The sequence below is a fragment of the Carica papaya genome, chromosome 5 (assembly GCF_054855325.1).
Source record: "Carica papaya isolate Zhongbai chromosome 5, ASM5485532v1, whole genome shotgun sequence".
Taxonomy (NCBI): domain Eukaryota; kingdom Viridiplantae; phylum Streptophyta; class Magnoliopsida; order Brassicales; family Caricaceae; genus Carica; species Carica papaya.
In genome coordinates this window covers 6,942,792-7,084,296 of record NC_142313.1, presented here as the reverse complement: position 1 = coordinate 7,084,296, position 141,505 = coordinate 6,942,792, and the positions used below count along the sequence as shown (strand labels likewise).

The following is a 141,505-nucleotide window of genomic DNA, read 5'->3' as shown; positions in this document are numbered from 1 at the left end:
TTTCATGTTCCAAATTATTCATTTACCACAATATTTTCACTTTTTTACTTTTACCATTTTCTCAATTCCATTTGCTATTCATTTTAGTTTCAAATAGTTAAAGATTTACGACCTCTAAATAATTAGATGATTTTTTTTTAAAATTTTAATTTACGTACATATCCGTTACGTTTTGAAAACTATAATATAATTCGTACATTTTTTTTTAATAATTTGATTATTGAAGATATATTATATGATTCAACAAAATAGTAATCAATTTCATCCCAATTTAATTTAAATTTAGAAGATCAAATATTTAAAATTAATTTTAGATGATGGCGGAGTTAAAATTTATAATTGAGATATCTTAATGAATTTATAATTGAGATTACAAATTTTAATGATGTATTAATATTTTTAATCTTCAAATTATTTTTAGTATCTAATTATCTGAATTAACATAGTATTTAACGAGTGCTAATTAGTACGGTTCCTCAAAATACATGATTAATCATTTAATACCTTTTATTTAGGCTGGTGAATAATTAACTGCATAAAATGGAGAGTTACTCGTAAGGACGTATTTTTGAAATACAGAAGAATTCGATTAAATTAATATATTAAAACAGATAAATATATTATTTAAAATTATTTTTAGTGCAAATATAATTTAAATAGCACTTAAAATTTATAATTTAATTAATAGTTTACTAAAAAATAAGTTCAATACTCTAAAGAGTTATATTTTATTGGCACGTTATAATTTACAATCTAATTAAAATTAGTTAAGGGCAATACAGGATAATCTCAATTACGGAAAGATAATTAGGCTAAGTAGAACATTAAATTAAGCATTCGTTTCCCGGTCCCTTCCAATTACAGCACGTGACACGTATGCAAACTTCTGTTACTCGCTACTAGTAGTATCTTATTATAATTAATTCAAGAGTGCAGCCAAACGCAGCCTTCGCTTGCTTTCAGTCTATCATCGCACCTTACAAAACTTTTTCTAACCGACCAATCATGGCCAAGTTAATTGGAATTTGCAATGGGGGACCCGTAAATTGTCTCCACTTACCTAGATGTCCATTGGTTTGTTATCGGAAAGAATCTCACAGGCGGTAACTCTATCAACAACAGCGCATCCTCACTATATAGCATCGAATCAATGGCTGCAGCCGAAGCTTCCTCTCTCTACCTCTCTTTCTCCTCTCAAAACGTTCTCTCGCTCTCTCAAACCTTAAAAAAGAAGTTGCTCGTGCTCTATTTAAACGAGCCTTTCTCTCTCTAAAATCATTCGTGTTCATCACCTTTTCTCCATAATTAAGAAGTTTCAGCCATGGGATTTCCAGTTGGGTACACAGAGGTCTTCTTGCCGAAGCTTTTCGTGCACACGCTGTCCCTTCTGGGTTTCATCAGAAACCTCATTTTCTCGCTCTTCCACTACCTCGGCCTCTCAGATTTCCTCGAGACGGATACGGTGTGGCCCGAAAACCCGACCCGAATGCCAGACACGCCGCCCGTGTCGGCCCTTCTGATCCGGGAGATCCTGCCGGTGATCAAGTTCGAGGATCTGACGGGAATCTCTGGGGACCCGCCTGAGAGCTGCGCGGTTTGCCTGTACGAGTTCGAGGGCGGAGAGGAGATCAGGTGGTTGAGGAACTGCCGGCACATTTTCCACCGGGCGTGTCTAGACCGTTGGATGGACCATGATCAGAAGACTTGCCCTCTCTGTAGGACCCCCTTCGTGCCTGATGAGATGCAGGACGAGTTTAATCAACGGCTCTGGGCTGCTTCCGGAGTCACCGATTTTTACAGTGAGTACAGCTCTGTTCCAGGATTGTAGATCATGACTAATTGAGTGCGAGAGTTTTTTTTTTTTTTTTTTTTTTTTTTTTTTTTTTTTTTTTCCTTCTAAATCTTTTCTACTTCCGCTCTCTGAATTGTATATATACATGAAAGATTTGGTACTTGGCCAAAAACCCAAGAAATAAAATAAGAAAAAGAAAAAAAATTTTGGAGTACAGTTGATGAAATCTGGGTATGGAGGAAAAGTTTGTTTCTAATTTAGTGTTTCTTGGATTGAGACATTCACTTTTTTCTTCCTCATTTTTGGGATGTTTATTTTTGTAGGTTTCTTTTCATTTATAATTACGTGTATGATGGAAATTGAAGCTTAACTAGTTGGATTCTATTTTCCTGTACCAATTTCCGCTTTATAGATAGGGAGGAATATCTGGTTTTAGATCAAGAAGAAATGTAAGAAAAGATCCAGTGTGTATACGTATATGTGCGTTTTTTTGATGTATACTTCCACTAAAGTATCTCTGCAGTGGAGTATAATTAAGAGATATTTTGATTAAGACCCAACAGAAAATTGAAGAAGAAAAAGAGAGAAACGTTTCCGAGTTTAGTAAACGAGTAGTCCAAAGGGTCGGATAAGAAGGAAGATGAGGTTAGAAGGAAAAAGCGGGTAGTGGGTCGGGTGGGTTTTGTTTGTGTTTGGGAGGTGGGAAAGTATTAATAAAATGGCGTAAACGTGGGATTGTTGAAGTTTGTTAAGCTGGTAGCTGACCGATTTGTTAGGATCTTGTCAGTTCCTGTCAATGGAAATCTTGGATTTTGATCAAACCCAGGTTTTGTCAATACATTAAATAATTAATTTTCAGGGATTGCAATGACCCGAATCCAATTACACGTAATATTTATGGGTTATTAATGGGAAATAATAAAAAAATAATGAAATGATGAATCTGTAATTGGGAGCACACAGAATCTGGGGAGAGTGGTACAGAGTGTGTGTGGGCAATAATGAAAAGAGAGGAGTCCAGTTGGTTGATGATGGCAGTGCAGGTTTTTGTCGCGATGTTCTTCTTGTCAGCAGTATGAGAAAGTTGCAGAGCATTAATGGAGGTTGGTGATGATGATGATGATGAAGAAAGAAGAAACTGGAAGTTGAAGTCTGTGCTTGACCCATCTCTATCTCAGGCACTGTAATTCAGCGGTAAAGTTTAAATCCATGGAAGCTGTACAATTTTATTTGTAGTATCTAACACCCCACATGTACTATTTTTTTTTTTTTGTTGGTTAAAATATTTTGCGTAATATTTGAATATTAAATGCTTTAAATTTTTATTTTATAAATCTTCATTAAAAATTTAAAATAAACTATTGTTTTTGCTATTTGCCAGAATGCCATCTTTGCACATTCGTAGCCCCTGGCCCACTTCTTTTTACCACTTTTCGGCCTTTTTTTTTAATTAAAAAATAATTAATTAATTTACTTGAGTGAAATTAATTATAAAATTTACAATTCTGTGTCAAAAGCTGGGCTTACATAAATAATTCAGCCCAGGACCAGCCAAATCAACAATCTCGATTAACGAGAGTCGTTGATTTTGATGACCTGCAGAGAGGTCAGACATCCATAATAAACTACTCCCAGGGTGCCAGGATAGCCGTCGATCCTGATGACTCACGACTTTTCTCCACATTGAATTGCCGGGTAAGGGAACAATCAAAACGACGTCTCTCCTCCCGCACAACATTTTCTCAATTAGGTGCAAAAGTAACGTCCAAGACAAACCTCGTATTATTTTAATCATAATAAATTTTTAGTAAACAGTTAATTATAATTACTATTTTATTTTATTTTAATTATAAAATTATAAATAAATAATAAAAATTAATATTAAAAAAAAAAAAATTAAGAAACAGAATGAACCGGGTTCAATATCAAAATCTGGTTACCAAGTGTTTTATATAATGAACAATGTAGGATAAATAAGGGTATTTTAGATATTTCACATAAAATTTACGAAAAATAATTTATATTTTGATAGTTCAATAGATTTAATAATGTATTTTCAGTGGGTAATGATAGATTCCAGCATTTTCCCGAGAACCAAACACATAATTTAGTCGTGAATTAATTGGGAGAGGCTGGATTTTTCATTAGGGAGAAGAGGTGCGTGGACTTTTTGACAAATGAAATTGTACATATTGCAGATGTGCAAAATCTATCATGACTGGATTTGAAAATCATGTCTTAAGATCTTGTACTGGAAAATTGGATTTTCTTTTAAATTATACTTAATTAAAATAATCCCACCATTTCATAAATCAACAATATAATTATTGTACTAGTGAAAAAATTTACATTCGAGCTTACAATTTAATTGGGAGTATTAAAAATTTCAACGATTTTAAATGTTAATATTTAGAGAACAAAAATTTACCAAAGTTCAAAACTCGGTGTTCCTAAACAAAATTTTATGTTTGAACCCATGATACTACCACTTCTTATGTTTTAAATGAAAAGAAGACAATATATTAAATGAAAATATGTATATATCAGCATACATTTTGATTTCGGATTCAATTATAGTATCCTTGAAATTATTGTAAAATAGTATTTATTTCGTGTTAAATTTTATAAAATACAGATAAATTATATGTTAACAATATATATAAAAAGTAAGAACATATATAGAAAAATCATCAAACATTGAATGTAGTCAAATATTGATTCAAAAAACGAACGAGCGTCAAAACCCTAGCCCCTTTCTCTTCTTTTATTTTCTCTTTAAATCTTCTTCATGACATACTGAAACTAAGAGTTGCGGCGCCCCTCTTATCGTCTCCTCTCGTTGATGCTATCTTGTTATAAGGTATGTTAAATATTAGTTTTGTTTTTCATTTTTTTTTATTTTAATTACATAATCTACGATTGATTTTCATAAATCATAAAGTTTATGACTGTATTTTGTTAATGGTTTATTTCTTTTGTTCTCATTGAATATTTTTATAAGATTATCTTAAAAGTCATTAATCTACAACGAAAAAATAATTTTTTTCATATCACTGTAGTACCGACAATGAAGATTTGAAAAAGTAAGTTCAAAAATTTGAAATTAATGTTGAACTTTAAAATATATGTATTATTAGGATAGTTGTATTTGATAATGGATAACCGTCAACAGTAGATAAGAAGAAAAGACAAAATTCTTTTTGTAACGTCCTTTTAAAATCTTTTAAGTTTTTATGCAATAATATAGATATCAGATATTTCTGTTGAACTGATTATTTTTACTCTTCCTTGTGCATTAAAAGAATAATAAAATCTCTCATGTGATTTAATTTAGAGGATATTCGATTTAGTTTGCTTTTTGGTCAATAGATCTTACAAACACTTCTAGAGTTTAAAATATTTATGTATTCATAGTTTAAAGCAAATAGGATAGGTTGCATTTTACTCGTTATTATGATTTGGTTTTGTTTTAATTCAATTCTTATAGATAAAATAATTTATGAGTATATGATTTTGAGATATTGTCATTTGACCTAAAATTACTAGTTTTAATCTATTATTTTAATTTTCAACCATTTGACTACTTTTTGAATATTAAAATTTTAGTATTTTATGTTCAAAAGCCTAAAAGAGTGCATAGTTTTTAAAGGAAAAAAAAAAGTAGAACTTAAGTTCTAACATAAGATGATATACAAAATTGTGTCAAGTTAGTATAAGACTACATATACTGAATTATGTTAAAATTAAACTACAAGATTGAAACCAAAAACTTATATATAAGAATCTTAAACATTCTTACAAGAACATTTTTAGAAGCCAATTGACAATTGAAGGTATTTAGTGAAGAAGAAGCATGTATTTAAGATTTTATTTGAAAAATTAGGTTAAACCTCAACGAATTACTTTGTCCAAAAACTTATATATTAGGAAGATAAACCTTAATTTTGTATTTATACTGAATTTAATAGATCAACAAGCAATCTAAACTTAAAAGTAATCTAAAAAAAACAGAAGAAACCAACGCAATGCTTGGTGAATGTGAATCGAATTTTAATTATTTACTTTTTTTAGTTATAGGAGATAATCCTTAGTATAAATACTAACATTTTTATAAAGTTATAAGAGTAGCACATTATTCAATTAATGAAGAAATATCAACAAACAATTGCTAGAGATATTCAAATTAATGAGGGAATAAGGATCACAATCTAATGAGAGAATAAGCAGTTATATAGATAGTCCAGCAAACTCAAGTGTTATTAGCTCAACACAACTTTTCATAATTAAATTATTAAACCTTCAAAGCTCAAATTCAAAGTTACTGATAGTAAATAGCTTGAATCCTTATATAGAGAGAAAACAATCATGTATTATTTTTTTTTAGTATAAGATTGAGATAACAAATTTAAAGTTATCAACAATAGATAGCTTGAATATTTTTAGAGAGAGAACAACTATATATTTTTAAAGTATAAAATTTGATATCACAAATTTTATTATCTAGATGTTCTGATCAGTGTCACATATTACAATAGTGAATTACAATCTAAGGTCTATAATGTCTAGTATCATATTATAATAGGAATTTATAATATCTTGAACCCATTACCCAAGCTCACTTACCGAATCAACTTTCGGGTTTAAGCTATTGTTTATAAAAAAACTAGATAAGGGAGAGAGAGGATAGGATATTCTTAATGTAACCTTGAATAAAATGTCTTTCAAGAGAAATTATTAATCAAAATAGAAAACCTTTGTAATGAGATATAAAAAACCTAATTAAAAATTCAAATTTCAATAAAAGATTTAAAAATCCAATTAAAACCCAAGTTTTGATCATATATAGTTCTCAAGTTAAATATTTCATTTTACTCTTAGTTATATGTTTGAAGGTAATAAAACAATTAGAACATTGTAAGAACATGTTCTTTATAAAATGACAAAAATTGAATGATTCATTTTTGGGCCTTGAATCTACTTCAACGTGGGCTTTCCAATAATAAGTATAAGGAAGAACAAGGATTCATTTTTACCTGTCTCAAACTAATCAGCAGTCTGTCTACTTTTTGGAGCAAAAATCAGAACACACACGCATATATATATATATATATTGTACGTGTATATATATAGCTCATCTTCTTCTTCTTCTTATTTCATTTAAACCCAGATCTAGTTCCATGCATTTGTAGTCCATGGTAGAACATTTCTAACTTTTTTTTTTTTCTGAAGATATTAAAAGAAGGAATGTTTATATTATATTTTTCATGAATTTTTTTACTACAAGCACCCATGTAGTTCAAAGGTATGGAATATCATCAAAGAATAGAAAAATTATTAAGAATTAATTTGGTAAAACAATTACTGAGATAAAATTTAAAAATAACCAGTTAGAATTGAAAAGTCTTCTGTAACTTGTCTATGCTTTTTTTATTAGACTGATAGGTAAATGGTAAAAAATTATAAGTCTTTTTACAAGAAACTGTGGATTTGAATTGACATGTAGTGCAATAATATTCCTAAACTTTATTTGCTGGGAGAAGGAAATGCTCTCATTTACCTTCTTTTCCAAATATCTTTTTCATTATATATATATATATGTGTGTGTGTGTTAGTACTGTGTGTCTGTATCTTTATCACTTCTGAATGGTAATAAACACTTTCAGAGCATTTCACATATTCTAAATTTAGAAAGGGTCTATAAAAGGCTGCTGCTGCAACAAGAACTTTCTTTTCTCTACCCTTCTAGTTACATTACAAATATAAAAAAATCAATCAGCTATAACTCTCTCTCTCTCTCTCTCTATATATATATATATGTATATATATATATCTTCATTGTTAATTACCAACCAAAATCATAATTTCTTATTTGGCCTGTCTACCCATATTATGAAAACCAATATAGATACAGTTCTTTATTAGTCTCTTTGTAAATTGGTGCTTTTCTTTGGATTGGAAATGCAGCTAAGTTTTGTCTTTTTGTCTCTATACCCTTCTCACACATACATATATATGAATACATACATATGTGTATATATATATATATAGATAGCTATGAGTATATCTCTGTTTTTTCTTTTCTTTTTCTCAGCTGTTGCTCTCCATTCGATTAAACTCTATCTCCTCTTGTTCTGTCTTTCCATAACATTTCTTTAGCATATATATTCAGATATATGTACATATATATGTGTGTTCTATCATAAACCCTAAATCAGGATTTGCACACATATTCTTATTTTCCCTGTTTCGTACTCTCAGATCTATTTTACTGATTGGTTTTTACCTGGTGATCACCCAGTAAAACAGATCAATGATCCAGAAAATTATGTTATTGTCTCACTCCCAAAAGAATAATACAAAAGAGAATTAGGGTTTGTCATTGGAAAAGGGTAGTAGATTTGGAAATGACAGATTCAGAACAAGCTCTCTCTCTATATATATGTATGTATCTATGCATGCATCTATATATGTATATACGCATTTATCTATGTATTGTATATCATCTGAGTTATATATTTTCATAGCTATGATTTCTTTAGCAAATTATTGAGTTATACATAGAAAAGTTCTCTGGTTGTTGACAGAGTCTCTTCAATTTCGACATCATCGCATCAAAATTCAACCAGTAGCTCTTCAGCTTCATTGCCATCAATAACGTACGTATGATACAATGAATTTTAAATTTCCACTCAGTTAATCTATGATTTATAGCTAGTAAATTTCAAATCTTTATATATTATCAGTACTGCATGCATTTTTCTGCATATATATTATTCTGCTAAGTACGTAATATATAGTTAGTATGAGTTAAATAGTGCAGATTCTGCAATTCAAACTAGCTGGTCATTCTGTACGCCGCCAGTATATATATATATATAAGCTCATATAGCACATCTCCTCAATCAATTAAGAGGGTTCATTCTAGTGTTTAATGTCATCTTCTGTATGTATATAATAAAGAATTAGGAATATACAAAACTATATTAACAGCTATTTTCTGCCTTTTACCCTGCATTGACGAGGAAGCTGTGTCAGAGATGCATGCATATATAAGAAAACCAATTAGCACATATACATATAAATCTACTTATAAAGTAAAGATATTAATAAAATTTTCTTACCACGCCAAAAGATCTCTCATATTTAGCTAACCTCAATTAATATCGAAGTCTAACGGGAATATGCATTTGGTGTAAAAGAAGATTGGTTCATGGAATTAAGGCCACGTATATATATAGATATATATCTATACACACACACACACACTTATATATGTAGTACTATATTTGACAGATAAATTTTCACAGTTGCAGAAGACATCAACTGTATTATATGCATAATATGATTACAGTGTATATATATTAACTGCTTTTCTTATTCTTCTTTCCCGGTAGGATACATGTGTGTGTGTGTGTGTGTGTATACATATCTACTTGAGATACTGGGTTTTCTGTAAAAGAAATGATACTGTTTTCTTTAGGGAACCAAGAGAGCTTTTATGATACATACATAAGTAGAATTCGTGCGTACATATAGATAGATACATATGTGAACTTTCAGGGGCTATATGCATACCTCTGCTTTATGTTACATCACAAACACACATATATAGAGCAGATAAACTATATATAAAATCTTATAATCATGTTAGGTTCTCTAGATGATTGATAGGACATAAGAAAAGAAAAAAAACCTATATATATATACGTATAGTTCTGCCTTTATCAATTAAAGGGCGAAAAGTAATCCTCATAAAATGCCTACAACCCTTTTGATCAAAAATTGCCCATGTTTCACATTTGCTCAATCCTCATCGCATAAACAAGCTGGAAATATTCCAAACTATATGTATATATAATTAACAGATAGTGGGCGGTCAACGGTCAACCCTGCTGCATAATTCATCATTATTTTTTTACTGTTGTTAAAAAAGGAAAAGAAAAAACTAGAGTGCATTTGCTTACAAATACGAGTGATTTATTAGATTTCACTTTTACATTTACTATTTGATAGGTTTTGATTAATAAATAATTAGTATATAATATTTCCAGCTACCTACTTGATTATGCTGTATATTATCTGGGTATATATATATATATATATATATGTTATATTTGATAGATTTCACAATGGTCCTGTATTATTAAATGCAGTCTTGTCTTGGTTTGGAATTGCCAAACAGAGCCTTACCCCAGACTCAGAATTTTCATTCCTCATGGTTGTAGGTCCTGTTTTTTCCTCCCATATATACAAGTAGTTACTTCCCTATTTTTATTTTGTATTTTATTATTTATTTTATTTTAATTAATTGTTTGACCTTAATGGGTTAATGGCAGATGTATTTAGTTAATTAATTTTTATAATATTTTCGTTAAAAAAAAATAATTTTATATAATATTTTAAAAAGAGAAGACTCAACGGAATCAGTGGTTATCAGATCCTGAACTTTCAATCACCATCGCCTCTGCTTCCCATCATAGCCGTTGATACGGTAGAAAATACTTGTGGGACCCACGACCAGTACACTTATCAAATCCATTTTTTTTAACGTGGGCCAATCCTGTTGGCCACTTCGCTCTCTATCCCAGTCTCAGGTTCAGACCTAAAGCGTGGCATTCATGCGCGTGATAACCACGCTCCGCAGTTTCCCTCTGTTCTAGGAATCATAGATGTTAGGTTTCACGTATTTAATCAGAAATCCAAAGTTAAAAGGGCCCCTTTTGTAATGACTAAAATACCCCTGAAACCTCATCGGGGAGGGATGATCACGTGAGGCCGCCCCCTCGTGCTCTCAGGCACGTGAGAGTAATCAGGAAATATCGCACTGGAAAGATTTGCAAATACGCACTCACACCGTATCCTACCGTGTGGACGGCCGCAGGGGATTATTCCATCCCTACTGGTATTATTTAAAAAAGAAATGTAACTTTGGACAACTATCATGACGTGTAATAGCGGCAGCTTTCTTTTCTCCCAAAGCCATTTTCCGCAAATAAAGAAAATAAGCGAGGGCAAAACCGTCCATTTAAAACAAAATCGAAACGTATGAAGAGCCGAGAAAACAACAGAGAGTTAATAAATTAAAAAAAAAAAAAAAAAAAAAAACCCAGATTATGGACTTCCGTGAGATCTGCTGAACAAAAAAAAAAAAAAAAACCGATAGAGAGAGGGACAAGAGCCAGCCATCTGTGTTTGCGAAGAGTGTATAAATAAACACCCTTTTAAGAAATAAGGATCTATATATACACCACACAGATATATGTGCATATATATTATACCATATATATATAATTGCCTTTTATATCATCTTTCTCACTCTATATATATATATGTAGCTGCTGTATCTCTCTCTGTATAAGTTATCTGGTTGTTGAGAGAATATGAGGATTCGCAAGAACGCCAAGCTCACAGAGCTGCTCTTCCCCAACGCTCCAGCCGGGGAGAAACTGCCGACGCATGTGTGCAGGCTGAACCAGTCGCGATGGGATGTGATGAATTTCTTTCCGGAGAAGCCACGCCCATCTTCGTCTCGTCCCAAGGTAAGTTATCTCTCTCTGTCTATCATCTTATTGATCTCTTAGATCTATTACGGGGATCCCCACATTCAATCCCCTCCATTTTATCTGCATTTCATGCTGCTGGTTCTAGGGTTTTTCCTGCTCTATCTCCCCCCATTAGGGTTTCTTCAAAAACCCTAAAATTATTCTCGTCCCAGTCGCGTATCCACCTCCTAATAGCCGATTAGGTTACTGGGTCGTTGTCATTTTACTCTATCGTCTCCTTCTCCGGTGGGGTTTTTATTCTTATGCAGTATTGTTTTAATATAGTCGTGGATACACACATGTTATTTGTTGTTTTTTCTTTGAACAGTCTGATGGAGAAGATAGCTTAACGGCAAATGGAAGCTTAGGCGATTCTATCGGTGCTGTCCAGAGGTAACGTTAACCCACTATCCTTCTTCAAATCGAATCTGCATATCCTATTCCTCCCTCTATTTTTCTCATTTCGAGTTTTAGGGTTTAATTTCGTTTCTGTTTTCTTCATAATCTTCGTCATCAGTTTCACGACACAAAACTAATTAATCCCAAAAATTTGTGCTGAAATACAAATCCATTCACACCCAGTTCGCGTTTCTGTTTTATTTTGCTGTTTTTTTTTTCGTCTGCGTGAGTTTGGTTACGCTGTAAAATTTTACAGTAGCGTGGCGTCGATGGAGAAGCCTGATTTCATGAATATCGACGAGAAGGAGGAGGTGGACGTGCGTGGGAAATTGGAGGGCAATAAGGAAAGCCCGATATTGATCGACACTGAATTGGGGTCTAAGCGCAAAGACAAGAGAAGCTCGCAATGCAAGACAAAAACCGGCGACGTTTCATTACTCAAATCTTGCGGCAGTATTGCCGATCCATCAGTCAACCAAGCGGACAAGCAGCCGACTCGTCGCGGCGGAGCTCGAACAACCAACAAGCGCTCCACCTCTTCGTCCAGTCCCTACGAATTTTATTATTATTCTGGGTTTGGGCCAGCGTGGAGTAAGCGCCGAGGTGAAAGAGCAGCTGAACCCTCCAAGACCCACCTCAAGAATGGTCTTCCTCCTCTTCCTCCTGCTTTTCCTGAAGCTCCAGCCGCCATCACCACTAGTAAGAGCAACAGCAATAACAGTTCCCGAACCAATCGAACAAGCTCCTCCTCCTCGCAATTCGGCAGCAAACGAGGATTTGATTATGTGGACGTCGATGAGGACGAAGACGACGACGACGTCAATGGCGGTACTGTCAAGAAGAGAACGAGGAAACCCGTCAAAGCCAGATCATTGAAATCTCTTATGTGAAAATTAGGAAATGAAGAAGACGAAGATGAAACCCCCTGAAAATGGTAGCTCTTTTATATATATATATATATAAATAATGCACCATTATATATATTTTAAACTTTGAATTTCTTTTTTTGTTTTTATAAATAATTCTGTTTTATAAGATGTTTGTGTTGGGGGGTAAGGTTAGCATTGCCCTCAAACAATGACAGTGAGTAGTGAGGTGTAGGGGGAAGAGGACCAAACTCCAAAGGATTGTATTGAGTGTTGGTCAATGTTTTGAATATAGATGGGTATTTTGGTAATTTTACCCCCCCCCCCCCCCCCGCTTGATCTTTAATCACTGTGTTCTTCAACGGGTTTGCGTTGCGTAGATTAGATCTTTTCTTCTGCTAGGTTTTTCTAATGATGTGGCTGCTTGCTAATCTTTCGATATTTATTTTATTTCCAAAAGGAAAAAAGAAATTTGGATATAACTAAAATCTAAAAAGTGCGGCTATTTCTCTTTCAAGGGAAAAAAGTAATATAATATATATATATATATATATAGCTTTCAGAAGAAAAATATATATATATTTTATGCCATGCAAATATGATAGATAAACTGTAGGAGCGATGAGGGACCCCCGTCAAAATGGCGTTTTGCATTTTTGCGGTTTCCATGATTTGATTGAGTGCTAACCACCAAAGTAGGTTAGGATTGTAATTTTCTTTTATTTTTTCTTTTGGAGTTAATGGCATTTGAATTTCGATTTTAGAAACTAATACACATATGCTATCTAAATTGAGTAGAAAGAACTATCGTGTGTGTATATATATATATATATATATATATATATATATATGGGTGGTGATGGATTTGTCAAAATGGGTAAAAAGTTTAACATGGGTATTACGAATCATAGAATTATAATCTCAGGGTAATTAATTTTATTACAATTATGTTTGTCTTAAAAAGGTTTTTGTAATAGATAAGGGATTTAGACGTGGATTAGTTAAATAATTGAAGTGGGCCGTTAATTTAATGAACCCTCAAATGATTAATACGATGCTTAATATTTTACTGGGATTGAATCTAAATTCATCAATGTCTCCTTCACCTTTTCTTTTTTCTTTTTTTTTTTTTTTAAAAAATTTTTAAATACAATTAAAATTATGAGAAATCTTGATGTGATATTGAAAAAAAATAGAGATATATATGGTAAGACAAAAATTAATAAAAACTCGGAGTTAATTAAGAAATTTTAAAAGTAGATTTTTTTTGTTGAACTCTTACTTACAATGAGATAATATAGTAGTGTATGTCTGTTAATTCTTTTCGCAATAAATTATTTGATGGATAAGTTGGTGTTCGCTTCAAGGTTAAAAAGAAAAGAGTAAGTTAACACACACACACATTTCTATTTCTTTCCAAAACATAATTTAATTAGAATGCTAATAACATTGACTCTAAGACATTCCTATGAAGTAGGATTACAAAGTTCTAACTTAACATTGCCCAAAAGATACAAAACCACATACCTCAATACACAATTCCTAACAATAAAAACACCAGCCTACAATAAAATCTTACAATTGGAGTTATTACAATGTATTTCAAGGAGTCTTGAATAATTATTGAGAGTTGATTTTGGTATTACCAAACTCGAAGGGCCTGTTTTGGCCTATAGAGAACATTTTTCAGCTTGCTCACATTTTTCTCATTGCCATTAATCACAAAACCTTCAAGCTGTGTAACATAAACTTCTTTTTCCAATTCACCATTTAAAAAGGTAGATTTAACATCAAATTAATAAACTGACCACTTAAATTGAGCAGGTAAGACTAAAAATTTTTTTACAGTTTTAAATCGAGTGACCAGATAAAATATATTTTTAAAGTTTACCCCTTACTCATGCGAATACCTTTTTCCCACAAATCTCATCCTATGCGTTTGAATGCCCCTATTAGCATGATATTTTGTCTTAAACACAGATTTAAGACCAATTGCATGTTTTCCATTTGATAAATCAATTAACTCTTTAGTTTTATTTTTTTTTCTATTGCTACAAGCTTATCCTTCATTGTTTGGTACCACTCATTCTCTTTGATTGCTTCTTTAAAACTAGTTGGCTTAACCGTAAATAAGACATATATAGAGTCACATATCTCCTTAAGAGATATGAACTTCCTTGGTGGAGTCTCATAAAAAAAAAGTACTTAAAAATAATACTTCTCTTCTATTTAGAGATGAAGATGTAGAGCTGCACGTTTATGGCGTTGATGGAGTTGTAGTTGTAAGAGTTGTATTCACTTATGTGCTTGAATAATCTTCACTTTTAGATAATAATATAGCTATTGAATTTGCTTTATTTTACCTAATTCCAGCTTGAATTTTTCATCAAATGTCACATTTTTTCTTATGATCACTTTGCCACTTATAGAGTTATAAAACTTATATGCTTTGGATTGTAATGAATAACAATAAAAATATAATTTTCTAGACTTGCCATCCAATTTTTACCAATTTTTTTGAATCAATTGAAGCATAGAAAATACAATTGAAAACTATTTAGTGGCTCACACGAGGCCTTGTACCTCTCTAAGCTTCATAAGGGGTCTGATTTTGGATAGTTTTTATGGGTGAAATCTTGAGCAAATAGACTATTATTATAACTATTTCTATCCAGATTTATTTGACAATTCCTTTCCTTTCCATTCAGCCACATCATTTTGCTTTGGTGTATATGCTTCTGTTAACTCCTTGTGAATGCCATTTTCTTTACAAAAAAATTGAATTCATTAGATAAAAATTCACCACCACTATTCATGTGAAGAGCGTTTACACATCTACCACTTTATTTATCAATAAGTGCTTTGAACTTTTAAAAGTTTTTAAAAGTTTCTGATTTGAACTTTAAGAAGTATACGTGACTCATGCGGCTAAAATCATCCGTAAGTAGCAAAACAAATATTTACTACCACCAAGAGATTCTGTGTTCATATGCTCATACATATATGTATGCACTAAATCAAGACAATACTTAACTCTCAAGAATTTTCCAAAAGGAAATGATTTTCTACTTTGTTTCCGATAAATACACCATTCACATACTTTTATAGAATCAATTTTAGGTAGCCCAATAAACATTTATTTTTTACTCAACAATTTCAACCCATTGACATTCAAGTATCCATATTGTAAATGCTACAATATCGATTCATTTTTTAGATTATTAGCAATAAAAACATGATTTTTTATGGTAGAGATAGCTAAAGAAAACATCTTGTTTGCTATCATTTTAACTTAACTATAGTCTGTCCCAATTCTTTGTCTCTGATAATACAGAAGGAATCATCAAATAACATTGAATATCTACTGCATATTAGTTTTCTAATATTTAACAAGTTATGAGACATATTAATAACATAAAATACACCATGGAGAAGCTTGACATTATCAGTGCAAGTAGTGACAACAGCTATGCCTTTGCCTTCAACTTGAAGTGACTTGTTATCTATTGTGACAATCTTAGAAACTCCAAATGTGATAAATTATATATTTAATACGAAAGTAAAATAAATAGTTATGGTTTATATTCCTTACATAATAATTCGGATTACCCAATAGGGCTACAAAAACAACATTTTTAAAAGAAATAACAAAAAATTAAAGAAATAAACAGAAAATAAGCAATTGGTCATCCTACTCGTAACCCTCTTGCGAATCGGGTTATGAATCCTGATCCTCTTGATCTGAAATGGTTAAAGAAAGAATGAGCTATGCTAGCCCAGTAAGAATATCACGTTACTCACTGACACAGAAATGAAGGTTATTAGAAATTATCAAAACAACTAATGAAACTTTTAATTTAAGTAAATTCGTTTATCATAAATAAAATTATTTACCGCATATTTACCGTAGTGAGACTTCCGAAAATAACCTATAGAGTCAATAACATAACACATATCATAATTTCATATACAATCAGTCGGAACAATAACCTTCCCTTTTATGAACCTACTGGTATCCATGAGGGTCCATAAGGATATCTCCACTATGCGTGAACCTTTTTTTTACATTTTCAATTAACGGTCCGTCCCCATACCCCATCCGGTATGAGTACCAAAAGATACCATCCCTCAATACCCCGTCCGATATGAGGGTGAAACGACCCGTCCCTATACCCCGTCCGGTATGAGCACCAAATTATCAAATCTCGATACCCCGTCTGATATGAGACAACGTTCACGGTAGGGTTCTCTATGTACCCAGTCCGTCCATCACCTCTCAGGATATCCAGTAAGACTGTCGTTCATCCATTCACTTAATTAAATAATTTTTCGTTTACTTTTAGTTTCTAGTTTTTTAATTCAACCGTAATCACATAAAACAAGCAATACATGCATCAAGAAAACACAATCTCATCATAATACCAATTCCAGCGTATTATCATGGATATAAAAACTATAAAATCAAGCAATCAATTAAATATAATAAACAATAATAAATAACCGGTTACGGCTCCATTAGTAACATGTAATTAATTAATTATAAATATTTTTTAAGTTTCACAAAATACCATATTATTTAAAATTAAACTTTAATTCCATAACAGGGAATAAGGTGAGAGATTCTTACTCAAACTGATGTCCAAAATGCTAACTTTTGACTACACGTACTCGCAGTCCCTAGATTCCCTGAATTTTTCTTTGGGGATCAAAACGTGCTTCAAGTACATAGAAATAACTTAAAAAATTCAAAATCAGTGTTATGAATCCTTTTTGACCAATTTTGAAATTCCGGCACGGCGGCTTTGCCGTGCTCCGGCGACGGCATCGCAGCTTGCGACGACACTGCAGCTTGCGGCGGCAGTTTGCCTCGGGTCAGCTATTTTCGGCCGAATTCGGCTGGTTTTGTGCAAATCCCTGCTAGAAAACACGTTGAGAGGCATCGGTTGACCGAAAAAAGTTAAAAAATTGTAGTTTACCGGCGGCAAGGTTTTCTGATACGGTGTCTCCGCCGGCTCACCTTCACGGTTGGGTGTTTCGCTTTGGTCAACCTGTAAAGAAAGGAATGGTGGTCACAATGGTAGAAAAATTACACGAAATAGGAATTGGGAATGGCCTCATCGGAGGTATTTTTGCTTTTTCCTGCGGTAGTGGCATCGGGCTTTACCTACTGTTTTCGGCTCATCCGCCAATTTTTTTGCTCCAATTTGGCTATGGAGGCATTCAAAATTGAATTTTGAGCAAATGGAGCAAATTTTACCTCTTTTGGTGGTCAGAAGTGGCGCCGTTACGGCGGCGGGCTGCGAACGACTCCCTTCTCGGCGGCTGGCTCTTCTTCTCCGTTAGAGGTGCCTGGCAGCTAGGGTTAGAGTTTGGTGTAAAGAGAGTTATTTATATCCGTCTTCTTTTAATCTAGGCTGTCCATCGCGTTTAATCTGTACCGTCCGATCGCGATTAAATAGAGAGTGAATTTGGGTCGTTCATTGCGATTTGATCTGAGCCATCCAATCGTATTTAAATAAAAAGTGGATCTTGATCGTTCATTACATTTAATTGTGACCGTCCGATTGTGTCTAAGGAAGGAATGAATTCAGATCGTCTGTGCGTGCGGGAATAAATCTGGACCATCCGATCGCGGCACGCGGATTGCCAGTGTGGCCTCCCGCCTGACACCTCCATAGCGTGGCTTGCCACGCGGCGCCCTCCGATTCGTCGGGACTGCTAAATGGGCGTCCTACGTGGAGTAATTTTTCTAAATTGTGTTTTGACCCTCAGTTTCTGATTTTTCTTTCAAAAACACCATCATAACCCAAAATTTTACTGTTTTTTTCCAAAATTATTTTCAGTATCATTCTCCATATAATTTTCTTCATTTTTATCTTAAATAAAAACTAAAAATTTAAAAAATTATATTTATTCATTAATTTTAATTACAATTGAAATTAATTAGGGCATTACATCTATCGGCCTTACTTTTATCTTTTGAGACTTATCAAACTCCTTGAATACTAATTTCAAGCCTGTTATATGGCTTGAACAACCACTATCCAGATATCGAACTTCATTTATAGTTGAATCGATATGTTTAACTTCATAGACCATGAACAACACCTCTTCTTCTTTGTCTTTTACAACATAACTTGTTTGTTTTTTTTTTCGTTTCTAGCATTCAACGTTATTACACCTAAACTTCTTGCATTAATGGCATTGGATACCACCTTTATATAGCTATTTTGACCATTTGAAGATTGTCACAATCAACTTACCCATTTATGCCATTATTTCTTCCTCTACCATGGCCTTGACCACAATGTCCACTTATATTGATTGTTTTTCTTGACTCATTATCGTGTGAAGTTGTGTCATCTTTCACATGAAATGCCTTTTTCTCAATTTTGTTAAGTGATATGCTCAATCTTGCCTCATGTGCTTATAGAGAATCAATTAATTTATCAAATGAAAAATAGAAAGATTATTTGATTCCTCAATGACAACAATTAAATGATCAAATTTAGAAGTCAAACTCCTCAAAAAAAATTTCAACAATAGTTTGATCATGAAGTTTCTCCCCATATGATCTCATTTTGCTAAGTTTATGTTACTATAGACAAAAAAGCTTGTGTAGTCTCATTACTTTTCATAAATAAAGTTATAAAATTACAACACAGAAATTGAAGTTTCACTGTAATTACCTTTGTTGAGCAATGAAATTCCTTGTTTAATATATCTCATGCTTCTTTTACTATAGTTGTAGTTGAAATTCTTGAAAAATCATGTAATGAATAACTTGCTGGATAAAGAACAATGTTTTTAGGTCCTTCCTATTTTCTCTCAACTGATTTTTTTTTATATGGGTCAGCATATCCATTCCCCACCAAGTCCCAAAGGTCTTAAGACTTGAATAACACCATTATCTTAATGCTCTAGGACTCATAAGAATTTCTTTTGAATATAGGAATAAAGGGCTATGTAATATTCATAATACTCTTATTTACTACCATGAGAGCTCTCTCACTAAACTTTTATTAAACACCTGGTGAGCAGTGAACTTGGTGACCTCTGATAGTAATTTTGTTGAAAAATAGGAACATACCAACAAGAATTTAATAAATCATAAAAGAGTTTCAAAGAATACAGAAGCAAATTTTCTTGTTTTTGATCAATAAAAGAAAAATGCCTATTTATAGGCTTAGATAGAACCTGAATCTATTAAAAATGAGTCCACAAATCCTTCCACTATATCCATTAAAAAAGTAACAGATATATCCCTAACAAATAAGAGAAAATTAATCACCACTTGAATGACTAAGTAAAAATACTTATCTGTAATTTTGAGTTATTCTTTAACATGGTCTAGATAAGTTGGCAAGGATGATATAACCTTTCTAATTTCTACCTTAAAATATAAATAAATTTATTAATATAAACTTAACTAAAGGAAAACAATTTTTGTCTAGTAAATAAATATTATTTTAACCAAATTTATGCACTCATCAAACGAGATACTTTTTGACATAAAAATAATTCATTTCATACTAGTTAAATGGATTAAAATTGTCGTAAAATAAAATTCAAAAAGATAGAAAATCTGGATACTACATGTCCTAAACTCTCCCATGTACTAAAACAAAATTTAATATAATTAATAAAGACATAATCAATATCTCCAAATGCTATATAGAGCAATTGGCCAAAGTTTCAATGACCATATATGATATAAAAATAAGTGATGTACATACTAACTAATCTAACAAAAAAATAGCACTTATTAAGATTCAAGAATATCGAGCTTACATAACCTATATATAAGGATATCCTAACATAGGGACTTTATTCTAATGAAACCAAACACAAACTCTAATATTTAGTGGAGTGTTCAATTACGAAGTTCAAGACTTAACAAATAGATTGCTCAAAATCATATCAAAACTAGAAAGATATTGAATTACTTCATTGAAAAACACCAGTAGCTAAACCTAGATTATTTTAATATGTCCTTTCAATTTCTTTTGAGGACATATAAACTCAAAATATCCAAGACATCTTCTTACAATATCTCCCAATACAAAATCATTCATTCTCATAACCACTCTCCATACCCATCTCCCTTATTCCCAAACAACCCTGAATATTTCTAATAATTGCATCTTGATGACTAGTAAGGTAAAATACACAAGAAAATTAAATTAATGAATCCAATGTCAAATATATTTATATAAGACATGTATGATAAAGTAATTAAATTATTAGTTGAGAAATTCTTGAAAAATTGAAGACTTTTCGTTTAACATATGCCGTTCTATATTAAGGTAAACTATTTATGTTACCTTAATGGTCCAAACATGAACTTATGTATATATAACAAACTTGAGGATTAAACATAATCTTGAACATACACATATACTTAATTGGAAAAATTGAAATATTGTGACTTAATAATAACACTTAAGTTCAGAGAACTTTAAGAAATTAAAGAATTGAATGATTTTGAGCTGTTATTCAATCTTATAAGTTAATAACATTAAAAAATCATTATTTTCATGATTTTTTTATTCATATGAATATGTTGAAAATGATGTTAGCATCACTTATGTGGATATATAGTCAAAATCATTATATAAAAGTAATTTTTTTTTTTTATATTTTTAGACCACGTTATAGATGCATATGATGGTTCCAGACAAGCCCTCCACATGATCATAGTTATTTCCAATAACTCCCCACTAAAAATGAATTTGAATAAGGTTATTACAATTTTTATCAAAGGAATGATATATTAATATGCAAACATGATGATAATTAATCGAAGTAAAAATCTTTTTTTTTTTTAATAAGCAATGAAAAAAAGAACACAATTACATGATATGGGCTGTTAGATTAGTCCAAGTAGTATCATAAACATCAAAATAGAGGTAATGATGAAAAGTTTCAGGGGCTTGATCAAACCAAATGAGTCTCTTGTGTATGTGGTGTGCCCAATGAGCTAGATGATCCGTATACGTGTTAGCTTCTCGTGAAATGTGATACATACTGACCTTATATTCTCGAAAGAAAAGGTACCCAATATGAGCCACGACCATGTAGTTATGGTGACCTGTAATGTGCACCCTCCAGAGTAGGTGTGCCCAATATATTGGCTGCTATAGGATAGGTATTGTTAATATGGTGAATGAAACTAGTCACTCACTTGTAATTATTGCAACGAGTGAGGTCGTTCGCTGCAACTCTATTAGGGTCAATATAGGTAGAGGTATTGGTGTTAAGATTGAACTAATCCTAAGGAGGAACTCTCTAATATGTCCCTTTGTCCCAATCACCAATATTAAGTTCTCAATTGTTACAAACATGTGTAATGTAGAATTCAAGGGCCATACAAAGGATAATTGGGCTCGAAAGTGCAAATGAACGAGCTCTCGATGCCATGAGCCATGTTGTCCCTTATTTTCTATAGGAGTAAGATAATTATTGTGAATATGGATCTAACCAATCTGTGACATCTCCAATATTAATTACAGTATAAATGTGTCAGATAACGATATAGAATACGAATGCATTTAAATAGAATATATGTAGGGAAAATTTTTAATACAAAATCCTTTACAAAATATGAGGTCTCAATTACATATAAAACTGAGGTGAGAAGTGGCAATAAAATACAAAATACAAAATATAAAAGAAAGACCACTTCTTCCATCATGTAAATGGACTCATCAGAGTGCGAAATAAAACATGCACTCGTCAATGATCATGGATCCATGGGATCTAGGCGAGCTTCCAGAGGTAATTCAACGGACAATTCATCACAAACATCCTCTTCGACATCATCTAGGAGGGCCCAACATAGAAAAAGTGAGTTCTATAAAACTTAGTGAGACATACAATATTAAAATGACACAACTAAGAATTTTATAAAAGTACAAGTGTTTAAGAAATACCTTTTACCATTGCAATGAACCATGAGAGTAGGATCAATGTGAGAAAAAATATTTATTTAAAAATAACAAAATCATCAAGACAATGTAATAATACAGATAACATACCAAGAGAGAAAATCAAACAAATCAATATAATAACTGTTATTAAGTCTTTTACCATACTCTACGCGACACTCGTTATGACGTTTTATTTAATGGCTAATACGAACTCCCAACTACCACTGTGTAACACTATCGACAATTTACAGCTTGCTCAATCACAATAGATTTGCGGCTCGTTACATTATAATTGATTTGTGGTTTGCCACACCATAGCTAATTTACGGCTCGCCATACCATAACACGATCTATGGTTACGGTCGTGCCAACCACTGTAGTCCTAAAAACTATGACCATAGTTTTACTTTGCCATAGTGGTCCTAAGATTTTTTATGTACTTTCACATTGTTATCTAGAGGGAGTGGTTATCTCACGTCTTTTCAGATAAGGTGGAAACAACAGAAATAGATAAAATAGTTTAACATATTAATTTATATTTCACGTATCCATTCATGTTTCCATGCCATATCAACAATTTCACATAATACCTTCTTATTTCAATTTCATATCAATTCTTGTTTACGAAATAATAATGTAAGCCTTTACACAATGCATGTATTTAAAACATCGTTATAATTAATAACTCATCACACCTTCAAAATTATATCACAAGTCATGCAATAAAATCAGTATTCACATTTATATTTTTCTAGAAATATCTCTTAGAATGTACAAAATTTTTTTGAATCCCTTATCGATTACCGACGATTCTTTGTAAGCTAGTTCCTTTTTTTTTTCTTATTTCTCTCTCTAACTCTTTTTTTTTTAGAAATTTAGTCTTAAGGGTGTAAAATAGGTGAGAAAAAAGGGTGGAGAAAGTCTTTATTTATAGGAAAAAGTATTGTCGAATTTGCAACAAGCGTCACAAATCAGTGAGGAGAGAGAAAATAATGACATCATCATTACATCATCCAAGTCAGTCGGCCAAGAAGGAGGCACGACTCCTAAAAGGGCGGTGCGCAAAGCTTGAGGCACAACACGCGTAGTCCAAGTCTGCCCTGTGGCAAGCTAGGCCTAGTGCACGCAGGCTAATCTGTGCACTCGGATGGCGGGTTGACGCGCGCGAAGGTTGGGGTCAGCGTGTGTGCAGGCCATCCTATGCTGTCACATCACACAGGTGCGTGCGGAGCTGCACGCGTGATGCAATGTGCCTGCTTGCGGGATTCGTGCATGGGATTCACTTTTATATTTTTCTAAAAATATCTCTTAAAATGTGCAAAAAAATACTGAATCTCTTACTGATTACCGACAGCTCTTTATAAGCTAGCCCCCCTCTTCTTCTATTTTTTTCTTTCTCTCTCTAGAATTTCGGTCTTGAGGGTGAAAAATTAGTGAGAAAAAAAGGTGGAGAAAATCCTTGTTTATAGAAAAAAAGTACCATCGAATTTGCAACAAATGACACAAATCAGTGAGGAGAGAGGAAATAATGACATCACCATTGGGTCATCCAAGTCAGCCGACCAAGGAGGAGGCATGACTCCCAAGATGGGCAAGATGCAGGGCTTGAGGCACAGCGCGCACAGTCTAAGTCAGCCTTGCAGCATGCTAAGCCTAGTGCGCGTTGACGCGTGCGCAAGGTAGGCTCCGTGAGAGGGTCCGTGCGCGGGATTCACATGTAAATTGGGCACGACATGAGCGCCTTGGTCCGTTGGATGTGTGCCTGCACGCACCTCCTGTAGGCCTGGCACTCGTGCGTGGGCGCGCGACGCGCGGGCTGGCTTTCCCGTGTCATCAACCTCTCCCCTTTTTTTTTTTTTCCTAATTTTTCTTTTTAGAATCCTCAATACTTCTTTTTAACGTCTGTCATGACATAAAATAAATTCAAATAATATAGTAAAATTTTTGATAATATTTAAAAATAAAACAATAACAGAAATTTAAAATAAAAGAATATTATACCACATAAGTTTAATGACCAAATGTCCAAATAAAATAAAGTTTTAATACCACATGAAGTGCAAAGATCCAGTGTGTTACATGTCAATACCATGTGCATTGGCATCCTTGTGAAGATTCCAACAGATCCAAGTACAAAAAGATGTAAAAAAAGAAGTTATTAGTATATTTTGATGAATAAGGTATAGGTGATACTTTCATTAGAACTTTGATAATTAGGACTATCTTCTTTGATTTACATAAGAATACGTTGAAGAAGAAAAAAGGAAAAGGAAAAATTGTTGTCAATACGACACGAATTGAGTAAAAAAAATTATTATTCTGATTTCAAATAAGTTCTATATCAAAATTTAATTAAACAGAATTGTAATAGGTTTGAATCAAATGAAATGTTATGGATAAGACATTTAGACAATTAACATATGTTTCTTCAAACGGAGAAGTTCTGCAAACTATGAATAGTTTATTAAAAAAAAACCATACGGAATTAATTTATTTAATTAATGAATCGAATTGGCTTTAATTCCTCCCAACAAAAAAAACTTTAATTTACAAAATCAATAACCAATGTCTTAGCTTGCGTGGTTAAAAAATGAATGAGAGAGGTGAATCGTACACTTGCTGGAGAAGTGCAACTCAAAATTTACTGCAGTACAAATGGATTTTTACTTTTATCTTTAAAATAAAAAAAAATAAAAAAAAAGAAAAAAGTAAAAGAGAAAGGTTAGAAGAAATGAAAAAGGAAAATATGGAGACAGTTATACGGTTGGGACAAAACATAAGCAGACAAAGAAAATAAATTTAACCAAATTCGTCGTTGTGTTACGTTTCGTTTAGCTGATGAAAACATCAATCCTTATGTTCTCTGCACCGCCACTCTCACCACAGGCGCGTGGTGTGACCGTCCAAGTTGTCGTTTGGTTGGCAGAAAGTAAGTGGTTAGTGTGTTTCTGTTTAGGCTACGAACTACTTTTCACTTTCCCTTGTTTCCACCAGCAACAAAACATGCCCCCCACCCCCCACAAACTTGTTTTTTTCTAATTAAAATAAATTGGATTCATGCGACACACATATATATATATATTTCATTTTTAATTAGAATTCTCATATTACAAATTATGATAAATTGTATCTACAAATAATAGTAGTTACATATGAATTTTCTACAAAACTTTTACTGATAACTAATTTCAAAATCATAACACACACACACACGCAAATACTTGCGCCGTATACATGCACGCAAATAACATGTCTCCCTCGTTCCTCGGTATGGGAACTAAAAAGGAAAGGAGAGAGTTTTAACTTGTAACTTGATGATGTTCTCCAGGGACTAGAAAATATGACTTTATTATTATGCTTACAAAAGTAGATTGAAGAAATTAGACCACAATACTTGTGCACTATTATAACTGCATTGTACCTCTAGTAGACATACATGCATATACACTAATATGTGTGTATATGTTCTTTTCGATATATATATATATATGTAATATAAAACAAGACTCTAAGAGTAACTCCTTAACGATCAATATTCAAGAAAGATTTAAAGAAAAAAAAAAAAAAACGTGTTAAATTTAAGCCACTCTGGTTGCACAAACTCAAAGTATGTATAGCTGCAAATCAAAGGCGTACACGGGAGGGAGCTCTCTTGGAAGAGTTGTAGGAGTAAGTAAATTCCTGGCACCCTGCACATCACTTCAGCACACTGCCAAAACAAAATTCTAAAAACGTAAGTGATATTTCGATTTTGGGTAATATTGGTTTTCGAAATTATAAATGGTTCAATCAATTTTTTTTTTTTCAGGAAAACTTCATACATTATATTATCTAAATAATAATAAAAACACTTATAGGGACTAGCCTTCTCACCCGAGAGGAGGCACCGAAGTAGTGTAAGGGATCTTTTAGTAAATAAAAAAAAAAGGAAACAAAACTATCTTTATATACCAAATGAACCTGGTTCAAAGCAAGCATTCCCCCCCCCTCTAATAAATGACTATGAATGATGGCGAACTTTATACCTAATCCTTATCCTCACAGCATCAGAAAGCAACTTGCTTTCTTTTTTTTTTTTTGTTAAAAATGATTCTTTATGTATTTATTCTTCTATTCTGTATGCAGTGTCTTTCACGAGGGGAGCAAGGACAAATGCATACCGCAAGGTGCATCAAAATTTGTGGAATGGACCTTTTTATCCCTCATGTTGCTAAATCTGTTTGAAATTTTGTTAAAAAAAGTGGTTCGGAAGATGCTTGGACTAATTCCAGTATGTTGCATATTCCATATTGAATCGTTCAAAATAAAGAACCTTACTTGTATAAGTAGGCTGCAATTCCTAGAATTATGCAGAGCAGGATGATATCGATGCAGAAGTTGCGACTGGATCTCAACTGAAAATACATAAAAAATGAGGAAAGGCCGATAGAGAGGGAAATTGGACAGTTGTAGTCAGTTAAACTTCGAATCTCATAGCTTAACCTGATCCGGTTACCTGGTTTACGGTATCCTTGAGCCTCACATTAGTGCTCTTCAGGTCTGAAGTTGCTCTGTCAACCTGGAATTATGTCAAAATAGTTTAGTAAAGTGATGGCTGTGAATAAAAGATGAAACACAAACACCAAATCCCAGTATTTGAAACTACTTCAATGTCATTTTCTGAAAAGCTTTTCGTAGTAAAATCAAGCAAGCAGTTTATACATACATATAATTTACCTTTTCATCTATTTCATCCATCAGCGGTACTTGTCTGTCTATTTCCTGTTGAATTCAAACAAAATAAGATCATAACAAGCAGAAAAATCTATAGCAACTGATTGGCTCCGGTACTTCAATACAAAGCAATGGGAGAACACTACATGAACGAACCTCATTCATGTTATGTGCCATGTCTTTCAATGTGTCCAACCCTTCTGCAATAACATCCAATCCTTGATCCTGCAACATGTTTAACGATCTTAGACCAAACAATTTTTATTTTGTAGGAAATGCAATAATTATTGCATCAACCATGGCTGGAACTCGTAAAAGTTTCCCAGCCAAGCCAACTTCACCGCATAAAGCTATGACAATGAATAAAGGATCATATGCTTATAGGATCAACAGCAAAACATTTAAGCATCTAAAATTTGAAATTGGACTGTTGAATCTACTACATAAATTTTGGTTCTCCACCAAGTATCCATTTTCTTTAGTGGCATAATTACCGGACAAAAACACTATCAGCCATAGCAAGATCAATTAGGTGGTCGGAAAATAAACTTTCCTGTTTCATTTTTCGCATTTCATACTCGCTTCTGAACTTGTCTGATTCTTCGGTACGTTGAAAGTATTCATCATTATCCTCGTAACTGCCATCTAATGTAATTCAAGAAACACAGACAAAGTTGATAATATAGCCTTGAGTCAACATGATCAGTATGAAGCAAACATATAAAAGGTGAATATTACTTGAATAATGACCTGAATTCCTGTCAATTTTAATTCCTGTCCCCGAGGTGGAAGGTGCCCAGCCGCCAGTTTGTTTAGCTGCAGTCGTTGACCCATCTGGTATTGCTTCAATTCTATCTTTCAGAGCAGAAACTAAATCGTTTCGAGCCTCCTGCTCTTCTTTCGAAAGGCCTTTCACCTGCAAATCATCATTATGTAATCAGAGATTGAGTTAAAATTAATGAGCAAAAACAGGTCAACTAGGGGTTTATGAAATTAGACACTGATTGTTCGGGTCTCCAGAGTTTGAAATGCATAAAAACAGCTCATGATTTAATAAATTTGAAGTTTAATTGAAAGAAGAAAGTCAAAATTGATTGAAAGAAGAGACACCTTTTTGAAAACAAGCCTCTGTAATTTGGGGAGTTCTTCAAGAAATCGAGCCTTCGTTCTTCGAATCTCCGCATTCATCGCCACCGCCGTTGCCCTACTCTTCTCCGTCGCTGCAGCCTCCGATTTCTAAAATTTAAAAGAAAAATTAGGCAACTCCACGTTTCTCTCCCATTTTCTCAGTAACCAAACGGGGAAAAATAAATAACGCGAACGGAACTTATTTTTCTCAAAAGAAACGTACAGGAAGCCAATAAGAAAACGCGAGGAAAAGAAGAACAAGAGATGGAAGGGCACCTGAAGAGTAGCCTCAAGTTCTGCCTCAACGACGCCGTAGAGACGAGCAAAGGCGTCATCGCCGGCGACGTTGAGTTCTCTCTGCTTATCAACGTCGTACTTGTCATATTTCCTGCAAATAGTGTCTACTCTTGTGATCAAGTCTATCACGCTCATCTCTCTCCTTCCCCCTCTCTGCGTATGAATTGATTTTTCAAATGGAAGTTGTTGAGTTGCAGTTTTTGAGAGAAGACAAGACGACAGAGACAGCGAGAGTCCCAATTGAAAGAGTCGCATAATTTCTAGTTTTTACTTCAACCGTTGGATTGCCCAGATAGTCTTGTGAAGTTCAAGAGTCTCATCGTACGGTCCAGAAAAGATTCTGAAGCTGAGCCCAACCACAGACGATCTGAACTCGTAAAGCACCATCACCCGACACGGAAGTACAATGTCATTGATCGACCTTTTATTAAGGTTGCCGGTAGAAACAAAAAATATTAATCTATTACAGGAAAAAAAACAGATGGAATAAAGATAAATATAAAATCTAATATTTAAAATAAAATTCTATTAATTTTTTTATTATCTTATAATTGAAATAAAATTCCAATCATAAAAAACAGTTTAAATAATCATGATTTTTATTTATCGAATAATTAAATATACAAATAAATCTTAATATAAAATTTGGATTGTGTTATATTGAGATATTTATATTTAATTAGACCTCCAAATCAAACATGCCTCAAAAGGGGACTAATATTCCTAACAGTAGACTAATGTTGGGTTTAGCGTGTGTTAAATTAATAACCTTCCACCACGCGACTATTTCTCTTGTTTAAATCACGGATCAATACTACATAGTCACAGCAAGCGTTTCATTGCCTATTGGATCGTGTTTCGTACGGTCCTCCGATCGAGCGTGGATTTGAAATCTTTGTCTCTGTGGGTAATTAGGTTGACCTTAGTCAACAATCACCTATGTCGCGCTAGAAGATTTATAATTTTTGATTATCTAATTATTTATCCGCGAGCAGAAAAAAAAAAAAAAAAAAAAATCTTGCTTGGTTCCTCAATGAGCGACTCACTAAACGAAGTTTAAGACTTTGTTAATCCCTTTTTTCTTTTCTTTTCTCCTTTCCGAGAATCAATTCACCCAAACAATGTTACAGAATTCGATTCCCTTCTCTTCTTCTTATCCGATTCTCAGTCTTTTCTTTTTCGTTTTGTGGGTTTTTGGTCGCTGTAAGTCTCTCGAGGAAGCAGCAGGAGACGGGTTCAATACCTTCACTATCTCCAGTTTTAGATACCCTGAAAGCCGAGTCAGGCCTTATGATTTGCGATATATAAGAGGTGCAACAGTTCATACTCTGCTCCCTCGATTAATTAGATTTATTTTCACTTTAAATCGTTTTGGGTTTTGATGGTTTATGGAGTATTTTTACTGATAGGTCGTCGTTAAAATTTGAGAAAATTTGTTGAATTAGTTGGTAAGAAAGGTGTTGGATTTTTGCTCTTGTATAGTTTATCTTTTTGGTCAGGCATTAAGTTGTAGAAGTCACCATGAAGATCTGACGAGGTGTTTCTATATGGGTTTATGATGCAATTATAAAATAATGCTCGTAGTTCATACAGTTTTCTAATTGAATGTATTAAACAATTATCTTACGCCTTTGGATTGTGTAATTGATGCAGTTGATTTGCCACCATCGTTCTCTTCCATGTATATAACATTGGAATCAGATGTGGAGCTTGTAAGTATGGACTCTGCAGCTAATCTATGATTTTCAATGTCTCGTGTTATCTTTGCTGGTGGCTGCTTCTGAAGCCAGACTTGTATTGTTCCTTATAAATTTTGTCGTCTTATATATATATATATATATTTTGCATTATTACCTTTCCTTGACAGTCATAAACGAGTATTTAGTATGCGAGCATATCAAGAGTTGAGCTCTTGTTTAATCGTTATTAGCTTGGTTTGCATTTGATTGTATAACAGGATACATTAGGATTTTTGTTGGAAAATATTGATGCATTGCTATTTTCGATCTCTCTAATTTTCATGAAATCAAGAGGCAATTGCATTTCATTGTGTTTCTCATAGTTCAACTTATATGCAGGATGCAAGTACCATACAAAAAGTTGGTAAAAGTGCTGTGCCTATGATCTGCTTCAGAGATGGTAGCCCTCCTTTGCCAGATGTCTCAAGTGCTGCTCTGGAACGTTTAGGTATGGCCTACATTGATATAGTTTGAGGCCCCATCAAGTTATCTTCGCCAAATCTGAAGGAAGCCCTTAGGCTTTGATCATGAATCTGCCCAGTAGATAACCCCAGGCCACGATAAAAGATTTAACTTTTCCAATAATATTCGTTAGAGGGCCTTGGTATGGTGTTTCGGCAGATGATTTAGAAGTAGTGGAACACTAGTGGTGGCACCTCCATTGTATTTATAGTTTTGGCAATGTTCGTCCCATTAGTCATAATATATGATAGTTTGTACTCATCAGAATGTTCTAGCTTTGCTGTAACATTTGGTGACCATATCTTTCCATCCTGCATTGCTTCTGCTTCTAGTTTTGGTTATAGATTATGTTATTTGCTCTTCCTTCTCCTCTTGATGTTTCAGAATTGAGACCAGTCTTCAATGTATCTTCTCAAGGAATCCAAAACATTGAGGTTACAGAACAGTGCTATCCGATGCAAAAAAATATAACAATGAAGTTGACAAATGAGCAGGTTTCTCTTGTTATCTAATTAATTTAAGTATTTCTATCAGAAGTCCTTACTGTTTTTCCAACTCATTGTCTTTAAAAGAAAATCTCATCATCTTGTTATATTAGTACAATGTTTGACTTTGAAATTGTTATTCAGATAGCTCCGGGAGTCTTATATCTTGGTCTTTTCAATGGCATTGGACCTGCAAGGACGCAATCAAAGATGGTATAACTTGTTATCTACATTCAATTTGCATTCATTATCATAATTTCTAATTCATCTCTAAGTTGCATGAGTTTGTTAGAGGTAAGTTACTATAGTGCCCACTAGGTCGAAGGGCTTAGACATGACTGAGATGTGTCTCTTAGACTGTTTAAGAAAGGATTTTTTTTTTTTTGCTGAATATGTTTTGCGAGAAGGGGAAAAAGCATAATGCCTCCACCATGCCAAGGGAAAAAGAACGGAAAAAAAATAGACTTGAAACCTATACTTATCCTTTGACATTAAGTAGTAATGGTAAAATAGCCATGATGTTCTTAAGTTCCTTTAGCTGAAACTTACATAAGCCTCCAAAAGTTCTTCGTATATAAATATATATATTTATTTTCATTTTTAAATAAAATAGACCAATTTGGCCTGGTGTTGGAATTCTAGGTGTCTGCCACGCCTGATATTTGAATGCCAATGTAACTGATGCCTCCAACACCAAGTCAGGTGGTGCTTTGTAGGGTAGATATAGTATGGCCAATTACTCAGGTTAGCAACCAATCTAGTCACATGGGCTGTCAACTTTGGTTAGTATTTTGTTCGGTTTCTTTCATTATTATTTTTTATGAATAAGTTTTTGTAGTTAATATTTTTAGCTAAATATAGCACAAGGGCATTTTTTTAAAATTTTAAAAATTATTCTGACGTGAATGGAAAAATTAATGAAACTATCAACAGAGTGATAGTGGGACAAATACAAGTTTAAATATGAGGTTTTTTGCTCAAATTCATCAAATTGGGGGCTGGGGAAGGGGGGATTCTATAGGTTGGGGTAAACTTCAAGGGGTTTCTGTAATTTTTTTAAAAAGCTGAACAGTCAGTTGTCTCAGGTAAGTGATGCATCATGTCAGTAAATATACACTCTAAATATTGCTAGAGTTATTTTATTTAATTTTCTTTCTCCTGTCGAGTGAATAGTTCTTTATAAAATTTTCCAAATCCATTCAATGGTTTAACAGATTGTTCGAGCCCCAGCATACTTATTTGCTGCTAACATTAGCGTGGAAGGATGTACAACCTCAACAATGTCGGGCCAGTTCTGCAACCAGACAGTTGCTCCACTTTCCTGTTCTCAATCTAGTAGCCACAATCTTCTTGAAAATATTTCAGATGCTAAAGTGGAAAATTCAACAATTGAAAATGTGATTTCTTGCAGAAACTCATTTGGGACTTCTTGTAGTAGGAATGGTGAGCCTAAGATCTATTCCTTAGATGTAGCTGGAATAGCAGAACAGCTAAAAATTAAGGGCACTGAGAATGCCACATTTTCAAATAAAAATCAGGATGCTGGTGAAAAGGGTTTGATGTGTTTCATTCGGCATGGTGCATTACCTTCATTAGCTCTTTATGATTACTCTGGGGATATACTTAAAGAACCATTGGTTATTAACTTACCAAAGGTTGGTCGATGGTATATTACAGTTGTACCTACAAATCTGTCGCTAGGACTTGGAGGTGTTCAAAATACTAGTATGCAGATCTGCTATTCTGTGGAATCCCAAGTCCTGGAATGTCCTGCAGAGAAAGCAGGCCCAAGTTGTACATGGGAAAGATACATCCTTCAGGTATGATTTTTGCTTACTCTGCATCTTTATCCACTTTTTTATTGTATTTCTAAGCTGTGAAATTATTATTTCATCATCCTTGCTCTCTTTTGTATAATTATTTAAAACACAGAAATTAACAAAACCATGAGGTTGACAGTTTTTTAAGATGTTCAAGGACAAAAATTTGCCATTTTGCTCTGAATCAGAATGAATCCAACCCTTTTCCTGTCACTTACCTGCCCCCGTTTCGTACTCTTCTTTGACCTAGATAAAAATGAGAAAATCTGATCATCATTTTAAAGGATAAATATACTCTCATCTGTATTATAATTTTTATCACCAACATTATATTTTTGCATTATTAAAATTTACAATCTAATGATTTAAAAGATTAGAACTCTATATTCTGATGTCTTGTAAGATTATAAATAGCACATACGTGTAATGAATAAAATCAACCATTAAGAATTTTTCATAAACGGTTCACATTTAATTATGTGGACCAAGAAACATTGCCCTGCATATCGCACTATATGATGAGATTTTTGTCCTAGTTAATATCCAATATCATTTTCTTTATTTAAATTAATCTTAAAAGGCAACTTTTGTTGTCTCATCTCATTTTGTTGATTCTTGAAGAACCTTATCTGCAGGATATTTTATTGACAAGCTGAGAATGATTGTCTGCAGACAGTTATCAGGAAAGAGTCAACTCCCTTCGAATCATATTATTTGCCAGTCAGCGGAAAGGTGCCCTCAGGCTCAGCTAATTTTCCTCTCAAGCCCCTTTTTAGTAACTCTTCACTTGGTGGGGAAGCAGGTGATATTTGGACTTATTTTCTTATGGACATACCTCGAGGTGCAGCTGGAGGAAATATTCACATACAACTAATGTCAGATGCCAAGATAAATTATGAAGTATATGCTAGATTTGGTGGAATGCCATCCCTTGATAGCTGGGATTATTATTTCGCAAACAGGACAAACAGCAGTGCTGGCTCCACATTTTTCATGCTGTATAATTCAAGTGATGAAAAGATCGATTTTTATATCTTATACGCGAGAGAAGGAACTTGGAGCTTTGGATTAAGGCATCTCAATTCCACCAGCATTTCCAAAGATGAGACAGTCATGTCAGTTTCACTTGAGAGGTGCCCAAAAAGATGCTCCTCTCATGGGGAATGTAGATATGCTTTTGATGCTAGTGGGTTGACGTCATTCAGGTTCATTTATTTACCTCATTCTGGTCTGTTTTATCCTCTTGTTTGATTATAGAAAATAAAAAATCGGGTCAGTTTTATCAACTTAAGTTTTTAAAATAAACGGTCATCCAACCAATTTTTGACATGGCACCTGAGTTGAATGCCTAGATGTAAACCATGAAAACCTTACTCCACAGATTGTCATTTATCTATTTGTTGCTCACAACTGCTCCTTCATGTAAAACTTGTCTGTTATTCACCTATTTTTTGTTCACAATTGAGCTTTAAGGTCGAGTTGGTTTAAATTTCAGTTATATGAAATAAGAATGAGAATATTATATGAATGATGGAGAAACTCGAGATAAAATAGTATTACAATTTTAAGTCAATTCTGTTTCCAATTCAATTAAAGTATTCTTGTGATTTCCTCTCTTACCATGTAGGAATACAAATCTATGGTTGTGGAATTGAAGATAATTCAATTATGTACAAAATATTTAAAATATAAAGTTTCATATATCAAATAATTGAAGTTTAGGAATTGGATGAGAAGGGATAAGGTTGAATCAAATCCGATGTAAATGTAAAACCTACTTGTTAATCTGGTTTTTGTGCTTCCATTTGGATTTCTGTTCACACACTAAGCTCAGAAGCCTGCTTGCATGCAAGTAGTGTGCTAGTGAAAAGTAAATAAATAAAGTTGGGCCTGTACTTATCAGATTTGAATTTTTAGGTTAATTAATCAATCGGCCAATTATTTGACCACCTCTCTTTTTGTAAAAGAACTTTGTTTTGCATCTCCATTTTATTGTTTTCCGATTTGTAAGATGCCTAAATCATAGTTGGTATTATTCGGATGCTTACTGCAGAAGTTGAAACTGCATTTATGATTCAACTTTCCTCTCTTAGAACTTTTTATCTTTTCATTGCAGCTTTTGCTCCTGTGACAGAACCCATGGAGGCTTTGACTGTAGTATTGAAGTCGTATCACATCGAGGTGTGGTTTTATTTTGGACTATTTATGTATTGACATTGTTGGATTAGTTTTATAAATTGTCTTTCTTTTTTCCTTTTTTTTCTTAAAAAAATCAAGGTTATAGGGCACCAATTACTTCCTGGAATGCTTTTCAATGCATAACCTATGATGTTTTTTGCTTTATCAAGGGACTCGTTGCTTTCAGTTAGGAAATTCAAGTTAGATGTTGCTCGAGTTTTGTAAAATAATTCTCAAGGGAATTTTTCTTTCTCTCTTACTTTATATATGTATATTTGGTATTTACGATATGCTTGTTTTAAAACGGGAGATTTGGAGAAATCATGCAGTTTTTGCTGATTGTTTTATTCAGTGGCAGTTCAAAATATTTTATACATGTAAACATCCAAGCACATAGAAGTAATGCATGTGTGTATATTACAAGTGCAATATAGTCTGTTTTATCTAATCAAACAGCTGTAAACTGGGGTAGGGCACATATGGCAATCTATTGCTCTCGTTGCATCAAATGCTGCTGCTCTGTTTCCTGCCTATTGGGCTCTTCGTCAAAAGGTAATGCTTTTATTAGCATCTTCAGTTAAATTGGTAATGGTTTTACACCTGTGGTTGTGGATGTAAAATCTTCAATTCAAACAGCGGAAATGCTCAATATGTTCCAGGTGTTACCATGTAACTTCATTGTGATATTAGTTTAGAATCTCGAGGAGATTGGTGGCACCACTATTAACCACAGAGTGTTAGTTCATGAATACATCCAGCACGAGCTCCACTATAAATAAGTGAAAATGAAATCTTTATGTTGTTTCATAGTTTTACAGTGTGAATGACGATTAGTTACTCTACTCAGGCATTTGCAGAATGGGTGATCTTCACATCTAGTGGAATTTCAAGTGGTTTATATCATGCATGTGATGTTGGCACCTGGTGTGCATTATCCTTTAATGTTTTACAGGTAGGAATCTATGTCCTTATGTTCCAAAATATTTTTTTCTCTCTTGCAGAACCACTTGATTTATATACATATAGCATTTCATGGTTCTGAATGCATTTATATTAAATATCCATCTATGAGTAACTCCTCTAGACATTATTAATTATCAACATGGAAATGCACAGTTCATGGACTTCTGGCTTTCTTTCATGGCTGTGGTGGGCACATTTGTCTACTTATCTACCGTTGATGAAGCTTTTAAACGGACAATTCACACCGTTGTTGCTATCATTACAGCTCTCATGGCCATTACCAAGGCAACCAGGTAGCCAGAACCCGTAGACACTTAAAGATCGTGGAAATTTAGGGCCCTGTTCTAATGATTACATTGAGAATTTGCATGTTCTACACATTTCAGGTCTTCCAATATCATTCTTGTTCTTGCAATTGGAGCATTAGGCCTTCTTGTGGGATTTCTCGTTGAGTTGTCTACTAAGTATAGGTCGTTTTCCTTTTCTGGTGGATTCTCTTTAAATATGCTTTCCAGGTACGTTTCCTTTCTCGTCTTCTAAGTGTACAATTTATGGACAAGACGTCTTGGATGGGCACAAATATATATATCTACTAAGTATACGTTTAATTTAGATGGCAAGCTGTTAGAGAGTGGCTTCGAAATTTGGTCAAGACACTTTTGAGGCAATTTCGATGGGGTTTTGTTTTAGCTGGTTCTACTGCACTGGCCATGGCAGCAATAAGCTGGAAACTGGAAACCAGTGAAAGTTATTGGATTTGGCACAGGTACATGTCATTACAAACTTCTTTCTCAGTCTCTTGTTCTCTGTCAATCACCCTATTGATGTTGTTCACTTTTTAAAACGGTTTGCAGTATTTGGCATGTCACGATATATATCTCTTCTTTCTTCTTCCTCTGCTCAAAAGCACCTGTTACAAATAGCGAGGATGAGAGAGCCGGTGACCAAAGCTATGAGTTAACTCGGCAGGATTCGTTCTCAAGAACATGAACAGAGGGGCAGATTGAAAGAGAATGAATCTTCTGAGGGCTAAGCTCCAAGTAAGGGATGGTAAAAAAATTTAACTAGAGCAGCAATTCTGAGAAAACAAGAGGTACCAAGGGCTTCAACTCCAGCAGTATGTTCTAGATAGTTGCCCCCCACCAAAATTTTCCTGGAGTCTGCTTTATTTTTGCAGAAATAATGAAAAAGAAAGAAAATAGGCAGAAATAGTGTGAAAAAAAAAACCCATACTTAATATGGATTAAAGAATTAAAGATGTGGGAACTTCTGTGGTACTTCAGAGGCATGATGCGTCCCCGGTAATTTTCTAACATATTATAGTGATTTAGTGACTGATCGGTATACAATACCAAGTGATTAATACACCATAATATTGATTTGTTATGAAATATTTACAAATGCGAGCCCTCGTAGGCATTGTAATTTAGGATGAGACATGGGTGTGTATATTGTGAATTATAGGGGCATTGTGGTTGATCTCAACATTTTTGGTGTCGTTTTAATTTAGTCTGGTAATTGGTAGCTCCTGCAAATGTGAATGATTTTTTTGTTGTTATTTACTCTTCTGCTGTGAATGTTCAGGGACTCTTGATCAAGCTTGTGCAAACTACGTCTCAATTCAACATTTTGACATTTGTCATTTGACTATGCTTTTAAAGTTTTTTCTTTTCTTGAAAAGGATTAAAAAATTTGGCCAAATGCCCAAGAGTAATTATTTGTAGTTGAAAAGTAGAGGTTAGTTCTGGCTTTGTGATAGATGGTAATATCAGAAATTGCGAATTGGTATTTTTCAAATGAGGTTTGTTCGTGAATAGATAAAAATTGTCTTCCGTAACACCTGTGAAGCTTTCCTCACTAAATCATTGATCACCCAATTACAACTTCTAAGATCCAAATGGAAGAAACCAAAGAAAATAGAACTGTAAAAAGTTCCTTACATCTTCAATCAAAAGTCTTAATTATCTATATCTGAATTACAAGAACTACTGCTTTAAAAGGGGCCGCTAAGCTATTTCATATACCTAAACAATTTCCGATAATAAAGGTTCCCAATTAAATTTCTCAAATCTCGGACAACTAAACAAGTATACAAAGAAGAAATTGGAAGGCACTTCATCAGCTATCTGCACAACAATTTTGTTTTGCTATAAATGAGCCAAGGTGAACAGAATTTCAATATACTCTTCCAACAACTCCTCTTCAAACCAATCTCTTCACATCCATTTTCAGAGCCAACTCCACCATTATTCCCTCTTGAATTCTCTCTATAATTTTTTATGAAAACTAGCAACCATTCTTTTCTTCCTAGTTATATTTTCGGCAAATGATGCAAGCATAACTATACCAGTTTATAACTTCTAAATCCTCGTGTTCAGCCACCCTGCCACTAGTTTCCTCTCACTCAACTGCTTTTCATAGAATGAGATGATAGTGATCGGATGTCTAAAGCTAATTGCTCCCTGTAGTCCTTGCGGATGCTCCATAGGATCTCGGCACACTTCCTCATGCTTGGTCTGGTTTGTCTGCGTGGAGCCAAACATCGCCAAGAGAGTTCATAAATCTTTTCAATGGCTAATCTATTACCAGCAGACTCTTCCAGCTTTGGGTCCAAGGTTGAAATAGCATTATCATCAGTGAACTTCTTCAACGCCTGCACTTTATAAAGACTGGGTCACAATAGGGCATCATTATCTTTTACTCACTTCTAACTTTGGGTCTGGAGAACTTATTATGACATAGAAGCAGTCAGATTAATAATTAGCATAACCTTTCCACCAGATAAATGGCTTGGTCATGTTAAATGGATTCTGTATGGGTCATGCTCTGGTTGAGATATGCTTTGGTAATGGGAATTATAGAAGAATTTGCAGATGCAAATAACTGATTTAGGTAAGAGATAATGAGAAGAGGAAAGGAAAGATGTCACACCCATTTTGCCGTTATCCTCTCATTGAGTTCTCGTTTTGCTTCAATGGGACGTCTACCTGTAACCAGTTCAACGAGTAACACACCGAATGAATAAACATCACTCTTCTCAGTAAGTTGGTAGGTCCTCAGATATTCTGGGTCCAAGTAGCCAGCAGTTCCTTTAACTTGGGTGGATATATGGGTGGCATCAGACTCACTGTCAGCAGCCATTCTAGCAAAACCAAAGTCAGCAACCTTGGCTCGAAAATTTTCAGTTAAGAGGATGTTGGAAGACTTTATATCCCTGTGAATGATAGGGTGATCTACATAGAAACCGACCCATAATCCCATTAAACCTTAGGTGAAGGATGATCTTCTTAGAGAACCAAATGAAACCAAAATAAACAGATGAGATTGTAATAGAGACCTGTATACATATGGAGATAGGTGATTGCATGTGCCACATCAATTGCAATATCCAGTCGTGCTCCAAGGTCAAGAACGGTGCCATGTATACCTGCATTAAGGCTGCATCCTTCAGGTGCAAAAATCACATTTTATATGCATGCCAAGACATGCATAAACACATACATCAGCAGGGAGTCAAGAAGGGGAGAAGCCCAAGAGGGTCACACAGAGAATGGAATGAGAAGAGGAGCACATGAAGAGAACTCACAATCTAAGTGTTCTCTGAGGGTTCCATTGGGTACATACTCGGCAACAATAATTCTTTCATCTTCTTGCTGTAAAAAACCATAGAATTTGACTAAGTTCAAATGCTCTACCTGTGACAATGTGAGTACTTCACTTAGGAATTCCACGCCCAAATGCTTGTCATATATGGTCTGCATATAAAGATGACGAGGTATTTGGTTAAACCTAACAACTAATTAGGTTCAGTGACCAAAACATAAAACTTTTGGTCATCATAAAGAACTCTAATCCAACCTTCTTAGCTCTTTTGATGGCAACAACAGTTCCATCATCAAGTCTTCCCTTATAGACAGTCCCGAAACCACCTTGCCCGATCTTGCATGTGGGCGAAAAGTTCCTTGTGGCCTTGTGGATATCCCCCATGGTGAATTGTATACCCCCAGATTCTCTTTCATGGGTAGAATTGTATGAACTAGAATAAATTCCTCGTCTTTGTGCAGTATGCCTACTTTCCGATGTATCCGATAAACCTGAGAATGGATAGATTACTCTAAATCATTCAATTCATATAAGAAAAAAAATCAACTAAACTTAACTGCCAAGCAAATTATGAACATCTAAAATCACCATCCTTTATCATCAATCAAATTTGAAAACTGGCAACAAACAGCATTAAGTACTCGATTACCATTAACACCTGAAGTTCATGGCTCGAACTACAATGAAAGATTTTTCTTTTTTTTTTTTTTGAAAAAAAAAGAAAGGAAAATCTTCCAAGCTACCATATGTAGACCTAATTGGTGAACAACAAATGCGTGAAATAAACAGAGTTCTTTTCATAAATCACCTTCCCAAGCAACAAAATTAGGTTTCAGATAGAAGGAACAATCAAGAAACTTTGAAGAATTCAGTAACAACATATTTAGCAATAAATCAGAGCAGAGTAAAATCCATGCTTTAGCCATCACATCATAAAATCCAAAACATAATCTCGCTGCTAATTGGCCGCCAAGAAAACGCCAAGAAGCGAGAACCGACAAAAACAAAAGAACCTAATAATTTAATCAGATGATAATATTTTATTCATCAGACTGGTGTCTCCAAAGAAAACCTTTTAGTAAAATTAAACCAGTTTCTAACACTAAAAAATTCTCAATTTCCTCGATGCATTTTACTCCTCCAGCCACGAATCAGTTCCAACACCTAGCTGTAGTTTTCAACAAAATCAAGCAGTTTGTATAAATGTTAATAAAAAGAAGATTAGCCGTAGGGAGTAGCGAGAGGGAGAAGAAACGGCAGAGAGTTAGTAGCAGAAATTACCAGAAGGCTTGAAGTGATGAGAGGAGGGAGAAGAAGAGGAGACAGTTGGGGGAGTGAAGCAGTGGATGAAGGCCCCAGCGACGGATCGTGCAGCGGAACGGACGACGGAAGTGGATTTGCGGCTGGGAGTAGCAGAGCTCTCAGAGTAGTAGGAGGAGGAGGTCGGGGAGGGAAAGGAGTTGGAATACCTCTCCGGCGTGAACCTTCCCCCGGTGCTAGAGTTCCGACTTCTATACATCGGAGTTGATTCCGGCCTGGCTGCTTACAGGGCAGGGCAGGGCAGGGCAGGGCAGAGAGAAAGAGGCAGCGAAGGAATGGTTAAGCGTGAGACAGAGAAGTGAAGACTTTTGATTTTTCAGAAGATGGTTGGAGGCTAACTTGCGCAGATCATTTATTAAAAAGGGTGGTCCACGTAAGGCTCAATTGGAGGGAAATGCCAGCTGGACAGTATGAACTAATTAATATCATTTATTATTATTATATTTTATAGTTAATTTCTTGAATTTATTTTTTATTAAAAAAATGTTTGTTGACTTATGAATAATTTTTTTTTTTTTTAAAAAAGATGTTCAGGTGAGGGTATGTAAATGTTTGATTGGTTAAATGCTCTGTTCGTAGGGTTGGAAGTCAAATCTTATCCCTGTAATTTCAGCTGTAACTGACAGGTGTCAGTAGCCGGCACTGGCTATTTTTTTTAATATAATAAAACGTATATTTTTATTTAAATTGGAAAAATAACATGTTGAGTATTAGGTTCCATAGTAGTTTAAGTTATGGTTGTCTCCAACAGACACAGTAGTTGTCACGTCACTTGCAGTTGGAACCGAATTGCCACGTGTAAAGTGCGTTAGAGTTATTATACGAATATCTAACCAGGATTAAATTTTAGTTTTTTTTAAAAGATATTTCATGTAAGATCTAACCCCAGCAAACCTTTCAAACCAGATAGTTGAAAAAATATTTACCAGACTATACCACCAAGTAATTGAGTAGAAATTAAACAAAAAATCAACCATTCTCCAGCACAGCAATTTCGGTTCTTTTTCTTCCTTCTCTCTCCTGGTAAAAAAAAAACTTAAACCCTTACCAAACTGATAGACCATAAAACTCCTCATTCATGTGTAGTATTCCATATTTCTAACCACTCTTTGGAGAAAAAATTACATGTAAAAATCAAACTTACTATTAAATACTCATCAGATATCAAATTAACTACTCTGTAATATTGAAAATGCTATAGTCATGCTAAAACAATTCATATGCCGCCACCATTTTGGGGTAAGAACAAAAAATAAAAGAAATGAGATCATCCTGGTATATACCTTTCTTGAGGGGTTAAAAGTTATATACTTTTAACAGTGAAGGCACACCCACTTTTCCTGTAAGTAAGAAAATGGTAGATGGGAGGCAACATCATATATACACACACATTTATACATACAAGTATATATAGAGATCAAAGATAGAGTTGGAATTAATTGATAATAGCAATGCAGTCACACTGTGAAGAAATAAGTTGGAATAAAATAGTAATTTCAACAATGGTAATTTTCACATCTATTCTGAAACTAAGCAAGTAAAAGAAGTGATTTCTTGTCTTAACAAACAATCTATATATACATGGTACATAGAAAACCTAGCTGTTGATGGTTACATTTTTACAGATTCTAAAATTGAACTACCAAACACCCTATGTCAAGCACTTAATGTAGCATCCAAAAATAATTCCCTTCACCAGAAAAAAGCCAGTGGGAAGTTTTACCCTTTGATTAGAAGCCAATCAACCGTGTTTACCTGTTAGGATTGGAGACTGAACAGCACATCACATGAATCTTGAACTCCCTTTTTTTTTAATCATTTTTTCCTTTTTTCTAAACAAATTTGATTCAGTAAACATTCTTATTTAAAAAAGAAGAGTAAAAATCATCAGCAGTAACTATTCTCATTAAGCTTATTTATAATATCTATGCTTCTTAGCTGTAAAAAATATTCAGCTTGTTGCTCAAAAAATAAGTTCTCACTATTCCCATGGTTTACTACACAGTATTCACACTCTTATTTTATGGATAACAATTTGAACTAAATTTGTACTTAGTTAACCAAACAAAAGACAAACTCTCCATATGAAATTCTAAAAAATCAAACCTGGAACTTCTTGCTCTAAGTAATAACCACAGACCATCTCCATATTCCAGCCCAAGTAAACCTACTCAATCAGGAAAAAAGCCACCTAGTCCACCCGAAATCGAACAAGCCTAGTCTTGGTTCCAGAAGCACCCAGAAAGTGGTCATTTTGGTACAATTCTGCCGCCATGCAGTATAAATAACATATTTTGTCTAGAGGTCGAAAACCATTATGCATTGGAACCCAAAGAAAAGATTATTGAGAAAAATGTATTTGTAGACTCGGAAAATTTTGTAACCTAAAAATAAATATGCTACATATATACGAGTAACTTTCTCTTGTCAGGGGTACCTGATTCCTCGTGTCATTTTGTGTGTGAAGAAATTTAGAGTGTGTTGATCACATTTATGAAATCTTCCAGCTTACATGTACTTAAGGAGCACCTAATAATTTTTTTTACCATAGCCTTAAGCTTGGAACTCAATCTTGGAACATGCAAAATGCAAAGAACTTTAGAACAAATGTTCCAGATCAGACAAAGCTGTGAGTGCAGAGACATGAGACCATTTATAAACATGTTATAAACATTGGAACCTTTTGCCTCTCTTGTATTTGACCCGAGCAGCATCCATAATAAGGCATATATCCTCAAAGAAGGGAATTATAATTTGATATATACATTCAATTATTGCCAAGAATCTCCAACCAGCTCTGACCTGGAACTTTATGGTAACAGCTACTCCTCATCCTTTTGAGTAGCCTAGAAACTTCAGACCAATTCCTATAGGAAGCATGAATGTCAGATAGCAGTGAATAATTTACACGCTTATTGGGCTCTACTACAAAAAGCTTTTCTGCAGCCCATTTTGCAAGTTGTACATTTCCATGGACTTTACATGCCCCAATAAATGCTCCCAAGGTGTCTGATCTTGGTTCAAAAGGCATCGATGTCAGGACATTCAAAGCTTCCTCCAAGAGACCAGCTCGACCAAGAAGATCAATTATACAGGTGTAGTGTTCTGAAGCTGGTGTGATCCGATACTCATCAGTCATTAGCTTAAAGTAATGTAACCCTTCACTGATCAAACCTCCATGGCTGCAACCAGAAAGTATCCCAAGAAAGACAATTCCATCTGGCCTCAAATTATTAGATACCATCTCTTCGAAAGTACTGATACTTTTTTCTGGAAGACCATGAAATGCAAGAGAATTTATAATCGATGTCCATGTAACAAGATCAGGTTCGACCACCAAACTAAAACACTTGAATGCATTAGTGATGTTACCACACTTGGAGTATGCATTTATTAAAGCATTTATAATCGATGGAAATGCTTGAAACCCTTTTTTAACCACATAAGCATGAACTTGTATAGTTTCAAAGATTGCAGATGTATGGCCACATGAACTAAGAACGCTGGCAAGGGTTAGCTCATCTGGGCAAAAATTTTCTATAAACATTTTACCCAGAAGTCTCATAGCTGCCTTTCCATCTCCTTTTTGCCCATAACCCACAATCATGGTGTTCCATGATACAACATTTCTGTAAGCCATTTCATCAAAACATTTGCGAGCTTCATATATCATTCTATTCTTAGCATACATGTCTACAACGGCACTTGCTACTGGGATATCATTTTCAAAACACAATTTAACAACAAGAACATGGATCTGCATCCCCAATTCACGTGATCCAAAACTCCCACATAGACTAAGAAGACTAGAAAAAGTAAAACCATCACCCTGCAAGCCATCCAGCCGCATCAAATTAAAGACACAAAAGGCTTCTTCAGCAAAGCAATTCTGAGCATAGCAAGAAACCATCACATTCCAAAGCACCACGTCTCTGCACAAAGCTCCATCAAAAACACGCCTTGATTCTTCAATGAACCCACATTTTCCATAAAAATCAACAAGAGCAGCAATGACAAAGCGATCCAAATCAAAACCCATTTTCCCTACGAGACAATGCAACTGTTTACCAGCCTCAATATCATTTACCTCAATACAGGCACGGAGCAAACCATTAAGCGTAATATGATCCAAGCCCACCTCATTACACAACATCCTCCTAAAATAAGAAAAACTCAAGAAGAGACTACACTTTTGATTTCTGCCGCAATCTACAGCCCCGCAAATCACTGTGTTCCAACTCACCATATTTCTTACAATCATTTCGTCGAACAACTTTTCCGCGTCATGAAACTCCTTGCTTTTCACATAAGCATTCAATACCTGGTTTTGCAGAGATAGTGAGCGGTAAATCCCTAACTTTATCATGTGCGAGTGCACTTTTTTCACCACACCAGGAGACCCCATTTTCGCTGAGACTTTTAGTGCATGTAAGCAAAAACAATGAGTCGAGTGGGGGTCGCTGCGGTGGGCTGACTCGGCACATGGCGCGAACTTCCTGAGTGAACTTGCTGAGTGGGTTCCCGGAGAAGAATGGAGTTTTCGAACGTTCTGGCTGGTCCAAGGGCGAGAAGGAAAGTGAAGTTTGAAATGGACAGTGATGATCGAAGCGGATAGGCATTTGCTGCAGAGCATACGACGATAACGGAGAGAAACGTAGAAGGATTATGGATTTTCTCGTTGGTGGGTTGTTTTAATTCGGACCCAAATAGTCCGTCCGCCCGACTCTCTGGTTCTCGTTTCCAAATCCGTCGTCGTATTAGTGCTCTAACTTAATTTTTATTTTAATTTTTTAATAAATAGTAAATACTGCTCTGCTTATGCCATTTCCCATTGGGATACGAGTGGAGCGTATTAGGCTGAAGGAAGCTTAATACCAACAGCGAAGACGAACGACGCATACAAAAAGAAGCACGCCAGTAGACAAACCCTCGCTCCAGTCTCTTTTTCAACTCGCCCAAAAGAATTTTTTATGCTCTTCTCTCTGTCTGTCTCAAGGTCTGGCATGTTCTTAATATCTTCTCTAATGAATTTAAATTCGTTGTTTTCTGTTGAGCCGATTGTTATTTCGATTCACCTGCTTCTCGCTCTTTCCATTTTTGGTCTTAGAAATTAGGGTTTATCATCTTGTATAGGACTATTTGACTTTAGGTTGTTTTTGGGGCAATATGGATTTTGACTCATTTAGTTCTCCATTTTTTTCCTCGTGTGAGGTATGTCCGTTGTTGCGTTGCTTCGGGTTTGCTTCAACTAAGTTGAGTTGAGTGATTTGTTTTGTTTAATTTCCGGTTATGATCCCGAGTTTTTATATTTACTTTGAATCGAATTTTAGTTTATTGTTAACTTTCTTTAGTGGATACTGTTATAGGAGCTACTTGTTCAATAGCTATGTGATTTTTCACCAGTCGAGAGGTTGTCCAAAAATAGAAGAAAACAAAGAGGAAAAGATGCTGATTAGAGAAATATAGGCATGGAAGTTTACTCGAGAAATTGGATTTCTCAACAAGTATGCTTAGAAAGCTTAAAAATATTGAGTTAATGATGTTAAAATATTGAGTTCATGGTGTTTATTTTTTAGATTAAAGAAATTTTCCTTTTCAAACTTGATTCTATTCATTGTTGTGGGCAATTTTGCATGCAGTTCTTTTTCTCCTATGATGTTCAGGGTTGGTTCTGAGTTCTTTAAGTTGTGACAGTGTGGTTGCTAATGTTTCTTGAAGCATGTGTTTATTGACTTTTAATATGTAGCATATAATTATCCTTAGACACACTGCATGAACGTGGAGAATGCAAGAATTGATGATTGTATTAGGTGGATAGCATTCATATAGTCGAAGGGAATGGGGGGTTGCTGTTGTTCTGCCAGAAAGCCACGTCTACATGGAACACCTGTATATTATTATGTCAGTATATCTTTTCTCTTGCTCTTTAAATAAAATTAAAAAAAAAACTTCTCTCTTATTACACATCTCTAGCAACACTAATGTCCTGTATCCCGTTTTTATGATTTTGAGCAGCTATTCTGTAATACATATACTGATAACATCTATATCGCATAAAGTATCGAAGTTTTTTCTTATGATGTCTGTCTTCCTTGAATTTGAAGGATTGTGAAAGGAAAATTTATTGCTGAATAGCAGTACAACACTTTGTAATTTATATTAAAGTAAGGGGCAGGTCACAGGGATTTTGTTTTGGAGAATGATTTTTCCTGGATGATATGGGCATGTAGTCTCTGAACTAATTCAAATATTGAGATGCAGATTTTTAAAGTTGCTATGATTGGTATAATAGGGAGTTCATTTTTTTCTTGAAAGAAGTATAATAGGGAGTTCATATGAAGGTCTATTCTATTGGTAACTAATATTCTGAAATCATGGAGTCCAAGAGAGAGTTCTGACATGTGTGAAATCTTGAGCTCACTATCGTATTTCTTTTAACTTCATGCTTGATATTGCTAGATTTGAGAAGCATATAGATGTTACTATGACATGATGACAGATCATAGATTGTCTGAGTTCAACTGGACAGAGTATGTTGCTAGAAAGATGTAGGAAACCTGCTAAGAATATTACTTTTGAGATAGACGTATTGGTAAATCTTGTAATATGCTTTCTTTTGGTACCAAACTGAATGGCCCAGAAGATTTGGATCACATCTAGATGGTAAATCTTGTTCGTTTTTTTCCTAAATGACAATGATTATTTCTGAAGTATCCTTTTTAAGTCATTGAAATTCCCTTGTGCAGTGTCCTCCAGTTTTGGCTGAGCATGAGTCATTAACATCACAAAGTGGCGCAGCATCAGCATTTGCTGCAGGGCTTCTGGTTGATTTGGAACTGGAAGCATCAATACCAGACACTTTTCGTGCCCCTCCTGCACCTTTGCCATATGATGCGCTCTTGGGGCACCCGCGATCAACTGATTCTGAGTCTGTCATGGAAAGAGTTAGTGGAAGTAGTTTCGAGACATTAGCTACATGTGAAGATCTTGAGGAGTCTGACTGCAAGACTCAAGCCAGTTCTTTGCTTCTTTCACCGAGTAAATCAGAAGCTTCAAAAGCAAATGAACCAAATTTATCAGTAGCAGAAGAGGAGGATGCATGTCCCATTTGCCTTGAAGGTTTTGTGTGATTCCTATAGCTTTTTCTGATTTAATGAATTGTGAAATGAGACATGAAGAGAAAGAACTCTTCTGACAGCCTATAACAGATGTAAAATTTTGTGCTCTTCTACATGCAGAGTATGACTCAGATAATCCAAAACTTCTAACAAAGTGTGATCATCATTTTCACCTCTCTTGCATTCTGGAATGGATGGAAAGAAGTGACAGCTGCCCCATATGTGATCAGGTTTGCCTCTTGAAAGTAATCTGAAGAAAATACTTCAAAAATTACATGAGCTATGTTGCTATCAATTGGAGTCTGATAATTTTCCTTTTAGGGAGCTTTAGCATACTCAACTTCCAGTCTACTGCATCACTTTACTAAAGAAGTTTACCTCTTCACAAAACGCTTAATAATTACTAATGTTATTTGTCAAATGGTAACTTTCTGAACGGCTGAGAGAGTGGAGCTAACCTTGAGCAATCATATTTTGCTAGCTAGGTTTAGTCATATGGTTTCACATTATCACTCTTCCTCACCCCCTATACTCAGTCAAAAATAGTAAGACCATCCTCACTGGTTGGAATAGTAATGTATGAATGAAAAGGGGAAGTTATAAAACTATGATTGATGTTTATGAAGTTTATGAAAGCCTGCCTGTTTAACATACAACAATATGAGTTATCTTATTCATAATTAAAATTAGCATGACTCTTAAAATTTTTTGTTCGTTTAAGTATTGGTTGACCATGATCAATACTGTCATATCGTTTGTCAAGTACGTAATTACTCATTTTTTTTTTAATTCTTTCTGTTTTTTCTTTTCAGTTTTGGTTTTTTTTAACCGGTAAAACTAAAATGAGTTTTTCCTGTTTAATAACTGTATTTTCTTATTTTCTGTGGATGGCAGCTATCATACGAACTAATGGCTAATTTTATCCATGACTAAAACAAAATCATGACTAAAATAATGTTTCTTTTTTTTTTTTAGTTTTAACTGTTACTTGACCATGATTACTATTATCATATCATTAATTAAGTACATAAAAAGACCTATTATCTACATTTATTTTTGCTTCATCCCTTCAATAATCCTCTCTGTTTATTTTTTTTTAAGTTCAGGTTTCTCCTTTGCTTTTTACAAGAAAAATTAAAGTGTGTTTTTCCTGTTTTACAGCTACATTTTTTTTTTTTTTTCTGTTTTGGTTGAAATCAGCTAAAACATAATCTTATGTCCTGTGTTATTCATAAGTAAAATTGACATTATGAATTCACGGCTCTTAAAATCTTTTTTGTTTGTTTGACTATTTGTTGACCATGATTAATATTTTTTTTTCTGATAAATTCTATAATATATACATGTATATAGATGTAGATATTTAATTTTATTTGCAAAGAATTGAAAAAACATTTAAAGCTAATTTAGTTCACACCAATTAATGTGAGAGTAAAATCTCATAGGTATAGAAATAAATAAATATTTGTTAAATTTTAAACAGTGGAACCTGGTCAAGGCATGTTTTGATTTATTTCCAAAATGCAGCGCTTTTGTAAATTTGCATAAACATTTTCTCAGTTTGCCAAGAAACAGCTGTTATATTTGTACACTGATGAAATTTTCTACCTCTTTAATGTCACAGGAAATGGTATTTGATCACACATTTAATTAGTTGCTCAATATTTTTTTTCCAAGTTAGAAGTTTCTTTGCTGTCTTGAATGGAAGCCGGGCAATCTGGTAGATTGCAGATGTCCATCTCTGCTTTGTTTTATAGCTGGTCAGCAGATGATACCACGAATTCAAGTCTCTTTGATTGTAGTTATTCTCAAAGTTCATTAAAAAGTGATTGTTTTACTTGGTTAGTCGCCCATGATATCAAAATTGAAGGAACAAAGTTTTGACACAGTGATGATAGGTAGCTGTTTCACCATGCTCTTCTTCATTGGTTAGATTTTTGAACTGCAGTTCTCAGATGGCTCTATAAAGTATTAAGGAAGAAGCATGTAAAGCTGCATAGTTGTTTGATGAAGTTGAATGATCAAGGTTCACTTTCCTAGATACAAGAAATGGTCAGTTTTACCTTCCACTTTGTGTTGATATGCTGTGTCACTTGTACAGTTGCTGTTTTTTTTTTTTTTTTTTTTTCTAGTTTTCTTTTTTTTACTTTCTGCTTTAAAAGGTGAAGGAAATGAAATTCCTTGTTTGCTGCACATATTGACTCTTTTATGCTGTTGTTGTATATCACAAGTATTTCATATTTTGTATGGGCTTGGATGGGGGATAATTGTACTGGGACAATGGAACAGTGGATGAAAAAGTCATGAATTTGCTTTAAGTGAACTCTGATTATACTTTTCAGGTCACACTCTCCATTTTGTATTCAGTATGTGTGAGCTAACTTGATTACTTCCAGCTAAGGTTACCCAGTTGACTCGGTGACTTCTCCAAGTTTGCAGGGGAGAACCTAACACGGTTCAAATCCTTACAATTGCAAATGCCATTTACATGCATAATAGATGCCTTTTTATGTCTTGTCCATTCTTCTTCCTGCTTCTTATGCAGCTAAGGCAGTCAGTGAGAGAAGCTGGAATATTTAGATCTTCCGAATACTCAGGTAATTGGTAGTCTTATTTTTTTTTTGTTTCTTTAAATGAAAATAATAAACCTTTTTGTTAGACATGCACAGCATGCTAGGAATTGAATTCGACTCGTACCTTTATTATATTAGGGCACCTATGTAATCGGAGTACACGAATAAATAGGCAAATTATGTTATGCTTTAGAGACATTAAACGTTTTGGTGGTAATTTTTTAACCTTTTATAGTAATTTAGAATATCAATATAGTAATCACATGGGGTTATCTATCTAGTCACTATATTCATCCAGTTATTATTACCAAAAAGAAAATACTAATGGTACTTTTGAGACAATACAATAGCAGTCGAGGAAATAGAGTTGAAACTTGGGTCAAAAGACGAGTTAAGGTTTAGGTACGGTACCATAAAGCTCAAACCCGACAGGTTAATGGTAATGGTTAGTAGGTTGAAATCAATAGCTTAAATTTGAAGTTAGGGCAACACTCTGATCCGTTCTAATAGTGGAACGGTGTTTCCACTTTTGGTTGTTGCCTGTTCCGTGTGTTGAACTTTTTGTTTCTTGAGTTGACCCCTCCTCTTATGCTGAGATATTAGAAAAGAAAAATCTGGAGTTGGTGAAATGTCAGATCAACACCAGACTTTTAATGACTATCATTATTAGCAGATGGATCGAGTTTGGTGATGACTCACTTGAAGGAATGGCCTGGTCTAACACTGTATTAATACCAAGTTATCTATTTTAAAAGTAAAGTAAAACTTCACTATTTTGAATTAGATTTAAAAGTACTTTTTTTATAAATTAGATTTTGCATAAATATTAAAGTCTTCAGCTCTCGTCCTATACACCTAATATTAATAGAATTAGGACAGCCATTAATTTTGATCTTAATTAGATCATTGAGTATCGGATAGAAGACAAATTTAAGGTACAATAAAGTTCGTTGGAACTGCATATTTAATAAATCATTAAATTAAGGAAACTAGAGTGTTTGGAGATTTTAGATTTGAATTTCCAAAATATTTGTCACTTTTGAGCCGTGGACATTTAGATTTGTGAACGGCAGGGACAGCAAAGCAAATAAACACTCCCAACGTGACTGCATTGCAAATTTTTGGATCCACACGCACGCACGTGTTAAAAGTTTTTGAGGGGTAACAACTTAAACTTCATAAAAGGGTTTTGACTCGGTGATCAATCTAAAGTTTTCATTTATGATTAAGATTTAAGCCTTCAAATTTTGACACGCACAAAATTTATTAAATATTTTATTGTGCTTATTGGAAAAAAATAAATAAATTCAGAAGAGTCCATAACTATGAAAAATAATAATAATAATAATAATAATAATAAAATTATGAGACAACTTTGGAAGCTATTAGAGCATATCCTTAAAAATAATTTTAGATGGTTCCTTTAACCCTTCTGAAACTATGGATGGAAAAATTAGATTCATCAACGACATAATATTTTCTTATCATTGTTGTTAGTTAATGAATAAAGAAATGTTTCTTCAAAGATTCGTTATATTAGCCCAGGAGATGGGGTCATGTACTATATATGTCCCTTCTTTTTAATATATATATATATATATATATATATGAGCATGAGAAATTTTAAAAATAGAAACAATTGTCTAAATAGGTTACTTTTTTAACATAAAAATATATTAAATATTTAAATTGCAATAAACTTAAACGTAAAATTATAATTCTGTATTTTTTGACAAGACCTCTCTCTATATCTGCGGTTCTAGAAAATTAATGTAAAGAAAATAAATTTAAGTAAAATGACCGAAAAGCACATGCGGCTGCGCGCGTGCGTATACATCCCAGGGGATCTCTTTATTTTACAACTTTTTAGCTTTTTGATAATTTTTGGTAAAAAATTTAATAATGGTCTGTTGAAAAGTAGAGAGGAGAGTGGGGAGTGGACCGGAGCACTTTTGTCGCCCACCTCACATCCATATTTTTCACATTCCTCCTATTACTTTTACTAAAATACCCCTCCCCATATCGTATACTTATTTTTGCACTTCCCATAATTTTCAATCTATTATTTTAAATATTAAATATTTAATGAGAATAAAAATAATAAAATGACCTCAAAAAACGACAAACATATATTAGTCTTCTCCTTGCCAAGGCTAATTCCGTAATTTTATGTTAATAATTCCGAGAACCTTGTTGTCTCCTTTTTCGTTTGTATCCCGTGAATGGCAGCTTTTTGCTGATATCCTACAGAAATCCACTCTCTCTCTCTAACTTTCTCTTCATCTCTCTCTAAATTGAACAGAAGGAGAGGCAGCTCTCATCCCGCGGAACAGGGATTCTCTGTCTCTTTGGAAGAGACTGCCTTTCTTCCCAACCAAACAGGAATAAGGCTCCACAACTAACTCATCAAAATGCTACCATTACCATCCATCTCCTCCATGTCGCTTCCTCTCCTGCTTCTTCTTCTCCTACTACTCTTTTCTGGGATCCCCAATGCTGCTTCCTTCACCGACACTCAAGCTACTCAACCCACCTCCTCAACTACCCAAATTAGCAATATCTCCGGCCAGGCAAAACCAAGGCGTGCTAACACCAGTAGTCGGAGATCTGTCATCGGTAGAAGCAGAGGCTTACTCGAACTAGATGCAGAAGTCGATACAGTGCTTAGCAGGAGCACGAAACTGAAGAGAAGCAATGTTATAATCAGCGGAGATAGAAAAATCGCAAGCAGGAATGGTACTTTCCAGCTGGGCTTCTTCAGTCTTAATGGCGAAGCAAGTTGGTATTTGGGAATCTGGTATGCTTCAATTCCAACTCCCACATACGTTTGGGTCGCGAATCGCGAAAAACCCGTTAAGAATCTCACCTTATCTTCTCTGGAAATCAACGAAGAAGGCCAATTAGTCGTGAGAGAATCCCCGAGCACAGTCGTCTGGCAAACCACGAACACGGATAAAGCGACAGCCATACGTCTTTTAGAGACCGGAAACCTCGTTCTGCTACGGTCCCGGGAGGGTCCACCAGTCTGGCAGAGCTTTGACTACCCGTCTGATACATGGCTTCCCGGCATGAATCTTACCGGCAAGAAATTCTTGACTTCTTGGCGAAGTTTGTTTGACCCCGCACCGGGATATTACTCTCTTCGGCTGAACCCGGAAGGTTACAACGAGTTCCAGCTCGTTTACAACGCCACCATTGCGTTCTGGTCCACCGGCAACTGGACCGGCAGTGCTTTTTCCGGTGTTCCCCAGATGACAATCCCTTATATATACCGGTTCCATTTTACAGATCCGTTCTCCCCGACGGCCTCGTTTTGGTACACAGAGATTTCTCTTGAGAAGGGGCTAAAACCACCCTTGACAAGGTTTCAAGTAGACGCCAACGGTCAGCTCCAGCAGTACACTTGGTCAACCCAGATCGAGAACTGGAACATGTTCTGGTCCCAGCCGGAGGACCGTTGCAGTGTTTACGGTTTATGCGGCGATTCGGGGTTTTGTGTTGGTTCATTGTTGAAGCCTTGTGTGTGTCTCAATGGTTTTACTCCCAGGGACGGGTACGCTTGGGATTCTGGGGATTACTCCGGCGGTTGTCGCCGGGAGAGCGGTGAGTTCTGCGATGAGAGAGATGGGTTTCTAAACGTCGGTGCCGTGAAGTTCGACGGAGCAACTATTGTGTCGTTTCCGGGGAGTAGGAGTTCATGTGAGAAATCTTGTTTGAGAAATTGTTCTTGTGTTGGATTGTACCATGATGGCAAAACCAATTTGTGCAAGAACTTACACGGGTTGCTATTGAATTTGAGGAATTCGAGCTCCGATACAACCTACGACGATGTTCTTTATATTAGGGTTCCGAATGAAGGAATTAGTAAAAGTAATGTGTCAAAATCCATGGTTTTAGTTGGTAGCATTGTTGGGTCAATTGCATTTTTGGGGATAACAGTATTAACCTTGTTGATTTTGAGGAAGACGAGAAAGAGAAGGAAAGGTATGGAAGAAGACGTTTTCCCTGTGTTGAATCTGAAGGTCTTTTCTTACAAAGAGCTTCAAGTAGCAACAAAGGGTTTCTCTGAGAAACTAGGGCATGGCGGATTTGGAGCAGTTTTCCGAGGAGAGCTACCGGATTCTACTCCAGTTGCTGTGAAACGCCTGGAAAGGCCAGGTAGCGGCGAGAAGGAATTCAGGGCAGAGGTCTGCACCATTGGTAATATTCAACATGTTAATCTTGTCAGACTTAGAGGCTTTTGCTCTGAGAATTCTCATAGGCTGCTAGTTTATGATTACATGCCAAATGGTCCTTTGAGCTCGTATTTGTGCCATGAAGGTCCTAATTTGAGCTGGGAGGTTAGATTCCGGGTAGCAACTGGGACCGCGAGAGGCATTGCATATTTACACGAAGAATGTAGAGATTGCATCATTCATTGTGATATTAAACCCGAAAACATACTTTTGGACAGTGATTATGTAGCTAAGGTATCAGATTTTGGATTGGCAAAGCTCGTTGGTAGGGACTTTAGTCGGGTTTTGGCCACGATGAGAGGCACCTGGGGCTATGTTGCACCAGAATGGATCTCTGGTTTGGCAATTACCACGAAAGCCGATGTTTATAGCTATGGAATGACATTGTTGGAGTTAATTGGCGGACGAAGAAACGTGGAGGCACCACCTCCATCTGCAGGCAATGTGAATTTTGGGGGATATGGTGAGAAATGGTTTTTCCCTCCATGGGCAGCTCGACAAGTGATCGAGGGAAATATAGCTGCCATTATTGACACCAGACTCAATGGTGCATACAAGAGTGAGGAGGCAATGCGGCTGGCAATGGTGGCAATCTGGTGCATACAAGATGATGAAGAAATAAGGCCTGCAATGGGAATGGTAGTGAAGATGTTGGAAGGAGTGGTGGAAATAGCCATTCCTCCACCACCTAAACTGATTCAAGCACTGGTTTCTGGAGATTCATATCAGGGAATTAAGATGGATTCAAACATGATGGCCTCGACTGGTGGTGGCTGTTCCGATTTAAACATGGGTTTATCAAGTGCGGGTTCGCGATCATCTGGTGGGAAAACCTCTTTTCTTGATGATTGAGACACATTAGATTAACAATGTCCAGGACAACTGACCAAAAGCTAATTTGGTGGAGATCTTTGTTGTTTGCTAACCTTTGATTTTAGGGTTTGTTCTTCTTGTTTAAGTACACAAAAGAGAATATCTTGTGTAGATTTCCATGGCAGATGTATAGAGAACTGTTACTTTGTTCTTTACTGCTTGCAGCTTTTTTAGACTTTTCATTTATTTACATGGTAGGTCTAGAAAGTTCTATCATTTTTTTTTTAAAAAAATCTTCTTCCACTAACATTACACAGAAAGTCAACAAATTTACCAAATTTGAGTGGGAATTCAACTTAGAAATATATATATATATAGAATCTTAGTATGGATATGGGTATCTGGAGGAATGAGAGAGTAGGGTCCCCATTAAAAGCAGCTAATTTTTGACTTTATAGGCTTACAGATTACGAAATATAACTATAATCGGTAAGGATTTAATCTCCTTTAGTAGTCATTTTTTATTAAACAATTATACGAAGTTTATAAATTAATTAAATTATGCTAATTAAACAGTACATTATTTAGTTATAATTTTTTGAATTAAAAAAAATTAATTAATTAATTAAACGGCAAGAGAAAAAGTGAATTTAAAACTGTCGAGTACTGGGCTCAGACCCATGTAAGCCCACGCCCACTTAGTTTTGTTTTTTTATTTTTACTTCTGGCTGCATTCAGTAATAATCGGTTGTAAAAACTGTCCAAAAAAATAAAATTAAAAAAAAAAAAACCAACTTTAATTACACATATTTTTTACCCATCAAAAGTAAAAAACCACCCAAAGCCCATTTCCCCTACTAAATTAAGATTCAAACCCACATTTTTAATCCAACATGGTCGCGCTAATCATCCCATCAATGACAATTAATCAAAGTTAGACATACTAATCATCCAATTACTTAATTAAATTAACAAAAGTGAACGTTATAGTCCACTACTTAAATTAAATTAAATTAAATTTAGGACAAAAATCAATCCCAAGTGAACAAATATTTTGGCATGTTGTATACTCTGCTCTTTATGTCATTGACTCAACCCGTTGACCAAATCAGGAATTTCCATCAGAAGACTGAGTCAACTCTTTCTCTGTCTCTCCCTCGTAACTGATTTCTTCAATTCCATGCCCACCCTACATTCTACCTTCCAAATATTTACAAACCCATATAAAGAAAACACCAAAAACCCAACAAAATTATTATTTTCTACATCAATAATCTTAAAAACAAGAAATTAAAACCAAAAAAAAAAAAAGATAAGGTTCGATTAAAAAAGCGAGTAAAAATTGCGAACCATATAGAAAATGTTGAAATTGAAGCAGGCGACAAGAGGCCTACTTCATCCCCTCTTGCCTCATCATCTACCCGCAGCACCAACCCCTTGTTCGACGACGATGACGGCCGCCGCAGCTTCTCCGTCTTCGAAACTGAGGTTTTACCCGCTGATCTCCATCATGCGCCGACGACGTTAATTGGGTTAGAAGAAGGAGAGGATTATCCTGCCGTACATAGTTTCCACGACGCAAAATGTATATGTTACATGGAGTCCGTCAAGCTCTGGGCCATTGCAGGACCTATTGCCTTCAATATTCTCTGTAACTATGGCGTCAATTCTTTCACCAATATATTCGTTGGCCATATCGGAAATATCGAGCTTTCCGCCGTCGCCATTGCTCTCTCCGTCGTCGCAAACTTCTCTTTCGGCTTCCTGGTTAGTTTCTCTCAATACCCTTTTCCTTCTTTACATCCGACCAGACTTGGACTGCTGTAAAATCTAACATGAAAATGGCAGCTGGGTATGGCGAGCGCATTAGAAACACTTTGCGGACAGGCGTTTGGAGCTGGCCAAGTAGAATTACTTGGGGTTTACACGCAACGTTCGTGGATAATTCTCTTCGGAGCCTGCTTCTTTCTACTACCCTTATACATATACGCTACGCCGATTCTTAAACTGCTAGGACAAGAGCCGGAAATTGCAGAGATCGCCGGAAAATTCACTATGCAAGTGATCCCACAAATGTTTTCTCTGGCAATCAACTTCCCCGTTCAGAAATTCCTGCAAGCTCAAAGCAAGGTTGGAGCTTTAGCCTGGATTGCATTCGGAGCTATGATTATACATATCGGAATCCTTTACCTGTTCATCAGTGTTTTTAAATGGGGTCTCGCCGGAGCTGCGGCTGCCTACGACGTGTCGGCTTGGGGGATATCTTTGGCTCAGGTTGTGTATGTTTTGGGTTGGTGTAAAGATGGGTGGAAAGGATTATCTTGGTTAGCTTTTAAAGATATTTGGGGATTTCTGAAACTTTCTGTAGCTTCAGCTGTGATGCTTTGTTTGGAGATTTGGTATTTCATGACCATAATTGTTCTTACTGGTCACCTTGAAGATCCTATTATAGCAGTTGGTTCACTTTCTATCTGGTAATTAATCTATTTTTTTTTTTTTAATCCATTTCAAGTGTTAAGCTCTATGGATTTCATTGGGTAAAATTTCTGAGTTTCACTTTCTCTTTTGATTTTTACCATCACAGCATGAACATAAATGGCTGGGAAGGCATGTTGTTTATTGGAATCAATGCAGCTATAAGGTAAAGAAAGATTAATATATAACTCCAACGTGACTATATTAAATCCTGTTCCTAGAACAAGTACGATATTATCATTATTTATATTTAAACTAACAACAGAAGAGACGATAACCAAGATTCGAATACTAACTCTTTGAATAGTTAACTAATTTTAGGATTATGGAGTACGGAATATAACAAGTAATGATGTTGGTATTGTTGGTTCTTTTCAGTGTTAGAGTGTCGAATGAACTTGGCTCCGGACACCCGAGAGCTGCAAAATACTCTGTCATTGTTACCGTTATCGAATCTGCCTGCATCGGAATCATGTCGGCCGCGGTTATCCTGGCAACAAGGAACCAATTTGCCATCATCTTTACCAGTAGTAAAGAGATGCAAAAAGCAGTGGCTAATTTAGCATACCTTCTTGGGATAACTATGATGCTAAACAGCATCCAGCCGGTTATATCAGGTGATAGATAGTATATGAACGCATACATAGTTTCATAAATACACACACACACATATATATATTACCCAGATGATTGTATTCATGAAAATGCCTTGCAGGTGTTGCTGTGGGAGGAGGATGGCAAGCCTTGGTTGCTTATATCAACCTGTTTTGTTATTATGTTATTGGGTTGCCTCTTGGTTTTCTTCTTGGTTATAAAACAAATATGGGAGTACAGGCAAGTTTATGAGTACATATTTAATCAATAATTATATTAACTACACACATATTTTCCAATTCTGCAATAATAAATATAAAACTAACTTATAATTATAATGTCATTTAAATTTGTGATCATCTTACATTATATGTCTACTCTTCTTCAATAAAATTGGAATGCAGGGAATTTGGGTCGGCATGATTGTTGGGACTTCTTTGCAGACACTGATCCTGTTATATATCACACATCAAACTAATTGGAATAAAGAGGTAAAATTATTTTAGATTACAATTATACTTGTATTTTACAATAAATTACTTTTTAAATTTTGATTTTCAGGTTGAACAAACATCGGAACGAATGAGAAAATGGGGTGCAAGTCAAGAATATGATATTGTTTCGACTTAGAAATTAATTACTTATCTACTGATCTACTTTTAAATATATACATATAAATGTACATAGTATAATTTTTATATATTTACAAATACTTTTGAGCCATCGGGTTATTCAGTACTTAAAAATTTTGAGTTATTATTTTATATTTAAAATTTATATTTTATACTCTAATTTAATTGATTTAGTCCAATTTTTTATTTAATTATTAAATAATTTAGTAGTTTTATTTTTTGTATTAAATCTCAACATGGTATTTATTTTATTTCATCTTTTATTTTCTTCTATCAGCTGGATTTGAATTTCTAAACACTACTACAGAATTTAAAAATTATATCAATTAATAAATAAATTGAGCCTTGACGCTGATTATTTGTCTAAATTATTTTACTTCTCATTTAATTTTTTTTAATAAATAAATTTAGTTTCTACTTTTTTGAGATTAAAAATAATAATAATAATAATAGGAAGTCACTATCAAGACTCTGACGGCCTCAACTGTCATTAACGGTTTCCTCGTTTGATTTATATTTCTGATATTACATTCCCGCCACCGCCTTCTACTTTCATAATTTGCACACTGACCCCATTCTTATGTCAATAATTACATTTCGACCCTCCGTTTAAACTTTAATTCAGTAATTTCCGATTTTATTATCTACTCTTTTTTTTTTTTTTTTTTTTAAAAGAGTGAAGGGCCCACTTTATCTTATATATGGGATGAGTGGGGAAATGTTTCTACTATAGTTTTTTTTCACGTAATGCTAATTTTTAAATTATAGAAAATAATAATAATAATTTATAACGAAAAGATATGTTGATTAAATATACATTGTAGATTGATTTAGAAATTTATGTTGGCTTAAGATTTAAAGGGCTTAGTGGGCTTTTATTTTTTATCATAAAGATTTTTCGGACAATTTCATATCTATTTTGATTTTGGTTGAGAAAAGTAAACTTTCAGTTACGCATTATTGTTATTTAAACTTTAAATATTTATTAATTTATATAAAAAATTTCAAAAAATTAGATTGGAATCTAAATCACCATGTTCACATTAAATAAAAAAAAAATAGATCTGAAACGAAAACGTACATAAATTTATAGTGAAAGAAATATGTACATTCTACGAATGATCTTCTAAATTAATACGTGATCTTTTGGAATTTTTACATTTTATGATAAGATGATAGAAATAAAAAAACTATACATGTAATTTAGATATCATAACCATTTATTTATATCATTGAATTTTTATTATTTTTAATTTAACGCTCATCATAAAATAAAAAAGAACGTTTTTTTTTTCTAGGCACATAAAAGATACTTATATTTTATTTGACGTATTAAAATTTAATATCTTTTTAACCTTAACATATCATTTTTAAACAAATCTAATCAAATTAATAATTTTTTATGTTCAATAAAACTCATGTTAAGATCACAAGATTGATTAAAATTTAATAATTTATTAATTCGATTAATTAGTCAAAATTATTTTTAAATATTTTATTAAGTATCTAAAATATAGTCTAATAATTTTAATTTTTTTTATTAGAAGTAGAAGAAAAATATACTTGTAGAACAAATGAAAAATGTTAAAGAGCAAATTACAATTAAAAAAAATTTAGAAACCAACGGTAACAAGTATTAAATTTTGAGAAATAATTTTATAATTTGTCTTTATATTCTTATTTCATTACTTGCTATTTACCCACATAATTAACCATTTTTTTAATGGCCCACTCTTTTTCACCGATTCGAATTCAATTGCACAGAAATGAGTTTGAACATATTAGATTAAGGGATTAGAACACAAAATGTCAATCTCTATGTGAATGTAGATTGATAATTTTTGAAATATGTTAAATTTTTTTTCTAATTCTTCTTTTTTTATTCTTTCAAGAGATCACCACCTACTACTTCCAAAGAAATAATAATTCTCTTTGTTTTCATTTAAGTCCTTAAGTCAATTCAAATTTTTATAATGATTTAGTTTCAATCTTGATTTGTATATGCCTTAGAAAAAAAATTAAGCTATTTTCTTAAAGTATTTATAATTTTGATAAATAATCGTATGTTTGTACCAAATTTGTTTGAGTTTATTTAAAAGAAAAATGAAACAATGCATCGGGCAATAAAATAACACCCATTTAATAATGTTTTAAGACTTTCTATATGTAAATAATTTCGTAACATTTAACTTTAAAATAATGAAATCTATTTTTTTTATAAAAATGATAATAATAATGACTAATAAAAAAATAAATTAAAAATAAAATCAAATAATAATAAATAAATAAATTTGGGGACTCTTTTGAAAATAAATTTTTTTAGTTAGGGCCATTATGCGATAAAAATAGGTATATTTAGAGAGATTCTAAGTGACTAGGTGTCACTATACGAATTCTACAAAATGAGCCATGTGAAAGCCCAGTCAGCAACACGTGCGAATTGTCACACGTTGCATGACAATCGCATCGACAGAGACTCCCACGCAGAAAGCTCACATCAGCAATCCGCGTGTCAGGAGGATCGAACGGCTCGTGGTCGTTCCTGTGTGCAGACAGTCTAGATTCACGCTCGCCCGAATTTAAACGAACAACTTTGATAAATCACACATCAATCCAAAGGCTCCTACGATCAACAACTTATATATGAGGGCTAGCCAATCCAATGGTCACGATCGCTCGTGCGAGGAAAAGACCGGTTTCCCTTAAATGGCACCGATCGGATTCCCATTGCGCCTCGTCAGTCCGATCGGATGGCAGAGATTAATGGGAGAGATGTTTTAAACTTCTATTTAGCCGGCCTCCCAAACTCTAGCTGACACAATCGACTGGAGGGGAAGTGGCAAGGGAGACTGGAGAGAGAGCAGGTGATAGAGCGACAATGGTGCAGTCGTGCCAGAGACCCAACTGACACCGGTAAGCCTGATTTTTTCCTCTTTTCTTCGTAAAACCCTTTCCTTTCACGTTTTTTAGTTGATTTCAATTGTAATTCCACTAGAATTCGACATAACCAAGAGAGAGAAACACCAGGGAAGAAGAACCAAGTGGAGAGCTTGGTTGCTCCATCGTACCAGAATTCCAAATCGACTCCAATGAGTGTTCTCACTCATTTTTACCACTTTTTACTTTTTTTTGCACTACTTTAACACAAACTCCTTGATTCCACTAAAAAACTCAAAAATCCGAGAGTTTAGAGCTACCACAATCGCAAATGAGAGAAACGGTGTTCTAACCTCTGATTTAAGGTAAGAATACCTCGATCCTTTTTCCTGTTATGGTTAAATCAAAGTTTAATCGATAATAAGTGACGATTCAAAATGATTTTGCGATTACTTGATGATTAAATATAGGTTGTTGATAAAGTCAGTTAATCAATTTAGTTTATGTCCGTTATTAGTTTTATTTGCATTTTTTTTATTCTTTATTTTTATTTTATTTTTACTTCTGTTCTCTTTATTTATTTATTTTTCAATTTTATATTTTCATTCAGTTTGTCTATTCTATTTTTATTTCGTTATATTTATCTAGAATTAATGTATTAATTACATATCTGGAATCGCTGTACTTTACTCCATTCCATTTTATTTTGTTTTGTGTTATTTTGTTATAGTTTATTTTATTTTGCTTCATTATTACATTCTATTTTATTTCATTTCACCTTAATTTCTTCGTTTTGTTTTATTATTTATGTTATTTCATTGTATGAAATTTTTATCCTATTTTGCTATCTTATTTCACTTTTACCTACGATCTTATCCTTAATGAGTATCGAAACATGAATGACATACTTTTGTATTATCTGATGTATAGGTCTTACGGGTTATTAATTGTTTGGATAATAGTGAAATGTATACATGCGTAAAATGATGACATGAATCAAATGCTTACTGGGCATCATAGAAAAGAGTGTACAGACTTGATACATAGGGTGAATCATACCGTAAACATATCCCTAGTTATACAGGGCTAGGAAGTGCCATACCGAACAGGGTTGGGAGTTAATTAATTACACTCGTACCGGACCGAGTATTGAGACAATCTTTAATTGTAACACCCATTACTGGACGGGGTATGAGGATGACCAATGATTTATAAAGAAAATATTTATGTATTCACGTATAATGGGGATCCTTATGGACCCTTAGCAATACTGGTAGTGAAAGTAAAAAATAACATGACGGAAATAAAGATAGTAATTAACCCTAATTTAGGTGAGATTGTAAAGAACCTAACATTATATATTTATTAGAATGGATGTTTACTGTGATTTAATCATGATTCTTATTATATCTTAGTGTATTGTATTTAAAAGACTGAAAATAGACCCCCAACGATACTGATAGTGAAAGTAAAAAATAACATGACGGAAATGAAGATGATGATTAACCCTAGTTTTGGTGAGATTGTAAAGAACCTAGCATTATATATTTATTAGAATGCATGTTTACTGTGATTTAATCATGATTCTTATTATGTCTTAGTGTATTGTGTTTAAAAGACTGGAAATGGACCTTCATCGATATTGGTAATGAAAGTAAAAAGTAACATGACAGAAATGGAGATGGTAATTAACCCTAGTTTGGGTGAGATTGTAAAGAATCTAACATTATATATTTATTGGAGTGCATGTTTACTGTGATTTAATCATAATTTTTATTATATCTTATTGTATTGTATTTAAAAGACTGTTAATAAGAGAAAGAAATAATAATATTTTCAGTAAAAATGGATAAGGGATGCATTAGCATTCGGATTTTACTAAAAATGTATGTTCCATCGGTAGTGTTATGGTTTTCTATAACTTTTTAATTAATGTGTCGGTGGTAAGATTTTTGGTATTCTTATTTAGCTAGTGTAACTCTCCATTTTCTTATTAACCATTTGAGATCGAGACGATCAAGAATTGAATTCCAAACAGTGAAAGAATAGTCAGGATATTATTCAATTTCGTTCTTCCAAACTTGAATTAAGGTTAGTTATTGTCTTTGTAGTAGTTTTTGTTTTACGTTTTAATATCTTTTAGGTATTTTGAGTATTTCAAGTTAACATGCAGAGGAATGTAACTTTTAAACTTTAAACTCTTCCACAAAATTATAACTTCGATATCGTTTTATCACTACAATCATGTTAAATCCTCAAAACCCTAAATGGGGATTATTGGGTCCCTACAAACTTGGTAAAAAGTGTATAAGAATAATAAGGTAAAATATATAAGAAAACAATAGAAAGTGGTTAATGATCTTAAGATGATGTAGAAGTTAATCAAGCCTTACGAATAGTAGCACATTCATGTCAAGAAACTTTCAAGATGAATAAATGATACTACTAAATTTTATTTTAGAAAGATCACTCTAATACTTAACTTATTAAATTTTTTTTAGAATTTTTAAAAATAAAAAGTTTTAGTTCTAGAAAAATAACTTATCTATAGTTATCGAGTCTTATCTATCTAATCATTCATTTAATAGATATTATTAGTGATATACTAAATCTTATGTATACATTTTGTCTTAATAATTATCCCGGTATGGGGTTTAAATAATTTTGGACTTCAATTACAATAATCTCTTATTTAATTTATTTAAAATTATTTTGTAATACTACTTATGTAATTGAATGAATTTTAAAGTTAAGTGGTATAAAATGGAAACAAGTAGTGTCATGAGATATTGGGTTGAGGTATTTTTCATGGAGTCAATGATAGAAAAAGTAGTCCATATTTACTTTAGATGTGGGGTAAAGGCATATAAGTTACTTTTTTCCTTCTACTAAATTGATTAAGAATTCATGTGGACCTAAAATTTGATGAAAATGGATTTTAATTTTACAATCATGCAAGCTTTTGGAAGAAATCCACATAGGTTTTGTATGGATTTGAGAAAACACACTTGGGTTCTAAAAGGCCCACTATAATAAGAGCATAGTTGAGGCCATTACTTTAACTCAAGCCCTTCAAATGACTTGAATGAATATTTGGTTGGATGGTTGGTACAATAATGTCTCTATAAGAGAATGTAAGTTTGAGTTACTATGTATTTTCGCTTAATCTCAATAGAAAATTGTATTATAATAAATATGTACGTATTACTTAAATATTAATTGTATATATTTCTATCAAAAAAAGAATCTCTATACAACATAGAGTTAGAAATACACACCATCACTCCTAAAGTGAGTGGTCAATAGAGTAAGCTTAGGTGAGGAAAAAGTTTGAGCATAAAATTGAGCATGTCAAATTAATTTTTTTTTTCCCGATACAAATCAATAAAGGTTTATTATGAATTCTAAAAGTTTTGTCATAATAAGAATGTAGTTGAGGTTATTATTTTACTTCGAACATTTTAGATAGCTTTAATGAATATTTAGTTCGTACATTAATCCCTCTATTAGATAACATAATTTAAATTATTATGCATTTTCGTATAAATTCATTAAAAAAATATATTATAACATAAAATTGAGCGTGTAAAATTTATTTTTTTTCTCAACAAATATGGAGGTTTATTATTTAAAAATGTGCCGAGTTTATTCCTTACTTTTTTTTTCATTTTCACTTTTTAATGAGATTATTTACAAACAACTCCAACAACATTAAGAAAACAAATTGATTGTTTTTTTTTTTTAAAGAAAGGGTAAAATAAAAATTTGCTAAAAAAGGGTAAGTATATTAGGAGTACCAAATATAAATATATAGTATCTAACCATCTTTAGATGTATCAATATCCATTAGATATTCTCATATTGTATTTATCATTACCACTATTATTTATCATTATATTTAGTTATTATTTTTAATTATCATTAGCTTTCAAACTCAATTGATAATATTAATCATCATATACTAACGAATAATGTTTAATGTAATAAACATATTAAAATGTAAGATATTAATATCTTTAAATAGTCTAAAATATTTTAAAAATTCTAAAAATATTAAAAATTCACGATATTTCAAAATAATAAACTATAAAAAAATATAAGATTTTAAAATAAACAATAATAAATTTTGGATACAACACATTTAATAAATTATTAGAATTGAATTATACTCTACAACAAAATACTTTACTAGGTCTTTTAATTATAAAATAAACAAAAATTCCTAATATTGAATTAAACTATCACAATGTTTTTTAAAAAAATATTACTTCATAGACAAAATCGAATTGACTCGTTTAAGAACCCAAAGGAGCTTGCAAACTTGCTAATGATAAAGGCTTGGACAAAGAATGAGCTAGAAATATTTAAGAGAGAATTTAATAGAAAATAATATAAAGTAATCGATGATAATTATGACATGAAAGTTGACCAAACCACATAAAGATTAGTCCATATTAAGGATAAAGAAGCTTATAAGATAAATAAACGATGGTTTTGACTTTTATTTCAGGAGAATCACTTCAATACTTAAACTTAGACAATAGTATTGAGAATATAGAAAAGAAAATAGAAATCAATTTTAGTTGTAGAACAATGATTTAACTAGGGTTACTTTTTAATTATATAGATAGTTTGTAACATTTGATCAATATGTAATGATACAAAATTAAATGATATGTGTAGTTGTATACACCAATATAATAGACAACTTAATCCATAAAGATTTATTTGATATATTAATCTAATTTTTGTTGGTTATGTGACAAGTTATTTGTTCAACTGTGATATTTTCTTTTGAACATATAGATAAATTGATATCTATATGTTTTTTTAAGTACTTATTAAATATTTATCACATGTTGTTAATAATTCATTCATTATAAATTGTAATTAGATCAACTAAATATCATGTGTATATTTTAAATATAACAATCATATTATTAAAATAATAATGCCAACACGAATTTAAGTGAGCCAAAAAAAAAGGTTTTGTCTTCTTTTTTATTTTTTGTGGTAAAAATAAGGTTATGTCATATTTTAAACTTATTGTACATACTCCAATTAGGGAGCCTAAGTGTTATAAAAAATTTATTTTACAAATACCTGTCTCAACTTGATTATTATAACTACACAAATTTATTAATAAGGTAAGTTTTCAAACTAATTTAATCAAATATTATAAGTCAGTTATGAACTCTACATTCTTAATAAGTTTCAACTCGTGATCTTTAAATATAATAAAAATCGTAAAGTTATTTTTTTAAAATAACTTTTTTATAAGACTGGTGTAAAATACAACTTATGTGTAGAAGTTATGATCTTATCAAATATTACGAGTAGACTAACCTATTAAGATAAAGCCCAAATTATTATACAACCCAGCTTCATGTGTTTATTCAAATATATGAAATATCTATTGATAAGGGTGATGAGTACAGCCCAATTGAGGTACACCTATTTTTCTACTCATACTCCATTTATCTTACAAATCTTCCATTAGATTGAAGCATATACTATACATTTGAGTTATTCAATTATATTATATACTTAGTTTTAAAATTTAATTTAAATAAAAGTGATTTTTAATATTCTTAATTATTATATAACTGATTAGATATTTTATTAAAATTATAATCTATACTGTAATAACGAAAAATCTAATATATTAAAATACAAATTTAATATAAGAGAAACAAAACTTCTTCTAAATCTATTTTGTCACTAGGCTTAACCCAATCAATCCAAGTCTACTTTAGATTGGATTTGGCCCAACCAAGACATCTTTACCAATAATTGAATAGTTTTAATTTCCTCCACTAAAAAAAAAAAAATTATGTTTCTTTAATGATCAAATAGGTCTTATATACTCCTAACATTAATTATTATTGAAAAATTTCTATAACCCTTAATAAACTGTTAAATTTAAGTGTGATTATAAAATTTTATTATCTATAAATGATAGTTTATATTTAATATATAATTGTTATTTACTGTAAAAAAGAGTAAAGAGAAGTTAAACTAAACTCTTTGTTTAGTTGAATAAAGCATATTAAATATTCTATTTTTGGGTGCGTTTTATATATTTTATTAATTATGTGAATACACATATATCAATAACAAGTGTTACACAACGTACAGTGTAACTTGAACTTACAACTTCTTATAAATAAATAAGAATACTAGCTATCTAGTCAATAAATGGATAGTGTAGATTAAAGTTTCTATTAATAAGACAAAAATATTCTTAATTACAAGAGTATTTTTTTATTTTATAGATAAAGTGATGTATTTAAGAAATTTAACTTTCAAAAAAAATATTAATAAACATTTATATATCTAATTTTAAAGACTTTATAAATGAGAGTTTAAGAGTTTAAACAATATTCTAATACTCATCTCTTGCATATTTCAATCCTCTCAATTTGACACTTTAAAAGAATCAGTCAATTAATGATTAGATTAATAAAAATGTTATAAGAAAAGTATTAAAATCTATTTTTTTTTAATTTTTTTTAAATGTCAGTTTGTCCATATTAATAATTATGCGACACATATTATTAATAACATAACAATAGTACTATAACCTTATAATAAGAACATACATAACGCACAACTTGATTCAAACTCACAAATTCATAGAGAATGATAGAAGTACAAATGATATAATTAATAAATGGTTGATAAACATATATCTGTTGCTCTGTTTTACTATAATTTACTTTTAAAAAATTCTTAAATACAGTTGGATAAATATTTTTACATTTTTTTCCTTCAAAATTTTTTAAAAAAGACTCTCAAAAATGTTATTAGTCATACTTTTAAACAAAATTAAAGAACACACCTAATATCTTATTAAAAAAAAATTAGGTTAGAAGAGATAAATTTCTTATTTAACCGTTCAAGACATTTTATTTTATTTTATTTTTTAAAAAATAATAAAACCATATATCATAATCTCAATTCAACTTTTTAAAGATGGATCTAACCCAACTCCAATTCTAACTCTTATAGGAATACCCTAATCCAACTCAGGTTAGTCAATCAAGAAATATGTATAGATACATATATATATATGAGATGAGAGGCTTGCAGGCTTACATCATCTCAAAGTCATTTGGCTGGATTTTTAGTTTGTAATAGAAGAAGAAAAAAAAAAGAAAAAAAGAAAAGAGGAATGGTAAAATAAAGAGGGACTCAAGAGAAAAGAGGAAGAGAAGAGAGGCCAAAGTCTAAGGAGGTTATCACTGAGGGGGTGCTTTGGGAAAAAACCCAAAAACTGGTACGTCTTTCTTATTGCTCCGTCAAATACAAGTCCTCCCCGAGTTCTTTCTCTATTTTTCATTATTTCTTTTATCTCTTTTTGAAGACGGGGGTCTGTATCTGTACAAAACTTGGATTATACCCCCTCAACTTCCTTTCTTTCTTCTATTGACTTGTGTCTATATATATCTGTAATTAAGTTTGAAGAAAGCGCGGGATAAAGAGATTTTTTGTGTTGTGTCAACACTTGAAAACCCTAGATCCATTCTAATTCCCGCCCTTTTCTTCCACCGGTCCCGGATTATTCATCGGTAATTCAAATATTTGTGGAATCGTCACTATCTCTTTTGTTTCTTTCGGTAATGGGTGTTTTTGTTTGGTTTTCCAATGTGATAATTCTTTTGGGTTTTCTTGTTGTGTTCGGATCTCGTTTTGTTTAAAAGAATCCGAACATTATGCAATTGATAATTTGTTTTTAGGGATTAAAATCGGAATCAATGGCAGGATGGGCGATAGTTGTTGATGGGTCGTCTTTAGATTGCGGCAAAACCTCATCGGAGCTCAAGTCCAACTCGTTCTGGGTAACACTTCAACCGCCTTCTGGTCTAGGTCCGGAAGCTAATAACCTTCCATACTGTTTCTACCTACTCATTCGATCATTCCTCAAAGGTGTATGCGCGCTAGGGAGTTCTCGGCCTCTTCCTCCGATGCTCGGAGATGGGCAGTCCGTGGACTTGTTGAAGCTGTTCCTTCTTGTCAGGGAGAAGGGTGGGTATGATGCTGTTTCAGAAAATGGCTTGTGGGACCTGGTGACTGAAGAGTCTGGGTTGGCCTTGGACGCTGCGTCGTCTGTTAAATTGGTTTATACCAAATATTTGGATGCTCTTGAGAGATGGTTGGGAGAAACTGTTGACGAGAAGAACTCAAAGAAACTTAGTGGGGATAGTCAGAGTCTGGTAAGGAAGTTGATGGAGTTGGAGGCAGAGTTGAAAGAGTTTTTACCGGAACTTAAAAAGAAAGATGATAATTACCCACGTCGTGAATCGATCTGCAAGCTGAACTTTTCGGACGATAGAAACAGGAGCAGAACAGAGTCAGATGAAGAACCTCCGCTTGCTGATGAAGACGAGGTAAGGACTACCGCTGCTGGTTTCAGCCCGGAAAAGAAGTCCATTGATGCGTTAGTCAATCTGCATTCATGTTTGACGACAAAAAGAGAGCCAAATACATTGGATGTTGAAAAAAATGAGGGAAACAATGTAGTGGAGGGGACTGCTTGTGGTGAGAAATGCACAGGTGTTAAGGATGTTAACAATGTTACTGAAGAACAAGTTACTCCTCGAAAGAGGAAGAGGAACACTGACTGTGAAATGTTAAAGTGGGTTACTAAGGTGGCAAAGGATCCGTGTAATCCTGTGTTTGCTTCTTTGCCAGAAATATCAAAGTGGAATTCATATGGGAAAGATGAACTCTGGAAGCAGGTTCTATTATTCCGGGAGTATGTATTTCTGAAACGATTTGATGATTCAAGTGCTGAAAGAACTGCTTGGCAGGTAAAGTGTTTCATGCAAAATATTGTCATACTGTTTGTGGGGGAAGTTGGTTATAAGCATGTGCTAGTTTTCCATCAAAAGGTATTCCATCAAGTGGTTGTAGTTCACTAAGTTGGTTGTTTAGCTGTTTTATATACCTTAGCAATATAGCAGTGAAAGAAGTCAGTGAAAATCTTCCTTTACTGCCTCGAGTTCACAACCTCGGCATGGTGAAGTTTGTTGTTAAGGCTGCTTATATTTCTGTCCTTCTCGACATGGATTCATGTGGATATAATTTCAATACACTTGTCTACTTGTCATTTTTCTTGGTATATATTTGTTGGTTGCTTTTACTACTGGCCCAAGTCACAGAAAATTCATGTGTTATGTCTATTTCTTTCTTGGTTTTAATTTATTCAGTCTTTATGAGTTTTTTCTATTTTTTAGTTCACCCTCACTTTATAAAAATGAGATTAAGTTCGCATCCATCTTTATAAAAATGAGATTAAGTTAGCTCTGGGAGAGACTGAAAATGTTATTGATCTTATGAACATAATCTTCAACTATGTGCTTTTTCATAATTGCTAACCTGGTTGAATTCGTTGTGTTTTTATTTGGTTGCAAGTACATGTGTTTGTCCATGTACGACATGTTTTCATCCGGCTCAGTTTTGGGCTATCGACATATTATTTTTGCTGCATTTGCTTCATGTATCTCTTCACACATTGACATAATGGATTTTTAATCCTCTCCAGTTGATCATTTAACTAGTAAATCATCTTCACAGTTGAATCATTATTCTTTAAAATCTAATGCTCTTTTATGTTACCACAGGAAATAATATAGCTATTCAAATCTTAGGCTTTAACTAAAGTCTTTCTGAAACTGTCAACGTGATAAGTATGGACTTTTCTATTAGATTTTAAAGTGGTATAATCCAGCTGCGAAATGGATTTTGCAGTTGAATGATCAACAAGAGAGGATTAAATTCCAGAAAATTACTAGACAAATTTTTATTCTTCATTTTTTTTTAGCAGATGTTATGGGTGCTTTTTCATACACCAGTAGCTCTCCCTTTTTTTTTACTAAATGTAAATCTTGCTAAAAAAATAACTTTGTCATTTACTATTTTAAGTTCCATGAGTTTAAAGCAATTCACGTTTGCAGTGGGTTTCTGCTTCGCTTTTTTTTTTTTTTTGAAAGTCTACATCATAGTTGTGAAAACCTGAATAAAATGACGTGTAGTGACTATTGACACAGTAGTGGAATTGGATATTGATAGCATTATCTGGTTTTGGAGTTTTGTGCCATAATGCACCCTCAGATTTTTCTTACGCTGGAGCTATACATATACATATTTAAATATGTTTTTCAACCCCCATCCTAATGTTTGAATTTTGAAACAATTTAATGGTTGTTATTGCCACTATAATTTTTCGTTTCTAATTATAGGATGATTTCACAATATACTGTAAATATTTTATTATTATTATCCTGCATTGTTTAGGATGTGGCTGGTGTTGCCTTCCTGAAATCAACTGTGCATAAAACCACAAGTGAATTATGATACGTACTAAGTGAATTTGAAGAGAATATTGCTTACTGTTTATCATGTTCTACTTTATATAACTTGTGTCATTTTTTCTGTCAGCATAGTTTTCCATCTTTGTCTCTGCATATATATACTGTTTTGCCTATAACTTGTGGATGTCATCATGTAGTTAGATACTTCTTATTGCACCGGGTTAACAATTTTCCTTTACTAAATCCTGTATAATCATTTACTTCCATTCTTTGTAGAAGAATCAGAGGATGCATCCATGCCTATATGATGATCAGATTGGATCCAGTTACAAACTCAGAGAAAGGTTAAGTGCCACCAGGACTACCCTTACAGGAAAATTGACATCTAAAGCATCATTCTCTCTCGGCTCTCAAATTGAATTGAAGAAGAGGTCGGGCCATTTCCTGGCCAGAAAGGAAAACAACAGATCCCCTGATTCCTCAGCTAAAGGTTCAGTCTTTGACTACGAGAATGATAAGATAGTTCCTTTGGGACCAGCTTTTCAAGCAGATGTGCCAGAATGGACTGGCGTACCCTGTGAAAGTGATTTGAAGTGGTTGGGTACTCGGATTTGGCCGCTGGTAAAAACCAATAACAGAGTCCTGATTGAAAGGGATCCTATTGGGAAAGGAAGACAAGATTCATGTGGCTGCCAACACCCAGCTTCTATTGAATGTGTCAGGTTTCACATTGCTGAAAAAAGGAAGAAAATGAAGGTTGAATTAGGTTTGGCTTTTTACCATTGGAAAATTGACAAGATGGGTGAAGAAGTAGCCCGTTTTTGGACGGACGGGGAACAGAAGAAGTTTAAAACTTTGGTGGAACTTCCGAGTCTTGATAAGTGTTTTTGGGAACGGATACTCAAGTTTTTTTCTAGTAAGAAAAAGGAAGACTTGGTAAGCTACTATTACAATGTGTTCCTTTTGCAGAGTAGAGCAAACCAAAACAGGAGTACCCCAACTAAAATTAATAGTGACGACGAGTCAGAATCGGAGGAAGAAAGCAAGTAGATTGCTTTCAGTTTTTTGAGGTATAAATTTTTTCTGTTGTTCCGTTCATCAGAATTGCGGATGTCAAATACAGGCATGCCTTTCCCTCTATTAGGTTTTGACAGTGAGGCTTAGGAACCAGGATTGAATATAGTGAACATGAAATAGGATTAAAGGGTGTGATGGCCCCAGAAAAGAAAAAAAGAGAAAAAGAATGGAAAGAAGAAAATTTGTACCATTTTGATATGACCATCAATGAGACATGTATTTGATGATGTTATTCGGTTTTGTGAACATGTTGTAATAGTTCATTCTGCTTCTTCATGTGATTCCATCTTATGTTTGGGAATTCTGAGTCTATCTATATATATAAATATTATTGGTTCATTTTTAAACAAAATTATTAAAAAAATTAAAATATATTAACTATATTTATGTGATTGGTCAGCTTATTTATTTATTGAAGAATATAATAATTTTTTGGTTATTTATATACATCCATATGCATAAAGTGTGGGTATTTACAAAGGTGTATAATAGAGGTGAAGGGAGTGGTGAGTATTTTGTTGAATGATTTTGGCAGCATGTAAAAGTAGTTGAGCAATGGCCATGGGTGATTGGAGGCGATTTTAATATGGTGTTATATAAAGGTGAGAGATGGCTGAGTTGATGAATTTAGGGAAACTTTGGATCACCTTTGAGTTGTTGGATTTACACTTGTCATGGGACAGGTGGACTTAAGCTTAATTAATTAAAGAATCAAATTGGTGTGTTCAAGAATTGATGTCAATTGCATGTTGGAAATGTGCAAGAAGTATCTCTACAAATAATCATTTTAGATTATCTTCCCATTTGTTTCACGATTGATGGTATCATGTGAGGTCCGTGCCCATTTAGATTTTATGATAAGTGGTTGAAAATTGATGAGTTTTGGGATAAGGTTAGGGAGTGGTGGGCAACAACAAACCCAGTGGGAAAGACAATCTTCAAAGTTATGCAGAGATTAAAATTTTTCAAAAAATAAATCAAGAAGTGGTGCAAAAAAGAGATGATCAAATATGAGAGTGAGATCAAGTCTTTGTCGGAGGACGTTGAGGGAATTGATGAAAAAGAAGGGGAAGGGCTTCCGACGATTGAAGACATGGTTAGGAAAGAGTATTTAAAAGTTGAAATTGCTTTTAGGTTACAAATGGAGAATACTTCTTAAAGACAGAAGTCGAGAGATTAGTGGATTAAGGAGAGGGACTCTAGCTCCAAGTTTTTTCATAATATGATAAGTCATCACAGAAGAAATAACTATATGAAGTTGATAGAGATTAAGAATAGAATTGTGATGGATAATAAGCAGTTAAGGTGGGAGGCTAGGGGTTATTTTTATAGACTATATGAAGAAGAGATGAGGTGGACACCAAAACTGGATATGAATGAATTTAGGATCTTAGATGAAACTAATAGATTAGAGTTGAAGAGGGACTTTTTAGAAGATGAGATTTTTATGGTCTCATGTCAAATAGAAGAGATAAGGCACCTAGTCCAAATGGGTTCAACATGGGTTTATTTAATGGCTTAAGAGTGGAGTTGATAGATTAAGTTGAAGAGATAACTCACTTGTTTTTCGCTAATGATACTATACTTTTTTATGAACCTGAGATAAGAGCTTTGTTGAATATTATATGTATCTTGATGGATTTTTAAGCAGTTTTAGGGTTTGACATCAATATTATTAATTCAAAAGTAGTAAAATTGGGGTGGGAAGTGGATCCACCGGGATTGATGATGGCTTTAGGGTGTAGATTTGTTAGCATGCCTATCACATATTTGGAATTACCTCTTGGTGTTAATTTCAAAGAGGCAATGATGTGGGAACCAGTGATGAATAGATTTGAGAAAAGGTTGAGGAGATGGAAAAAAGCTCTTTTATCTAAATGAGGTAGACTTACACTCATAAAGAACACATCGAGCAATTTACTTGTTTATTACATGTCCATGATGACTATTACGGAAGATATGGTTAAAAAAATGGAAGTCATTCAGAGTAGGTTCCTTTAGGGTGACATGGGTGATAACAGAAGGTATCATTTGGTGGTTTTGAGTGAGCTTAAAAAGCCACCATACCTAGGTAGTTTGAGTTTGCATTCTTTGGTGGAGATGAATGAAGCTTTGTAGGAGAAATTGTTATGAAGATTCATTACGAAGGAAGATGCATTGTGCAGAAAAACTATAGTAGGGATGACAATTGATGTTTTATAAAAATAAGTTCAAAAGCACACGGGAAGAGTTTATCGAAAAAGATTAGCCTAGGGCGGGAGAATTTTTAAGAGAATATCAAATGCAAGGTTGGTAAGAAGAAATAGAGTCAGATAAAAGAAAGATCAGTAGGTGGAAGGAGGTAACTTTAAAGTTCAATTTCCTCACGTCTATACAATTATTTAGCAGAAAGATGTCAACATTCGTGACTCTTTAGTAGATAATCGTGGTGGGGTGAAGAAATGAGAATTGGTAGTGTTTGAAAATCTCATAATTGAGAGATTAGAGAGTACAAAGAGTTATTGCAGACTCTATCCCATATCACACTAAATAACAAAACCGATATTTTATAGTATTGTTTAATAATGAATGAGTTTTTCAACGTTAAATTTTTTTTATAAAAAGTTATTTAAATATGAAAATAATGAATGTATTTTTCCGTTTAAGCATATGTGGAAGTCTAAAGTCCCCCCGACCTTCTCTACCCATATATATATATATATATATATATATGTATGTGTTTATAGAAAGTGAGATGCAGTAATAATGTGCTGGTCTTGGTCTTGCCTTGTCAATGATGGTGTCAGGGTTGGGCTTTGGGGCTGCACTCAATTTACCTAATCATACTCCCTGCCCCTTGATTGCAAAGGAATTTATCATCATTATATCTAATTGTAATTAATGAATTGCTAACAGAGTTGATTAACCAACTGTAATTAAAAAAATAATAATAATAAATCAAACCCAATATTCTTATAATCAAAATCATAAATAAATAGTAATAATAATGGTAATAGTATTGTAAATTGGAAGGAATAGTAGCACTAGTGCTTAAATTAAACTTAAAAATTAAGGGCTAATAACCACTTTTCTAATAAAATATATTAAAAGTTGATTAATGATTGGTACAATAGTTTAATATGTTATTAACTTTTTAATCAAACATTAATTAGATAATAAGATATATATATATATATAATTAAGCAGAAAGAAATTAATTAATGAAGTACTTCTCATTTGATTGTGTCAAATGGTCTGCATGAATTGAACCGAGCAGAGGGTGATGATGATCTATCTTATCCTCATGCACAATGTCTGACGTATACATAATTACATAAATTCCAATTAAAGTAATTAAAAACAAAAACTCATTAAATTAAGTAATTAGTGTATTAAAACATATTAATTAATCGGCAGAAAAGTTATAAAATAATAAATAATAAATTACGTGGAGGAATCTTGAGAGAGTAATCCGGTGTACGTCTCTGAAATAATGGAGGAATCTTAAAAGCGCAAGCCATGGCCTTCGTCTTTCAGTCATTCATGTTTAAACCTAATTTCTCCTTCTCTTTACTTGCAAAACTCAATTGACTCCTTCAAGAAACCACAACTTTCTTTCTTTCCTTTTCTATTTCTACTTTCCTTTAAGCCAAACGAGAAAAAACAGAGAGTTATTTTGAGCAGAAGAAATCACCATGTCTTCACCAAGCAAACGCCGAGAGATGGACCTCATGAAACTGTGAATACCCCAATTAACCTCTTTTATTGTCCAGGCTTCTTTCTTTCTTTTCTTTTCTTTTCTTTTCTTTTCTTTTCTTTTTCGTTCTCTAAATCCAATTTCTTTTTCTGGGTTTTATCAGGATGATGAGTGATTACAAGGTGGAGATCATCAATGATGGAATGCAAGAGTTTTATGTACATTTTCATGGACCCAGTGAGAGTAACTCTTCAATACCCACATCTTATTTTTCTTTCTAAAATGTTTCTTGCTTCAAGTTGTTTTGAGCTTATAATTCAGAAAATTGCTTTTCTGGGTTTTTGTTCTTACCCTTTTTTTCTTACTAGATTTGGAAATTTTGACTGATTATTGATGATTCGATGCTGAATTTATTCTTCGGGTTTAGTCAATAAACACCTGTTCTTTAACTCTTTTTTCTTTTCGTTCCTGTATATTTATTCGATATGCTTTTAGTTCTCTGATTCATTTATTTTATAAAGCTGTTTTTCAAGTTTTAATTACAGTTTGCTTTACCTTTTCTTTTTCTATTAAAAAAAAAAAAAAATTCTCTTACATCCACTAACCCATTTTGGTACTTGCTTAGAACAGTTTTTCCTTTCAGGCCTGTAAAAGAATTTCCTTTGCATATCGGCTGAATATTTTTTGTTTGATCATTCTATTCCATGGCCCTTAGTTGCCACTCCTAATGGCATAATGGAAAATATTATTTCTCGTTTAAGAGGAAGAAAGAAATGGAATTTATTCTTTGTGTAATTCATTTGATGGACTACCCAGGTCCTTACCATGGAGGTGTCTGGAAAATAAGAGTTGAGCTCCCTGATGCTTATCCGTATAAATCTCCGTCAATAGGATTTGTCAATAAGATCTATCACCCAAATGTGGATGAAATGTGAGTTGTAATGTAAAGAATATAAATACATATATATATATATACATATAATTTATGTCCTGCACAGTTCACTTTGTTCCTCTGCTTAGATAAATGCTTGTATGTTCAACCATCTGGGTTATACTTGTAATCACAGGTCAGGATCAGTTTGTTTGGATGTCATCAATCAGACATGGAGCCCCATGTTTGGTAATAATAACCTTGATTATCATGCTTTATTATTCGTAGAAATTAAGTTGGTTTTCTGCTTGTAATCAATCAATCTCATATTTTGGCATCCATGATTCACAGACCTGGTGAATGTGTTTGAAGTATTTCTTCCTCAGCTTCTTTTATATCCCAACCCATCAGATCCATTGAATGGAGAAGCTGCAGCCATGATGATGCGTGACAGAGCCGCTTATGAACAAAGAGTTAAAGGTATTGTCCTTTTTCCAAGGTCTGGTTTCTAGTTATGCTTTCGTAATACTGTTAATTATGCTTATTCCAAACATTATGTTGTTGAGGGCGATTCGTTTTGTGAACATGGAAAATAAGCTGCTTTTTTACTATACTTTGGCATTATGGCCTTATCATCTATGATACATAATCCTTTCAGGATTATTTTCTGAACCTAGATTCTTATGAGCATCCAGACAAGTTTGTGCTTATACTCTGCTGACTTAAAAAACCAGAAGCTTTAGTAGTTCAAGAAGACACATCTGACAACTGATCTTGTAGATGTCCTACACATGATAACCTGCATCATCATTATCATGAAATAGTTGTGATTGCTCAAATTGGACCCATATATTTGGGAATCCTCCAATGGGTTCCTGATTTTATCAAACTATCTCATGTAGCTAAGTATATAGGATTAATATAATAGTTGAGATTCGCGATGTTCCTAAGGGTTTGCCTAGGTTGGACATATCGGTATACTTGGCAAGTACTTAGAGGAGAGTAAATAAGGCATCAAGCAATCAATTCAAGTAATTGGTATTTTCAACAAAGAGATTTGAACTAGGAACAAAGAAATAAACGAAAAGGGAGAAGAGAAAGTAAGCCAGAATAATACAGATTTCAGAACAGTTTAGTCCCCATTTGGAATACATTTACTATTTTGATTCACACTTGTCAAAGTTCAAACATCTTAAACTATAATGAAACTACACAGGCATAACAAGCGTAGCCTGCAGTTTTTTTTTTCAAGGTTATAGAACAACTGCTGTCCCTAAACTTATCCTACTAAATATATACTGATGCTTTTTAATTATGACCAAGAACAGCCGGTTTCCTACATGTAGTTCCTTTTTATGTGCTAATTTTAATACAATTGTTGATGCTTTTTCATACAGAACTGTCTCCCGTAAGATAGTTTTATGATTTACTCACAAGGTGTCATACACACTCACATTTGAATTGAAACAACAAACTTTTCAAAATGTTGCATTCACAAAATGTAAATTCTGGAAACCAATTAGTTAGATGTTTTGAACTAATTTTAAGTATACAATATAAATAGCAGTTGGAAGGCTAGGAGTTTTTGCAGGTGTTCGACTTGACTTGTTTTTAGCCAAAGAGAATATGTAAGCTCTTCAACAGTTGTAAAATGCTTAGACATGCTCGATAATTGGTGAGGAGCTTAAACTCGTGTTGAACAAGTAAAATATAATATTACGCTTAACAAGTTTCTAAAATATTCATATTAACTTTTTTCAATTTTGATAAATTAAACAAAGAAAAAGTAAATGTAGTTTTAACCGAGTAGTTTAATAGCATAAAGTCTAATTATCTTTGTGAGGAACTTATAAACTGTGTCACAGCTTTTGATGGATAAATCATAGCTAACAATTGTATGCTTCTTAATGGATAAGACACATTACTACCCCCGAACTTAGGCTACCCTGAAGCCTAAACTAATACTTCTAATTTTGATGTAGAAAAATTTCCTCTATATTCAGTCTCTTACAAGGTTTTGTTCTAGAAACACTCTTTTTAAACACGTTCATAAACACGTTCATAAACTTTGGGTAGTCCAAAGCTGTCCCTTTCATGATTTAATCTCTCTCTTCCAACATTTGTATCTCCCAAACAATTCTTAAGGAAACATTGAAGATAACCATTGGTAAAGAAAGTAATCACTTTGCTCCATTTTGTATGCTTGATCTATAACTTGTGATTTCAGTTTGTGCAAATGGAAAAACTGACTTCCTGACTGAATTGTCCAGACTACTGCGAGAAATATGCAAAGATGGAAGACATAGCTGCGGAGGGAGAAGAAAAATCAAGTGACGAAGAGGTGAGTGAAGACGAGTATGATTCTTGTGAGGAGGAAGAAGTAGCTGGCAAAGCTGATCCATAGTTGTTTCATTGATTGTCTACTTCCTCCGGGGTTGTGTGAATGTGTATATAGATGCTTTTAACTTTCTGTTAAGATCAATTGAAACTCAGAAGATGGGGCTGGGAAGAATTCCTGTCAGCCTTATTCTCTTGCTATCTGTCACTGTAAATAAAATGAACAATTTGCCTTCATCTCCAGATTTTCATATTTTTACACCTGGATTCAGAAATCTAAAAAATTTTTCACTACTGAATCAGTTCATTGAAGATGATTTTTTTTTTCAAAATATAATTATATTATTAGTCTTTTTAAAAATTATATATCGATTTCCGACACATTAAAAATATACGCGTATATTTTCTTAAATATAATTATAGGTGCTCTTTTGTTTTATTTTATTGATATATTTATAAATTATTTTATTATATTATTATTTTAATACAACATGATATATAAAAAAAGATTTAAAATTCTGACTCTTTTGATAACGAGCAGGTAGGACAAAATCAATAACTTATTTGTATAGATATAAGTTCGAGTTAATTAGAAAAACTTACATAGCTTCAGCCTTGACATAAAGACGGCGTTTGATAAACTGATCATAAGACTTCAATTTTAGTTTCTCAATTCAATAAGATTTTAGGTTTGGTATTGAATTTTTCAACACACGGAATTTGATCTTAAAAAATCAAATATAAATTTATTAAATGAAGGTAATAATGGCACATGACTAATAAAATTATACCTAAACATCTAGGAACTATTATTTTATTAAAAATAAAATAAATTCCAAATTACTTTTATGCTTAATATTCTCATTAAGTTCGGTAAAAAAAAAATTAAAATTAAATTTTCAAATGGGTTTCTTTGCAAGCTCTCTGTAGCTTTCTTTTGTTTTTTGTTTTTTTTTTTTCTGTAATGGCGGCGGTGATATCGACGGTAATATGGAGTCTCGGGTGCCGGTGCTCACGATAACAGAGGAGGAGGAGGAGGAGGTCTGGGATGGAACAGGACTAGAAACAGAATAAGAAAATGAGTATGACCTGTGTTCGGTCCGGGGGGTTTTATCACCCTAAGCACGATAAACTTCTAAGCTACGAGAACAAATCTTGCAGACCTATGGCATCTAGTAAGGGGAATCAGTATCACAGATCTAGGGGCGAAGAGGTTCCTATTTCGTTTTTATTACGAAGAGGACGTTGTCAGGGTGCTGGAAGGCATGCCATGGACATTCAACAGACACTTGTTGATGCTACATAGGTTGGCAGGGGGGAGGATCCGGTGACAGTACCCCTGGTCTATACTACTAAATGGGTCCAGATTCACAATCTTCCGTCCGGCTTCTACACTGAGGGGATGGCAAAGAAATTTGGAGACTTCACTCCATATGATGCGAAACTCCTACAGCAAGGTATTCGAGAATATTTGCGCATGAGGGTCAGATTAGATGTCAGAAACCCCTTGAAGAGGAGGAAAAAATTTGTGGATAATCGAGGGGAGGTCTTCTACGCCATGTTCAAATACAAAAGACTTCCAACTTTCTGCTTTTTCTGTGAGAAGTTAGGACACAATGAGAGTTACTGTCGAGAGAAAATCCAGAAACGAGGCGAGGAGAAAAGGATGGAGTGGGATGTTTCCCTCTGGGCGGCAGCCCGCCAAAATACGCGTTTGCATAGTTACTCGCAAAGGGAGGAAGTGGCAAATGGAAACAACGATTTTTTAACGAAACAACAGGCAGATTTTGCAAAGAGGATCTCGAAATATAAATAGTTAGGATGTTTCGCCAGTAAATCCTACGTTGGAAAATTTAAATGGAACGATTGGAGGAAGTAAATGGGACCGGGGACGAGCTCAAGGGACAGAACATAAAGATGAGAGAAGCCCAATGATGATTGACGAAGGCAAGAAAAGGCCCAGGAACTATACATCCATGGTTCCAACAGTTTCCAATCCAATGGATTGTGTTGAAACTATAAGTCCAACTCAATCGGTCGGCCTAGCGACGCAGGCCCACTGGGAACCATGAAGTGGATATCCTGGAATTGTCAAGGGATAGGCAACCCTCGTACAATACAAGCTTTGATAGATATTTGCCTATGCTATAAACCAGATGTTTTCTTTTTAATATAAACGTTATTGATTAATAGCAAGATGGAGGAAGTTAAGCAAAGAATTAGGTATGATAATTGCTTCATAGTTGATAAGTTAGGTGGTTTATCAGTGCTTTGGAAACTAAACACAAACTTAGAGATCATTATTTACTCACAAAATTTTATTGACACAATCATCACAAGGAGGGATGGCCTTTGATGGAGATGGACGAGTTTTTATGGGCAACCAAATAGGGCCTAAAGGAGGAGCTCGTGGAATATGATAAAAGCTCTCTTAAGAAGAAGTAATTTATCGTAGGTCATGAGTGAGTATTTTAATTGCATCATGGGGGAAGAGGAGAAGAGAGGAAGCACGACTCATCCTAGATATCTTATTGAAGGGTTTAGGGAAGCCCTACGGGAGAGTGATCTGCATGATATTCAGTGCACTGGGTATAGTTATACTTGGGAGAGAGGTCAGGGCACTGACAATTGGGTGCAAGAACATTTGGACCGTGTGGTTACAAATTCGGGTTGGCATGCTCTATTCCTTAACAGTGCTGCGTTTACCCTGATAAGCTCTATTTCTGATCATATCCTAGGGGTTAACCTCCATTATCACTTGATGGGGTACGGAATGTAATCTACTCACAACCCTCCTACTGATTAGGATTTGGATCTTGATTTTCTTGATCTAAAATGGTTAATAGAATGGTGAGCTATACTAATCCAGTAAGAATATCACGATAATCACTGATACAGAAAATCGAATGTTGGTAAAAATCATAAAATAACTAATGAATATCTTAATTTGAGTAAATTTATTTAACTTTAAAATAATTATTCCATATTTAACGTTGCGAGTTTTTTAAAATAATCTATGAAGATAATAAATTCGAATATCTGCATTGAAGTCCACCAAGAACTGTTCTCAAGTGACTGGAATGGGCATGGTGGCCTGCTTGAGCTGCCACCAGCGACCTACTTCTCCCACGAGTATATAGGTGGCAAGTACAACCTTCTGTTCAAGAATCACTCCAAGAGTTGTGAAAGCATTTTCTGTCTTAACTAACCAATATTCGGTATTTTCGAAAGAGGATGCCCCTGTAAAGGTAGATAAATTTAGCCTCTTATACATTTCAATGTAGTCTGAGTTCATTATGAGTGGAATCGGGTCCCATTGAAGAGGGATTGGATTGTGCTGGAGAGAGACCCGGTGGCCCTGTGGCGACACCTAGTAATATAGTGGGAGCACCGCATTATACTGCAGCGGTACCAGATGATATGGTGGAGGAGCAAGGTTGTACTAGGGCAAAACCTGATCTTCTCGCTGCAAGGGTGGCTCAAACTGTGGCAATAGTGGAGGGTCAGGTAGCTCCCTCTTTTCTTTTTGGGCCTGCTGGACAAAGATGAGTCTTTCCAGCATCTCAAAGAGTTTATCGACATCCTCTTAAAATGACTCATCCCGGGCTGCTCGACTTAGTGGGAGTCTTCCTCTCCTTATATCCTTATACCTGTATTTCACAAGAGTTTGTATTTTGGTGTTTTTAATTCTTTTGTAAGGAATAGTTCCGAGGAACGCAACTCTAATAGCAACTGTGAAGGCCTGGAATTTAAAAGGACATGATTTATATTTTAAATATGGAAGCAAATAATAATGTTAGAGATTATCTTCCTTACATAGTAAATTATAACGCTCAATAGAGCTATGAGAGTGTCCCTTCTACAGCAGTTCGTAAAAAGAAACGAATAAATGATTAAAATAAGTAAATAAATATCTTAGGGCTTAACCTCCACTGGCACTTGATGGGGTCCGAAAGATAATATACTCACAACCCTCCTGCTGATCAGGATATGGATCTTTGTCTTCTTGATCTGAAAAGGTTAATAGAAGGGTGAACTACACTAACTCAGTAATAATATCATAATAATCACGGATATGAAAAAGCGAATGTTGATAAAAATCATAAAACAACTAATGGAGCCCTTAATTTGAGTAAATTAATTTAACTTTAGAACAATTATTTCATATTTACCGTTGCGAGTTTTTTAAAATGATCTATGAAGACTATAAATTCAAATATAATTCTTATGACACATTTACATGAACAAAAACAGTAAACTCACCTCATTCTCTACTTACCGGTACCTCTGCGGGTCCATAAGGACATTCCCCTACTCGTGAACCTAATATATAGATTTGTTAATTAAACCGATCGTCTCCATACCCCATCCACTCTTTCCTAGGTTACCTAGTAAGCCTTTCACATATAGATTTTCATTGACAAATAATCACCAATTACATACCAACATCTCATTTTATAGTTACAGATCAGTCAAACGACATTTAAGTAAACAATACAATTTCATACCTCAACAATTAAGAAATGTAATTGAGACTTTTATTTCAAATCAGTCAGTCAGATAAAAATCACGATCAAACAATCAATAAATGAGACAATAATTAAAAGTAATAATTTTAATCACATGGTAGATCAATAAGCAATGTAGGCAGTATAGGAAAATAAATAAGCAACATAGATGAGATAGGACAATTGTAGACTAATTAGTTTCCAGCTCCACTAGTGATTTGTAATTATTTTTAGGATTTTTCTAATTTTTTTTTACAAAACACAATATATTTGATTATTAAGTCTCAATTTATTGTAATAGGGAGTAGGGTGATGAATTCTTACCCAGATTGGTATTTTGAAACTTCGTGCTATCTACTATACCTCCTAATAGTCACCGAATTTTTTAAATTTTTCCTGCAGAAATTAAAAAACTTGTCACGTACCCAAAAATACCCCAAAAAGCTAAAATCGGTGTTAAAAAACCTTTCTAACAAATTTTAGGGCTTTGGCACTGTGGCACTGCCGTGCTCCAACACCAGCTTTGTCGCCCACAGCGGCGGTTCGCCTCAACCTGGCCAGTTTTGACTGATTTTGGCTGGTTTTATATGTATCCTTGCAAAAAAATACGTTATAAGGTCTCAATTGGCCTAAAAACTAAAAAAATCGAGACCTACCGGTGGGGGGGTCTCCTGGTGCGGTGGCTCCGCTGGTTCTTCTTCACAGATGCGATTCTTTTTTGGCTAATTTGTACCAAAAACTGATGGTGAACACGATGGTTAAAGAAACGTGTGAAACGAAAAACATGAAGGGGGTCATCATAGAGGGTCTAGGGTTTTGATCGCAGCAGCTCCGCCGGGCTTTACTCACAGTTTTTGGCCCACCCGTTGTCCCTTTTTCTCTTATATGGTCATAAGGAGACTCGAAATTGAATTCTGAATGGGGAGAAATTTTTTTTACATTTTTTGGCGATCAGCGATGGCTCTGGTGCGGCAGCGGCCGAGGATCGGCCTTCTTTTCCAACGCCTAATTTTTCTTCTTTGGCGAAGGCAGGCCGGTTAGGGTTAGGTTCTCCTGCGAAGAGGAGTTTAATACTGCTTTCCTCTTTGATCCAGGTTGTCCGTTTGTGTCGACGTGGAGTGAAGAGAACCGTTCGATGATTTTCTATTTAGGCTGATGGCGTGGATGAATTCGGATTGTCCGTCGCGATCTATCTCTTCCGTCTGATCGCATCTAAAGAGAAAATGTGTCTGGGTCATTCACGCGCGTGAGATGAGGTCTGGACCGTCGGATTGTCAGGCATGTAGATCGCTCACGTGGCTTCCCGCGTAGTGCCGATGTCAGCCAGCCAGCCACGCGACATGCTCTAGTTCACTCAAATTGCTGACTGGGTCGTCCCACGCGGCCAAACTTTTTATTTTTACAATTTAACCCCTTATTTTTAATTCTTCATTCAAAAACATCTTCAGATTCAAAATTATACCCATTTTCCTCAAAATTATTTTCAATTTCGTCCCTAATTTATTTTTCTCACAAATTCACTAAAATTAAATTGAACTAAAATTAAATTAATTATTTATGTAATTTTTATAAATAACAAAGATTATCCCAAACCAATTTTTGGGACTAGGTATTACAATGGAAGATAATGTGTTTCTCACAGCACCATTCACAAGGGAGGAAATAAAAATGTCATTGATTATATGCACCCTGACAAGTCGTCAGGGCTAGATGGAATTAACCCTACTTTTTATCAGAAATTTTGGAAGGCGATCAGGAAGGATGTGGTCTCAAGCTGCAAAAGATGGATAAACCAGAGAGAATTCCTCCAATATCTTACGGACACCAACATTGTACTAATTCTAAAAGTCAAAAGTTTGAAGTACTTAAAAGATTACCATCCTATTTCCCTCTGTAATGTCTTATATAAAATTGTCGCAAAGACTTTGGCTAACTGGCTAAAACAGGTTCTGTCTAGGTTGATTTTAGAGTCTCAATCGGTGTTTGTACTGGACCGTCTTATTTCAGATAACGTCCTGATTGCTTTCGAACTTATTCATAGAATGCAAGGGATGACTAAGGAGAGGTCGGGATTGGTGACTTTAAAAATTGACATTAGCAAGGCATATGATAGAGTGAATTGGGAGTACCTTAAAGTGATGATGCACGCGATGGGTTTTAGCGAGGTATGGATTGAGTGGATGATTTTGTGTGTGATTGATGTTAATTACTCGGTATTGCTAAATGGTGAGGGGGTGGGACCGATCAAAGCTAAGAAGGGGCTTCGACAGGGAGACCCTCTTTCCCCCTATCTTTTTATCATTTGTGTTGAGGGCTTATCTGCTTGATTAAGACAAGCCGAGTCTACTGCTTTGATCCATGGTGTGTGGGCTAATCAGAGAGGACCTAGAGTGTCCAACTTATTTTTTGCAGATAACTCCCTTATCTTCTATAAGAGTACGAAGAGGGAATATAGAACTCTAAAAGGAATTTTGCTGGAGTATGAGGAGGAATCTAGCCAAGCTGTAAACTTTAATAAATCTGGTGTACTCTATAGCTCCAATATGAATGTGGATTTGAGGAGGGACCTGTCTAAGATTTTAGGGGTCCATATGGCTTTTGGTCAATGGGTGTACTTAAGCCTCCCATCCCTGGTGGGTAAAACAAGAGAGAAATATTTGGGTTACTGCGGGATAGGGTTTGGAAGATAATTAATTGCCGGAATAATAGGTTTATATCTAGAGCTAGGAAGGAATTTTTTATCAAATTGGTGGTTCAAGCTATCCCCTCTTATTGTATAAGTGTGCTCTTGATTCCCATTTTGATTTGTGTGGAGCTCTAGAAAATTATGAATTCATTCTTATGGGGTTGGAAAAAGGATGAGAAGCTAAATATTTGGTGGCTAGCCTAAGAAAGAATGTGTGATAATAAAAAAGACGGGGGAATGGATGATGTGAGCATAGATATGGGCATAAAGAGAAGACTCAATCTAAATAAAGAGGAGGGAATAGGCCAAAAAAGAGATATTATGGTCAACCCACCCTAAATTTCCATATGTCTCTCCATTAATTTGACCACAATCTCTTTTAATTAAATGAGAAGAATAAATCTATCTTATTTTTAATTTATTTCCATATCTTCTCTCTTAATTTGGCCACAATCTCTTTTAATTAAAAGGAAAGACTAAATCTATTTTAGTTAGGAAATTAGTCTTTAATTTTTAATTTTTAATTTTTAATTTATTTCTTATGTATTTACAAATTAAATTAAGAGATTTATTTCCTTTTTATTTACTTAGCTTAGCCTATAAATAGGCTATCAAGTTTTTATTATAAGGCATTCAGAAATTATCTCAATAATATTAAGAGTGTTTTTTTTTTAAGAGAAATTCTTCTACCATCTTGTTGAGTAAGAAGTGGATCTACTTATCAAGATACAACCTTGTGGCATTTTTTTATTCTATTTATTTTATTTTCAGTGACCTTAGTTCCTATCATTCTTGATAAGGGGTTAAGTAGGAAGGGTTTTTATAGGATCAATTCTTTTGATGCCTTTAAATAAAATTGTGTAAGTTCCTTATTACGTTGGTTGATCTTGGGTTCCGTATCATTTGGTATCAAAGTTTTGACTCCATCTAAACCTACTATCTTTAACTTTTACACTTTTAAATTATTGCACCGTTTAATTTTTTTATTTTTCATATATTTAAAAAAAATTATCTCATACATCGATTCAAGTAAGACATAACATCAATTAATACTTTCTTGGCTTGATAAAGTTGTTATTGAGTATTGATTCTTTTTTAAATATACTTTTCCTGCGATTTTGTTTCTTGTGCTAAAAAAAGAGAAATGAAAAGAAAAAAAAAAGAGAAATGAGAGGAAACAAAGGAAAGAAATCCTGATCAAGTAACATACTCATTGGGAAAGTACTTATCTTTTTGGTACTCAACCATCATTCTTTAAAACAATGCAAGAACGACCTCTTCATAAGGCAAAAACCCCTTTTATTCTACAATTTTTTTTTACAACCACATGCATTCACCCTTACACAGTTCATTAAAGACTATATTATTTTATATAAAATGTAACGTACATCGGGAATAGATTGGTAGAAATTCTTTCGAATTTTTCCTTGGAGCAAATACCAAATCTCTACATCTTCTATAAATCATCAATTTTGTTCTACTCTCAGTTTCTTTTATTATTATAATCTTTAATTTCCTGATATATATATATATAAGCATCTAAATTGCATCTTAAAGCTTAGCGTAATTGATAACACACTACCTCTTCCTCTGTGGGTTACACTCTTACTTCCAGTATTGGTGCAATATTTGTTCTATAAGACTCATTGTGGTGTCTTAAAATAATATTTAAGAATACTTTGACTCAAGAAGATCTATCTGATACTTAAATTGAGGGTGGGAAATAAAAAGGTAAAAGACAAGAGTATGTAAAATTATTAGAGGATAAAAGCCAAGTGAGTGAAATATGAGAGAACTAGTGAGATTTTTTTTAATCCTTTTGTAAGAAATCTTCTTAAAATGTCAAGTGAGCATCAAAGCTTCGCCAATATAATGCTCCTTATGGAGGCTATGCATGCAGAATTGGCACGACTCAATAAGAAGGTAGATAACTTGAGTAGTGGTTAAAGTGAAGCAAGACACGTGACCCCTAATACAAGACAACCTAGAACTCAACATCCTGCAAATGAGGCCGGGTCATGTAGTGATGAGGAGGAAGATCGGATTAGAAGGAGAAAAGATAAGAAGGACAATAATATTAGCTCCAATGATGATACCATCCTTCAAAGGTATGAATGATGCAGAAGCCTACCTAAAGTGGGAAAGAAAAGTAGAGTTGGTCTTCGATTACCATAACTACAATAACCAAAAAAAAGATCAAGTTGGCAGCTATAAAAGTTATTGATTATGCCCTAGTGTGGTGGGATCAATTATGTAGCAGCCCCGGAAATTCATAATGGAATTTATATTATAAATATCAAATGCGGAAGCGAAGTCAAAATTTGAATAACATCCCTTACACTGAAACCGAAACGTGCTCACAAAATATAAAAGATTAAACTACCTAAAGGAGAAACTTGAAAGTAAAAACTACGAATGTGACTATGGAGTCTTTAGGCGCCCCCTTCATCGTCCTCCTGCGGAATCGGCTCGGGAACGATGTCCTCTTGATCTGAAATGATTAAATAAGGAATGAGCTACACTAGCCCAGTAAAGACATCACGATATCTCACCGTCACGGAGGTAAAGGTGGGTAGAAAACACAAAAAGACCAATGGAGCATAATTTACAACAAATCCTTTTATCGATAAATAAACCTTTACTATTTACTTACCTCGGTGAAATTCATAAAACAATATACGAAAGCAATAACATCATCATCATCATGGAAACATATATATGAACTGTATAACATAATACCTATCACACTTTTCGTAATTCAATCGTTACACAATATATTTTCCTAATTCACCAGCCCACTAGTATCCATGGGGATCCATAGGGGTCCCGCTACCCGTTAATCCTTAACACTTGAAATCAAATTCCAGGGCTGTCCCCATACCCCGTCCGATATGGGTGCCAAACCATAGACCTCATTACCCCGTCCGGTATGAGGGTGAAACGGGCCGTCCCCATACCCCGTCCGGTATGGGCGCCAAAACACATAAGATCTCCATACCCCGTCCGGTATGGGAGACCACAATCCCGGTAGGGTTCCCTACGGACCCGGTCCGTCCACCATCTCCCAGGATATCTAGTCAGGCTGACCACATTATACCATTATCCATTTACATAATTGTTCATTCTCTTTTTCCTCAGTCAGCATCATTAATCCACATACAAGCAAACAAACAGTAATTTATGCTAAACAGACAACATACAGCATCAATATCCCGGTCATTTAATCCATAATCAATAAAACAGTAAAACATGCACACGAAACTATAAAATGAAAACATCGAACCTCATGCTATATTTAAAACTGTAAAACAGGCCAAATAACAGTTAACCGACAAATACACTAGACTTGGGCTCCATTAGCGACCTTAAGCAATTTCACACATTCGTTGATTCATGAAATACCGTTTTATCATTTATTGAACTTTAAAACCGTGATAGGAAATAAGGTGAGGGGTCCTTACTCGTTTCGGGGTCCGAACACGGCTTCACAGTGCGCTTGCAGGCTGTCCCTAATTTTCCCTGAATTTTCCTCGGGGAACTGAAACGCACTACTAGTACCTGCACGTGTTCCAAAAAAATCCCAAATTAGGCCCAGGGCCCCTTTCGGCCCTAATCGCAACTCCGGCACGGCGGCTCCGCCGTGCTCCGGCGACGGCGCCACCGCTGGCGGTGGCAATTCGCCTCGGGTTGGCTGTTTTCGGCCGTTTCTGGCCGAATTCGGCCACACTCGCATCGGTCCCTGCGAGAAAACAACCCTAGGGCCCTCGGGGGGCCAAAAAATCACGGAAAAACGGAGCTTACCGGCGGCGGCGCTCTCGGGTACGGCGGCTCTCCGGCGAGGTTCGTGTTTTGGTGATTCGGCTCCGGTCAACCTGTAGAGAAAAGAGTGGTGATCACAGTGATATAAAAATTGCATCAAACGGAGGCCGGGAAGGGCCTCATCGGAGGCAAAAACCGAGAAGGGCGCGGCGGCGCCGCTGGGCTTCGGCCGTACATTTCGGCCGTTTGGCCGGGATTTTGGCTCCGATTTGGCCACAAGAGGAATCAGCGTGGAAAAACGAGTCGGGGGTACGAAATTTACCTCGATCGGCGATCGGAAGTTCCTCCAGTGTGGCGGCGGGTGGCGGCGGCCGGCTTCTGGTTCGTCTTCTCCGGCGAGCGGCAGGCGGCTAGGGTTTGTGGTCTGGTGTGGGGGTTCTATTTATAACCCCTTGCCTTTTGATCTCAGCCGTCCATTTTGTTTTAATCTGGGCCGTCCGTTTTTGATTGAATCTGGGCCGTCCGATCGTACGCTTGATCTGGGCCGTCCGATCGCGCCCACGCGGATCGCCAACGTGGCCCTTTTTGGAACGACGTGGTTTTGCCACGTGGCAGGTCCCGGTTGGCCGGGACTGCTGACCGGGCCTGCTGACGTTGCTGCCGACGTGGCTTTTTTTTTTTTTCTCGGTCCGGGCGCTACAAATTAATCCTCACTATACAGCATAACGAGGAACGACTAGTCTCCACTTGGAGAGAGATGAAGGTCATCATGCCAAAAAGGTTCGTAGCCTCTTATTATTATATAGAAATGCATCAAAAATTACAATGCTTGATGCAGTGATCTATGTCTGTTGAGGACTATCATAAGGAGATGAAGATGGCCATGATTAGGGCAGTGATCCATGTCTAAAGCAACCATTGCAAGATTTTTGGGAGGTCTTAATAAAGAGATTGTCAATATTGTGGAATTGCAACACTATATGGAGTTGGAAGACATGGTGCACATGACCATAAAAATCGAGAAACAACTCAGGTACAAAAGGGAGGGGCACATCATATGCCACCCCTACCTATAGCTCGAAATGGCCCAAGAAAGAATAAATCAAGGAAACATACGAGAAAACGGACAAGTTCGCACCACTTAATACAAAAGGTAAGATACCTAACTCATTTCAAAAGTATAATATAATTAAATACTTTAGGTATCTCGAAATCGGACATATCATCTCTCAATGCCCAAACAAAAAGATCATGTTATTAAAAGATGATGGAGTTGATAGTGCCAGTGATTGTGAGAGCGAAGATAATGATAGCATATCACCACTGGAGAATGTTGAGAAAAATGTTGAATATCCAACCTAAGGGGAAGCTTTAGTTATCAGAAGAGTTTTAAATGTCCAAGTCAAGCCGGAAGAAAGTAAATAGAGAGATAATTTCTTCCACAATCGTTGTCTTATAAATAGGAATGTATGTATAATTTCTTCCACACTCGTTGTCTTATAAATAGGAATGTATGTACTCTCATTATAGATGGGCGGTAGTTGCACCAACGTTGTTAACACTACCCTATTTGATTAACTTGGGTTAACATGCACGCGTCATTCTCACCCTTATAAGTTACAGTGGTTGACTGATTGTAGAGAGATGAAGGTGACTAAACAGGTATTAGTTTTCTTCTCTATTGGGTGATACACTGATAAAGTACATTGTGATATTGTGTCCATGCATGCTAGTCACGTCCTACTAGGAAGACCCTGCCAATATGATAAGCGTGCAACTTATGATGGTTATAAAAATTATTATTCCTTTAACATGAACGGTCAGAATTTTACACTTGCATCCTTATCACTTAAAAATGTAGTCAAAGATAAGCAGCAGCTCAAAAACTCCATAAAGTCTGGAGGAAATGAAGGATTGAGCAAAATGAAAATAAAATGCTATTATATGGAACATGAGCTAAGGAGGTCATCTTTCAAGAAAAAATTATTAACTCACCTCAAACCTTTTTTATTTAATAGTGTTGTTTTGCATGACATTTTCTATAAAAAAATAGGATTGGCAAAACTCCAGTATAAAAAGTGTCTGATTCGATGATGAATCATTTTTAGAGGGGGAGGGATGATGTGAGCATTGTCATAAATATAAAGAGAAGGCCTAATCCAAATAAAAAAGAGAGAATATGCCAAAAAAAAAGATCTTATGGTCGGCCCTAAATTTCCATATGTCTCCTCATTAATTTGACCATAATTCTTTTAATTAAATGAAAAGACTAAATCTATCTTAGTTAATAAATTAGCTTTTAATTTTTAATTTATTTTCATGTCTCCCTCATCAGTTTGACCACAATTTCTTTTAATTTAAGGAAAAAACTAAATTTATTTTAGTTAGAAAATTAGTCTTTAATTTTTAATTATTTATTTATTTTTTATATATCTGCAAATTAAATTAAGAGATTTATTTATTTTTTATTTACTTAACTTAGCACATAAATAACCTATCAAATCTTCATTGTAAGGCATTCAGAAATTATTTATCTCAATAATATTAAGAGTATTTCTTTTCAAGAAATATTATTTTACCATCTTGTTGAATGAGGAGTGAATCTATTTATTAAGATACGACATTGTGATGTTTTTTTCATTCTATTTCTTTTATTTCTAATAACTTTAATTCCTATCATTCTTGATAGTGGGTTAATTAGAAAGAGTTTATATATAATCAAATTTTTTGATACCTTTAAATGAAATTGTTTAAGTTCCTAATCACGTTGGTTGATTTTAGGTTCCGCGAGTTTAGGGACCTTCATTGGTTCAACTTGGCATCATTTGGCAAACAATGCTAGAGGTTGACATCCCAACAAGTCTCTTTTCTTTAAAATACTTAAAGCTAGATACTTTCCTGGAGGGGATCTGTTGTTAGCACAGTTAACTGTCAACCATAGTTACACATAGAAGAGTATAATGTAGGCAAGGGACACCATAAAAACGGGATTTTGTTGGAGACTGGGGAATGGGGAAGACATTTATATTGGGTTCTGGACCCCTAGATACCGAGGAAAAATGGTAACTTTGTGGCGAAAAATATGAGGTTGAAGGCTGATAAATATCGGACAGTGAGTAAGTTTGATGGAGGAAGATGGAAGACACTGGGATCTGACAAAGCTCATGGATTGTTTTTCCCAAAAGGATTTTGTCGATACCTTTAAGCCGGAGAGGGATAAGAGACAAGCTGATCTGGGATGATGAGAAGAATGGTGTGCACACGGTAAAATTGGGGTACTACATGTGCCAGAAATACAAGGGGTTGACGCAGGGCAGAGTGGAAGGGGACTTTTGGCCGAAGATTTGGAAACTACGGATCCCACCGAAAGTTGGAGACTTTGTGGAGAGCTTTGAGAGATATTTTGCCCACCAAACACATTAAAATGGAAGGGAATAGAAGTGAACTTGGCCTGTAATCACTGTGTGGGGGAGGAGGATTTAGACTATGTGCTGATGAAGTGCGACCTGGCACGAGATGTGTGGCGGATATGGGATAATATATATGAAATCCCATACTTACCTTTTTGTGATTTCTTTCTCTAGGTACTGAATGGGGGGGCCTACTACAAGGGCGGAGGAATTCTACATGCTGGCATGGAAGATCTGGAGTTGCCGAACGAATCACTATGGAATGGCACGGTATACCGGCCACTACAGATCAAATTCCAAGCGTTGGAGTTCCAGAAAGGATGACATAAAGCAAATGTTCCACCAACTGATGCGGGGCTCAAACTCTAGCTATGTTAGTGTCTAAAGTGTCACGGAAGAGAACATTGATGCCGCTTGGATGTGTTTTGTGGACGGGGCATCCCTTGAGAATTTGTGCCGCTACGGCTTTGGAGCGATTTTTCAAGACGGAGAAGAGAGATTTTCCCAGGCAATATCAGGGCATCATGATGGATTGTGTCCTCTGAGGGTCGTTGAGGTAGTTGCAGTGAAGGAGGCGTTGTATTGGGCAATCAATCATTTCCAGGATAAGGGAGCTATCTTCACTGAGTATAGTACAATTACCACTGCACATGATGGACTTCTCCAAGATGGGGGCTGCCCTTGAGGAATGTAAAGGATTCCTTCATGCTAGACCGGATATCAAAGTAAGATGAATTCGTAGGCAAGCCAATATGGAAGCTCATTCACTCGCTAGAGTTTCACATTGTCTTCCTAGCCTATGTATTTGGGACCACTTCCCAACTATTCAGTACGAGCAATCATATCAATGATTTTTTTTTTTTTTTTTTTGACATTTTATTCCGTGATTAATTGTTGGAACTAGTCCTATATTTTATTTTTATGGACCGAGAAGAAATGAAGCTCAGCGAAGAGAAAATTATACCATTGAAGCAAGGAGGTCAACCTCTCTCAAATATCTAGAGTGTAGCACTCCATCGCTTTGCCAAAAGGTTTTATTGCTCTCCTACAACCTTGTTTTCATGATTTAAATTGCTTCCATTTCGCTCGCCACTACAATAGGGATCGCTTTTGCTTTTTTTTTTTCTTTATTTATTTATTAAGATGTTTCAATTCGCCAAGTTATCTCTTGTCTATTCATAAATTCAACAGCAATTCGAAAAGTTAATATGTTCAAAAATTTTCGAAACTACTCTTATTTTAAACTTCCCAAAGTATTTCGTCTCCTTCTACGCCCTTAATTTTAATTTTTTAACCCATTTATTTATTAAAATCCTTTTAGCACAAAAGAAATAAATAATTAGTTGAGTAATTATAATCATATTTTTTTTTAATACGTATTGTTTCAAAATTAATATAGAATTATATTTAAAATAATTTGGTAAAAAATAAGAATCATACCAAAACAAAATAATTTACGACAAATAATTAAAAAGAAAATCAAGCTTATTAAAAATTGGACAAGTTTGATTATAAAATTGCAAAAAAAAAAAAAAACTAAAACTAAAACTGGAAGAAAAAATTAGGTAGAAAATAGCATCTATCATTTAAAAAAAAAAAAGAGAAAGTAGAGAATAGCAAAGATTTTTCACCTTTCTTCCTTCCAGAGGGATAACGATAAGCTTTCTTCTGGGAATTACATCGAAGTAAGAGAAACAAACTGCACAAGTATAAGCGACCACTAAACAGGAAAAGATGATTCCTGCAAGTCGCAGATATGGGAACTAGAGGATTCCAAAGCATGGAGAAGAAGAAAACAAGTATACAATGATATCCCTTCAAAGACCTACACTATATGGACACTACGGATTAACTGCAATCTTCACACGCCAGCTGAATATCAATTGCAGCAAATGCCTTCGTTACAAGATACACTTTCCTCGAAATACTCACAAATGGCTTGGCCTTCTTTTTCCAGCATCTGTTCGCAACCTCTTTACAGGATTCGCCCACCCCACCGACTCTCCCCCACCATTTGTTGGATGAACAGGCTGGTTTCCCCATCCTTGTTGATGGCTTGTTTGTTGTGATCTCAAATCCTTGGAGACTGAACTGGAACCCAGACTTCTGATGCTACGAATACCACCAGGGGGTGAGACAGGACCAGCTGATACAGTCCTTGGTTTCACTACTGACTTCTCTCTATCCTTCCTCTTCTTTTTGCAGATAACCAGTTCACCTGGATGTGCAAGCCGTGGAGAATCATCTGGCTGACTCAGCTCCCTGCCACTCCCACTTCCACTTCCACTGCCAAGCCTGGATTCTTTCTGGGACATGTGCCCTTTCACCCTTGTTTCTTCACAAGTTCCAGTTGGAACAGATCCCCGTTGCTGGGGCTTATGCAGAGGGCTTGGATCAGGTTCTACATCATTTATTGGCTTATGCCTCTTCCCTTGGCCAAGACCACCCTGTCTCGGAGATGGAGTAGATGTGGATGTCAATACCGGGGGAGCAAAAGACAGAGCAGCTTTGGCTTCTCGGAAATCTGTGTCTGGAAATGGAATCTTCAAAATTTCAAAAAAGAGGTTGTGTACTTTCCTTGCTTCAGATCTAACCTGCAAAATAGAACTATAGTTAGACCTCATAACCCATGAGTCCCAAACTTTAGACAATTTTCCCAATAACACAGTTACGTATATATTGGGAATAAAAATAATTGAAAGCAGAGAGAGCAACACCCAGTTTCCATTGATTTGAAATTCCAGAAGGTACACAAAAAGGAAATGAAAAAAAAAATGAAAAAAGAAATGTGATCCTTGGAGCAAATTTGACAAAAAAGTAGAACTGCAAGATTTACTAAGATTTATTTCTGAAATATTTATTTTCTGGACCAGCTGGATGCTGAGATGATATCTCTGTCAACAGCTAAAACATTCAAATCTCAAAATTTGCAACTGCAACTCAATCCAGGACATATAACTGGCTTCCTGGTGTTATAGTGTTTCCTAAATTGGTTTTACTTCTGATATACGTCCATCCATGTGTTTGATCGTGCACATGCATGAATCAGGCAAATGAATAGACATAATACATTCATGAAAGTCTTAGGGTAATGAAAGGACTATATTCTACAAAAAAAGTCTATGCCTTTATTTGGCGATTAGAAAAAGAAAGAGATCCGAACAGCATAAAACTTGTTAAATCATGAAGCAAACATGTTTCTTCAAAATGGTATGACTAATTTATTCCTTCAAAAACATACATGCTTGATTTTGTAAACCTTCAAAATATGCACTTTGTTCTCTTTTCATTCGCAAACAATCATCATTAATTATTTTCGCATCATAATTTTCTGACCATAAGGCCAATATTGTTAAAGTGGTCTGGTACTATATTGATCATTACCCTTTAATACTAATGTGGTTGCTCAACGATGAACAACCAATTTTGATTTTAATCTTTTATTTCATAATATTTTTAACATAATAATTTTCTTTCAATTAATTTTCTCTTTGGATGATGTCTCATCATTTATAGGACCCTAACTTATACATTTTAATAAACTGTAAGACTTTAACGAAAAATCTTAATTATAATAGATTCAACAATTTATTAAATATAACACATACCTCAAATCATTTGCTAAACAATAATAACTTTAAGAAACTATATTTATTTTAATTAGTTAAAATATATTTCTTGTAAATCAAATTATTAATTAACTTAATTTTGTAAACCATAAACATTTATAAGTAATTATTCATAAAACTTGTTCTGTTCAAATTCATATATGCCAAAAAGCATGCCTTTGTACTATTTACTAATGTCAAATTTTATCCAATCTTATTCTGTCCTTTACTAAATGGGTACCAAACGTTACCTTAAGCATGCTTCATTGATAGGCATATCACAATCTAAATGAAGAAGCAGCTTAGTGTATTTCCAAATTGTTTTCACTCTGGTTATATGTGCATCCATGTATTTGTAAGTGCACAGGCATGCATCAAGAAAACGAATAGACATAATACATTCATGAAAAGCTTAACGATGCTTAATTCGAAGGCATTTAACATAATCCAAATAAAGAAGTAACAACTAGTCATCCTAGTAACATTTAAGGATAAAATAATAAACTGCAAGTCAAGCACATACCTCATGTGAGAAGCCATAAAACTGCATTGCACCTTTTAACATAAACTGCACATCAGATACTAGCTCCATCACACTATTATACTCCAATCTGTCCACACGATGATCAATTCTTCGTAGATCCAAAAGATTATTTCCACCCCCACTCATGTGACTGGAATTTTCCATCCTCTTCCACAAACTCGTCAGCATTGGAACAATCTGTTGACCCTCCTTATCAATCCTCCTTTGAAGCTTGCTAATTACATTTTTGAACTGCAGTTATGAACATTCCGAGTGAATTTCAAAAAATGTATAATAACCAGGCTCACGACCATGGAAAAGAAAGGAAACAGATTTAACCATACTTAAGGATGATTATTTACATATCATATACTGATATGCTGTTCGGATGTGCCATAATGATATGGGCATATGAAGCTAGTCAGATACCAAACTTCTCTAAGTAAATTACAACATCAGTATATTACTACCTAATATTGACCTTAATCATTTTTCTCCTTTTCTTTTCTTTTCAGGCACCATATTTAGGATTATTTATTTCTACATTGACATTCTATTTGGCCCTAAAAAGTAAGATGTCATAATATATAATAGAAGGTGGATAAGCATGCAGGCCACCAAACATAAATTTCATGCCTCAGTACTAAATAGCTATCCATATCCAGGCTAGGAAGAGTTAAATTTAGGCCAAATAAGGCCCAACTCCAAAAGTTATTTTAAACACTGACTGATCTTGATTCAGGATTTTGTTCAGTGGATGCCATCTCGTTGCTAAATACTAATGCATATGTAACACCTGCATCACTTTTTTTATAAAGATCTTATTCCATATTTAAGTGTTTGATCTAGAGATTAAAATTTTCAAGATCATTGCTGTCAAATAAGACGCAACAAGGAAAAGAACCAAGCCTTCATCAAGCAAGATAAAGAACTACAGAGTACGCACCCTTCTTTGGATGCCATCAGACATTTTAGCACCAAAATTTGAAGTCCCACTTGTACTGATGGCTTTTCCATCCCAACTGTCTCTGGAGAGTTCAGGAGCATCCTCTGCAGGGAAGGGCATGCAATTCGATCTACCAGATTTTGGTGAAGCATGCACCTTGGACGTATTGGCTACCCTCCTTGCAGGTAAATTACGTCTGATCTTAGAAGATGAATCACTTTGTTCATGTTTTGGAATATTCATTGTTTCATTATCGGTCCTTAACTGAGCTTGATATTTATGGTCCATTTGGAATGGCAGCAGAGATGATTCCCCACGTTGGAGAGGAGTTTCACCGGTCCCCTTCTCCTCTGGCCTTTCCAGAGTATGACGTGGCCGAAGCCGAATGCTGCGTTTTCGTTTTATCTTGGGCTGCACAACCTGCTCATCTTCACCCTCATCTCGATCATGTATCCAACTTTCCGACTGCTGGTGGTCCAAGTGAGAGTCTCCAGATACAGCAATTTCCCCTTCCTCTAGCTCATCTGGCTGGAAAAGTTAAGATATAAAAAATAAGATTGCAGAACCGTCAATCATCTACTACGTGTCAAAAATATAAACATTACAGACATACCAGCCTTTTTGAGACAGAACCAGGCCTAGCATCTAATGCAGAGAGAGAACCAAACTTCTGAGAAGTAACAGGAGACACCATTTGTGTTAACCTTCGACTTTCAGGAGATGATCCTGAAGAACCAGCTTCTTCAAGTATATGATTTTTCCTAGCACTTTCAGAAGCCCGACGGTAATCATATCCCCCATCACAAGCAGGTCCATCATCTTCTGATTGATCTTTGTTTGTTGTAGGAGCCCCAACAGCACCAGAGAATTCATCATCTTCAAAGTCACCAATCTCTCCCTCCTCTTCATTCCCTGAATATCCATTTCGATCATCAGAACTTGCTTCAGAATATTCTCCATTCTCTTCATCTATTTCCTTGTAATTAGGATGCTTTTTTCCCTTAGGACGACCCCTTTTTCTTTCAGTTTCCACTTCACCAGATTCCAAGCCAATGCCACTACTAAATAATATGTTCTTTGATGGTTTTTTTGATAAATTAGCAATAGCAGCATTTACCTCCTTTGTACTTGCTCGAAGCCACTTAGGTACCTGGTCATGACTAGTCATTTCCCCTGTCCAATCAAGGTCTTCATCCATTTGATCAAACAATTCAACTTCGTCTTCACTCCTGGCAATCATTCGATTTACCTGCTGCAGTGAAGGAACATCATGGACAGTTTCTTGATACCTTTCCTCGTCATGTAATAATGTCTCCAAAGTCATCCGCCGCTCTTCATGCGTGGTTCTCTGGTCAAAACGCCCAGCATTTATAACCTCATCAGCCATGTCAATTTTATATTGTTGAATGTTATTCCTTATAAGACTTTCAATGGATCCCATGTATCGATCTTTGCCTGCAAAATCATCCTCTAAATCAACGGAACCTCCACTTCGCAATTCATCCTCCTTTTGGTGGCTAGAGATCTTGTCTACAACAGCCTCCATATATATAACTTTCACTTCTCTTGTTTGTCCAATGCGATGGGCCCTAGCAACTGCCTGCTCCTCATTCTTGGGGTTTGGATCAGGATCATATATGATTACTGTATCGGCAGACTGAAGATTAAGACCCCGGCCAGCTGCACGAATACTAAGCAAAAAGATGAAGGATTCAGATTCAGGGCTATTGAAGTCCACAATAGCTGATTCACGATCTTCTAAGCTAGTTGTTCCATCTATTCTTCTGTAGATAAGACGTCGCCACTGCAAATATTCCTCCAAGATATCAAGGAGTTTTGTCATTGTACTAAATAGCAATACTCGATGCCCTGTTCTCTGAAGTTTTATAAGAATCCTATCCAGAATCCACAATTTCCCGCAAGATCTTACAAGGAAATCTTTGGAAAAATCATTAAGATACGGATAATTCAGCAAAGGATGATTACAAGCTTTGCGCAGCTCCATACATCTGTTATTCAAAGTCCTGTACACTTTAGCCTGGTATATTGGATTTTTCTGAGCCTTGCGCTTTTCATCTTCAGGATCAACTCTAAGAGTGCCAGTGGATTTTATCCAATCATAAATAGCACTCTGAAAAGCAGACATTCTACATCTTAAAACAATGGAAACCTGCAATCCAGCAAAAAAATCAGAAAGAATCTAAACAAAAGGTCTTCAGCAAGAGCAACTTTACACCAATAATATACCTTTGGCGGAAGTGAGCCTTCCACATCTTCAACACGCCGTCTGAGCATAAAAGGTTCCAGAATTTGATGAAGTCGGTGGATAATTATAACCTTCTTTTCAGTCTCAAGCCAGTCATCCTCAGCATTATGTGTGGGACCCTCTTTTTGGAAGGGTTGTGAGAACCAATCATGAAATGCTTTGCGATTGTCAAACACCTCAGGAAGTAGTAGATTCAGAAGTGACCAAAGTTCCTTTAGATCATTCTGCACATAAAAATACCTTATTTTTATTTTCCTTTCCCCCATTTCAGTCACAAAGAGCAAGTAATCCTCAGGTTCATCTCAAGATACATAAACTGTGAATAAAAAAAAGCCACTGAATTGACCATCAATCCATGTCTATGGAGCAACTACACATAGGCCTTGATTCTGTGTCATCTAAATCCTGCTCCAGGATAACATAACAAAATAATCCAGTTATCATGCGCCATTTCTTTTTGTTTAAAGTTGTGTGGTCAAAGGACACCACACCACTTCCACTTCCCAGCCCATTAATTGGAAAGAACAAAAACAACTAAAATCTGGCCTCCATATAATATTTATGCAATCCAGAAAGTGAGAACTGAAATTTACAACTAAAAAACAAACACTGGATGCAGAAAATAAATTCATTTAGAAACGTGACTGATAGGTATTGTTAGTACAGGGTGGAACTGTACTCCACATGTCAATTCATGTGGACAAGCAACCAATTCTAACCAAAGTGACCAAAACCTCCATCTTGGTTCAACAGAAGAAGACAAACTTAGAATCTTGAAACAGAACCTAGTCCCTACATGAATAGAATCATCAAGGTCCAGATTTCTAAAATCGCAACAATGCTCTCAAAATTTTGATTTGCCATCTGATAAACTTGATAGATATTCTAACAGTTTTCACCAATGAGCTTAAGGTTCCAACAGGAAAGTTAAAATGAATCACTTTTTAAGTTGTTTATCACCCCAATATAAGTGAGCATGTGACCATTTATTCAACTATGCCTAAATTTAACAAAAGAAACGTTATGTTAACAATGTTAAATACAAATCACAAATGAAAATTGTATTAGTTAGTAGGTGTTTGCCAATTTATGTAACAGTATAAAGATTCTTTAAAAAAATTAAAAGAAAATGCAGGGAGATGTCTTAACAGACCTGCAATGGTGTCCCAGTTAGAAGAAGACGCCTCTGACAGCGGTATCTATCAAGATCACGTGCTAAAACTGATTCCCTGTCCTTCATTCTTTGTGCTTCATCAATTATGATATATTTCCAATCAAGTTTTGATAGTTTTGAACGATCATACATTATGAACTCATAGGTTGTCACAAGAACATTAAATTTCATTGCGCAGACCTCCTATACATGAATACAGCGGAAGATATTTTAGAATGTTAGGAACTCAGCAATTCAAGTAATGGAAGAATGTCCACCACTTACTTGAGAAAATAATTTTGACCGCTGATCCTTCCCACCAACATAAAAGATGCACGACACAGACGGCAACCAATTGTGAAACTCACTCTGAAAAAATAACTCAATTAGCCATGTTGAGCAGTACTCAAAAAGAAAGTCATGACATTTAAACAGAATATGAGGGAGACAAACCTTCCAATTAACCAAAACAGCATTTGGAACAATTATGAGATGTGGACCATAATTCCCTTTAAACTCCATTAAGTAAGCAATCAATGCCATTACCTGCACAGTAAAAAAGTCTAACAATTAAAGAGTATGCAGTCTATATCTAGATTCATTCTGCTTCTAAAAAAATATTAAATTCTGGTGGATCATCAGAGTACTCATCAAACCAAGACCTGAGACATGGATCCACACATGAAAAACATAAGAACTTTTTTTAGGTGACATCTAATCAGAATCACCTGCACAGTTTTCCCGAGACCCATCTCATCTGCCAAGATTCCATTTAATTTATTGTTATACAATGAAAGCATCCACTGCAATCCAACCTGCCACATGAAATACAATGGTTCATATGAAAAGACCAGTGACAAAACCATGAAACATAAACCAAAAAATATCAGAAGAATATAATAGCTCAAATTATGCAACCTACAAGCTGATAATCTCGTAAGGTTCCAGCTCGCAGCATTGAAGGTTGCCTTGCAACCTTTTCATTCACTGCATGAGCAAGACTATAATACCTGGTTGTAACCATAAAGAACAAAGAGTAATTAGGTATTCTGCCCAAGAAAAGAAATACCTTATAAATGAAAATATAAATATCTAAAGCACACTAATCAAAAAACACGTTAGTGCATCATCCTGTACCACTAGTTCATCCAATAAGGACAGGAAAATGTTGGGTTAAAATAATTGTGGAGGAAAAGATGTGTTCAAATGAAGAAACATCAAGAACAGTTGGCATATGTACTATTAGCAATCTGGACTATAGTTCCTGACAGAACCCACACCCATTACTAGCCAATTGGCATTTCACTGTCAAACAGCATATCTGATGCTCACACTTAGATTAACCACCTTACTTTTCCTTAATATGGCCCAAAAGAAAAGGAACCACAGTACGACACATATAAGAACAAAAAACACAACTTACTTGCTGACAGAAGAACCATCCTTAGGTGCATTCATCTCCATAAACCGATTCCTGATCATCACTTCTTCTCCAGCACAAGTAGCCGCTGCCCTAACCTCTTCTTCAGATAGACCCTTTTACCAGAAAAACAAATCCATTATTAGTAATGTGAAAAGCATCCAATGCATAGTGAATACAGAAAGAAATTATTTTTCCTATTTAGTAGGTGTCAGAAGTATGAAAAAATAAAAGCTAAAAGCTGACTATGAAGAAGGATGATTTTGTTTTCCCAAGGGCTACAGAGATTGAGAGTGTAAAAAAGCAAACCAAAGAAAGGTACCTGCAATCGTGCAGCAGCTGCAGCAGCATTTGCTGCCTCTTCCACTTCCTGTTGACTCTTAGCAGCTGTTATTTTACTTCCCAGTTTATGAAGATAGTTTTCTGTCTGACTCAAGAAAGATGAAAGAACTGCATATCTCTCTGCAGCATCACCTGGTATACTAGTCTGCTGCTCCAACAACATCTCCCTATACCTTTCAACATCATTATTCTTCAAGGCCTCCATTCTTTTATTCCGATCATCATCCTTCCTCTTTGAAAATTCCCTCAACATTCTCTCATGGTATTTTGCAACTCCTCTATTGCGAGCCATTCGAGCATCACGGATAGCCCAATGAGCCTCAAGAAGCTTCTTTCGCCACTGGAAGATGGATTTCAACTGCTTCTCTCTAATTGCTTTCTGATTGGCCTGTACTTGTCTTGTCAGCTCCATTCGTTGACGCTCACACAGCCTGACAAATTTACGATATGGCCTATCAGGCATTGCCATTATCTCCTGTTGCTGTTGATCAACTTCATCCCTTAACCGAGCCTGCACATCCAAAAGCCGAAGCTTTTTCTCTTCAATTTGCAAGCGCAACACAAGATCAGGCCTAATCCTTTTCCTCTCTAAGTTTACAGCCAGCAAACTACCAATCTTCTTTAAACTTTCTGATCTTTTCTTGTTTAAAACTTCCAATCCTTCCTCAAACAGGAGATCTTTGACATCATATGCCAATGTTAGGTTATTATTGCTATTAGGTGTCGCTGACCCATATGAGTCATGTTTCCGAGTAAAAAAGGGAAAATCAAACAATGGTCCATGATACTTTCTCGCAGAACCAAGATCTTTTGACTGGGGAGGAGTGCTTGCTTGTACAGGTTTCTTAACTTGCCCTGAATCAGATACAACAACCTGCGGTCCAATAGCCTTTCCCTTATCAGCCGTATAATCACTTCTTACAGGAGTTTTCTGAATGCTACGTTCTACTTCTTGCTCTGACTTAACAGGAAATACAACAGTTTGAGGCTCTTCTTTTCCAGAAGCTACCACAGGTGCAGGGTCCTTCACCATAGTTAGCGTTCCTTGCATTTGACTTGCTGATACAGTTACTTTCTCATCTCCTGCAGATGCCTCCTCCTTAGAAAATTTCTGTCCATTCATAGAAGATGTAGACTGGGAATCCTTTTCACTGGCTTCTACATGCCTCGCTTGGTCTTCTACAGTCTTCCCTGTAGATCTATCCTGATTATTCCCTCCTGGAGGAAGCAATTGACGCTGTGGCTGCAATTCGAGGGGTGGTGGAGCAATAGCTCGAAGAAGCTCTTGTGGAAGAGTGCCTTCTCCTTTCTGCTGAGCAATAAGAAATGCATAAGTTCTGTTTACTAATAATTGCAGAATTTCTTTTTGAAGTAAAGGACAAATTGGTTAAAAATAAGGAATGCATACATACGCACACAAACAATTGTATGCACGACGTGTGTGAAGAAGAAATAGAAACATAGATGTGCAGACCTTAAGACGCCTGAATGCCAATATTTGTGCTTTAAGAACATGGAGTTGCTGCTTGGTGAACCCAAAACGCTGCTGCGGCATCTGGTTACCTGGTCCACCCTGCAAGGGTAAGGAGTTAACCGAGCCCCCATCATTTGAATAAAGTCCTGATTGGGAAGATGGCCGATTCAACTGCCTGAGGTACTGCATTTGCAATGTTTCTGAGCCACCAACTGAATTTTTTGCAGATAAAGATGGATCTGCAGCCTGGCTAACATTGGGAGATGACTGTGGAGGATGCATGGGAGCCATTCCATTCCCAACCGTCGCTGATTGTCTAGGAGGCACTTGATTCTCTCTGACATGCACAGCAGACTGCTGCATGGCAACCTTGTTAGCATTGTTAGCCATTCCAGGGCTAGAAGTTGAACCAAAAGGGCTAGGGGGAACTGGTTGCCTGGGTTTAGCAGAGCCAGACTGCCCAGACATATCACTTGATGAATTAGCATGTGGAGAACTCTCACTGGGAACTGATGGAGAAGTAACCTGCTGCTTTGACACTTGGACAGTTGATGATTGTGCACCTGCATTAGCCTCATTTACCTTCTGTTGGGCAACCATTCTAGCCTGCATGACTGGAAACAGCTGAGCCATTAAAGTGGCATTCGCGGGAAGTGACAGATCAATATTGCGTTCAAGTGCCCATGCCTGCATTGCTTGCATCTGTGCAGCCATTGCAAACTGGTTGTTTGCCATATTTTGCATGCTTTGCTGAGCCTGTGGTACCTGCATGGGCCTTATCATATTTGGAGGCATTAATTGCCCAAGAACTGCCTGCTGAGTCGGAGGCTTTGGGTCAGCCCTTTGATCAGAGAATGGCTGTTGACCTTGTTCCATCTGCTTTTCAGATGACATTTTTGAAGATGATGCCTGAGCCTGATTAGCAGACGCCTGTGCCTGATTAACAGACGCCTGAGCCTGATTAGCAGATACCTGAGCCTGATTAGCAGCTGCCTGCATGGATATCAGTTCCTGCATTTTCAAGTTTCCCATCCGCATATCCAAATCCTTTCCAGATGCAGGGCCCAACATACCCATCTTAGCATGCTGTTGAGATGCCAAAGCTGACTTTTGTTGCTGCGCCTGAAGAGCATACTGAAGATAAGCTTGCTGCACAGGATTTAGCATTTGTTGCTCAACTCTCTGGCCCTCCTGAGAGGACCCATGTTGTTGAACCAACTCAAAAAATTTCCTCGACTGAGGTAGTTGCATGGAGCCTTGAGAGGGAGCAAAATTGCTTCCACCCATTACTCCTTGAATAGCACTAGCTTGATATGCTAAAACAGCCTCATTTCCCTCTGTCTTTCTGAGTAATTGTTGTTGTAATGACTGCAAGAACAATCACAGTGGATAAACAACCAATAAATAACAGCTCCAGGACCATCTCAATATTAACATTTTTTTTTTAAATATACCATCTCAATATTAACATTTTTTTTAAATATACCATCTCAATATTAACATAGACAGTACATTAATGAACACTTGCAGAGTTCAATGATATCCACTTTGATTTGTAATGGGTGCAAAAACAATCAAAATAATACCCAACCATAAATAACAGCTTCAAGACCATCTTGATATGAAGATAAGCAGTACACAAATGAACACTAAAGAGTATTATTCCATATGACTTGGCTTGTAAACAAGTTTATCTATAACAAAGCAAATAGATTTCTCAGCACAACCAAGATTGTTTAACTAAGCAGTAGAATTACAATTAAGAGTCAACATCTTGAAGAAGGGGGAAAAACAAAAAAGTGTTGATTATGGCATCACAGGAAGATTGAGAGCTATATAAAGATAAAGGCAACAAGCAATAGATATAGCCCAAATGAAACAGTAAAATATCCAAAGAAGATATGCAGCTCAAGGTCATTGTTCCTTTTTTTGGGAACAAAATAATGATTCATTTGAGTAGAGAAATTGAAAGTAAGATAAATTCACTGTCCTATTTTTTAAATAAGAAAATGTAACTTTCCACTTTGTCATTTTGTTGCACAAGAGAGAAAGATATTCAGCCAAAGAAAATAGTGACCAGAAAATCATGGAATCACATGAATGGCACTAAAATACATCTAAAACGGCAAAACCAACGGATGGTCCAAAACTGCAAGAATGAAACTCATAGCAGCTCTATATCAGAACATTTGCCAGTCAACATTACCAATTACCAAATTCAAAATCAGATTTCAATTCTAACGGGGAAACCAAAACCACATTAACACAATTTCCTTATATTGAAAAGATTAAACAATTTCAGAAAAAGAAATAGCCTTACTTCATCACATATAGCTTCTCACTTATAGAAAGATGATGAACAGAGAATATACATGATACATCAAGCGATATTATTGCATAAGGGAAAGAAAAGAAAGAAACGATGGACAACACGGAGAACAAGGAACGACATAAATGTAGTCAACCTCTTCAGTACAGCTTAGTTAGAGTTTAGAGCCAGTCAGAGTTAAGCAGCTTCAAGTTTAATGCAACCATGAGTTCCGGTTTTCAACCAATTTAAGACATGCAAGGTTAGCGTCCCAAAATAATTATAAAAAAGTTTACGATAAAAAATACACTAAGCATCCAACTAATGACCTCGCTGTACTGCCCGAATTGGAGAACAAGGGGTATTAATTGCAAAAATTCACACTTTCCAATTTCCCATTTCCACGTACATATACTCCCAATTCTTCTGAACCGAAAACTTTATATATCCAGAATGATATTTCCCACTCATACTCGTTTGGACACACACTGCAAAATTTCAAAAACCCACAAATTCCTATCTAATAACTTCAAACTCAAAATCAAATTGCACCTCTAAACCCTTACCTGCCTAGACCCTATGTGTTGCTGTTGCTGCTGCTGCTGCTGCTGCACTGAATCAAAACCAAGGTGCGGCTGAGAAACAGCGGACGATGAAGAAGAAGGAGATGCAGCAGATGATGTTGACGGGGCCCGACCAGCCGGTCCCATTCCAGGATTCCGGCTGGGCCCACCACCTCCTCCGCCCCCAGATTGCATGCAATTGAACCCGAAATTTACCACACTGGTGCCTTGCAGAAATTGAATTTACCCTAGAAAAGCAAAAACCCCAACAACTAAAAAACAAAAATCCCTCCAAATGTTTTTAGCAAAACCCACTTTTACCCTCCGATCCCAACGTTCTAAAAATACAAGCTCACAGTAATAAATCCCCCTCTCTCCCTCTCTACTTTCTCTGTCCAGATTGCATATCTCTATGGAGAATAAATCGAAATTCGCGGGTGCAATGAGGTGAGTGGATCCGGGTGTGTTTTTTCAAGGAGGGAAAGAAAAGAGAGGAAGCGGACTTGACGGAATCGGTGATTCGACTCACTTCCCCCCACTCTCTTTTCTCTCTCTTTTCTCTCTCTCTGTAGAATTCACGCGATTTGCAATATTTTTGCAGTCAAACCCTAGGATTTGTTTTTTCATTTTTATTTTTTTTATTTTTTCCCGTTTGTTAATTTGGCTGTTTTTGGGGGGTTAATCTGCACAGGTTTGGGCAATGGAGGACTCGATTGGATTTATTATGGGTTTGGTTGCGTGATGGGACCCACCTGGCTACGGTTAAAGTTTTACGGGGACTCATGATTTTCAAATAACCCCTTATTTCTTCTTAATTACGATTGAGCCCAAATCCGTATCCTGACAAATCCGGACACAAATAAATGTGTACCGGGCCCACAGACTGCTTCACGCTGATATACAGTCAAAGGTTACCTCTTCAACCAATAGTCACCTGACACGTGTTACTTCAATTTTCTAATCAACTAATAAAGTTTATTTAGAAAATATTAAACAAAAATACACACTTCATTCACATGTTTTTTTCCATTTATATTTACATTTTGTTTCTCACATAATTTGAAGTCAAATTAGATATTTTTGTTAAATGAGATTTTTTTTTTTTTTTTTTCTTCTCAATTTCTTAATTAGCAACAAACAAAATTCTAATATATGAAAAAAATAAAAATTAACCAAAATATTAATTGCAAATACAGTAAAGTATATACATACATATGTACATACTAAAACCTATGTTCTTCTTTTCTATGTATAAAAATCTTAATTCCAAATACTTTTGGTCCTTTTATGCAAATAATTACATGAGAGAAAATATAATCCAATGTGGTGTTTTTTGTTCTTTTAGTTTTAATGATTGTAATTTTTGTGATGCTTTCTAGTTTTTTTTTTTTTTTGTAATTTTTAATTTTATAATTTTTTTGATTTTTTTAATTTATTTAATCTCAAAGGGTCACCTATAAATTTTTAATAATTCTACATGTATATATATATATATATATATATATATTTTTTGGGGAAAAAGTGTTATATAAAATATCTATATATAAAATAGTTAATTGTTAGATCAATTATTTAATTTTATGTGGATTTAAATATAAAAAAAAGTTCAATAATATAAAGTATTATATAATGTTGAAATTTATGTTATTCTAACATGTAAATCAGATTTGCTTAATTTTGAGTTTGGTTTTGCTTCCCCATTATTTTTTTCATTAAAAAAAATTATTATTTTGGATTTTTATTATTAGAAGTAATATTTTTAAATAATTTAATAAAGATGTATAAATAAAATCTAATTTCATACCTACTATGAAAAACATCATTAATATTACTAAATAAAGTGGTCAATAATAACATTATTTTATTAATATTACTAACTAAATTTAACTTTTCATTTTATTTAGATGCTAAAAGAAATAGAACCAAAAATAAATTGAGATAAAATTATTTGAAATGATAAGTGTTGGGCCAAAATAAATATGTTGTTATAATTTTACTGCAATGCCCTTAATTAATTTTAAAAAAATGTAAAATTAATGTATAGAATTTATTTTTTTAATTTATAAATTTTTATTTAATGTAAAAATTAGAAAAAAAAATAGGTGGATGATAAAATCAAAAATAATTTTGAGAAAATGATGTGAAAATTTGAGTTTTTGTAGTATTTTTGAAAGAAAAATTAGAAACTATGGGTCAAAACGTAATTTAGAAAAGATGTGCCATGTTGGACTGCCCAGCCAGCAGCCCCGACGAACTAGAGTGCACCACATGGCAAGGTACGCTGGCGTGGTGCCACGCAGGAGGTCATGCTGAAAACTCGCGTACCTGCAATCGTACGGTTTAGATCAAATCTCGATGAACTGTCCAGATTTATTTCTTATTTAAATGTGATTGGACGGTTCAGATTAAACGCGATGGACGATCCAGCTTAAAAGTAAACGGATATAAATACATCACTTCACACCAAACCCTAACCTTAGCCGCTAGACCCCCTCGCGCGCGCGCGCCAGAGAAGAAAAATCAGTTGCCGGGAAGGGAGCCGACTGCCACCCGCCGCCGTGCCGAAGCCACCTCCGACCGCCAAAAGAGGTAAAAATTTTCTCATTTGCTCAAAATTTGATTCTAAAAGCCTATATGGCCAAATTGGAGCAAAATGAGCAGTGGCTGAGCCGAAAACAATGGGTAAAGCCTGGTGGCGCCGCTGCGGAAAAAATCAAAAATCACCTCCGATAAGGCCCTTCCTGATTCTCGTTTCATGCAATTTTTTCACCATTGTATTCATCTGTAACACCCAACATTTATTTTTTTTATTTATATATATATATATAATTATTTGTTAATTGAATTTAATTTGGTTTATTTTATTTTAATTTAATTTAATAAAATAATAATAATAATAAAGATTAAAAATTAGTTAATGATTTAATTAAAAATAATTTTGGAAAAAAATGGTGAAATTTTGGGTTCTGTGAGTATTTTTGAAAGAAAAATCAGAAATTAGGGGTCAAAACGTAATTTAAAAAAATTTCACCACGTCAAATGTCCGGTTAGCAGCCCCGACCAACCAGGACGCGCCAAGTGACAGAGGCACTGACGCGGGAGGCCACGCGGGGGGGTGTCACGTGGGCGATCCGCGTGTGCGTAATCAAACAGCTGAGATCTGTTCCTGCAGGCACGGACAGCTCAGATTGAATCACGATGAACGGTCCAGATTCACTGTCTATTTAATCGCGATCGGACAATACAAATCAAAAGTGATGGATGGCCCAGATCAAAAGTAGATGGGTATAAATAACCTCATTTGCACCCAAACCCTAACCCTCGCCGCCAAAGCCCCTCGCCGGAGAAGACAGCCCAACCGCCGGAGAGCCGAGTGCCGCCACCCACCGTCACAATGGAGCAATTTCTGACCGCCAAACGAGGTAAAAAATTTTCCTCTTGCACGAAATTCAATTTTAAACCCACCCATGGCCAAATCAGAATGAAAGAACCAGCCAATTGGCCGAAAAACGCCGCCAAAGCTCAGCACTGTCGCCACGGGGTGTTTCGAAAAATGCCTCCGATGAGGCCCTTCCCGATTCTCGTTCGATGTGATTTTTCCATTGTTGTGATCATCGTTTTCTTCTCTACGGGTTAACCGGAGCAAAACACTTAACTGCAACGTGAGCCGGAGGAGCCGTCGCACTGTAGAGCCCCACCACCGGTGAGTTTCAGTTTTCTACATTTTTTGGCCCACCGAAGGGCCCAACTGTATTTTCTCGTAGGAACCGATGCAAATTTAGTTGAATTCGGCCGAAGACATCCAATCCAATGCGTATCGTTGCGGCGTCAGAGCACAGTGGATATTTCTGAAATTGGCCGAGTAGACCCTGGATCTAATTTTTGGGTTATTTGGGATATTTGTAGGCACTGTAAGCGCATTTCACTTCCTAAAGAAAAATTCATGAAACTCAATGACCGCCTGTAGATATAGTAATTACTTAGCTTTCGGTGTCGAATCAAGTAAGGACCCCTCACTCTATTTCCTATCATGGAATTGAAGTTTGAATAAATGATAATACTATATTTTGTACAAATTAAATAAATATGCATAATTAATTACGGATTGCTAATAGAGCCCGAACTGGACATTATTCTCTGTCGATTCCTGTTTGATTTATTTTACAGTTTAAATGCATTATGGTATTTGGTTTATCTATTCTATGGTTTTAAATGCATGTATCACTATTTACTTAACCACTGTGTGATTTTAAAATTTAAGATATGATTGCATTACCGGGTGCATGTTTATTGTTTATGTGATTGTGTTTGATTTGGTAACGGAGACTAAGGAAAAACAGAAAAGGGGTGTGATCTAATAAACAGATAAGATGACAGTCTCACGAGATATCCTAAGAGATGGTGGACGGACCGGGTTCATAGAGAACCCTATCGTGAACGTTGTCTCATACAAGACGGGGTATGGAGACTTGGTAATTTGGCACTCATATCGGACGGGGTATGGGAACGGTCCGCTTCATCCTCATACCGAACGGGGTATTGAGGTTTAATGTCTTGGTACTCATACCGGACGGGATATGAGGACGGTTCTGTAATTAAGATTGTTAAAGGAAATGATTCACGTGTAGCGGGAACACCCCTATGGATCCCCATGGATACTAGTAGGTTGGTGAAACGAGAAATAGTTATGATTTAGTTATTGTTAATGAATATGAATTTATGATATATTCTATGTTATTGATTGTACATGAAGTTATGATATGTATGATGTTATTGTCTTTATAGGTTGTTTTCATAAATTCTCCGATGGTAAGTAAAAGAGTAAATGGTTTTATTGTTAATAAATGTATTGGTCTAAATCTACTGCTCCATTAGTTGTTTTGATCTTCTACCAACCTTTACTTCTGTGCCGGTGATATATTGTGATGTACTTATTGGGCTAGTGTAGATCATTCCTTATTTAACTATTTCATATCAAGAGGACTTGGTTCCCGAGTCCGATCAGCAAGAAGACTGCGAGTAGATGTTAGATACCTTATATTTCCCTTTATTTTTCTCAGTTCTCATGTTTCTTTCAGAGAATTCATTTTGTGATGTTTGTTTAGTACTTTTAAGTTATTGTGTAAGGGATGTAAACCTTAACTTCTTATTTCACTTCCGCACTTAAATTATTATATATTTCCTTTTGGATTTCTGAGGTCGTTACATCATCACCTTGTTTTCCACAGATTGACCGAAGAAAAACACCCAACCGCAAAGGTGAGCCGGCGAAACCGACGCACCCAAAAACTCCACCGCCAGTAAACCTCTGTTTTTCGACTTTTTTCGGCTAACCGATGCCCCTTAACATATTTTCTCGTAGGAATGAGTATAAAACCTGCAGAAATCAGCCGAAACTGGCTAGAAACGGTCAGCCCGAGGCAAACCACCGCTGTGGCCGGCGGTGCTGTTGCCGAAGCACGATGGTACTGCCATGCCGGAATCTCAAAATTGACCGAAAAAGATTTCTAATACCGATTTTAGATTTTTTAGAGTATTTCTAGGTACTTGAGCGTGTTTTAATACCTGAAAGAAAATTCAGAAAACCCGGAGACTACTAGTAGACGCAGTTGAAAGCTTAATATTTTGGACATCGATTCGAGTAAGAATCTCTCACCTTATTTCCTATTATAAAATTGAAGTCTAATTATAAATAATACGGTATTTTGCATAATTTAGAAATATCAATAATTAAATGTTACTAATAGAGCCTGAGTCGATTATTTATTACTATTTGTCATGTTTTAATTGATTGATTGATTTTATAATTTCGAATGCATGATAATATACTAGAATTGCTATGATGATTCATTTGTGTCTTTTGATGCATGTATTGCTTGTTTTACATGGTTCACAGTTAAATTGAAAAATTAAAAAATTAAGTGTAAACGAAAAGTTGTTTGATTAACTGAATAGATGAATGATAGCCTTACTAAATATTCTGGGAGATGGTGGACAGACCGTGTATACAGAAAACCCTACTGTGAATGTTGACTTATACCAGACGAGATATCGAGAATTAGTATTTTAGCGCTCATACCGGACAGGGTATGGGGACGGCCCGTTTCACCCTCATATCAGACAGAGTATTGAGGGATGGTATTTTGGCACTCATACCGGACGAGATATGGGGACAGCTGGTTAATTGAAAATGTGGAATAATGGTTCACGCGTAGTGGGAACATCCCTATAAAACCTCATAGATACCAATAGGCAGATAAAAAGGAAAAGTTGTTGTTCTAGTTAATTGTACATGAGATTATGAGATTGTTTATGTTATTGCCTCTATAGGTTGGTTTTGAAAATTTCACTATGGTAAGTGTACAATAAATTATTTTACTTTTGATAAATGAATTTACTTAAAATAAGAGCTTCATTAGTTGTTTTCATGATTTTTACCAACATTCATTTATGTATCAGCAAGTAATATGATATTTTTGCTGGGTTAGTGTAGCTCACTTTTTCATTAACTATTTCAGATCAAGATGACCAAGATCCAGATCCTGATCCACAAGAGGGTTGCGAATAGAACGTTCAGTTTGTTTACTTTTTATTTATTTCTTTAATTATTAGCTGTTCTTTTAGAACGTTCATTCTCGTAACCCTATTGGGTATTCTAAATTATTATATAAGGAATGTAAACCCTAACGCTATTATTTCGCTTCCGTACTTAATTTATAATTTCTTTTCTTTCAAGTTCTGGGTCGTTACATTTGGTGTCAGAGCCGCATTCCTCAGAACCATTCCTTACACAAAATCTTTACGAAACATAAAAAATAATGGATTATCACTCAACCATTCCTTGTGAAATGTAGGTACAGATAGATGAGGAGAAGGAGACTCCCACTAAACCGAGCAACTTGGAATGGTTCGCTTCGAGAGGATGTGGATCGACTATTTAAAATATTAGAGAGACTCATCATTGCCTAACAGGCCCGGGAGAAAAGGAGGTAGCTACCTGACCCTCCTTCACTGCCACAGGTCGAGCCATCTCTGCAGCGGAGGGATCTTGAGCCACCCCGATATGACCCTGCTCCTCCACAGTATCATCCAATACCACCACATTATGATCCGGTATCTTAGCCATAGTACCACCTGGCACCACCACAGTATAGCTCAGTGCCCCAACTACATCATCCAATACTCCCACAGTACGATCTGGTGCCTCCACCATATCAAATAGTACCACTATAGGTCATCCAACCCATCACCAACATAATTCAGTCTCTCTTCCACGGGACCCAGTTCCTCCCATGATGGACTCATGCTACATTGAGAGGTATAAAAGACTAAACCCATTTAATTTTGTAGGAGAATCCTCATTTGAAGAGACCGAGTACTGGTTGGCTGAGGCAGAGAAGACCTTCACGACTCTTGGGGTGATTTCCGAATAGAGAGTCATACTTACCACTTTCATGCTGTTGGGAGAGGCAGGCTGCTGGTGGTAACTCAAGCAGGCCACCATGTCCGTTCCAGTTACTTGGGAACAATTCTTGGTAGCCTTTAATACAGATTACCTCCTAGAGCATATCCGACATCTAAAGAAAATAGAGTTTGCACACATGGTCCAATGTGATATGACTGTATCAGAATATATCTAAAAGTTCCTAGAGCTGGGCTGATATTCCCCTGAGAGCATGACGAATGAAGGCAGGAAGGTAAGAAAGTTCGAGTGGGTCTCCGTCCTGAGATTAGATAGCAGCTGTATGTATTCAAGCTTAGTACTTACTCGGCTGTCCTAGCCAATAGATAGCTAGTGGAGAGAAACCTTTGCATTTTTCCTCCAACAGTAGGGAACCTCAGGCCCCTGGTTTCACACCGCAAACCAACACCTACTGCACCTGTTCAACAGAACAAGAGACATAGGCCAATACTTGCCGCATATTCCAACAACATGATGTGACAGGACTTGCCAACACTGTGGCAAGGATCATGGGGACTGACCCTACTATCACTTCAACAATACTTACCGCATATGTGGGAGTATTCAGCATTACGCGAGGGAGTGCCTGAGAAATCAAAATCAGGCCAGACCTCCTATCTAGGACAGGGCTTACAATCTCATTCAGTAGGATGTAGAAGCCAACCCAAACATGATACATGGTATATACACTATCTTAATCATCTTACACATGTTTTGATTGATACTAGTGCCTCACATTCATTTGTTTCATATGCTTTTGCATCAAACTTGAATGTACTACTGGTAAGACTTGATTATGTGTTGTTTGTATCTACTTTTAGGAGCATGACACTACTAGGAGAGGTTATATACAGAGCATATGTCATAAATATAATAGATAAGAAATTGAGTGTGGACCTAATAAAGATTGACACGGGGAACTTCGATGTAATCCTAGGAATGAACTAGCTAGCGGCGTATCACGCCATCGTAGATTATTTTCATAAGAAGTTTCTATTCAACCCTCCTAATGAGGAGTCATTTACAAATTAATAAAATTGTTTAATATTTGTTCCCTCATAGCAAATTTTTCTATTATCAAGTGCTTTAACCTAGCTGTTTTCTATAACTAGGTAAACTCAATAAAAAAATTTGTATTCAAGAGATTTTGGTAGCCCGAGACTTCCCGGATATGTTCTTGGATGAACTACTTAGTCTGTCAGTGGATAGAGAAGTTGAATTCACTATAGATATTCAGCCAAGCACCCAGCCTATTTCAGTTGCCCCTTACCGCATGAGCCATGTTGAGATGGAGGAGTTGAGGAAACAGATCAATGAATTGCAGGATAGTGGATTCATCAGACATAGTGTGTCCAATTGGGGTACCGGAGTCACATTTGCAAGGAAGGGTGATGAGACATTAAGGTTATATATTGATTACAGAGGACTGAACAGGGTCACGATCAAGAACAAGTACCCCCTCCCCAGGATCGATGACCTTTTTTATCAGTTACAGGGTACCCAAGTCTTCTGCAAAATAGATATGCGTTCAGGTTACCATCAGGTAAAGATCAAGACATAATACATTCCTAAAATAGTTTTTTGGACTAGGTACGGACACTATGAATTCTTGGTCATGCCATTTGGACTAACTAATGCACCAGCCATCTTCATGGATTTGATGAACAGAGTTTTCAAACAATTCCTAGATCAGTTCGTCATTGTATTTATCGATAATATCTTTGTCTATTCAAAAAGCGTAAAGGAGTACGCTCACCATCTGACTCAGGTTTTGCAGGTCCTTAAAGAAAATAAGTTGTATGCATAACTGAGCAAGTGTGGGTTCTACCTCAAGCAGACTACTTTTCTAGGGTACATCATATCAAGTGATGGAATGTCAGTGAACCCTGAAAAGGTTGAGGCAGTGCTCAGCTGAGAAAAATTAATCTTAGTTAAGGAGATTTGTAACTTTCTGAGAATGACAAGTTATTACCGCAGGTTTATGAAAGGATTTTCTAGTCTAATTACTCATTTGACTCAGCTCACAAAGAAGAATGTCAGGTTCGAGTGGAACGAGAACTATGAAAGGAGTTTTTAAGAACTAAAGAAGTGGTTGACTACCACACCAGTGTTGGCCTTGCTGAGTGGAACAGGTGGATATACAGTTTATAATGATGTCTCCTACCTGGGGTTGGGTTATATTCTGATACAGCATAGAAATATCATAGCCTATGGGTCCAAACAGTTGAAGAGTTATGAGAAAAACTACCCTACCCATGACTTAGAACTTGCTGTGATTATCCACACCTTGAAGACTTGACGTCATTATTTGTATAGGGATAACTTTCAGATCTATACTGACCATAAGAGCTTGAAACACATATTCACTCAAAATGATCTCAACATGCGTAAGAGAATATGAATAGAACTCCTCAAGGACTACGATGGTAACATCTTGTATCACCTAAGTAAGGGCAACGTGATAGCCGACACACTCAGTAGAAAAAGTACACGTATATTAGTTCATCTAATGGTTTCAGAATGCAGAACAATAAGGGCCGCACAACAGGTACAACTTCAGGACCTTAAGAGAGTAAGATGTTTGGTTCACCTGACTGTTCAACCTGAATTGATCCAGAGAATAAAAGAAGCCCAATCTATCGATTCCACCCTAACAACCCTTAAGAAAGATGCAAAACAGGGAGTTAATTCAGAATTTTGAGTCTCTGCTGATGAGTTGCTTAGATTTCAGGATATGGTGTGTGTTTCAGGTGACAATAAGCTAAAAATGGACATCATGACAGAGGCTCATAGCTCAAAGTTTGTCATGCATCCCGGAAGCACTAAGATGTATCAAAGTATACGACATCGATTTTGGTGAAACGGGATGAAAAGAGATGTGACTGACTTTATTTCTAAGTATTTGGTATGTCAGCAGGTCAAGGTAGAGCATTAACGCCCAAGCATACTACTACAACCATTACCAAATTCAGAGTGGAAGTGGGAACATATCACAATAGATTTCGTGACAGGATTGCCTAGGGCACACTCAGGACATGATACTATTTGGGTAACTGTTGACCAGCTCACAAAGTCTTCCCACTTATTGGCCATCAAGACGACTGACCCTTTGGACAAGCTAACAAGAATGTACATCCAAGAGATAGTCAGATTATATGGAGTGATAGTGACAGTAGTGCCCGACAGAGACCCCAGGTTCACTTCTCAATTCTGGTCTAGTTTTCAGCAAGATATAGAAATGAAACTGTCCCTTAGTACTGCATTCCATCATCAGACCGATGGACAATCAGAAAGGACAATTCGCATACTGGAAGATATGCTCTAAGCTTGTCTTCTTGACTTCTGGTGTCATTGCGATGATCATTTACCCATAATAGAGTTCGCTTACAATAATAGTTATCAAGCAAGTATCGACATAGCTCCGTACGAGGCGTTGTATGACCGCCCATGCAGAGCACCAATTTATTGAAAATAGGTGGGTGATAGAAGATTGTTTGGTCTAGATCTTGTGGAGGAAACTACAACCAAAATAGTTAAGATCAGGAAGAACATCTAGACGGCTCATAGCTGGTAGAAGAGTTATGCGGATACCCAGATGAGGGATTTAAAATTTGAGAAAGGTGATCGGGTGTTCCTTAAGATCACTCCATTCAAGGGAATCAGTAGGTTTAGCAAGAAGGAAAAATTAAATCCCCAGTTTATTTGGCCATTTAAAATCTTAGACAGAATTGACACCGCCGCCTATAGACTGGTACTGCCTCTATAACTTTTCAGGATCCATAATGTATTTCATGCATCCATGTTACGCAAGTACAACCCGGACCCCTATCATGTTTTGGTCCATTAGCCTCTTTCACTCTATGAGGATCTGTGCTACGAGAAGGTACCAATCGATATTATAGACCGAAAGAGCAGAGTACTTCGCAACTGGAAAATTTTCTTTGTTAAGTTCCTATGGCAGAATCACATACACAGAGAGGCTATATGGGAGGTAGAATTAAACTTCAGAGTCTAGTATCCCCAACTGTTTGATTGAGTGAGAGAGAGACAAATTTGAGGGACCAGTATCCTAAATTAATTTTTTTTTAAAATTAAAATTAATGTATAAAATTTAATTTTTTAATTTATGAATTTTTATTTAATATAAAAATTAGGAAAAAATAGGTGGATGATGAAATTGAAAATAATTTTAGGAAAAATAGGTGAAATTTTGGGTTCTGGGGGTGTTTCTGAAAGAAAAATAAGAAACTGGGAGTCAAAACGTAATTTAGAAAAAATATACCACATAGGACCGCTCAGTCAGAAACTCCAACGAACCAGAGCGCGCCGCGTGACAAGGCACGCTGGCGCGGTGCCACGTAGGAGTCCACGCTGGTAATTCGCGTGCCCGCGATCGGATGGTCTGGATTTGTTCCCACGCGTGTGGGCAGTCCGGATCCGTTTTCTTTTCAAACGCGATCATACAGTCCAGATCAAATCGCAATGAACGGTCCAGATTCATTTCTTATTTAAACACGATTGGACGGTTCAGATTAAACGCGATGGACAACCCAGATTAAAAAGAGACGGATATAAATACCTCACTTCACACCAAACCCTAACCCTGCTGCTAGACCCCCCCCCCCCCCCCCCCCCGCCAGAGAAGAAGAACCAATCGCCAGAAAATGAGTCGACTGCCACCCGCCACTGTTCCGAAGCCACCTCCGACCGCCAAAAGAGGTAAAAATTTTCTCATTTGCTCGAAATTCAATTCTGAACACTCCCATGATCAAATTAGAGTAAAAGAACCGATGAATGAGCTGAAAACTACGGGTAAAGCCCTGCAGTGCCGCTACAGAAAAAATAAAAAATCGCATCCGATAAGTCTCTTCCCGATTCCCGTTTCGTACAATTTTTTCACCATTGTATTCACCACGTTATTTTTCATAGGTTGACTGGAAAAAAAAGCCCAACCGCGAAGGTGAGTTGGCAGAGCTGCCGCACCGGAAAATCCCACCATTGGTAAACCTATGTTTTTTGACTTTTTTTGGCCAACCGAGACCCCTTAACATGTTTTCTCGCATGCATGAGTACAAAACTAGCCGAAATTGGTCGAAACTAGTCAGAAATGGCTAGCCCGAGGCAAACCGCTGCCATGGGCGACGGTGCCACCGCCGCCGTGCCAGAATCCCAAAGAGGGTTTCTAACACTAATTTTGAGTTTTATGAGGGGTATTTCTAGGTACTTGGAGCGTGTTTTAATCCCCAAAGAAAAATTTAAGAAACCCGAGGACCGCAGTATGCGCAGTTAAAAGTTTAACATTTCGGACATCGATTCGAGTAAGAATCCATCACCTTATTCCCTGTCATGGAATTGAAATCTAATTATATATAATACAGTATTTTACGTGATTTAGAAATATCGATAATTAAAAATTACTAATGGAGCTTGAACCGGTTATTTATTACTACTTGTCATGTTTTAATTGATTGATTGATTTTACAGTTTTGAATGCATGATAATATACTAGAATTTGTATGATGATTTGTTTGTGTCTCTTAATGCATGTATTGCTTGTTTTGTATGGTTCACAGTTAAATTGAAAAATTGAAAAATTAAATGTAAACGAAAAATTGTTTGATTAACTGAATGGATGAATAGTAACCTTACTGGATATCATGGAAGATGGTGGATGGACCGGATACATAGGAAACTCTACCGTGAACGTTGCCTCATATCGGACGGGGTATCGAGAATTGGTGTTTTGGCACTCATACCGAAGAGGGTATGGGGACGGCTCGTTTCACCCTAATGTCGGATGGGGTATTGAGGGATAGTATTTTTGCACTCATACCGGATGGGGTATGGGAATGGCCGGTTAATTAAAAATATGGAATAAGGGTTTATGCGTAGTGGGGACATCCCTATGAACCCCCATGGATACTAGTATGCATATAAAAAAAAGGTGGTTATTCTGGTTAATTATACATGAGATTATGAGATTGTTTTTGCTATTGCTTCTATAGGTCGTTTTTGAAAATTTTACTATGATAAGTGTACAATAAATTATTTTACTTATGATAAATTAATCTACTTAAAATAAGAGCTCCATTAGTTGTTTTTATAATTTTTACCAACCTTCGTTTTTGTATCGTCGAGTAGTGTGACATCTTACTAGGTTAGTGTAACTCACTCTTTCATTAACCATTTCAGATCAAGAGTACCAAGATCCAAATCCCGATCTACAAGAGGATTACGAATATGACGTTCAGTTTGTTTACTTTCTAGTTATTTATTTGATTATTAGTTGTTCTTTTAGAATTATCATTCTCATGCCCCTATTAAGTATTCTAAATTATTGTGTAAGGAATGTAAATCCTAACGCTATTATTTCGTTTCCGCACTTAATTTATAATTTATTTTCTTTCAAGTTTCAGGTCGTTACATTTACTCTTTGTAATTCTATCATAAAGTATTATAAATTACAAAATAATATTTTTTAGTAGGTAGAACATTTTTAAAAATATGCACTAATACTTGAAATGCTAGAAATATAATGAAATATTATTACCTATAAAATTATATTTATGTGTTTTTTTTTTTACTTTCTCTTTAAACAAAATAATAATAATATGTAAAAATTATAAATAAACAAACATTATACAAAAGAAAAACAAAACTCAACCCAAACCATGAAACCCAACCAACCCATTTTTATATAACATTCAAAATTAATCTAATTATTTAACTAAATTCGAATAAATAAATAATCAAGTTCCTTCTTTAACTTTATACTGATATTATTTATATAAAATTTATTTGGGGTGTCAATTACGACAAACTATAAAAGATGTCATACATACAACTTATTTAGTTTGAGAAAAAAATATTGAAGGAAGAGAGGTAGACATCAAGAGATGATGATAATCAAGAGCAAGTTTTGGAACTTCAATTGAAAAATATCATTCATTCAATAGGGCTAAAAAAAGTGCACACTTGAACCTATAAACTTCTAATCACAAGAAAAGAACAACCTTTGTTTTTTCTCTCTTTCCTCCATTCCCCTCGATCCAAACATTTATGTAGAAAATATTTAATTCAATCAAAATGATAGAATAAGCAGTAAATAGGCTCTATCGTTTTAAAGAATGTTATTAATCTCATAATAAAGTGAATAAATATTACATACTTTTATAGTATTTTTTGTTTTAAAAAAGCTAAGCTTATTATTTTAAATTTTATTTAAATACTTTAATTTTTTTACAAGAATATCATTATCATTACTTTAAGTATCATAGTAATTACTATTATTGTCATTATTACAACCACACTGTTGTTGTTATTACCACTATCATTATCATTATTATCAATATGGTTTTACTGTCACCAATATTATTACTAATATTTTAACTTTTACTACTATTACTTTTATCATCATTATTATTATTATTACTATTATTTTCATTATTAATCATATGGAGTCATATCATTGCTAATACTCTTATTATTATTACTCAAATTATTTCATAAATTTTGTCGATATTGTTATTACAATTATTTTTTTTCTTATCATTGTCATCACTAATATTATTACTTGCTATCATCGACATTATTATCTATGCTATCAAAGTTATTGCCTATATAGTTTTAGCTAATATTAGTATCACCAATTATTAATATGTAGTAACTTAAAGTAGCATTAATATTTTATTAATACTCACGTTTAAGTAATTTGAGTTTGATTTAATTTACAATTTTTTTCATGTGATACACATGAAAATTTAACATGTACATCGTTTTAAAATTAAAACAAGCAAATGTATAAAAATCACTCTTCAAATAATAATAATAATAAGAAAAATATTAGAGTATTGTTTTTGGAAACTATGGTCTATACATGCGAAAATGAAAGGGTTTGGAGCATAGGCATAACACCCAGAGACCTTTTGGGCCTTAGCCCATTTGAATGACAGACCTGAGACAACAACCAATTTGGAGTTTATGACTGAATTTTCTGAGTTCAATGTTGCTTTTGGTTTATTTTTTTAGTAAATTTTTAATTTTTGTTTTTACATTAATTTAATAGCAGTTGTTGGCAAAAGTTAGTAGCAAAAATTGATGCCTTGTTCTCTGGTATATCACTAAAATACAAGCATTATTTGCAACTTCCAAGCAATTCAATTTACTGAATAGAAATTTTATTATTATCGTTTGTGACAGAACACTGCAACAGAGTTACTGCATGGTTACAAATGATTTCCGCAAGGAAGCCCGCAATGATCATCCATTAAGACCCTTTTACAAGCATTAATATTAATCAACTGGTACGGGTTGCATGTTTTCAGCCTCTTTCCTCAGTTCTTGAAACAGGACGGATGACAGGTATCGCTCCCCGAAACTTGGATGAACAGTCTGTTTGTCAAATTCATAAATAACCTTTTTCAGAGTTGGATTTTATTGGTGTAAAGTAATAGATTTACAAAGTCGAACTTTCACTACTGAACTAATGTCTCGACCAATGAATTTGAGAGGATAAAATGAAAAGTTTCTTACCACAATAAGTTTGCCTTTGTTTTCTGGCATTCTTGCAAGTCTCAGTGCTGCAACTGTATTGGCCCCGGAAGATATTCCCACCTGCATCAAACAGATGGTTGAGTACAAGTTTGGTTTGGGTTATAAACTAATAGCTTATATGTCAAAATAAGAAAAGCCAAAAAGACCAACTCTTAATAAAGCTTATTTTTTCTAAAGGAAATATTTCTAAACTAACATGGTTTTTTTTTTTTAATTTCTCACCAACCAAACACGTTATTGACTTATTTTTTAAACAATTCCCAAGCTTATTGAGATTATCAACTTCACCTACTTAAAGCTAAAAAGAATAAGCCAAAGCAAACAGCTAAAGCCAATCCCAAAAAGTATTTGCAACAGCAACAGAGTAACAAGTTACTACAGTTATTACCATGAGACCTTCCTTCAATGCCAATTCCCTAGCCATATTTACTGCATCTTCGCTGCTAACCTGCCATACGATTTCCCAACACATAACTTCCAAGAAATTAGAAATGTAAATAAAAAATACAGCAGCCACACCCAACATGCATATTCTGAAAAACGTACCTCGAGAACTTTTTCCATCACATCCATGTCCAGTATATCTGGTTTGAATCCAACTCCATTGCCAGTAATATGATGAGGACCTAGTTCAGTTGATTATGTTAGACCCCTGACCTTCTAATTTCTGCCACTTCTCTAGCAGTCACCATGTTATACTCTTCCATTTACTTTATATTCGAGAGCCAGCTTAGGAGAGGAAGATTTACTAACACAAACGTTCCCCAGATTTCCCTACTTCAATCTGATAAGAAAAGATTGCAACTTTACCTGGTTTGCCACCATTCAGTATATTGCTTTCAGCAGGCTCAACTCCATATATCTGCAGGATATCAGAAAAATAAAGAATAACCAAGGAAACAAAAATTTCTTTATAACAGCAGACCTGAGACGTGTGTAGAATGAAAAATTACCTTGACATTAGGATTCATGGATTTGAGGTATTGTCCAACCCCGGAGACAGTGCCTCCACTGCCAATTCCCATCACAAATATGTCAACTTTTCCAAGAGTGTCCTCCCAAATCTCGGGACCAGTTGTTTCAAAATGTATCTGCATCATAACTCAAGTTCAATTATATATCAAGCCTATATCGCCAAAACAATATATTTAACAGACTCATAGAGTACACAGTTTTTCGTAACAAAAGCACGGATAAACAACTAAAGACAAGCATAAGCTAGATAGTTGAACTTTGAGTATAATCTCAATTAGCAGCAAACCTTGGTGTTGGCAGGATTCGAGAACTGCTGCAGCATGAAAGCATTTGGTGTGGATTCTAGGAGTTCATAAGCTTTCTTGACTGTCCCTCCCATGCCCTTGGTAGGGTCTGTAAGGATCAACTCAGCCCCAAATGCTCTCATAGTCACTCTCCTTTCCAAGCTTGTGTACGAGGGCATGGTTAAAACCATCTTGTATCCTTTCATGGCTGCCATGAATGCCATACTGATACCCATATTTCCAGATGTGGGCTCTATCAAAGTAGTCTAACATTAAATCAAAAGAACTCAAGATTAAGCTGTGACTTTGGTATAAAAAAAAGATTTCGAAGAGAAATATATCTGCTAATAAGCCACTAATTCAATTCGGCTAACCTTTCCCGGACTAATCAAGTTTTTCTTTTCTGCATCAGTGATCATGGCCAATGCTGGTCTGGTAGCAGAAAATAACAAACACCATTCTCATTTATTCCTAACAACGTACCTAATTAAAACACCATTCTCACAATATAAGATATATATATATATACCTGTCTTTGATGCTTGCAGTTGGTTGCATCATTTCTTGCTTGACAGCAATATAAGCTCCACATCCCTCAGTGACTTTGTTGAGAAACACAAGCGCCGTTTTTCCAATGAGCTGAAATATGAAAATCAAAGAACTAAGGTCAAATTATTTGAGTATAAATAAGATCTGACCTTCTTCGCACAATTTAATCTGTTATCAGATCAAGTTTTAATCCAGGTACCCGGTTTCTATCAACATTATTTTCAACACAATCTTGATAGTCCTGTTCTTCATATGATTTGGGTCCAACAAGGTTTGTGCCCTTAAGAATATCGATTAGAATATTAAACAATACATTTGTTTATCTTCACAGAAAAGTCAACTAAATTAGATCAAGATTAGGAAAGTATTAAGATCCAACTATGTTTTAGTATTTCTCCATTAAAAAAAGAGAAGAAATTGATCCCAATCAAAGTTGAAGCATAATATTATAAAAGATCTGGATTTGACCAGCACGATCAGAATCTTTCATCTGAGCAGTCTAAGATTCTATCAAGTTCAAATCGATTACTAAACAAGTCAACCAAGACTGTATATATTAACTCAAAATGATCCAAGTAGCTGATTAGAAAAAGGATATATTATCAGATAATGGCATGCTAACAAACTTTACCTAAAAGAATTGCTCAGACTTATCCTTGAAATCCTTTTTCAACTATTAAGGACTTATTTCTTTGAACTAATATGATGATTCAAAAGTATTACATGCACGTCATCCAATGATTGACCAGATTTGACCCATGATATCTCTCAAAAATTTCCCCCTTTTTTCTCAAATTTTCATCTGGGAAATGAAGAGAACCCAGAAGATAGTAAACCCCAATGAACATAAACTAGAACCAGAACAAGAAAAAAGAAATTACCCAGTTGAAAAATACTGAAACTTGGTGATGAAGAAGATATCCTTATTCAATAGAAAATAAATGGGGGAAAAACAAAGAGAAAATAGAAGGGGAGAAAAGACAAAGTACTTGGGAAACTTCTCTTTTGATGTGGGTTACAGGGAGATCCTTGGGCAGATCTCTGAGTCTCTGAGAAAATGAAGGGGAATCAACGATTGTTTGGGTGGAGAGCACCCTCCTTATCATGGGATCGCTGCATGCAATCGATCTTCTCTTCATCAACAAGTTCCTCAGAGACGCCATTGATGGGGTAGCTTGTGAGAACTTATGGCTTCCCGCAACACCAAAAATGCACTCCTTTTTCTTCTCTCTCCCTCTGTATACGTGTGTGTGGGTGTGTTTGCGGAATTACAAAGGCCACTGACAGTAGGTAACCAGGACGAGCAAGGTGTCAATGCAATATATAATAATACATATATACGATGTTTAGTAGTGTAAACGACATTGATTAGAGGATGGGTGCTGTAAGATTCTCAGAGAAGACGATTTTCTATTTAATAAAAAAAAAAAAATCTAAAAAGGCAAAAATATTTATTAAAATTTTTTATCTACGAGTAATATAACAGGCTGATCCAAAATACCAAACCGAGGAGAAGTTTGTTTTTTGTTCCTTATTATTTTATATTACAGAGAAAAAGATAGTCAGAATTGTCTGAGGATGAAGATGAAGTGCACTTGGACATCATCGCTTGAGAAATCCTGAAACGGTAAGTTCAGGACCCGACCGCTCTTATTTGCAGAAGACAAAAGGAAAATAATAATAATAATGATTGTAAGGCGGCTTTTACCAATTTGATTCATCCAATAATTAGTCTTTTATGAAAGTACATTTTCTGATTTTAAAAAAATAAAAACTTCGAATTATTAAAGTGTTCGTAACATTAAAAATAATATATTAATATTAATTACAGATATTATTCACTCAAATCTTAAAATATAAAAATAAAATTAATATGATTTATACATATATTAGTTATTTATTTTTAAAGTTATTTTGTATTTAACAGAATAATATCTAATTATTATTTATTTTAATTTCATATAAAAATATTTTTAAATATATCAAAATAAAATTAATATAATAATATAAACGATAATTATTTAATTAATTAACTTATAAATATATGATAATTATCTATTTAAATTTTTAAAATATAAAAAAAATATATAATAATATATAAATTTTTTAAATATATATTGAAGAAGAGAAGCTGATATCTTATAATATTTTATAAATCCATAATTTATTCCAAACACCAAAAATTTGTAATGATTACAAATATAATTATGGAAGGCAATCTGCCAGACATATTCATCACACAATAATTTATCCTTTTTTAGAGTAACTTTAAATAGTTAAAGTGCTTTATCATATAATAGAAAGCTATACATATATTGTAATGATAAAGCAAGTTGGTATGTTTATGAATAATTATACAATTCATATAAGAAGTGCTCATTCACCTTTTATTGAATAAATAATACTAACTTATGGTTATGATTTGGTCAATTTATACAAAAATAATTGCATATAGATGGAGTGATATATTATTATATTCATAAAAAAGATATTTTTCTACTAAAATTTGTTGTATTATACATAAATTTTAATTGAAAAAAAATGAATACTCCCATGTTTTGCTCATTATTATATGTATAACAACCGGGCCCAAAAATTAGTCCGAGATAATTTTATGGGTTATGGAATATATATATATAAATAATTAAAATATTTTATTTTATTTTAATTTGATTGAATTTTTGAGAAAAAAATGAATTAGGGATGAAATTGAAAATAATTTTGAGAAGAATGAGTGAAAATTTGAGTTCGATAGTGTTCTTGAAAGAAAAATTGAAAACAGAGGGTCAGAGTACAAATAGAGAAAGTTTGGTTACATACGACCACCTAATCAGCAGCATCGACGAATCGGAGTGTGCTGCGTGGCAAGGCGTTTTGATGTCGGTGCTACGCGGGAGGCCACGCTAGGGATCCGCATGCCCCGCGATCAGACGACCTAGGACCGATCCCACACGTTTGGACGGTTTAGATCCATTTCTACATTATGCGCAATCAGACGGTCGAGATTAATCGTGATGAAAGATTCATATTCGTTTCTTTCTTAAACGTGATCGGACGGATGAGATCGATTACAATAGACAGCCCAAATCAACGCGAAATGATTATAAATACTTCACATCACACGGAAACTTAAACCTAAACCTTAGCTGCCAGGCCCCCCCGGAGAAGAAGAACCAAACGCCGAAGAAGGAGGCCGACTGCCAAAAAGGTAAAATTTCTCCTTACTCGTTCGAAATTCGATTTCGAGTACCCCTGTGGCCAAGCTAGAGTAAGAGGAATGACGGGTGAGCCGAAAATTACGGGCAAAGCCCGACAGAGCCGCGACGGCTAAAACCCCAAAACTCCTTCGATGAGCACCTTCCTAATTCCCGTTTCATGTTATTTTTTAATCATTATCGTCTTTTTTGGTGCAGAGTAGTCGAAGAAAGAATCTCAACTGTGAAGGAGAAACGGCAAAGCCACTGCACTCGAAGGTCCCCCTGCCGGTAGGTTCAAGTTTCTTTAAGATTTTCTGGCCAACCAAGGCCCCTAACGTATTTTTCTCCAAGAATACAGTTAAAACCATTCAAAACCAGCTAAAACTGGTCAAAACCGGCTAAAACCAGTCAAAACCGGCTAGGCTGAGGTGAACCACCCCCGTGGGCAACGAAGTGCTCCGGTGTCGCCATGCCGGAACTCCAAAAATTGGCTGGAATGAGTTTTGGACACCTATTTTGAATTTTTAGAGAATTTTTAGGTATTTGACGAATGTTTTGAATCTCACATAAAAAAATTCAGGAAACTCAGTACTCGTTAGGAGGCGCATTAAATAGCTCGACATCTCGAAACGCCGATCTGGGTAAGGATCCCTCACCCTATTCTCTTTTACAGTAAATTGAAGCTTAACGATGTATAATTTCATATTTTGTGAAAATTTAAAAAACTCTAAAAATAATTACAGGTCACTAGTGAAGCCGAAACCAGTTAGTTCATAATTGTCTTAATTTATAGTTTCAATAATTTTATCGAATTATCTGCTTATTTTGGTTACATACCGTCAGCACGAATGTAGTTAAATTGATCTGTGAATATAATATGAGATATTGGTATATGTTACTAGTTGTTATTAATGAAAATTTGTATGTGAAAGACTTACTAGGTACCTAAAAAAAAGACAGACGAGTTTGGTACATAGGGAACTCTATCGTGAACATTACCTCAGTAGGACGGGACTGAGAAGTTCCTTACCAGAAAAGTTTGGGAGATATGATTCACTCTCATACCGGAAAGGGTATTGAGGTGATGGAATGTTTGGCGCCCATTATCGGACAGGATATGGGGACGACTGGTTAATTGTCAAAATTGGTTATTGAGTTCACGAATAGGGGGGACACCCATATGGACCCCCAGGGATACTAGTAAATAGGTAAGGAAAGAAAGTTATTGTTTCTTGTTCTCTTATGTCTGAAAGTGAAGAGTAATATGGATATGAGTCTTTATAAGTTATTTTAGAAAACTCGTTACGGTAAGTTTGAAATAAACGGTTTTTTTCATATTGAATGAATTTACTCAAATTAAGTGCTCCATTAGTTATTTTAGAATTTTTATCAATCTTCAGTTTTTCGTATCTGCGATGAGCGTAATATTTTTACTGAACTAGTGTAGCTCACTCTTTCATTAACTATTTCAGATCAAAAGGACCAAGATTCAGATCCCAATCAACAAGAGGGTTGTGAGTAGTTCACTATCCAGACTCCTTTCAAGTGTTAGTGAAAGTTGTCATAAAATGTTTAGTTATTCCTTTTTCGTTCCATTTCTCTAATTTTTGTTTGTCTTTTAGAAGAGATATTCCTGTAGTCTTATTGAACATTCTAAATTATTGTGTAAGGAATGTAAACCCTAACTCTATTAATCGTTTCCGCATTAAATTTATAAATTTATTTCCCTTCAAGTTCCGAGTCCTTACAGTTGGTATCAAAGTTGTGTTCCTCAGAACCATTCCTTGCACAAGATTTAAAAAAAAAAAAACAAGACCAAATACAAACTATCACTCAACCTTTCCTTATAAAATGCATGTACAAAAAAATGAGGAGAGGAAGACCCCCACTAAATTGAATAGTCCAGGATGGCTCACTTCGAGAGGATGTTGACTCTTTGAGATGCTGGAGAGACTTATCTCTGCCCAGCAGGCTTAGGAAGAAGGGAGGGAGCTGTCTGACCCTCCCCTGCTGCCATAATTTGAGCATCCCTTGTAACGAGAAGAATCAGAGCCACCCCGGTACAACTTTGCTCCTCCACCTACCATCCGGCACCACCACAGTATAATCTGGTACCTCCACCATATAATTCAATACCGCTAAAATACAACCCAGTACCTCCAATGTATCATCCAGTACCACTACAAGACCACTCGGTCCCTCCCCAGCATAATCCAGTTCCTCTTCTACGGGACCCAGTTCCACCCATGATGGACTCAAACTATATTGAAAGATACAAAAGGCTAAACTCATCTACCTTTATAGTTGCATCATTTTTTGAAGAGGTCAAGTATTGGTTGGTTGAGACAGAAAATACCTTAGCAACTTTTGGAGTGGTTCCCAAACAGAAAGTTATATTTACCACCTATATGCTTGTAGGAGAGGCAGACCGCTAGTGGCAGCTTAAGCAGGCCACCCTGCCTGGTCTAGTTACTTGAGAACAGTTCCTGATAGTCTTCAATGTAGAGTACCTTCTAGAGCACCTCTAGCAGTTGAAGGAGATGGAATTTTCACACCTAATAGAGGGTGAGATAACTGTCTCGGAGTATGCCCAAAGATTTCTAGAGTTGGGCCGATATTCCTCTGAGAGCATGATGGATGAGGACATGAAGGTAAAAAAGTTCGAGTGGAGTCTCCGTCTTGAGATCAGACAGTAACTGTACGTATTTGAGCTCAGTACCTACTCAGCCGTTCTGACCAAGGCACAACTAGTGGAGAGGAACATTTGCATCTTCTCTCCAGTAGTGCGGAATCCCAAACCCTCAGTTTCACACCACAAACCAGCACTTATTGCATCAGTTTAGCAGAATAAAAGACCTAGGCTAGTAACTTAGGCTCTTCCTCAGGCTCTAGTAACAGGCCGCAGTAGGACTTGATAGCATTGTGACAAGAATAATGGGAACTGACCATGCTATCGTCTTAATAATTCTTGTTGCATATGTGGGAGTACCCAATATTACGCAAGAGCCGCAGAATCAGAACTAGGCTAGACCTCTTATCCAAAGCAGAGCTTACAATAACTCAGCAGGATGTTAAAGCCAACCCGAACATGATATAGGATACGTACACTATTTGTAATCACCTTACATATGTTTTGATTGATATTAGTGTTTCACATTCGTTTATCACACACACTTTTACCCAAAACTTAAATGTATCACTGGAAAGACTTGATTTTATGTTGTTTATATCTACTATTGGAAGTAGGATACTAGTAGAGAATGTTATATACGAAGTTTGTGTCATAGACAGAGCATGTGGAAAATTGAGTGTGGACCTGATAGAGATTGACATATGAAACTTTAATGTAATCCTGGGAATGAACTGGTTAGTGGCATACCACGTTACTGTAGATTATTTTCACAAGAAATTTGTATTCAACCCTCCTAATAAAGAGTCACTTACAAGTTAATAAAAATTTTAACTTTTAATTTTCCATGATAATTTCTTTATTATATAAAGTTTTAACTCTATTGTCTTCTCTACATTAGGAAAACCTAAAAAAGAAGTTTGCATTTAAGAGATTCCAGTAATCCGAGACTTCTTGGATGTATTTCTTAATTAACTACCCAAACTACCAATAGACAATAAAATTGAGTTTACCATAGATTTTCAGTCTGACACCCAGCCTATCTCTGTTGCCTCTTACCGCATGAGCTGTATTGAGATTGAAGAATTAAGGAAAAAGATCAATGAATTATAAGATAGTGGGTACATTCGACATAACGTATCCCCTTGGAGTGCTGGAGTCACATTTGCAAGAAAAAGAGATGAGATGTTATGATTGTGTATTGACTACAGGGAATTAAACCAAGTAACGATCAAGAACAAATATCTCCTCCCCATAATTAATGACTTTTTTGACCAATTGCAGGGTGCCCAAGTCTTTTTAAAAGTATATTTGCATTCAGGTTACCACCACCAGGTAAAGATCAGGACATATGACATTTTCAAGACAACTTTTAGAATCAGGTACGGACATTATGAATTTTTAGTCATGCTATTTGGACTAACCAACACATCAGTCATTTTTATGGACTTGATGAACAAGGTTTTCAGATAATTCTTGGATCAGTTCGTCACTATTTTTATCGATGATATCTTGGTCTATTCAAAGAGTAGAGAAGAACACGCTCACCACCTGACTCAAGTTTTACAGGTTCTGAGGGAGAAGAAAGTGTATGTAAAATTGAGTAAGTGTGGGTTCTCACTCGAACATACTACCTTTTTAGTACACATCATATCCAGGGATTGAGTATAAGTGAACCCTGAAAAAGTTGAGGCAGTGCTTAGATGAGAAAAATTGACCTCAGTTAAGGAGATTCATAACTTTCTAGGAATGACATATTATTACCACATGTTTATATAATAATTTTCCAGCCTAGTAGCTCTTTTAACCTGGTCACAAAGAAGAACATTAAATTTGAATGGAACGTGGACTGCGAAAAGAGTTTTACAGAACTCAAGAAGTAGTTGACTATTACACCTATGTTAGCTTTATCGAGTGGGACAAGTAGATATACAGTGTACAGTGATGCCTTTTACTTAGGGTTGGATTTTTTCTAATGCATCATGACAAGGTCGTAGCCTATACATCTAGGCAGTTGAAGAGTCATTAGTAAAATTACCTCACCAATGACTTGGAACTTACCCTCATTATCCACGTCTTGAATACCTAGCATCACTACTTATATGGAGGGACTTTTGAAGTTTTTATTGACTATAAGTGCTTGAAGTACATATTCACTCAGAATGATCTGAATTTGCGTAAGAGGTGTTGGATAGAGCTCATCAATGATTATAATTGTAATATTTTGAATCACCTGAGTAAGGGTAATGTAGTAGCTGACACGCTCAGCGAAAAAAGTGCAAATATATTAACTCACATAATGGTTTCTAAATGCAGGGTAAGACAGGTCGCACAATAGATACGACTTCAAGACTTAAAGAGAGTTGTATGTTTGGCCCACCTGACTATCCAACCTGAATTGATTCAGAGAATAAAAGAAGATCAATTAACTGATTCCACCATAGCCACCCTCAACAAAGATGCAAAACAGGGAGTACATACAGAATTTCGAGTCTCTACCGATAGATTACTCAGGTTTCAAGACAAGGTGTGTATTCCAAATGATAGTGAACTAAAAAATGACATCATGATAGAGGCTTATACCTCCAAGTTCGCCATATATTCCGAAAGTACTAAAATGTATCAAAATATGTGACTCCAGTTTTGGTAGAGCGGGATAAAAAGAGAGGTAGCTGACTTTATTTCTAAGTGTCTAATACGCCAACAGGTTAAGGCAGAGCATTAATATGCATGCGGGTTACTTCAGTCATTACCAATTCTAGAGTGGAAATGGGAGCATATCACAATGGACTTCGTAATAAGGTTGTCTAAGGCATGCTCAGGACATAATATCATTTGGGTAATTATCGACCGACTCACCAAGTCTTCTCACTTCTTGACTATCAAGATGACCGACCTCTTGAACAAGTTAGCAAAAATATATATCCAAGAGATAGTCAGGTTACATGGGGTTACAGTGTCAGTAGTATTCGACAGAGACTCTAGTTTCACTTCTTGGTTTTGGTCTAGTTTTTAGCAAATTATGGGAACGAAATTGTCCTTCAGTACCGCATTCCACTCTCAAATCGATGGACAATTAGAGATGACGATTCGCATACTGAAGTATATATTCTGAGCCTATGTTCTAGACTTCAGGGCCATTGGGATGAACACCTACCTCTAATAGAATTTTCTACAATAACAGTTACTAGGCAAGTATCGGCATGACTCCATATGAGAATTGTATGGCCATTCGTGCAGATCGTCGATCTGTTAGGAAGAAGTGGGTGATAAAAAATTATTTGGCCCAAATTTTGTGGAATAGACTACAGTCAAGATAGTTAAGATCAGGAAGAATATTCAGACAGCTCAGAGTAGGTAGAAAATTTATGCAGACTCCCTAAAGAGGGATTTGGAATTTAAAAAAGATGACCAAGTGTTTCTTAGGATCACTTCTTTCAAAGGGATCAGTAAGTTTGATAAGAGGAAAAAATTAAATTCCTAATTCATTTGACCATTTGAGATCTTAAACCGGATTGGTACGACTGCTTACAGACTGACACTACCTCCATAGTTATCCAGGGTTCATAATATGTTCAATGTACTTATGTTATGCAAGTACAACTTACACCCCTCACACATCTTATCCCACGAGCCTATTTTATTCAAGGAGTATCTATCCTATAAGGAGGTACCGGTAGACATTGTAAACTGAAAGAGTAGAGTACTCTGCAACTAAGAAATTTCATTCATCAAGATCCTACGGTAGAACCATACGTAAGAAAAGGTCACTTAGGAACTAGAATCAAGCTTCAGGGCCTAGTATCTCTACCTGTTTAACTAGCAAAAAAGTAACAAATTTGAGGGACTAAATTTCTTTTAAAAGGGAGATAGTTGTAATACCCGAGCTCGAAAATTAGCTTGGGATAATTTTACGGGTTATAAAAAATATATATAATTAAAAAAATTTATTTTATTTTAATTTTATTAAATTTTGAGAAAAAATAAATTATGGACAAAATTTAAAATAATTTTAAGAAGAAGGGTGAAATTTTGAGTTCGGTAGATAATTTTGAAAAAAAAATTAAAATCAGGGGGGTTAAAGTGTAAATAGAAAAAAATCGATCATGTAGGACCGCCCAGTTAGCAGCCTCGATGAACCGGAGGGTGCCGCGTGGCAAGGCGTGCTGACGTAGATGCCACGCGAAAGGCCACATTGGCGATCCGCTGCCCTATGATTAGACGGTCCAAGATCGATCTCATGCACGTAGATAGCCTGGATCCATTTTCACCTTAGGCGTGATTAAACGGTCAAGATTAATCGCGTTAAACGGTTCAGACTCATTTCTTCATTAGGTACAATCGGACGGATGAGATCGATCACGATGGACGACCTAGATCAACACATAACTGTTATAAATACTTTACATTACACAAAAACCTAAACCCTAGCAGTCAGCCCCTGGCGGAGAAGAAGAACCAGACGCTAGAGAATGAGGCCGACTGCTGACCGTCGTTGCGCTGGAGCCACAGTCAACTGCCAAAAAGGTAAAATTTCTCTCTACTCGCTCGAAATTTGATTTCGAGTACTCCTGTCGCCAAATCAGAGTAAGAGAAATGGTAGGTGAGCTAAAAACTGCGTGCAAAATCCAGCGGAGCCGTTGCGGCTAAAACCCCAAAATCCTTCTGATGAGCCCCTCCATGATTCCCGTTTCATGTGATTTTTCAATCATTGTACTCACCATCCTTTTCTGTATAGGGTAGCTAAAGAAAGAACATAAACTGCGAAGAAGAATCGGCAGAGCCGCTGCACCCGGAGGTTCCCTCATAGTAGGTTCAATTACAGAAAATCGAGACTTACCGGCGGCGGAGCTCTCGGGTGCGGCGGCTTCTCCGGCGCGAGTTGCGATTTGGTGTTTTGCTCCGGTCAACCTGTATAGAAAAGGATGGTGGTCACAGTAGTGTAAAAATTACATCGAACGGGAACCAGAAATGGCCTCATCGTAAGCAAAAATCGAGGAAACCCGCGGTGGCGCCGCTGGGCTGCGACGGTATTTTTTGGCCAATTGGCCGGTGGTTTGGCTCTGATTTGGTCACAGGTGAATTCAGCATTGAAAATCGAGCCAAGAGGAGAAATTTTACCTCGTTTAACGGCCGAAAAATCCTCCAGTGCGGCGGCGGCTGGTTCCTCCGGTGGCTGGGTCGTCTTCTTCGGCGAGGGCTCTGGCGGCTTGGGTTTGAGTTTGGGTGTGGGTGAGGTTATTTATAACCTTTCCCTTTTAATCTGAGCCGTCCATCACGATTTAATCTGAACTGTCCGATCGCGATTAAATTAGAAATGAATCTGGACCGTCCATCGCGATGCGATCTGGGCTGTCCATGCGTGATCAAATCTAGGCCATCCGCACGCGTGCAATCTGGGTCGTCCGTGCGCGCATTTGATCTGGGTCGTCCGTGCGCGCGAGAACAGATCTCAGCTGTCCGATCGCGCGCACGCGGATCGCCCACGTGGCCTATTCCGCGTGGCCTTCCCGCGTCAGCGTCTCTGCCACGCAGCGTGTCCTGATTGGCCGGAGCTGCTGACGTGGCACAATTTTTTAAATTACATTTTGACTTCTGGTTTTCGATTTTCTTTTCAAAAATACTCCTATAATCCAAAATTTCACCCTTTTTTTTCAAAATCATTTTCAATTAAATCTAAAAAATAATTTTACCCATTATTATTATTATTATTATTATTATTATTTCTATTTATTTAAATTAAATTAAATTAAAACCATATAACTATTATTTATTAAAATAAAATAAAATCAAATAAAATTTCAATGACAATAAAATAAAAGTTTTTGGTGTTACAAAATCCCCTTACATCAATGTTTTTCGTTTCATCTTCTTGTATACATACTTTTTCCTTATCTTTGTCTTTTCATTGAAGGCATGAAGAGATACCTTATAGACCATTGTCGTATGTCTTGGTCCACACAAGATTAGCTCATTAGACATCTCTTAAGTTCCGCTCAATAAAAACAAGATTTCCATCTCTTTCTCTATTTATTATTTCTGGTCTGTTTAGTTAAGAGTTACTAGCATTTAATTGTGTGAGATGAAATAATATTTGTAAATATTTAATTAGATCATTAGTTTAAAATAAAAAAATATTTAAAACAAATTTAATTTTTTCAGTCATAAAGTGAATTAAATTTAAATTTACAAACATCCGTTATTCATAATATGACTTATTATTATTTGTACAAAATTAAAAGAATCAATGCAATATGCAATAAAGGAGCAAAATGTAAAATAGGTTACAAAGTAGTATTTGTTTAATTAATTCTTAACGAATATGATGATTTCTTGAGAAAACATTCAATCAATTAGGCTTAAGGACTTTATTTGTCATCACTATAACATATATATATATATATATACATACATGATGCTGCCATTTGAGAGTAGCCAAACGATAAGATTCCATTTCTATTACTTGACAGATACGACAGATTCCATTAGCTTATGGGGTGGAGTTGATGAGATCTTTTATTATATTCTTAAAAGAAGAATAAAACAATACAATACGACATTTTCCACTTATTAATTTGTATTGAATTGGATTTTACTTAATTTTTATTATATTCTCATGGACCACGTTATGGCTTATTATGGCAATTTCTTATTTTTGTAAATCATAAAAACGGTTTGATTTCCTAGTAAATATTTTTATTTAATGCTTTTTTTTTTTAAAAAAAAAAAAAGTCTTTTACATTTTGTGAATACTGTGGTTGTTTTTAATTTTTTTTTTTTTATTAATAAATATAAAAATTATAAATGTTTAAAACTTTTTTTACAGTTACCTTTGTTGACTACTGTTGATTTTTTCCCTGCACGTGCATAAATTAAACTTTTTCATGTGTCAGACCAAACTCAGCTTAATATTTTTTATTCTATACAATTATCTAAAGTCTAATGATTTTTATTTTTATGTAATTTATTATTAATGATTTGATTTGACATATTTATTAATTACATCAAATTTCAAATGATAAATTTTTTATTAATACGTAAAATTTAAAGTGACAGCTGTTTGACGTAAACATGGCACAGCACCTGACTCTTGGCCGCACGAAACGAGCAATGCAGTGGAAGGTCATTTGATTATGTTTGTTTGCTAACTTTGAGAATATTATGGGGACTTTGGGTAGGCTACTTTTGTGTGTGTGTATATATATATATATACACAACAAGAATATATAAATTAATAAAATAATTATAATAAACTGCGTATAAATAATTTAATAATTTATCATAAAATATTTGATTATGATAAGAATATATAGTGTAATTTGATTATGTTATTGGATAAGTAATACAATCCAGTTAATAAGCTAACAAATGTTAGAATTATTACCAAAATATAAAATTATTTTTTCTCTATAAATGACACATGAAAAAAGAACTTGAAATTGTAATTGATTAAGTTTTTGCAGATTAATTTTTCTCTCTTAATCTGGTTAATTTTTTTTTTTTTTCATTTTCTCAAATTTATCATATATTATTGAAAAATAAAATTAAACTTGTGTTTTAAGGGTAATTTTATTGAATGTAATAAGTGAATTTTGTTGAATTACTACATTTATTAAAAATAAAAATAAAGACATTGTAACATAACGTTTTCAATGTAATAAAGTATGTTATAATTGGACTCAAAATTCTAAAAATTTCTGATATTATACCTTGTAATATATTATAGAGATATCAAGAAAAAAGTGTATTATTATTATTATTATCGTCATAAATAATTGTTTATTTATTATTATTATTGTTCACGCAGGCATCACCACTTAACCGAAAATCCATAACACTTGTTCCTTAACGGATCGAAAGGGAAAAAAAAAAAAATACGGAAAGAAAACGCCATGAAAATTTTGACGCTCTTCGTCCTTCTCATCCTCCCCCAAATCGTTTTTCCAAATGCCGGATTGGTTCGATTGGCGGAGGCAGGCAAGCGGCGGATCGAAATCACCGACGATCTCGACGACGTTGTCGACGGTGAAGAAGACGAGGCTTGGAAGGAATGGGGGAAA

General features: G+C 35.0%; 14 protein-coding genes across 29 annotated transcripts in view; 9 read left to right on the top strand and 5 right to left on the bottom strand.

Annotated features, from left to right (window-relative positions):
* The first annotated feature begins 1,147 nt into the window (after window positions 1-1,147).
* LOC110820950 (RING/U-box superfamily protein) lies at window positions 1,148-2,018 on the top strand. The gene has a single exon (XM_022050594.2). The coding sequence runs from the start codon at window positions 1,322-1,324 to the stop codon at window positions 1,826-1,828; it is 507 nt and encodes a 168-aa protein (XP_021906286.1). The 5' UTR covers window positions 1,148-1,321; the 3' UTR covers window positions 1,829-2,018.
* An 8,901-nt stretch (window positions 2,019-10,919) lies between these two features.
* On the top strand, window positions 10,920-12,910 carry EDA8 (Putative membrane lipoprotein). The gene is made up of 3 exons (XM_022050612.2): window positions 10,920-11,331; window positions 11,663-11,727; window positions 11,990-12,910. The coding sequence occupies exons 1-3, from the start codon at window positions 11,173-11,175 to the stop codon at window positions 12,621-12,623; spliced, it is 858 nt and encodes a 285-aa protein (XP_021906304.1). The 5' UTR covers window positions 10,920-11,172; the 3' UTR covers window positions 12,624-12,910.
* A 9,492-nt stretch (window positions 12,911-22,402) lies between these two features.
* LOC110820988 (syntaxin-71-like) lies at window positions 22,403-28,905 on the bottom strand. Of its 4 annotated transcripts, XM_088219869.1 has the most exons (10): window positions 28,646-28,904; window positions 28,352-28,477; window positions 27,992-28,157; window positions 27,798-27,886; window positions 27,398-27,469; window positions 27,245-27,289; window positions 27,024-27,086; window positions 26,846-26,922; window positions 26,217-26,237; window positions 25,858-26,129 (listed from the first exon to the last, which is right to left on the bottom strand). In XM_088219869.1, the coding sequence occupies exons 1-9, from the start codon at window positions 28,799-28,801 to the stop codon at window positions 26,225-26,227; spliced, it is 807 nt and encodes a 268-aa protein (XP_088075995.1). In that variant the 5' UTR covers window positions 28,802-28,904; the 3' UTR covers window positions 25,858-26,129; window positions 26,217-26,224. The 4 variants fall into 4 exon arrangements, with proteins under 4 accessions (XP_088075996.1, XP_088075995.1, XP_088075994.1 ...); XM_088219870.1 differs by lacking the exons at window positions 25,858-26,129; window positions 26,217-26,237 and adding an exon at window positions 22,403-22,421 and having other exon boundaries at window positions 28,646-28,905; XM_088219868.1 differs by having other exon boundaries at window positions 25,858-26,237.
* A 657-nt stretch (window positions 28,906-29,562) lies between these two features.
* On the top strand, window positions 29,563-37,857 carry LOC110820946 (transmembrane protein-like protein). 3 transcript variants are annotated; one of them, XM_088219867.1, is made up of 15 exons: window positions 29,641-29,977; window positions 30,320-30,378; window positions 30,745-30,853; window positions 31,252-31,361; window positions 31,497-31,565; window positions 32,567-32,795; window positions 33,030-33,172; window positions 33,845-34,377; window positions 35,289-35,353; window positions 35,823-35,902; window positions 36,198-36,302; window positions 36,467-36,606; window positions 36,700-36,828; window positions 36,927-37,079; window positions 37,168-37,857. In XM_088219867.1, the coding sequence occupies exons 1-15, from the start codon at window positions 29,788-29,790 to the stop codon at window positions 37,301-37,303; spliced, it is 2,250 nt and encodes a 749-aa protein (XP_088075993.1). In that variant the 5' UTR covers window positions 29,641-29,787; the 3' UTR covers window positions 37,304-37,857. The 3 variants fall into 3 exon arrangements, 2 of the variants coding, with proteins under 2 accessions (XP_088075993.1, XP_021906282.2); XM_022050590.2 differs by having other exon boundaries at window positions 32,567-33,172; XR_002540975.2 differs by lacking the exon at window positions 37,168-37,857 and having other exon boundaries at window positions 29,563-29,977; window positions 32,567-33,172; window positions 36,537-36,606; window positions 36,927-37,066.
* A 280-nt stretch (window positions 37,858-38,137) lies between these two features.
* CRCK2 (calmodulin-binding receptor-like cytoplasmic kinase 2) lies at window positions 38,138-41,578 on the bottom strand. Its single transcript, XM_022050618.2, has 6 exons — window positions 41,198-41,578; window positions 40,172-40,407; window positions 39,900-40,068; window positions 39,651-39,740; window positions 39,245-39,546; window positions 38,138-38,966 (listed from the first exon to the last, which is right to left on the bottom strand). The coding sequence occupies exons 1-6, from the start codon at window positions 41,433-41,435 to the stop codon at window positions 38,718-38,720; spliced, it is 1,284 nt and encodes a 427-aa protein (XP_021906310.1). The 5' UTR covers window positions 41,436-41,578; the 3' UTR covers window positions 38,138-38,717.
* Window positions 41,579-43,488: 1,910 nt separating this feature from the next.
* On the bottom strand, window positions 43,489-45,895 carry LOC110820896 (Pentatricopeptide repeat (PPR-like) superfamily protein). The gene has a single exon (XM_022050520.2). It carries the CDS (start codon window positions 45,867-45,869, stop codon window positions 44,004-44,006), a length of 1,866 nt encoding a protein of 621 aa, XP_021906212.2. The 5' UTR covers window positions 45,870-45,895; the 3' UTR covers window positions 43,489-44,003.
* A 149-nt stretch (window positions 45,896-46,044) lies between these two features.
* RHB1A (RING-H2 finger B1A) lies at window positions 46,045-50,700 on the top strand. 3 transcript variants are annotated; one of them, XM_022050593.2, is made up of 5 exons: window positions 46,045-46,232; window positions 47,000-47,137; window positions 47,983-48,355; window positions 48,475-48,584; window positions 50,303-50,700. In XM_022050593.2, exons 2-5 carry the CDS (start codon window positions 47,075-47,077, stop codon window positions 50,327-50,329), a joined length of 573 nt encoding a protein of 190 aa, XP_021906285.2. In that variant the 5' UTR covers window positions 46,045-46,232; window positions 47,000-47,074; the 3' UTR covers window positions 50,330-50,700. The 3 variants fall into 3 exon arrangements, with proteins under 3 accessions (XP_021906285.2, XP_021906283.2, XP_021906284.2); XM_022050591.2 differs by having other exon boundaries at window positions 46,046-46,232; window positions 49,979-50,700; XM_022050592.2 differs by having other exon boundaries at window positions 46,046-46,232; window positions 46,983-47,137; window positions 49,979-50,700.
* A 2,353-nt stretch (window positions 50,701-53,053) lies between these two features.
* On the top strand, window positions 53,054-56,190 carry RLK4 (receptor-like protein kinase 4). Its single transcript, XM_022050607.2, has one exon. It carries the CDS (start codon window positions 53,339-53,341, stop codon window positions 56,012-56,014), a length of 2,676 nt encoding a protein of 891 aa, XP_021906299.2. The 5' UTR covers window positions 53,054-53,338; the 3' UTR covers window positions 56,015-56,190.
* A 178-nt stretch (window positions 56,191-56,368) lies between these two features.
* LOC110820913 (MATE efflux family protein) lies at window positions 56,369-59,849 on the top strand. Its single transcript, XM_088220475.1, has 8 exons — window positions 56,369-56,372; window positions 57,354-57,742; window positions 57,824-58,449; window positions 58,560-58,616; window positions 58,829-59,067; window positions 59,166-59,284; window positions 59,449-59,535; window positions 59,606-59,849. Exons 1-8 carry the CDS (start codon window positions 56,369-56,371, stop codon window positions 59,672-59,674), a joined length of 1,590 nt encoding a protein of 529 aa, XP_088076601.1. The 3' UTR covers window positions 59,675-59,849.
* A 9,816-nt stretch (window positions 59,850-69,665) lies between these two features.
* On the top strand, window positions 69,666-74,247 carry LOC110811742 (ARID/BRIGHT AND ELM2 DNA-binding domain-containing protein). 7 transcript variants are annotated; one of them, XM_022038315.2, is made up of 3 exons: window positions 69,666-69,832; window positions 70,293-71,366; window positions 73,146-74,247. In XM_022038315.2, the coding sequence occupies exons 2-3, from the start codon at window positions 70,311-70,313 to the stop codon at window positions 73,917-73,919; spliced, it is 1,830 nt and encodes a 609-aa protein (XP_021894007.1). In that variant the 5' UTR covers window positions 69,666-69,832; window positions 70,293-70,310; the 3' UTR covers window positions 73,920-74,247. The 7 variants fall into 7 exon arrangements, with proteins under 7 accessions (XP_021894007.1, XP_021894033.1, XP_021894019.1 ...); XM_022038341.2 differs by having other exon boundaries at window positions 69,667-69,832; window positions 70,318-71,366; XM_022038322.2 differs by lacking the exon at window positions 69,666-69,832 and adding an exon at window positions 69,854-70,124.
* Window positions 74,248-77,380: 3,133 nt separating this feature from the next.
* UBC6 (ubiquitin-conjugating enzyme 6) lies at window positions 77,381-81,067 on the top strand. Of its 2 annotated transcripts, none has more exons than XM_022038360.2 (6): window positions 77,381-77,664; window positions 77,786-77,865; window positions 78,439-78,553; window positions 78,690-78,742; window positions 78,845-78,973; window positions 80,764-81,067. In XM_022038360.2, the coding sequence occupies exons 1-6, from the start codon at window positions 77,621-77,623 to the stop codon at window positions 80,895-80,897; spliced, it is 555 nt and encodes a 184-aa protein (XP_021894052.1). In that variant the 5' UTR covers window positions 77,381-77,620; the 3' UTR covers window positions 80,898-81,067. The 2 variants fall into 2 exon arrangements, with proteins under 2 accessions (XP_021894052.1, XP_021894058.1); XM_022038366.2 differs by having other exon boundaries at window positions 77,384-77,664; window positions 77,786-77,859.
* A 15,733-nt stretch (window positions 81,068-96,800) lies between these two features.
* Window positions 96,801-110,433, bottom strand: BRM (transcription regulatory protein SNF2). 2 transcript variants are annotated; one of them, XM_088219417.1, is made up of 14 exons: window positions 109,800-110,433; window positions 106,926-108,293; window positions 105,432-106,763; window positions 105,113-105,225; window positions 104,612-104,699; window positions 104,418-104,504; window positions 104,143-104,235; window positions 103,975-104,058; window positions 103,690-103,893; window positions 102,518-102,760; window positions 100,884-102,440; window positions 100,271-100,798; window positions 99,325-99,576; window positions 96,801-97,787 (listed from the first exon to the last, which is right to left on the bottom strand). In XM_088219417.1, exons 1-14 carry the CDS (start codon window positions 109,989-109,991, stop codon window positions 97,122-97,124), a joined length of 6,807 nt encoding a protein of 2,268 aa, XP_088075543.1. In that variant the 5' UTR covers window positions 109,992-110,433; the 3' UTR covers window positions 96,801-97,121. The 2 variants fall into 2 exon arrangements, with proteins under 2 accessions (XP_088075543.1, XP_088075544.1); XM_088219418.1 differs by having other exon boundaries at window positions 105,432-106,760.
* A 14,985-nt stretch (window positions 110,434-125,418) lies between these two features.
* Window positions 125,419-128,996, bottom strand: CYSC1 (cysteine synthase C1). Its single transcript, XM_088219669.1, has 10 exons — window positions 128,609-128,996; window positions 127,600-127,709; window positions 127,445-127,502; window positions 127,073-127,336; window positions 126,765-126,902; window positions 126,622-126,673; window positions 126,358-126,437; window positions 126,200-126,259; window positions 125,791-125,871; window positions 125,419-125,649 (listed from the first exon to the last, which is right to left on the bottom strand). The coding sequence occupies exons 1-10, from the start codon at window positions 128,780-128,782 to the stop codon at window positions 125,551-125,553; spliced, it is 1,116 nt and encodes a 371-aa protein (XP_088075795.1). The 5' UTR covers window positions 128,783-128,996; the 3' UTR covers window positions 125,419-125,550.
* Window positions 128,997-141,264: 12,268 nt separating this feature from the next.
* LOC110820966 (LDL receptor wingless signaling/trafficking chaperone) overlaps window positions 141,265-141,505 on the top strand; it is a 1,891-nt gene continuing 1,650 nt past the window's right edge. Inside the window, exon 1 of the mRNA XM_022050614.2 lies at window positions 141,265-141,505. This exon is cut by the window's right edge and continues 141 nt beyond it. Within this exon, the coding sequence (XP_021906306.2) occupies window positions 141,338-141,505 (168 nt within the window). The 5' untranslated portion in view covers window positions 141,265-141,337.

Bases quoted from the DNA above. Each gene is read 5' to 3' on its own strand.
- LOC110820950 (XM_022050594.2), top strand. From the start codon at position 1,322: ATGGGATTTCCAGTTGGGTACACAGAGGTCTTCTTGCCGAAGCTTTTC.
- LOC110820988 (XM_088219868.1), bottom strand. From the start codon at position 28,801: ATGAGCGTGATAGACTTGATCACAAGAGTAGACACTATTTGCAGGAAA. The intron at 28,478-28,645 runs GTGCCCTTCCAT...TTTAAATTTTAG, and splicing joins AACTTGAGGCTACTCTTCAG to AAATCGGAGGCTGCAGCGAC. The intron at 26,923-27,023 runs GTAACCGGATCA...ATGTATTTTCAG, and splicing joins TCAAGGATACCGTAAACCAG to TTGAGATCCAGTCGCAACTT.
- BRM (XM_088219417.1), bottom strand. From the start codon at position 109,991: ATGCAATCTGGGGGCGGAGGAGGTGGTGGGCCCAGCCGGAATCCTGGA. The intron at 104,700-105,112 runs GTAAGTTGTGTT...GGTTACAACCAG, and splicing joins GATGGTTCTTCTGTCAGCAA to GTATTATAGTCTTGCTCATG. The intron at 104,505-104,611 runs GTAGGTTGCATA...TTCATGTGGCAG, and splicing joins CCTTACGAGATTATCAGCTT to GTTGGATTGCAGTGGATGCT.
- CRCK2 (XM_022050618.2), bottom strand. From the start codon at position 41,435: ATGTATAGAAGTCGGAACTCTAGCACCGGGGGAAGGTTCACGCCGGAG. The intron at 40,408-41,197 runs GTAATTTCTGCT...ATCCATTCTCAG, and splicing joins TCATCACTTCAAGCCTTCTG to GTTTATCGGATACATCGGAA. The intron at 38,967-39,244 runs GTGTGACATCTT...TATAAAGTGCAG, and splicing joins AGAGGATAACGGCAAAATGG to GCGTTGAAGAAGTTCACTGA.
- RHB1A (XM_022050591.2), top strand. From the start codon at position 47,075: ATGGGGGGTTGCTGTTGTTCTGCCAGAAAGCCACGTCTACATGGAACA. The intron at 47,138-47,982 runs GTCAGTATATCT...TCCCTTGTGCAG, and splicing joins GAACACCTGTATATTATTAT to TGTCCTCCAGTTTTGGCTGA. The intron at 48,356-48,474 runs GTTTTGTGTGAT...TTCTACATGCAG, and splicing joins ATGTCCCATTTGCCTTGAAG to AGTATGACTCAGATAATCCA.
- EDA8 (XM_022050612.2), top strand. From the start codon at position 11,173: ATGAGGATTCGCAAGAACGCCAAGCTCACAGAGCTGCTCTTCCCCAAC. The intron at 11,332-11,662 runs GTAAGTTATCTC...TTCTTTGAACAG, and splicing joins CATCTTCGTCTCGTCCCAAG to TCTGATGGAGAAGATAGCTT. The intron at 11,728-11,989 runs GTAACGTTAACC...AAAATTTTACAG, and splicing joins TCTATCGGTGCTGTCCAGAG to TAGCGTGGCGTCGATGGAGA.
- LOC110820946 (XM_022050590.2), top strand. From the start codon at position 29,788: ATGTTACAGAATTCGATTCCCTTCTCTTCTTCTTATCCGATTCTCAGT. The intron at 29,978-30,319 runs GTGCAACAGTTC...TAATTGATGCAG, and splicing joins TGATTTGCGATATATAAGAG to TTGATTTGCCACCATCGTTC. The intron at 35,354-35,822 runs GTGTGGTTTTAT...AAACTGGGGTAG, and splicing joins TGAAGTCGTATCACATCGAG to GGCACATATGGCAATCTATT.
- LOC110820896 (XM_022050520.2), bottom strand. From the start codon at position 45,869: ATGCTCTGCAGCAAATGCCTATCCGCTTCGATCATCACTGTCCATTTC.
- RLK4 (XM_022050607.2), top strand. From the start codon at position 53,339: ATGCTACCATTACCATCCATCTCCTCCATGTCGCTTCCTCTCCTGCTT.
- UBC6 (XM_022038360.2), top strand. From the start codon at position 77,621: ATGTCTTCACCAAGCAAACGCCGAGAGATGGACCTCATGAAACT. The intron at 78,554-78,689 runs GTGAGTTGTAAT...TTGTAATCACAG, and splicing joins CACCCAAATGTGGATGAAAT to GTCAGGATCAGTTTGTTTGG. The intron at 78,974-80,763 runs GTATTGTCCTTT...TGAATTGTCCAG, and splicing joins TTATGAACAAAGAGTTAAAG to ACTACTGCGAGAAATATGCA.
- CYSC1 (XM_088219669.1), bottom strand. From the start codon at position 128,782: ATGGCGTCTCTGAGGAACTTGTTGATGAAGAGAAGATCGATTGCATGC. The intron at 127,710-128,608 runs GTACTTTGTCTT...TTCATATTTCAG, and splicing joins TCAAAAGAGAAGTTTCCCAA to CTCATTGGAAAAACGGCGCT. The intron at 126,260-126,357 runs GTACGTTTTTCA...ATCGTATGGCAG, and splicing joins TGATGGAAAAAGTTCTCGAG to GTTAGCAGCGAAGATGCAGT.
- LOC110811742 (XM_022038315.2), top strand. From the start codon at position 70,311: ATGGCAGGATGGGCGATAGTTGTTGATGGGTCGTCTTTAGATTGCGGC. The intron at 71,367-73,145 runs GTAAAGTGTTTC...CATTCTTTGTAG, and splicing joins CTGAAAGAACTGCTTGGCAG to AAGAATCAGAGGATGCATCC.
- LOC110820913 (XM_088220475.1), top strand. The intron at 58,617-58,828 runs GTAAAGAAAGAT...GGTTCTTTTCAG, and splicing joins GGAATCAATGCAGCTATAAG to TGTTAGAGTGTCGAATGAAC. The intron at 59,536-59,605 runs GTAAAATTATTT...TTTGATTTTCAG, and splicing joins AAACTAATTGGAATAAAGAG to GTTGAACAAACATCGGAACG.